Source organism: Ahaetulla prasina, chromosome 1 (assembly GCF_028640845.1).
Source record: "Ahaetulla prasina isolate Xishuangbanna chromosome 1, ASM2864084v1, whole genome shotgun sequence".
Classification (NCBI taxonomy): Eukaryota; Metazoa; Chordata; class Lepidosauria; order Squamata; family Colubridae; genus Ahaetulla; species Ahaetulla prasina.
Window position 1 is genome coordinate 339,936,197 of NC_080539.1, and position 126,661 is coordinate 340,062,857.

The 126,661-nt window shown below is 38.3% G+C and overlaps 2 protein-coding genes across 8 annotated transcripts; one reads left to right on the top strand and one right to left on the bottom strand.

The window, feature by feature from the left end:
- The first annotated feature begins 10,347 nt into the window (after window positions 1–10,347).
- On the top strand, window positions 10,348–85,638 carry MARK3 (microtubule affinity regulating kinase 3). 7 transcript variants are annotated; one of them, XM_058162774.1, is made up of 18 exons: window positions 10,348–11,379; window positions 29,362–29,553; window positions 36,479–36,532; window positions 39,505–39,553; window positions 42,316–42,381; window positions 50,446–50,516; window positions 52,806–52,862; window positions 53,827–54,063; window positions 54,181–54,300; window positions 56,761–56,860; window positions 57,067–57,179; window positions 59,243–59,396; window positions 63,770–63,987; window positions 70,617–70,720; window positions 73,360–73,617; window positions 78,613–78,639; window positions 83,376–83,420; window positions 85,070–85,638. In XM_058162774.1, the coding sequence occupies exons 1-18, from the start codon at window positions 11,323–11,325 to the stop codon at window positions 85,413–85,415; spliced, it is 2,268 nt and encodes a 755-aa protein (XP_058018757.1). In that variant the 5' UTR covers window positions 10,348–11,322; the 3' UTR covers window positions 85,416–85,638. The 7 variants fall into 7 exon arrangements, with proteins under 7 accessions (XP_058018757.1, XP_058018759.1, XP_058018758.1 ...); XM_058162776.1 differs by lacking the exon at window positions 83,376–83,420; XM_058162775.1 differs by lacking the exon at window positions 78,613–78,639.
- Window positions 85,639–99,139: 13,501 nt separating this feature from the next.
- Window positions 99,140–114,024, bottom strand: CKB (creatine kinase B). Its single transcript, XM_058162782.1, has 8 exons — window positions 113,873–114,024; window positions 111,869–112,082; window positions 109,644–109,798; window positions 107,926–108,058; window positions 106,131–106,302; window positions 104,197–104,320; window positions 101,798–101,987; window positions 99,140–99,540 (listed from the first exon to the last, which is right to left on the bottom strand). The coding sequence occupies exons 2-8, from the start codon at window positions 112,059–112,061 to the stop codon at window positions 99,362–99,364; spliced, it is 1,146 nt and encodes a 381-aa protein (XP_058018765.1). The 5' UTR covers window positions 112,062–112,082; window positions 113,873–114,024; the 3' UTR covers window positions 99,140–99,361.
- Window positions 114,025–126,661: the final 12,637 nt, after the last annotated feature.

Genomic DNA, 126,661 nt, shown 5'->3' on the forward strand with positions numbered 1-126,661 from the left:
TCGTGTCACCTGCTTGCCTTATGGCTGTTGTATGTGTTAAAAAATTTGAGTAAAATTCTTATTTTAGATAAGAAAAATGAAAATTTACCATACCTGATATGTATTTGTATAAACCTTTTTTGACTAATAAAAACTTTTTGAATAAAAAGATATGTTCATCAAGATACAACATTTACAACACATAGCTTTCAATTTCTTTTGGGAATGAGTAGTTTCCCCTCTGTTTCTCTTTTAACTACATACATAATAATTGACTAAATCTCTGCACCACTACTTAAGGCTGGTGGTAATACATTAAATTGTTGGGTCCACTTCTTCAGACAATCTGGGAATCTTAGGAAATATTAAATTTCTTAAGGCAATAATAGTGCCAATTTCAATAAAGGAGACAATCAATTAAAGAATTATTATGGCATTATCCTGTTGTCAATCAGGGGCAAGGTATTTATGAAAGCAGTCCAAAAATGCCTTCAGAAGAGAACAAGTCAAGAGTTTCTGTCAAGAGGATGCTGTGTCCAAATTTTGCATTATAACAATTGCTCAAGGAACACACCAGAAGTGGAAAAGCTCATAATTGTGTTAAAGAATTGTAGGAGCCTTTGATAATGCCCATTAATCAACACTGCAGAAAGCACTCATTGCAGAACATATGCTTGCTAAAACACTATGCTTCCTGCAGCAGCTTTTTGAGGGATCATGAAATTCTATTTGCATGAATGGCAAAATATTCAAAGATTCATTGGTCTAAGACAAAACTGCATTGTATTTCCTTTGCTGCTCAACATCGTGATTGATGCAGTCCTACAGAAAATCTATGCCAGTTAGTGTGGTGTCAAATTTGGACAAGATGAATTCATCACAGATTAATGTTTGGCAATGACAGTGTGATTTTTGCAGACAGTGAAAGAGATGCTTATGACATCCTACTCAGTATGGAAGCTTCTGCTTATACAGATGGCTTGACCATCAATACTGATGAGACCCACTTTGAAAGAGTTCAACTTGAGCAAGTTAAATTATTTAAATATCTTGGCTCAATTGTTCAAGAAGAGAAGGTAACTGCTACAGCCAATATCGGCAACTGAATCAGCCAGGTTACCTCAGCCTGTAATGGTGTCTAAATATTATTATCAAAATATGCATCTACCCATGTTTCCCCGAAAATAAGACCCTGTTTTATATTTTTTTGAACCCTGAAATAAACGCTTGGCTTTATTGCCATGCGCTCAAAGCCTAATTGGGCTTATTATCAGGGGATGTCTTATTTTGGGCAAAACAGGGTATCAATCATTAACACTACTGATGCTTGTACGGTGCAGATTCTTGGCTATTACGTCAAATAATTTGAAAAAGTTTGAAGCTTTCCAAATTCATTGCCTATCCCTAATTCTATATAAGGAATTTGAATTTATAATAAACTACAAAATGAAATAAAGAATGGTGTTGTAACCAATAATGAAATGTAGAAGCATCAAACACACCCAATTGGGCACATAAAAATCCTGCTATTATAGCTACAATTATTAGAGTTAAAATCCAAAATTGAATTGTCAGCTTTTGTGAGCTCTGTAAAGACTTTTTTAAGGTGTTAAATGCAAAACTATACAAATGAAAGTTTGCTCATATTTAAATAAATACGCAAAGGAGAAAGAAAGAACACTTTAAAGCAATACCCAAGAGCATCAATGGTTTTTAGAATCCATACTTTTTTATTACTATAATTAATTTTGAAATCACATTTCTTTAATAATGTATATATTTATATTTTATCAATAAGTTTAGAATACAGAAGGGAAGGGAAAAACATCATGTTTTACTGTCAATTCCATCCAGTAGAAAAATCACATTATTGGTTTCAGTAGACTATTGTCAAATTATTACTCTTATTGTTACTGCTCCTCCTCCTCCTCCTTTTAGCACAAAGGTTGCATATTTCATTGCTGCAGAATACACTAAGTTTCTTTCTACTAATGTTCTAGCTTATCAATAATTAATTTGTACTTAAAGCTCTTATATAGACTGAAATCATGCCTTTCTTCCTATTACGAATGGAATCTTTGATTCTATATTAGCCACACAAATACAGTGTTGGTGCAATAACATGCCTGACTCAGAAGGTACAGAATCCAAAGAGAGTGACTCGCCAAAGAGGACATGCTGTGATACGAACAGGAGACTTCTATAAAACAAGTTTGTTGTTTTTAAAACACGTTAAACGAAATAATTGGCATGATTTCATCATCTTCAAAAGAAACATGCTTAAGAAAAATTTAACCCATTGCTCTTAAAAACATTTAATTTACACAGCTTGAGTATCCTTCCTGTACATGTGTTATGGGAAATTAACAGAATATTATTAAATATCTTTAATTAAAATAATGATTTTGGTATGAAAGGAATTAATTTATCATAAATATTATCAAGGCTGCTAACTAATAATGCTATGAATGACATTTTCAGCACAATTTTATATCTGTATAGCAAGAAATCATATACATACCCACGTGCAATCCAAGGAAGTTTTACAGTCTGATCTTGTACTTGTTTAGTTAGGAGTAAGGTCCAAGTTAGCATACATATAGCTGTATGTTTTTATTAAGTCTTTTTGTTTTGTTTAGAAAGGGCAATTGGGACCTATCCAATATGAACTATTTGTCTATCTTCTACAATGATTTCTAAGAGAAAGATATTTAGTATTTCAAGAGAGCTGGTAACACAGATTTGTAGGAAATTATTCCCTTTGACTTGTTACTCATTTCCCTCTATTTGGTGCTCTCCAAATGTGTGTGACTTCAGTTCCCTTAATCATTAATCAGCATAGCCTATAGCTAGGGAAGTCCCATAAATCTGGAATGCATCATCTTGGGACAGCTGTTCTATCTTTTTCTAAGGATTTCCAGCATGATTTTTACCTTTTTCATAGCAGCAACAGTTCAGTTTAACTGCACTACTTAAGGCAAGCCCAAGATCTGTTTCCTCCTTAGACATTGCCTATGCTTACGGTAAATGGCAACAGTCTTTTTAACACCCTCTCCAACATCTTAGAGAAATTATCATGGGCTCTAAATCACTCAGAAATAACTTTGCATAACCAGGAACCTTGGTCATCTCACTGCCCAGCAAATCATTTTTAACAAAACTATTTGGACTCTTTTTAATACTGATTCTTTTTATGTTTCTCAAGTAGGAAAACTGTCCATTTCTGATTTTTTTGCTTTTTCTTTTATACAAAATCACTGATTCATATTATTGATTTACCCTATACCTTCTACTCATAAACCATTATTGACTAATTTGTCGAAAGGTTTTTAAATATCAAAGTACACTATGCGTATCATCTTCTGTTGTATCAGTAACACCATCATAATTTTCTTTGCTGTAATTACAATGGAGAGAAAACAAAGAGATGTATATCAATTTACATTAGGCTGCAGGACAACTTATATTAGATTTACATTGAAATTTCACACTGAAATAAAGAGGGGAACAAGTGAAATAAATATTTTTAATAGTGTATAAATATACCAAAGCACTTATTTCACATTACTTTTGAATACTGGAAATATAAGCATTCAGCAATTTCAATTACATTCACCTAGGTTTTAATGTCAAATTAACAAAAGTAAAGCTGGCAGACTATTAGTGAGGATCATGTTTCTTATCTTGTATAAATTTAAGTTTTGCCAAAAAAAAAAATATCTCTCAATCTTCATTTCTTACAATCTATATACCATGTACACCACCTTCTACTGTCAACAATATATGTATTTGCCAACTGAAGTTGGACACTAGTTAGGTCTTTTTCAAAGACCTACCTAGTGGCACTGAGGGTGGCGAGACGTTCTTACGCCTCCTCCCTCATTGCGTCGGCAGATAACCGCCCGGCCGCTCTGTTTCGGGTGACCCATTCCCTTCTTCATCAGGGGAGACGGGATGACCCCTTACAGGGACGTGCCGAGGAGTTTAGCGGTTATCTATACGATAAAATCGCTCAGCTTCGGGATAGCTTGGACCAAGATTGCGATGATCCAGATGAGATGACTGAGGCTCATCTTGTTGATGTGGTTTGGGATGAGTTTGATTCTGTGGCTCCCGAGGACATGGACAGGTTGCTGAGGAGGCTGCATGCCACTACATGTTTACTGGACCCGTGCCCCTCCTGGCTGGTGCTGGCCACTCAGGATGTGACACGAGGCTGGCTCCGGGGTATTATAAATGCTTCTTTGATGGAGGGGGTCTTTCCCGCCGCCTTGAAAGAGGCGGTGGTGAGACCCCTCCTCAAGAAGCCTTCCCTGGACCCAGCTATTTTGGGTAATTATCGTCCAGTCTCCAACCTTGTGGCGAAGGTTGTAGAGAGTGTGGTGGCACGGCAGTTCCCTCAGTACCTGGAGGAAGCTGTCTATCTAGACCCGTTCCAGTCTGGCTTCCGGCCCGGGTATAGCACGGAGACAGCTTTGGTCGCGTTGGTGGATGACCTCTGGAGGGCCAGGGATAGGGGTTGTTCCTCTGCCCTGGTCCTGTTGGATCTCTCATCGGCTTTTGATACAATCGACCATGGTATCCTGCTGCGCCGGTTGGAGGGGTTGGGAGTGGGAGGCACCGTTTATCGGTGGTTCTCCTCCTACCTCTCTGACCGGTCGCAGACGGTGTTGACAGGGGGGCAGAGATCAGCCGCAAGGCGCCTCACTTGTGGGGTGCCGCAGGGGTCGATTCTCTCGCCTCTCCTGTTCAACATCTACATGAAGCCGTTGGGCGAGGTCATCAGTGGCTTTGGGGTGAGTTATCATCTGTACGCTGATGATACCCAGCTGTACTTTTCCACCCCAGGCCACCCCAGCGAAGCTGTCGAAGTGCTGTCCCGTTGTTTGGAGGCCGTACAGGTCTGGATGGGGAGAAACAGACTCAGACTCAATCCATCCAAGACGGAGTGGCTGTGGATGCCGGCATCCCGGTACAGTCAGCTGCAACCGCGGCTGACTGTTGGGGGCGAGTCACTGGCCCCAACGGAAGGGGTGCACAACTTGGGCGTTCTCCTGGATGAACGGCTGTCGTTTGAAGATCACTTGACGGCCGTCTCCAGGAGAGCTTTTTACCAGGTCCGCCTGGTCCGCCAGTTGCGCCCCTTTCTTGACCGGGATGCCTTATGCACGGTCACTCACGCTCTCGTCACTTCTCGACTGGATTATTGCAATGCTCTCTACATGGGGCTACCCGTGAAGTGTACCGGAGACTGCAGTTAGTCCAGAATGCAGCTGCGCTGGTGATTGAGGAGCACCGCGTTGCTCCCGGTAACACCACTCCTGCGCAGTCTGCACTGGCTACCTGTGGTCTTCCGGTGCGCTTCAAGGTTTTGGTTACCACCTTCAAAGCGCCCATGGCTTAGGGCCCGGTACTTACGGGACCGCCTGCTGTTCCACATGCCTCCCACCGACCCGTGCGCTCTCACAGAGAGGGTCTTCTCAGGTGCCGTCCGCCAAGCAGTGTCGGCTGGCGGCCCCAGGAAGGTCCTTCTGTGGGAGCACCTACTCTCTGGAACGAACTTCCCCCGGTTTACGCCAATTGCCTGACCTTCGGACCTTCCGCCGGGAACTGAAAACTTATTTATTTATACAAGCGGGACTGGCCTGATTTTTAAATTTTAAATTTAAATTTTAAACTTTTAATGGTAATTTTATTGGGTATTTTTATGGTCAATCGACGGTTTTAATTTGGCCTTTTATTGAATAAGTTTTTTAATTGTTATTTTAATATGTATATTAATTGTTTTAAATGGAGGCTGTACACCGCCCTGAGTCCTTCGGGAGAAGGGCGGTATAGAAGTTTGATAAATAAATAAATAAATAAATAAAAGTAACTTTCCAAGTATTTGATGAAATGTAGTATTGTATCCAATGTATAAAAATATACATAAGATAAAGTAGTTAGTGATGTATAATAGACCCTTTTTTCTTTTGTTGCAACAGACAACAATGTGTTTCCCTTTACTTGCCTTTGATACATCTGTTCTTGTTCGCACAGAACTAGCTATTGGCTGGGGTCAGTATTTCTTTTTGCCTCTGCAGTCATGGATAATTCACTATTGAGCAAGAAGGGAGAAACAAATACCTAGCAAGGTCAATATGGTAGAGATCCCTTGCGGGGGGGAGGGGGGGGAGGGAAGAATCAGAGGCCCACTCTACATCTGACCAGTTATGACTTAACATACTTTGAGATGAATAAATGATTTCACATTACTTTAAGAGAACTTCATTATAAGATAATTAAGAACAGAACTGCAATTATATTTGCCTTTTTCCTCATTTGTAAAATTACATATACAGGAAAGAACAATTTCAGTAACATTTCTACTTCACTAGCTATTCTCAGAGTATGAAAACTGAATGCTGCAACTCAGAATTTCTATTCTACTAATAACTATACATATTAAACTAGCAAACTATTAAATGATACAAAAATTAAAACAGGATGCTTGCTGGCACTATACAAATGTCAGCACTATTCATTGCCACCATTATACAATGTAGGTGGGAAAGTGTTTAAACAGATATTTCAGATGCTAGAATCACCTATGTATTTATACGAATGAATCCTTTGGTCCTTTTTTTTAAAAAAAATTGCTGTACATGAATCAAAAGATACAACAAATAGCCAGAGAAGGTCAGTGTGAAGAATGATGTTTGGAACTTGCATTTATAAAGCACATTTAATAAAGCTATAGCGATAATTCACAATATGGGATTGAAAACAAAAAAATGTTACATATTTTATCTCACCTCTGCTTCTGTTTCCCAATTTTTCAAAAGCAGTATGGAAGGGATTTATGATCTTTAAATTTGCTGAGCTTAAAATATAGAACAGTAGCTAGGAATCCTAGCTACCTCCTGACTGGATGGACATAGGCTTGCCTTCCTAATCTGTCACTGGTCTTAATTCATAGCTCCTCCAAGGACATTCTAGTATCTCTTTGATCCCATTCATCTACTTTATCCATTCTCTTCTCCATCTATTTCCCTCAACCCTGACAAGCATATTAGTTTTTCTAGGCCTTCATCTGCATCTATCACATGCCCAGATATTTAAGTTTCTACTTGTTGAGAGGTCATTCTTTATTTTTTCTAGGCTAAATTTATTCCAGCTACCTTCTCTTACAATCCTGTCATTTTATAATCTAACCATTGTATATATTAAATAAGAGAGCATTTTTGTCTTGCTCCATCATCAACAATTCTTGCAACAGCTTTTCACTGTTTGCACATTCTCTTGTATCTGTTGTGGTCCGTCATCTGCCTACGGAGCTGGCAACGAAGTCCGACAGCGATGAAGCTGAGGTGAGGCCAGGGCCATCAGGAAGTGAGATGCGGACTCCAGAGACTGATAGTAATGAGGCAGAGGAACAGGATGAGCCTGTTCCTAATGCAGGCATGAGAAGAGCTGCCAGAAGGCAAGAGAAGCTCAAGCAGAGAGGACAACTCAGGAGTAGGGCCAAGAGATGATTGGCCCCTCCCATAAGGCTTAAAACAGACCAGCACCGGCGCTTGAGCTTTGCCGGAAAACAATGTTGTAGCTGCTTCATCTTCTGCTTCGTCTATGTCTTTGTTTTTGTGGCTTCTGGACGTTTGCCAGGAAGGGCCTTTGGCAGTTTGCCTAATTGGACCAAGGTTTGTGAGATAATTGAAAAATTTGTGTTGGGAGGCATTTGTTTTACTTTGAGTTGAACAACGCTGGGAATGAAGTAATTCCCAGCTGTTCGAATAAAGTTTGTTTTTCCACGGACTTTGTTTATTACTACCTAACTTGAGCCTGGGCCACAATAATATCCCCCTTCTTTTGTACAGGCATATATACCAATCTTTTCCAATCTCAAAGCCAGTCATAATTTCTATGACACAGAGCTGTTAATACTTTAATTCCCTCTTCCTCTAGAGCTATAGGCATTTCAATGGGTTCTCTTCAGTAGTGGTTGCAAATCCCGTAGCTACCAGTTCGCTCCTGGGCACTCGCATGACACTTCTGCGCAAACACGGAAGTGTCCAGGTAGGTGGGCAGAGCCTCCTGCCACCGCCACTACCGGTTCACCCGATTTGGATGAATTGGTAGCAACCCACCACTGGTTCTCTTCTATTTGACAGTATATATACAATGGTGCAGTATATTTTTAAATTGCAGTAGCTTTCTCTTTATTGCCAACACGTACAGTATCTCACAAAATCTTTTTTGAGTAATATTTTCACATTATTATTTCATAATGTGAAGTGGGGTGGGGTGGGGGAGAGATATTGTCTAGGGAAGGATCAGATAAAAGGGGGAGGAACCTGCAACTGAATGACAAAGAAAGTCAGAAAGGATCCACCCTAAATAATCAGATGGTAAAAAGAAAGGTGGGAGATTTGTACTTTCAGATTTGTAAGATTCTGTTAATGCAGCCTTACAAAAAAGCAGAATTAGTTCATCTTGTTGTGTTTCCTGTCTGATATATTTGGGTGGCTACACAGATGGACTCATACTTTGTAGATAATAAGGACAGTGATCATGATGGAAATATGCAAGAATCGTTACTTAGACAAAGTGGTTGAAATGTATTTTAAACCCCAGAAACAAAATAATATTCAAAAATTAATCAGACAGATTCATGAACCTCTCTGAGGGAGGGAAATAGAGCATAAGCAGACTTGCTAGATTCTACTGTTATAACTTGTCTCAATGAAGGTAGTTCTACTCTTCCAATGGAGTTGATCTCTGGATTTGGGTTACCTAATGCAGCTACCAGTTATGAATAGTGTATGATATTATGTAATTATTAAAATTAAAATGGCTTATTTCAGTTTATCTAAATTATTTATTCATAAAATATCCATTTTAGCATGCTTTCCTTTTGCTGACAAATTCATTATTTTCTTAGTTTATGCTTCTCGTATTCCATGTTCCTATTATGCATTCTTGTAAAGAAAAAAACCTACCTTTTCAATACTGATATGCTGAGTTGCATGATTTGTTTGTGGTTTAATATATTTTATTCCCTCCAGATCAATGTGTGGAGTTCTTCACTCTCCCCCAGCACTTAAAAGACTATTTTCCTATTGGAGGATGTCTCATCATCTACCATCCAAATGTAAACCAAATGCTACAGCCATTTTTTTTTTACAATATTCTTGGCAAAGATATAGAAGTGATTTGCCATTGCTTTCTTGTGGGTTTGACTTCAGAATTCCTTTTCATAGGTAGGATGTGTCATTCATGCCCAACATGTTATGACATATTTTTTCTTAAAAGACCAATTAAGCCCAGAAGCTGGGAAGCACAATGAAGTATAATTTAGAGGGAAAGAGGAAACAGAAGCTCCAGCATTTTAAAGCAAAGGTTCATATAACGGCAGTTTGAAATATTCTGCAGATGTGTCTTAAATAAATCAGATCAGCTATTGTCAAATAGGTTCGAACTGAAATAGCTTTCAGAGCAGCAAATGCCTTACAACCAAGGAGTCATCAAAAACCGCTTTACATAAAAAAATATTAGGGTTAAATTCAGAGTATAGTTTAAAGGCTAATGAGGATCTACTTTTATTTTTCCTCCCCCCAAATTGTCACGATTTCAAGATCTAGTAATAAACTGGAGTGAATTTCTCAGAGAAGGCAGAGCACTTGATACAATATGAAAAATACTTTTAACCATAGGAAGTAAATTTCGCTCTCGGGAAGAAAACGGAGCCTCGTCTAAAAAGGCTCCCTTCCTCCCTGAACGGTATTGCCGATTGCAGCCACAGCTGCCTCTCAGGAGAAACGGTTTGCCCTAACCTCGATTTAAATCATTCCAATGAAGATAAATCCACTATTTCCGAAGAGGTTTGTTAGGAAACCAAAGCTGCTTTTTCCCTACCACCAACTTCTTAGACGAACACCTGCTTTTTCCTCACTCACGGACACCGGGCTGCCCTCTGGAGCAGCGAAGACCTCGTCTGTCTTATACAGATCACCTTTTTCCAGATAACTAAGAATTCCCTTTAAATTTCTCGTGTTGGAGGCTAACCGTGGCTAGTTATTTTTTTTCCCCACGTGCGATTTCCACCCTCCCCAATCATTCGCACCCAGTTTGGTTAATTAAAAATGATCGAAACCTTAAAAAGAGAATCTGAAGTTGTGCGGGTGCCTGTCAAAAATAGGCTTCGCCTTTCCCTCCACGCGAACAACGCTCCTCCTCCTCCTCCTCCAACACCGCCCCCCTCCACCCCGCCAAAACACCTTAGCAACAAGAGGCGAACCAAGCACGCACGCCTGCGCTTGCGCCCTCGGCCTCCTCCTCCTTCCCCCCTCCCCGTTGCCTGTCCTTGTGTGCAAGGGGCGGTCTCTTCCGGTTCATGTAGGAGCAGAGGAAGCCGGGCGGCCATCTTGGATCATCCGGGAGCGGCGGCGTTGTTGCCGCCGCCGCTGCTGCTGCGGCTACTGGTTGAGAGAGAGAGCCGAGGGAGCTGGTTTGGCGGCGGCAGAGGGTTCTCTTCTTTCAGTGTTTCCAACCCGGCCAAGCCTCCAGGCTGTGACGGGGAAGGTCTTTCTCCTTGGGTCTGAGCCTTCCCCTTCGGGATAGGGGGTATAGTAGGCAGCGAAGGAGTTGGGAGTTCTCCTGGAGAAGAAGGAAGAGGAGGGGGCGCGATTAAGACATGAGAGCCCGAGGCCCGGTGAAGCGATCCGTGTAGAGTTAGAAAACGGCTGAGGGCTTGGCCCGCTTCCCTTTGACCAGCTCTTGGGTGGTGTGGTTCTTTCGCAGCCCACAGTGGTTGCGGGGAAAGCGGCGGCTGCTTTCCCCCTTCTTCCTCAGCAGCCTGCTAGTTGGGCTGTACCCGTATTGCTGCAGCGTCCTACACCTCTCGCCTTTTACCCGCTCCCATCTCTTCCCGGCTCTCCGCTTTTTTTCTTTCCTCTTAACGGCGCCGGACAATTTTTGCCCCCCCCTTTTTTTTTTGGTGCTTGGTGAGAATCTCCTCTAATCTGTCATCGTCCCTCCCTTCTAAAGACCGTAATCTTGTCTATAAGATGATTCCTGAAGATTCCCAGGGGGATATAATGCTTCATTATCAGACTGGAAGATAGATGAGAAAGAGGGGTAGCGGTGGTGGAGAAAAAAAAAAAATCACTCAAATTTTTCTTCCCCCGTACTACCTTTTCCTTTGATGGTGGCACTTGATAACTGCTATCATGCTGTAAAATCACTTTTTTTTTGTAAATATATATGTATATGTGTTCGGAGGGAGGGAGGTGTTAGGATTTTTTTAAATTTTTATATAATAAATAGTTGGATTTTGCCATTGCAAACGGTGCTTCAGCTAAGTGAATGAAAATGTCTACTAGAACTCCATTGCCCACGGTGAATGAACGGGACACTGAAAACGTGAGTGCGCTTAAGGATTCTTCATTAATGTGTAGTTTCATAGTAACTGAATACTATTTTAATAATTAATGTCTATCATAGGAAGTATAAGTGATAATGCAGATCCTTAGATTAATGAAAAAACCTTTTGTCTTCAGTGGGGGAAAAATCAACGTAAAGCGATAGCATATAGAGAAATAGTCTCTGTTCATTTAAAATATGGCTTAATATTACATAGGGAATTTTCTACCGTAGCAACCAATAATGGTTATTTTTTACAGGTTGCTTGTTGCAAAATGTCAATTGCAAGAAAAGTCTTATGAGGCCTGCTTGTTGTTATAACCTTCCTTTTCTATTGTTTTTGGAATCCTGCTTTTTCTCTCACTTCTTTTTCAAAATAAGCTTCTCATGCTTAAAAATATGTTTTCAGAACACAATGGAGAACATACGTTCTTGGACATAAAATGTATTAATTGCTAAAAAGGGTTCATGAATACATTTGGGTCATTTGTTGTGACAGATAATGTAAATAAATATATATAATTTGTATTTCCTTTAACTGTTTAAACTTTGATACTGATATTCAGTTGGGTAATATTCAGTTGATTCTTTTTGGGTGGTAGTGAAGAGGAATTATCCATCCTTAAGTTGTACATTTCCTAATTTCATGCATATTGAAAAAAACACTATTCTGTTCTATTTGGGATAAAATCTGGTATTTTTAACAGTGTCAAACAGCACAGATAAAACATGTTTTGTGGAAATTTAAAATGAAAAGCAGACTGTATTTTGAACCCAAGCATTTGTCTTGGTCTGTCACTTTAACAGATAATCAAAGAAGTCAGGACTGTAGAAGAAACATATTGATTGATACAGATCTTAAGTCATAAGAAATAAATACTGGTACTTCTATCTGTATTTTGTTTGATTGCAAGTTAATAGTAAACTAGAACTAGAAGCTTATTAGGTTCCAAGAAAGGAAAACATTAAGTTTCATTAGAATTTTAAATGTAGGAATGCTAAATATAGCTGAATGTTTTATAATGGCTTTTTAATCAATTCACTGTTATTAATTGAATGTGATTGACCCAGGTTTAGACACAAGAAGAAAATATGTTTAGAACAATTGTATTATCAAGGTTTTATATTCACTATCATTGTTGATGAAACTTTTCTCCTTTGTTTACTTTAGCTCTTGATACAACGTGCAGAATTGTGTTCAGCAAAAGTTAAATGCAAAAATTCAGCTATAGAACATTCTGAACTTCAGTTCAAGCTTTCAGTTTCATTTTAGATAAAATTGTTCAGAATTAGATATTTCTGTAAACGATGGTCACTCTGAGAATTATTTAGTAGGATTATTCATATGGACTTTCCTTAGATCTTTCAGTGTTGTTTACATCAATCACTTAATGTAATTTAGAAGTCATGTATGAAGATTGCCCTTATTTTCTACTCCCAATACAATTAATGAAGTTCCAGAGTATATGTATACTTAAATAGCTTATTAATGTACCATTGTTATTCAGAAGAGAATATTTATCAATCTGAAGTATGCATGTACCTTGAGAAAAAACATAGTAGGGGTTTAGAAAATAGGGGAGCAAATTTTCTATGCTTCTTTGTTTCTTAATATATTATCTGTAATTGTATTGTGGCCTGTAGCAGTAGGCAAATCTGACTACTTTTATGAATGAAGCTAATATAATTTTGGCCTGTCTTTGATCAAACAGGAATGGAATACACGATTCTTCTAAACACATTTTAAATTTCAGAATGTATATCTGTAATTTCAATTCTATATAAACTTGCTTTTTTCCTTAATACCTAATGTTGAAATACTTCTCATTATAAATGTGGCAATTGTAGTGGAGAAGTTTTAAGTGAAATGGATTTAAAATGAAAAGCATCTTATCAAATTCTTATGAATTCAGTATTTTGTTATTTAAAAGTTTGTTATTTCTAATGATACAGAAGCTATCCAATGGAGCCTGGGTGGCATTTTCCAAAATAGTATTCTGCAGCAGCTACTAGAAAATATGTTTATTACAATTTCACATTGATTTCTAAAAAAAATGCTGAATGAGCATTATTCTTGCTTCTTGTAGTACAATACTGGTATTTTTTAAAGTGAAATTGTATATATTAGTGTAGCAGATTACTTTTTCTTAAAACCGCTGGCCATAATCATTTCTATAAACAATTTCAATTTGTTTAGAATTTTTATTTCTGTTGTGTTGAACAAGTTTTTGTAGTCTGATTCAGAAATAGCATAAAATTATAGTGAGTAGTGTTGCACATCACACCAAGACTAAAACAAATAACATTACTTAACACAAGTGTGTCACTACAAGTGAATTTGACTTTTGTAGTGAGATTCTGTACACAGTGCTCTCATTCATATTTTAACATGAATAAATGCTCATTTGTATTCTAGCAATATTTTTTCCACTTGCAACATCCATCCTGGGGGTGGCTTTCACATTTGATATTTTCCTTGCCAGCTATAGCTGTCAAACATGGGGGGATGTATAAAGAAACCTAAATTTAATGGCCAGTCCCTCTTCCAGTTTAATACATTTTTGATACCACTGGAAACACCTCCACAAAATATTGGACATGACTATTGTATCCAAAGTAGGCTACACAAAGCATTTTTAAAAATAGAGAACCTCCATTAAGTTTATTTAAATGACATTTGGGAAAGATGGAGCCCCTCTACATAAATGGTCCATTAATCAAAGATTCATTTGATTGTACATGGAAATAACTCTTTTACACAATATTCTTAAGAATATTTAACATACATCTATACACCCCATTGTCTGCACTGTTCCTAAAATAAACCTAATTTATTTTAGATCGAGTGTCAGTTTGGTGTGGTTAAAGCATCAGGCTAGAAACTAAGAAACTGTTCCCATCTTAGGCATAAGGCCAGCTGAGTGACTTTGGGCCAGTCATTCTCTCTTAGGAAGAAGGAACTGGCAAGCTACTTCTGAAATTGTTGCCAAAAAAACTACAGGCTGTTGCCAGGCATTCAAGACACAGATTTAGTTTGTTACTGAGTTTCTTCTAGACTATATTCTTGCAGTGGCTTGGGCCTGCTTTCCGTAGTCTGATATTTGCAGATGTATTGCACCACAACTGCTATCAAGCCTAGTTTGTGCAGTCAATAGCTATGCTAGTTGAACATAAGCAGAGTTGTAGTCTAAGACTTCTGGAGAACCCCAGGCTGGGTAAAATTGAATTGTTGTAATTTTGAAAACATTGTTTTTATAAGGCATGTGTTTGAATTGTATTTTTATGGGCACAGTGAACTAACTATACATCTTGCTCAATTATTAAAAGACCCATTTGTAGCATAAAATAATTAGATGAAAGCAGACTTTGCTATGGCACCATGAAATGTGTCATAGATCAGTTACTGTGTTTAAATTAAAAATAATAAAATATAAGTGATTTATCAGTATCACTCTTTGAAAAAAATGCAGTATTCCAATGTGGTGGTGCCTTTGCCTGCAGTCTTTCTCAGTAGTCCAGGGTCTTCATAGTAAATTATGTACTGTTAATTCATAAATCAAACTGCCTATGCTAAGTGACTTATTTTAAATGATATGGTTTTAAATTATATAGCAGAGGTTAGGACATTGCTATAGAATGTGAATCAAGTGTATTTGCTGATGCATCTTTGTGAATTTATAAACTGCTTCAGTCACTGGCAGTCACAACCAATATATAATCACATATAATTTATTTTCATGATGCAGTGTTAATGGCTTTTTACTTGGAAGCAATGTCACTGGAGACCCAATTTGGTCTAATGGTTAAGGCATTAGGCAAGAAACAGGGAGATCATCAGTTCTAGCCCGCCCTTAGGCACAAAGCCAGCTGGGTGACCTTGGGTCAGTCACACTCTCTCAACCTTAGGAAAGAGACAGTAGTAAACCACTTCTGAAAAGCCTTGCCAAGAAAACTGCAGGGACTTGTCCAGGCAATCTCAGAATCTGACAGGATAGAACTGAAGAAAAACAATCCACTGAGTTTATTAGAGATGGAGTTAATATTAATGCAGTTGTTTTGGGAATGAAAATCAAGCATAAATTATATTTATCATTTTAGGGATATTTAACAGTTATATTCACATTATCCAATTTGCATATTGGAATGTGGAAGTTTCACAGCATTTTGTTATTGGTGTTTTGGGTTTTTTCAAAAGCAGTTAAATAATATGAATCACACACACACACACACACACACACACTCTTGTATAAATAAATAAAAGATTAGACTTGATATTTGACCTTTACATTCCTAAGTTCCACATTTCTGACATCAATACAATTGAACGTGTGCAGAAATATTTTACAAGAAGAGTTCTCCATTCCTCTGAAAACAACAAAATACCTTATCCCACCAGACTTGAAATCCTAGGCTTAGAAAACTTGGAACTCCGTCGCCTTTGACAAGACCTAAATTTAACTCACAGAATCATCTATTGTAATGTCCTTCCTGTTAAAGACTACTTCAGCTTTAATTGCAATAATACAAGAGCAACCAATAGATTTAAACTTAATGTTAACCGCTTTAATCTAGATTGCAGAAAATATGACTTCTGTAACAGAATCATCAGTGCTTGGAACACTACCTGACTGTGGTCTCTTCCCATAATCCCAAAAGCTTTAACCAAAAACTTTCTACTATTGACCTCACCCCATTCCTAAGAGGACCATAAGGGGCATGCATAAGAGCACAAATGTGCCTACCGTTCCTGTCCTATTGTTTTTTTTCTTCATATATATATATCATATATATATATATATATATATGAAGGGGTAGGCACAGAGAAGGCCCAGGGGTAGGGCCTTCTCTGTGGGGGCTCCTGCCCTCTGGACACGAGCTGCCTCCGGGGCTTCGCCAACTCCCCGACCTTTGGACTTTCTGCCGTGAATTGAAGACTCTTTTATTCTGTCGAGTTGGGCTAGCCTGATTAAGTAATTTTAAATGGGGTTTTAGTTTTTATATTACTTAGTTTTTAATTTTGGCCACTATTTATATAAATTTTAGTTTTGTTTTTATTGTATATTTATTGTATCTTTTAAATTGGCTGTTAACCGCCCTGAGTCCTTCGGGAGAAGGGCGGTATACAAATGCAATAAATAAATAAATAAATAAATATGCTTATACCTCCTAATATTTACTCATATATATGTTTATATACTATATAATCTTTTTATATGATACTTACATATATTGTTGTGACAAAATAAATAAATAAATAAAGTTCCCAAGTTAACATATCTTTGGGATTTATCTCTAAGAGAAATTTGGGGGCAAAAAATGACTTCTTAAAGTAGCCTTATGTTGCATAATGAAATTGAAATCTAAAAAGATATTTTCTAACAAATCCCAGATCTTTGCCTATTGGATGTTATTATGGTTTCATACATAATTTCTAACAATAGCTGAATAAGAACTGACCTAGGTTGACAGTTTTCTTGATGAATCAGGCTTGCCTATATACTCTTAAGTTGCTATACTTACATTTAAGTGTTGATGACAGTAATAATGTGGTCGGATCAGTGAACAGACTGATCAGTGAATAGATTTGGCATGATTGGGACAGTATATCAATTGTGAAAAAAAGCAGCATTTTTTTCTCTCTCCTGTAAGTAACAATGAAGCTAACAATGAAGCTATTCTATGCAAAATAACTAATTTGTTTTAGTATTATTTATTTTGTGCAGGTGATCCCCTCAGTTCCTTACTATCTCATTATTTATTTTGTGATAAATCCAAGTATGGGAAATGTGCATTTTGAGTACAAGAATGCCCATGGACACAATTCTTGGCATCCAACAAGTCTCATTTGTTGTTGTTTTTTAATTAGAAAAATAATATTATGAAATTGGCATGCTGTAGGTATTAGTATCTAGTAATATTCTCATTTGTAACATGGTTGGCATCCTTTTCCAGCATTCATGCGATTTTGTAAAATGGGGCAGTCATCCAAGTATGTAAAATTGAAAATAAAAATTACAAAAATTTCCCAAGATTTCAGTGATGAGATCCCATAGGAGTATTATATTTTCATGTAAGAATATAAAAGCCTTTTGAGAGTTCAACCACTTTTAATGGTATTTTTTATTGTTCTTAAGGTGCAGGGCCTGCATACCTGAGGAGTGTTATAGAAATTTTGGTGGCTGGGGATGCCATTCTACTGAATTGTGTCTTGAAGAATGATTCTTGGCCACACTTCCATAGAAAAAGTGAAAAGTAATAAGGTGGTCCAGAATGTTCTGTGACTCTGGAAGGGATGTCAGAGAGCACATTCATCAGCTTGCCTTCTAGTAAATTGATATTATATAACTGGTCATGTCCATTACAGTAGCCATTAACCACTCTCTGATATTGACCATGGTATGTGCTCAATTTTCCAAATACACTTCCTACCTCAAAATGGTTGCTAATTCTTAACTCAGGTATTCAGATATATGACATAATTTAAAGTTGAAATAAGAGTGCTTTGTAATTAATAGTACCTAATTATTATATATTATTTATTATAATAATGTTATAGTATACCAATGACCAAAATTAAAATTGATTCTTAGTTATTGTAAGCCACCTAGAGTTACTTCGATAAAAAAGTTTAATGAATAAATAAATTGATGCAATTAAATGAAAACTAAGAAAAGTACCTCCCATAATGTGAATTTAAGAGCCATAAAGCCCCTGGGCTATGAGGAGATACATAATGCAAATATTTAATGAATTATCCCCAGTTTTTTCTCTTTGGCATAGTGATGCCCAGCTTTGTCACTCTTGTTCTGTCTTGTGATTGGCTATGGATAGTATTTTATATTTGGAATGCATGTTGTCTTTGACCTATGCTGTTAAACTTTCATGTGAAATAAAGTACACTGAGAGATGACAGGAAGAGCTCCATGTTGCTGAATCAGCTGCTTATTTTTATTGATCAATGTCGCTAGCCTAGTGGTTGCTGAATATGCTATTCCTCTTCTATTTTTTGTGGTAGTGCAGTAGTTTCAATTCAGATTTAAATATTTGTTGGGAAGAATTTTGTTAACATTTGAATATAGAAAAATATTAAAATATGTATTCAGAAAGTCGAACTGTTTATATTAAGGTGATGATCCTTTGATAAATATCACCTACTGAATCCGGTCAATTAGTTTAGCAGCATTTAATACTGTAGCTAATTGTACAGAAGACAAAAAGGATCCAGAGAACGGAGGTTATATTCTACTGAACATTGTTTTACTTTTTAAAATACAGCATGGCTTCTGGTTACAAATTCATTAGCTGTTTCATATCTCTCTTTTGCTTTTTTTCCTCACTATTTAATTCCTATAGCTGCTCATCTCAAGCAAGTGAGTGTAGTGGTCCAATATGTATGCCTCTCAAGCATATTTCCTTTAGAGATTATTTACAAAAGAAACTTTATTTTTATCCAAAAGGTAGATTTGTACATGGGAAAAAGCTAAGTAGATAATTCAACTGTTCAGCAGAAACAGATAATTTAATGGTCTTTTGTATTAAATGCACCTCAAAATTTCAAGCCAGTGTAGTATTTTAGTCCAACATGACTGAAGAGCACCTGATTAGAGAAACATAATTGAATGAATAGAAATTCAAAGGTTGCATAGATTATTGCTAAAGATTATCATACTAACATGATTCTGGTATGACATTCTGGAATTCAAGGTAAAGATGATGATGTGCCATCATTTGATTGTGTTAGCAATCACATGGATTTTCTCCATAATGATCTGTCCCTAACTGGTCCTTCAAGTCCTCCAGTCATGCAGCCATCATTGTTGTAACTGAATCCATCCCCCCTTGCTATTGGTTGATTTCTTCTTTGATTTGCTTTCACCTTTCCTAGCATTAGAGCTTTCTGAAGAAAGCTACGGTAATATTTCATATAATGAGAAGTAGGTGAAGCTTGGCCATTTGTGCCTCAAGTGAGTAAGTGGTATGGGTTGATCAGGTGTGAATCTATACTAATCCAAAACTGGCAACGTGTGATGTAATGATGTTGAAGTATCCCAGGCTTAATCCACATCTTAATCTCACCGTCTGTTTATACTAATCTACAGAACATGTAAACATTGATAGAATGCTGAATGATTTGCAGTATATGGACAATGACTTCTTATTCCCAATTGTTCAGTAGGGTAATGGTATGTATTTGGAGGGGTGCTTCATGAAGTAGCCAAACTACTCCTTTGAACCGATATTTTAAATGTCCAGATGTCATGGCCTCAAAAGCTTGATGTAGTTGATTCAGGTCACACTCACTGAGATTGCTCCTGAAATTGACTCACACAATATGGGAGGTCCTTGAAGTGGTCATGGGAAATCTCTGAGAGGATATGCTGCCTCAACATTTTGAGCAGCAAGTCTGGACAAGCATTTTTGTCACTTTGGAAATTACCTGCCGAATGTTTGTCACATGCCTACAATATAAAAAGGTATCCTCTCCATTTTTGATAATCTCTCTACAGTCAGTATTTGTAGATCCGAAGAATTCCAGAATCTGTCTCAAAATAATAAATAATTTTGGGGTTTAACAAAATAACAAAGCTGATGTCTGAAGATTGAAATCTGTCCATACCAAATCTTGGTAAGCAAGAAATAGAAATTCAGAGTAATTATATGTCCTGTAGAGCAGCATTCACCGACTGGTGGTCTGCGGACCACTAGTGGTCTGCAAGAAAATTCTTGTTGTGTCTTGTCCGCTCTCACCGCAGCTGGGGTCTGCTTATCTGCTCCCGAACACGGAGGAATGTATGCCTCCCGGCCCCAGTCCTGGCTCCATGCCCAGACAAGCTGCAGAGGAGGGGGCACCTCCTGGTCCCAGCCCTGGCTCCATGCCCAAGCAGGCTGCAGAGGAGGGAGCATCCCCCGGCCCCAGCCCTGGCTCCATGCCCATGCAAACGGAGCAGCTAGACCCCTCCCCCTCCTCCACAGCATGTGAGCCTGAGGAAAGTTTACTTCCAACAGCTGATTGGAGTGACCCTCACATCAGAAGATTGGATAGGCGGAGGCAACAGAAGGAAGGGAGGGGCAGGCCTTAATGAGTGCTGAGTCATGGAGCCACACCCCATGGCCTATATAAAGGATCTGCTTTCTGGCAGTCTCTGAGTCAGGCAAAGTCGAACTTATCTTGCTGAAGTCACTTTCTGGTCTCCTGCCTGCTCTGAGGACTTTGCTAGGACTTTGGGCAGAGCTGCAGAGGCAAGCCTGATTCGGATTTCCCTGACCCGGCCATCAGCGGAGGAGTGGGACACGACAATTCTGGTGATCCGCAGAAAAATTCTTTGCATTTTTTATATTGCACTAAATCAGGAGTCCTCAAACTACGGCCCCTGGGCCGGATTCGTGCAATGAATGCTTGTGTTACTGCAGAGAGTCTCCCCCTTCAGGATCTTTTTGTGTGGGTCCAAGGGGGGCAGAAATTCTGACTTGAGGTCTGCTTCAGCCTCCTGGTGCAGGGCTTTGGGCGAAGGCTGGGGGAAAGTGCTACTGGTGGCGAAGAGCCAGAGAGCCTTGTTCCAGTGAGACTGTATTCTGGCCTGGAACTGTCTGACCATCTCAGGCCGCTGAGCCTCCAGGCGTCAGTACCTGGCCTTGCACTCCCACAGGTCTTCCCTCTGCTTGGAAAGCCTATGCTTGTAGTCCTCAATTTTTTATTTTTTATTTATTTGCATTTATATCCCACCCTTCTCTCAAGACTCAGGGCAGCTTACATTGTGTTAAGCAATAGTCTTCATCCATTTGTCCATTTACAAAGTCAACTTATTGCCCCCCTGGGTCCTCATTTTACCTACCTTATAAAGGATGGAAGGCTGAGTCAACCTTGGGCCTGGTGGGACTTGAACTTGCAGTAATTGCAAGCAGCTGTGTTAAAAACAGACTGTCTTAGTCTGTTGAGCCACCAGAGGCCCCTCTCAATGAGGTGCTTCTGCTAAGCCGCCTTCTCGGTCAGATCCAATTTGAACTGAGCCAGCTGTCTTGCCAACTCTTTCTCATGGTGGCTTTTTAGCTCCAACAACTGCTTCCTGTTGGGGCCCTAAGGAACCCAGGCAGGAAGGTGAGAAGTGGCTGGGAGGGGAGGGGCGAGTAGAGGCCAGTGAGGCCCCCCTCAACATGAGTGACATCAAGTTGGCCATGCCCACCCAGTCACATGACCACCTAGTCACACCCACCCACCCAGTCATTAGGCAGATCATATTAGTGGTCCACGGGATTTAAAATTATGAATGTAATGGTCCCTGAGGTCCAAAAGGTTGGTGACCCCTGCTGTAGAGAATATAAAATTAATTTCATTGTGACAAAACTCTGCTGTATTTTTACAATAAAACTGTGGTTTTATTGCACTGAATTTCTACTTCAATTAAGTATTGTGTTGTACACTGTCCCCAACATAATTCTTTAGTTTATAACTTTTATAACCATCCTATCATCCCTGATATTTAGGACATCAAAAAAGGGCGGAAATCTCAGAATGATGCAGGGTAGGAGGCATTAAAATACATCTTTCATTGTTGCCCATGGTCATCAAACCAGTAATTTTAAAAAGTGTGGCACCTGGCTACTGAATGTTTGGCTGCCTGTTTTAAAGACAAAAGTCCTAAAAAAAATAGAAGATAGGTAACAAATAAGGATTTGCTGATGAATATTGAGAAAATATGATAAATTATGAGTAGAACTAATAATCACCATTCAAATGTCATGTTGTAAATAGGGAAATGTTTCTGCTGCATTCCTTATCTTGGTATAAAAAGTATCTGTCATCAAAGAAAATTGACTTCTTGCATATTATTTAAAAATAGTATTGTATGGTTTCAGAAAAAAATAAAGTGTCTTCTGTTGTTTAATTTCAGCTTTTAGCAGAAAAATAGTTTATAAATTGTATCTGCAATTTTTAAATTGCATCTGCAATTTTTGCATCTGCAAAAATTTTGTTTATAAATCTGCATAGTCAGATAAATTCATTTTATTTTAAAAATCTGTATAATGAAATCAGTAATTATCCATTTTTTAGAAAAATGTTTTTGATGTCAAAAGGTCAGTTAGGAGAGGTTAGATAAAGTCATATGTAGTTAAGACCAGATCCTCCTTTGTATTCAAAGTTACTTGCTGCAACTAACAGACATCACTGAGTGATTATTATTTTATAGGATATAATAACTTTTCTTTTATCTATAGGATAATTAAGGAAAAAGTCTAAATCAGTTTTAGTTAGTGTTTCAATATTTTTGATTACAATAGAAAAGAATACCTATATATATATATATATGAATATATATATGTATGTAGGTCTTGGCATATTCATAGGTCATTTCCCGTGTAAGGTTGAGGGTATCTTGGCAGCATTTGACAAGGTCTCACTCATCATCTTCAGGCTGGTGCTTTCGGCTTCATGCCTGTGTGAACAAAGCGTGGTCTGAGCTGCCATCTCTCTATAAATACTGGTGGGGAGGTGGGGAGTGTTGCTGTGAGCGGGCCAGTTGGCTGTGTGGTTGCATTTTTATTGGTAGATGGAGTGGGTGCCTGCAGATTGGTCAGCTGTTTTGCAGCATCCTGTGTGGGTGTGGTCCTAGTCTTTTGTTCCTGAGCTTTGGTGTTGTGGCCTCTGGAGTTCTGTGATGTGATGTTTTGAGCAGATGGCTGTGATGCAACATCATGGGTTTTGGTTTGGCTCCGAGTCTGAGGTCTTGTCATGTGTTCCTGGCGTGTGTCAGCTTGCTTTGTGTGGGGATCGGAGGGGGGCGCAGCAGCCAGTGCTGCCAGCATGGTCTGGCTTCTGGATGGTGGTTGTGTTTCGTCTGTGGGGTGGGTTTCAGTTTGAATCTGGTGAGGATAATTGGTGGTGGCGTTGTGCATTATCCTGGATCCGGTGTCAATTTTCGTGGCTGGGACTCGTTTGTTGACCAGGCTAGTTTCTAGATGTCTGGTAGGCGGGAGGTGTTGTCCCGTTTGTTCATGTTGTAGGGGTGTTTCTCTATTTCAATGGCTTCCATAATTATTCTTTTGTTATACTGTTCACTTTTGCAGATTAATTTGGTTCCTTCAAAATCAATTTCATGTTCTGTGGTTTTAAGGTGCTGGAAAAGGGAGGAGGTTTTTCCTTCTTTTCTGACTGCGTTCTTGTGTTCTGCAATGCGTGCATTTATTCTCCTGTTAGTTTGTCCAATGTATGTGGCTGGGCAGATTTTGCATGGTATTTCATAGACTCCTTGGTTTTCTAGCTGGATCTTGTCTTTGGGGTTTCTTAAGATGTTGGCTATTTTTTTGTCTGTGCAGAAGGCTGTCTTGATGTTGTGTTTGTGGAGAATTTTGCTGATTTTATCTGTGGTGCCTTTGATGTACGGGAGGAGACTATGAAATACCATGCAAAATCTGCCCAGCCACATACATTGGACAAACTAATAATAAAACTAATTCACGGTATTGGTATATTGTTAATAATTAACAATAATTATCATATTTTGAAGTAATTATGAACTTGACCTCTGGAAATGATTTTTATAAATAAAATTTTAAAGATGGACAATAAATACAAATTCCTATAAAATAAAATGCATTTCATAACCATTCTATGATAAAGTATTTTTTTTCTTTTAGCAGGTTTATAACCAACCATGTGTTTTAATTGTTGATCTCTTAGTATTTCTGTAGAATAGCCACTAGTTTATCATGCATGTTAATGATAATGTCCTCTTTTAATCATTGTTAATGAGTCCTTATTATAACTTTGTGAAATATGTTTCAATAAAAAGAATATATAAATATCCCTCTAATAAAATTCAACTGCCCCTTTTGACAAGTTTATTTCTATTTATTTTTCTCTTCTTGCTTTCACTACGCCTATTTCTTAATGAAAAAGGATGCTGGAACATCTGTAGGGGAAAACTTTTGTGAAAAGGTGGGTTATATTTTTTTGTCCAAAAAACAGGCTTTTTTTCTGTCTTTTGAATATATTAACTATCAAATTTATTTCTCTCTTCTTAGTTTGCCGATTTTTTTGTAGATCACCAGAAACTAAAATTATATCCAGTTGCTAAGAAGGAGGTAGTTAGTAAAATCACCAATCTTTTCCATGAATACTTTGTAAGTTTGGATGTTTTAAAATAGAATAGTGAAATAATTGTGAAATTTACAAATATTATTTACCTAGGATTATATAATTTATCTAGAATTCTTTACTTTGGATTCTTATAAGGGGACTTTGTCACTTTTTATCTCAGCTACTTATGCTTCTCTACACATTGCTGATTCCTCAATGTATGTTTACTTTAACTCATACTCTACATACATTTTTCTGTGACAATATTTTGTCACCGGGGGGGGAAAATGTTGAATAATGTTTACTTAATTGAAAGTTAATAAGATCTATTGGAGGTGATAGAGATGTGTCTGCATCTTCTTATCTGGGGGAGTTGAAGCCAGTTTTTACTGAGGAAATGGACAGGGTCCTTGGAACTATTATCGGTAGTTCTGCCACCTGTACTCTGAATCCATGCCCCTCCTGGTTGATTAAGGCTTGCTGGGAAATAACATGGTTAAGTCCACGTTTGAGTGATTTATGTCTCTTTGTAGGAGGAATGATACAGTTGTCCTGAAGGATGTGGTTGTGCATCCCCTTCTCAAGAAGCCATCCTTGCACTCCATAATATTGAATAACTTTTATCCAGTCTCCAGTCTTTGGGGAAGGTTGTTGAAGGGTGGTTGGTGCACAACTACAAAGGGCCCTGGATAAGTGAATTATTTGGACATTTTCAGTTGGGTTCAGGCTGGAGTACAGCACTGAAACGGCATTAGTCACACTTGTTGATGATCTTTGGAGGGCTTGAGATAGAGGTGGTATGACGCTTCTGGCCCACCTGGACCTTGTAGCAACTTTCAGTATCATCAATCTTGATATCTTTCTGGATTGGCTTTGAGAGTCAGGAGTGTTATGGTCAGTCTCCTCCTTTCTCCATGGCTGGTTTCAGTTGATGTTGGTATGGAAGGAATGGTTGAGCCCTAGGCCCCTTCAGTGTGAGTTTCCCCAGGGCTCCAGCCTTTCATAGCTCCTTTTTAAGGTGAAACTACTAAAGGAGATCATCCATTGGTACAGGTTTCAATATCATCAGTATGCCAATGATATTCAATTATATATATATATGTTATATATGTTTATATATATGTTTGTTTCTGAGGTTTTCGCGGGTGTTTGTATGTAGGTCTTTGGTTATTCGGGTTTTCTCCCGCGTAAAATTGGAAGTGTCTTGGTGACATTTCGACGAAGTCTCATTCATCATCTTCAGGCTGATGTTATCAGCTTCGTGCTTCTAGGAGCAATGTGTGATCGCAGCTGTTTCTTCCTTTTAACTGCTAGTGGGGTTTTGAACTGATTGGTTGGGGGTTTGGCTGTGCTCTGATTGGATGGTGGGGTTGGCTGTGCTCTGATTGGCTGGGGGTGTGTTCTGTTTGGGGGGGGCTTGGTTGTGTTCAGGTTAATCTGAGTTGCCAGGGGGATTTGAGTTGGTGAGCTGCATTGCTGTTGTTTGGCTTCGCGTTCGTGGTCGTGCTACATCTTCATGGTGGGTGTCAGTCTGCTGCATGTATGGATTGGAGGGGTTTGGAATGGCTAATGATGTAGCTGCGGTCTGGCTTCAGCTGTGGTCTGGCACAGCCAACCCCACCATCCAATCAGAGCACAGCCAAACCCCCAACCAATCAGTTCAAACCCCCACTAGCAGTTAAAAGGAAGAAACAGCTGCGATCACACATTGCTCCTAGAAGCACGAAGCTGATAACACCAGTCTGAAGATGACGAATTAGACTTCGTCGAAATGTCGCCAAGACACTTCCAATTTTAAGCGGGAGAAAACCCGAATAACCAAAGACCTATATCTATATATGCATATACATACATACATACATACATACACACACACACACATCCATCCCTAGCCAGACTAGTGATGTTAGGGCCTTTTCTATGGTAGTTCCTACACTGTTCTCTGGCTTTGGGCAGGTTTCTATTCTAGCTTTCCATAAAGCTTCTGAAGACCTGGCTTTTCCCTCAACTATTGGGATAAGATTAAATGATTATGCACTAAAAGTTTGACTTGGCACAGGTTTTGTTGTTTTAATGTATTTGGTTTTATAATTTTAATATTTTTGTACAATGGTACCTCGGTATTCATTATTAATTGGTTACAGAAGCTGCGATAAGTACTAAAAACAAGGAGTGAAGAACAAATCACATGATTTACTACATGATCCTTTGTTTTGGCCAGGAAGGACTTTCTGTCTGTCCCTTTTCTTATGTCAGCAATCTTCCCAGCATGGCTGACTTCCTGTCAATTCTCCACAGCTGTCGCACTTTTCCTATCACAACGAATCATGTACCCAAAAAAGGATGAGTACCAGGACAATGTTTTCATGTCAAAATGTGTCAAGTACCAAATTCTATGAGTTTTGAAGCAGTTGAATACCAAGGCACCACTGTATGTTTTTTTTAAATTTTTGATTAAGAGCTGCCAAGAGTTGGTTATAAGATGGGCAGCTATATAAATTTTATAAGTCAATTATGTAGCATAAAGTGCTAAGTAATTCTAAGTTGGCTAAAAGATAAATCCTAGGCTATTTAACTATGTCTAATGGAGCATTGCAAGGAAAGGAACACTATGCAAAAAGTATTCAAGGATAGCTTCTTCAGTAGTTTGTGATAAGTTGACATTTGTAAATGGTTTCAAAAAACAAATGATTTCAATCGCTGAATGAAGGTTGATGATTTTGTAGCAGTCATTATGTTGGGATGAGCCAATTTGAAACTTGCAGGATCTTGTTTTTTTTAATATAGCCCTGAAGGCTGCCAGCTGAAGCCAGTTGCAGAATACTTACTCAAACATGCAATCATATAAATTAATAAATACGGTATTTCTGAGCACACATTCCAATACAGAAATCAGATGTTAGTAGCCAGTACTAAGGCTAAAATGATATTCATGAAAACTCAACTTCGTCTACCCTATCACCAGTATTTCTCTAAAGTAATTAAATTTGGGGAGAGTGAATTCATTTAAGTATTGCTGTTATTAGACAATGAAAAGCACAAAACCTGATTAAACTGTTGCAGAACATTTAGAGATATATCAATAGATTTAAATCTACTTGCTTTTAGATTTACAATACATTATGGTTCATTATTTTGTAGAAAGAACAACACTGAAATTAATATATAGATAAATTACTGCATCAGTTTAGAAAATGAAAAAGAATTGGAAAAATATTTGGGGGAAGTACAAGGACATGTAGAATAGTATGAATAATTGTAAAATATAGGAAATTAATTGTAAAATATTTTCCCCAAGCGCTGGGATAAGATTATGACTGCACATATAGAAGTTTGACTTGTTACCCGGTTTTTGTTGTTGTTAATGTTTTAATGTGTTTAGTTTTATAGATTTATTATGATTTTATATGTTGCTTTATTTTTTGATGGGGAGCCACCCAGAGTTGGTTAAAAGATGGCCAGATCTATAAATGTTTTAAATAAATAAAAATATAAAGGAAATACTAAATATAAATATAAGGAAGAATATGAAGAAACAGTGATGCTAGAATATTATTGTAAAGAAAATAAGACTCATATAGTACATATGGCAGTGCTACTTTATTGTAAAGCTTTGCATATGATATTGCAATGGCCAGTTTATGCTTACAATAAATTGTCTAATTTATCTTATTAAAAAGCTGGGGAAAATATTTTGACCATACATGGATGTTTATTATATATTTAAAGCAAATATCACACTTGTAAAATAAAAAGGTGTTTAAGACTATCAGTGGTAAAATGATAAATTATCAAATTATTATTACAACACTAAAATAATTCACTGAGAGAAGCTAATAGCTCCCCTTAAAATAAAACTTATTTTGTAAGCTTAAAAGTAAGAAAGTTTTCTGAATAAATATGTTTTATCCTGTCAACAGAAGGATTACATAGATGGAGCCTAGACTTCCTTGACTGGGAATAAAATAATCACTTAACAAGTGGGCAACCATATAAATTGAATGAAGGAATAAATAAATAATGTAGTATTGATGATTAATGAAAATTCCAAAATCCAAGGTCATACAGGACATGTATTGGGACCAACCTAATGTATAAAACTGTTTCAAGATTTTGAAATTTCTTCTTTAAGCAAAGTTTTATTTAAAAGTGGTTGTGGGGAAGAAGGGAGGACTTGACTTTCTTCAAAAATCATGAAGTTTGCATATTCAATTATAAAAAATAGTGGGAAATGATCATAAATATAATGACTTAGTTTTGTCTCCAAGTTTAATTAAAAAAAAGGTTGGGTGCATGGTTGGTTTTGGTTTTATTTCTTTTTGCAGACAGAACAAAAGTGCTATAGTTGATATTATCAAAGATTTTAAATAATTATGCAAAATATTAACTTTACATCATACTAAAATGTGAAATATGGTGGAAATCGACAGAATCTCTCCATATCATTGCAAGAAATGCCTAAATTTGTATTACTGATTTAAACTATTCAACAGTAATAGTAAAATTACTATTACATTATACTGCATTTAAAAAAACTTTTTGGAAATCAAAGTATGAAATTCATGTGTAATCCATCTTGTTCCCAATAGCTACTGAGATTGTTCAATAGACAGACTGCAAAAGTTGTAAAAAAAATCAGGTGTTTGCTTGTTGGCTTTTCCAAAACTGTTAACAGAAATATTTTCTGTTTAAATATCAAAGTTTCAATTTGGCTGTCATAACTTATATACTTGAACTGTTTTAAAGTCATCTGAATTGATGGCTATCACCAGCTGTTAACAAAATCTGTAATAGTTGAACATACTGCAAAACAATATTTTGTTCTGTGTTTCCTAATCGACTTAATTATGAGTTCTAGAGTCTTGTTGTGTCACAGTATATCCTAATTTTTTCTATTTTTATTATAGCATACCTCTCACAGTGAAGGACGACAGGAAATTTCCTCCCGAACTAGTCGGTCTGGGGCTCGCTGTAGGAATTCTATAGCTTCCTGTGCAGATGAGCAGCCTCATATTGGGAATTACAGACTCCTTAAGACAATTGGAAAGGGAAATTTTGCAAAAGTGAAACTGGCCAGACACATCCTAACTGGCAGAGAGGTAAAGTCTTGAACTGGCATTTTTGTTTTTAGATTTTGCAAGATAAATTTCCTAATATAATCATTTTTAATAATTAAAATAATGTGAACTTTGCATACAATCATATAAATTTTAACAGGATGTGTTTTTTCTCTATAATTAATACTAACAAAATGTTTTAGCCTAAAATAGTACAACTAAAAGGTTGATTAAATGTTGCTAAATTAAACTGTGGTTTTTCAGTCGCTACAGCATGTCTCACTATTTATGACCCCATGGACCATAACACATCCTTCACTGTCTCCTGAAGTTTGTCCAAATCTATGTTCATTGACACTATCTAACCATCCTCTGCCATCCCCTTCTTTTGCCTTCAGTCTTTCTCAGCATTAGAGTCTTTTCCAATGAGTCCTCTCTTCTCATTAGGTGGCCAAAGTATTTGAGCTTCAGTTTCATTATCTGTTTTTCAAAGGACAGTCAGGGTTGATTTTCTTTGGGATTCACTGATTTGATTTCCTTGCAGTCCAAGAGACTCTCAAGAGTCTTCTCCAACACTACAATTCAAAAGCATCAATTATTCAGAACACAGCCTTACGGTCCAATTGTCACAGCCATACATTACTACTGGGAAAACCATAGCTTTGACTATACAGACCTTTATTGGCAAGGTGATGTCTCTGCTTTTTAATATGATGTTTAGGTTTACCATAGCTTTCCTCCCAAGGAGCAAGTATCTTTTAACTTCATGGCTGTGGTCACCATCTGCAGTGATCTTGTAGCCCAAGAAAACAAAATCTGTCATTTCTTCCCTTTCTGTTTGCTAGGTGATGGGACCGGATGCTATGATCTTTGTTTTTTAAATATTGAGTTTCAAGCCAACTTTTGCATTCTTCTCTTTCACCCTCATCGAGAGGCTCTTGTTCCTCTACACTGTCTGCTATAAGAGTGATATCGTCTGCATATCTGAGGTTATTGATATTTCTCCCTGTGATTTTAATTCCGGGTTGTGATTCATCCAACCCAGCATTTCACAAGATGTACTTGGCAATAAGTTAAATTATCAGGGTAACAATATATAGTCTTGTCACACTCCTTTCTCTATTTTGAATCAATCAGTTGTTCCATGTCCAGTTCTAACCATTGCTTTTTGCCTCCGCATAGAGGTTTCTCAAGAGACAGGTAAAATAATCTGGTACTCCCATCTTTTTAAGAACTTGGCACAATTTGTTGCATTCTACACAATCAAAGGTTTTAGCATAGTTAATGAAAAAGAAGTAGATGGGAGTTTTCTGGAACTCCCTTGTTTTTTCCATAATACAGCAAATGTTGGCAATTTTATCTCTAGTTCCACTGCCTCTTCAAAACCCAGCTTGTACTTCTGGTAGTTCTTGGTTCACATATTGCTGAAGTCTAGCTTGTAAGGTTTTGAGCATAACCTTGCTAGTGTGTGAAATGAGCTCAATTGTACGAGCATTCTTTGGCATTGCCCTTCTTTGGAATTGGAAAGTAAACTTATTTTTTTGCTGGCATATTGAGTTCTGCACTTTAAGAGCATCATCTTTTAGATTTTTAAGTAGCTCAGTTGGAATACTATCAACTCCAGTAGTTTTGTTGTTGGTAATGCTTCCTAAGGCCCACTTGACTACTCCAAGATGTCTGATTTGAGGTGAGTGATCACACCATTGTGGTTATCAGGGGCATTAAGATCTTTCTTGTATAGTTATTCTGGGTATTTTTTCCACCTTCTCTTAATCTCTCTGCTTCTCTGCTCATATATGCACGAAATGTTTCTTTGATATCCCCAATTTTCTTGAAGGGATCTCTAGTCTTTCCCATTCTATTTTTTCCCCTCTGCTTCTTTGCATTATTCATTTAAGAAGGCTTTCTCCTTGCTATTCTCTGGAAATCTGTATTCAGTTGGGTATATCTTTCCCTTTCTCCCTTGCCTTTTGCTTTCCTTCTTTTGTCAGCTATTTGTAAAGCCTCATCAGACAATCATTTCACTGTCTTGTATTTCTTTTTCTTTGTAATGGTTTTAGTTGCTGCATCTTGTACAATGTTACAAATCTCTATTCCTAGTTCTTCAGTCACTCTGTCTACCAGATCTAGTCCCTTAAATCTATTCATCACCTCCATTGTTTATTCATAAAGGATGTGCTTTATGTCATATCTGAATGGGCTAGTTGTTTTCCTTTCGTCAATTTAAGTCTGAGTTTTGCAATAAGAAGCTCATGATCTGAGCCACAATCAGCTCCAGGTCTTGTTTTTACTGACTGTGAAGAACTTCCCCATATTTTTGACTGCAAAGTACATCATCTGATTTCTGGCGATGTCCATGTGCAGAGTTGGCTCTTGGGTTGTTGGGAAAGAGTGGTTGCTATGACCAGCATGTCCTCTTGACAAAACTCTACAAAATAAAATTTGCTAGCCTTTGCCCTGTTTCACTTCGTACTCCAAGGTCAAACTTGCCTGTTATTTCAGTTACCTTTTAAAAATGTATCTTCTACCAAAAATGTATTCCAATCTCCTGTGATGAAAAGGACATCTTTTTTTTGGTGTTAGTTCTAGAAAGTGTTGTAGGTCTTCATGGAACCAGTCAACCTTGGCCTCTTCATCATCGGTGGTTGGGAATAGACTTTTTATTATTTTATTATTATTTATTCGATTTTTATACCGCCCTTCTCCTGAAGGACTCAGGGCGGTGTACAGCCAAGGTGAAACAAACAGTGCAATATACAATTAAAATACGAATTTAAAAACTTATTACATAATTGGCTTAAAAACTTTGGAACATATAAAACTAAAACCATTAAAAATTAATAATAAAAATTTAAAACCAATAAAATTTAAGCCAGCCCCACGCGAATAAATAAATGTGTTTTCAATTCGCGGCGGAAGGTCCGAAGGTCAGGTATTTGGCGTAAACCCGGGGGAAGTTCGTTCCAGAGGGTAGGAGCCCCCACAGAGAAGGATCTTCCCCTGGGGGCCGCCAGCCGACATTGCTTGGCGGACGGCACCCTGAGAAGTCCCTCTCTGTGTGAGCGTACAGGTCGGTGGGAGGCATGAGGTAACAGCAGGCGGTCCCGTAAGTACCCAGGCCCTAAGCCATGGAGCGCTTTAAAGGTAGTTGTCAGGCCTGGAAACCATATTAGACTTTAGGGTTCCAGACGCTGCCACATTTTTCCCCTGAGGGGAGGAAGGGGGGCCGAGGGGTATGGTAACATTCTTCAAGCGGTCAAGGTCGGATGGTGTTCACATCTGCAGGAAGAGTGGCAAGAAGATATTCGAATGAACTGGGAGAACGTGGGACCATGTGACCATCAAAGGGGTCAGCGGGGTGGGACTCTTGGAGTTTGTATAACTGGGAAAAGAATCCGGAAATTCAGTTTTGGAATTTCACTCATCGTGTGCCAGTTTCCTCATGCTAGTAAAGAACTCTGGAAAACAATGGCTTCTGAGTTTTTTTTATGCAGAACAGGTTTTTCTGGAACCTTGACAGTAGTAACCAAAACCTTAAAGTGCACCCGAAAGACCACAGGTAGCCAGTGCAGTCTACGCAGGAGTGGTGTTATGTGGGAGCTACGTGAAGCTCCCTCTATCACCCGCGCAGCTGCATTCTGGACTAACTGAAGTCTCCGGGTGCACCTCAAGGGGAGCCCCATGTAGAGAGCATTACAATAATCCAAGCGGGAGGTAACGAGCGCATGAGTGACTGTGCACAAGGCATCCCGATCAAGGAAGTGGCGCAACTGACGAATCAGGCGAACCTGGTGGAAGGCCCTCCTGGAGACGGCCGTCAAATGATCTTCAAACGACAGCCGTTCATCCAGGAGAACACCCAAGTTGCTCACCCTATCCTTTGGGGCCAATAACTCGCCTCCGACAGTCAGCTGCAGCTGCAGCTGACTGAATCGGGGTGCCGGCATCCACAGCCACTCCGTCTTGGGGGGATTAAGCTTGAGCCTGTTCCTCCCCATCCAGACCCGTACGGCTTCCAAGCACCGGGACAGCACTTCAACAGCTTCGTTGGGGTGGCCTGGGGTGGAAAAGTACAGCTGAGTATCATTAGCGTACAGCTGGTATCTCACCCCAAAGCCACTGATGATCTCACCCAGCGGCTTCATATAGATGTTGAACAGAAGGGGCGAGAGAATCGACCCCTGTGGCACCCCACAAGTGAGGCACCTCGCGGCCGACCTCTGCCCCCCTGTCAACACCGTCTGCGACCGGTCGGAGAGATAGGAGGAGAACCACCGATAAACGATGCCTCCCACTCCCAGTCCCCCCAACCGGCGCAGCAAGATACCATGGTCGATGGTATCAAAAGCCGCTGAGAGGTCTAATAGGACCAGGGCAGAGGAATAACCCCTGTCCCTGGCCCTCCAAAGATCATCCACCAACGCGACCAAAGCTGTCTCCGTGCTGTATCCGGGTCGGAAGCCGGACTGGAACGGGTCTAGATAGATTACTTGGATTACTGTGATGTTAAATGGTTTGCCTTGGATTTAAACCAAGATCATTCTGTCATTTTTGAGCTTGTACCCCAGAACTACTTTTCCCACTCTTTTATTGAGGGCTACTTCATTTCTTCTAAGGGATTCTTGCCCACAGTAGTAGATAATGATCTTCTGAATTAAATTTGTCTATCCCGTCCACTTTAGTTCACTGATTCCCAAGATGTCGATGATCAATATTGTCATCTCTTGTTTGATCACATCCAGCTTATCTTGATTCATAGCTCTTACATTCAAGGTTCCTAAGCAATATTGTTCTTTATAGTATTGAACTTTCTTTTCACCATCAGATACATCCACAGCTCCGCATCCTTTTGGCTTTGGTCCAGCTGCTTCACTCTTTCTGGAGCTACTTGTAATCACCCTCTGCTTTTCCCCAATAGCATATTGGACACCTTCCAACCTGAAGGACTCATCTTATGTCATCATATCTTTTAACCTTTTGATACTGTCCTTGGGGTTTTCTTGGCAAGGATATTGGAGTGGATTGCCATTTCCTTCTCCAGTGGACCATATTTTGTCAGAATTCTCTCTATGACCTATCAATCATGGGTGGCCCTGCACAATACAGCTCATGGCTTCATTGAGCTGCAGAAGCTCCTTCACCATGACAAGGCAGTGAACCAGGAGATTGATTAATTAAATTAAAATTTAATTAAAGTAAAATTAAACTATTAAAAATTAATGTTCTCAGAAATCCCAATAAATTGTATTCATTACGAGAAGCTAAAACATTCTCCTTTATAGAAATATTGATTTGACATGTAGATTTCTTTATTTCATATATATTCTTGGCAATATTTATGTAAAGCATCTTTATATATTCTTTAAAAATCTGCAATTAAAATGGATTTGGATTCTGTTGCTCAGTTAAGAATGCAAGAGTACTTCTGCATTAGGACAAGGGCATTTTTCCAATAGCCTCTTTTCTATTTTGGCCAACTAGATGCCAAAGGATCTAAAGAATATGAAGAAAGCAGCCCCGAATGCAACTGTTCCGTAGCAATTATAGAATACTAGAGGTGTTTGCATATGTAGTGGACAATATGATAGTAGCCACTATCCATTAATAACCATATCACCTATGTACTTGTATAATCTTTTTCTAAAATCATCTTTTGTAATCATTTTTTATAAACAGATGACTCCAATTCATTGTTGGTTGCCCTTTTCAGCTTCTTTCTGCAGCTGTAGAATATCTTGGTGCTGCAACCGTTTTGATACAGATATGTAATACATATACAAAGGTTGATACTTTATGTTCATTTGTCTTCTTTCTTATCTCCACAAACAACAAGCACAGTCTCTGCAGCCCAGGAATGTTTTCCTGAGCAGGCAATCATATCTGTTCAGACTGGTGAGATACTTGAACCATATTACAGTATCTAAGCTGAGAAAGGCCTTTACTAGCTCAATTTAATGCTCTTCTTTCAGTCATTTTGGAAGGCAAATACAAAAAAATTCCATATGCTGCTTCACTATGTCCATATGACACAGATGCTATAGAACGGAGTTCCCCAACCTTTCCAGCTTTGGGGTCAAGTGGGTGGGGGGGAAGGGATGGTTCTGCACAAGCAGTGGGCAAGCACCCATGCACACATCTCCATTTGTGCGAACGGCAGACATGCCTGCCATTGTCCGCATATATTTTATTTTTATTTCATTATTAATTTATATGCTTGCCCAGTTTTCAACAGTTCTGGATACCTGTGTTGGACATGAAGTTGAATCAGGGGAATGAGGCTTATATGAAGAGGGGTTTGGAGTATGTTTTGTGTTAAAGCTGGTTGATTGATTCTTACCAGCAACTTAGACAAGAAAAAAATAGAATACAATGTTTCTGTTTGGCACAATGAAAGTCAGGATTGCAGAGTATTCATAATATTGAAGTGGTGTATAGATTTAACAAATTATCTCTCTCTCTCTCTCTCTGTGTGTGTGTGTGTGTGTGTGTGTGTGTGTGTGTGTGTGTAAAGAGATAGATTCAGAGGAGATCACTTTCTGTGTACTAGGTAACAACTTAAGCGTCCATTGTTAGTAACAAACACCTGTCTTCACTGCAGAAGAAATATTGCAAATATTGATCGTGGTCTGTATTTAGAAAAGGGATTTGAAGAAAGATGCTGTTATAAACTCTCTTTAGATTCTAGGAATTGTTTTCCTTTTTTCCAGTCCAGTTTTTTCATCCTTGTCATATTTATTCTTCATATTTGTCTCTTGTTGTTTGTCTTATCTTAAATGTTTTAAACAATTTGTAAACTGCTGAGAATCACTAGCAGCTGATTTGATATATCATCATCCATTATTACTATTACTATTGACATTACATTGATTTTGTTTATTTGCTCATTTGGTAATATGCTATTAACAATCAAATATGCTTTGTAATACAGCTACAGTTAAGAGAAACCAAACAATTGTATTTTTTCTAGGTTGCAATAAAAATAATTGACAAAACTCAATTGAATCCAACTAGTCTACAAAAGGTAAGTTTATTAGATATTCCATCTTTTAGGTATACTACTTTGTTTAGAGTATTCTTTTCTGGCACTTCTGTCTTCCATTTTTAAACATTTTGTGTTATTTTAAGAATAATGATTTCATTTTAATCATACTTATTTTTTCTCCTAATGGATAGAATAGAAGTAATCTAATAAAATTAGTCTCGATCTGAGCTCAGAATTTTTATCAAAAACCTGCAATAAGTACTATACCTACATTCTCATACCCAAATCTGTAGTATAAATCTGTGTGTCTGCCTTTTTGATTAATGGACAAAAATTATAAAAACATCATCTTCACAGGTCACTTTTTCAGGCTGAAACTATATGGATTGAAATTAGGGATCCAGATTACAAATTGATGGGGAATCTGAGCAGTGGAGGACATATAAACCATGCCTTTAATTTCCCATCACCCAAAATGTTTCCTTGAGCTATGTAGCAAATTCGTATCAGGAATCTCCTCTGTAGAAAAGCAACTGGAGGATGGAGAGATTTAGGAAGAAGTGTAGGGAAGATTAAGCAGTCTGTCTCGCTCATTGTTTCACTATTGAACATTCTCTGCTGCATTTTTAGGTTTCCAGTAGTGAGATGGATTTTCTGTTGGATGTATATTTCCAAGATATGAATGATGCTATTATTTATTCAGTAAATTTTATTGCTGTTTGATGATTGTTTGAATGCTAATTTCTAATGGCATTTTTCTAAAAACTCTGTTCTATCCACAATGAAATGATATTTTGGTAGCATTATCTCTGAGGCAGTGGCTGATTCAAAATAAAACCATTTGATTGCTCTGTTCCTTTCTCTATTAAGAGCAGAAAATAACAAAGCAAATGTTTGGAGTGTCAACTTGAAACCTTGGTTACTTCAAAAGCAGAAAAAGGAAACCATTGTGCAGATCATGCCGTTCTTAGGAATCAGACTTTGCTTTTGGAATCTTCCCAACTGAAAATCCCAGCTGTCAAATGAATATTGTTTATTAACACCTTGATGAAAATATCTTACTTTGAGTTGAAAATAATTTAACAAGCAGTTCAGTTTCCCAGTTAATGTCTATATTATAATAGGTGTGTATTGAGTTTAGAACAATCCAGTTACACATTTAAATAGAATCTTACATTTTATAGGAAAGAATAAAAAATGCATTCTTTTCTTTTAAAATACCTAAATGTCCAAAACAGTGCAAGTGCTTTCACAGAAACAAGTAAATACAAATACAAACCTTCTGTTGTCACGTTCCTTATTAAATATAGGAAATAAAATTAATACAAGGGAGAAGAACATAAGTATTGTTGAGTTATTGTGAACCTTTAATTAATGTTAGTCATTCTGGTGACTAAAAATGTCTGCCAGTGGAATGGAGAGGTTATTTTTAGAAACCTTCTAATTCTTGCAGCGCAATGCATATCTGTGGAATTAATGTGGACCGGTATAATGGGCTGCTGGGGAAAAAATAGCCAAGAATATTCTGCATCTTTGTTTAATTGAGGGAATTTTCCAACATTTGAATGACTGTTCTAATTTACAGTCTATAGACAAACTTTCTAGTGTGGTGGCTAGGAGTACCAATATATCCAGGGAACTTCCTTTTCCACTCATCAGGCTCCTTGTTTCATTGAATTCTGAATTTCTCCATTAAAAATGAGAAGTTGGAGGGGAAGCTTGAACACAAATGAACATGTACACATAAGTGAGGGAGAAACTCCCAAAGTCAAGAAAAATCACCTTACTAGAGTCCCAAAGTTTCCATGTTCTAAACAGCATGCAAAAGAGTTGTCAGGGAGATCTGAGGGTCAAAGAGCAACAGAAGATTTGTCAGACAGTCTGCGATCCAAAGTCAAAGTCATGAGGTTCAAAAGTTAAGATTTCAGGAACATGGAGTATGAATTAGTGAACAATTGTCCCAGGGTTTGCTGCCTATCTACTGTTATCTATCTACTGGAAGTAGAGACAGTCATTGTTGCTCATTACAGGAAGGTGTGGGTCCTCTCTTGCAAGGAGCCTTACAGAGTGCCTTTGCTCTACTGTCTTCTCCATGTGGTGAACCCTTGCACTGAATGGAGCAGTGGTCTCGGTTCTGTCCGGTTCTATAGAACCAGTAGTAAAACTGGCGGGAGGCTCCGCCCACCTGCCCCAATTTCATCAAGGGGCTTCTGCGCATGCGCAGAAGCGCACTCGCACTCCCGTTGTGAGCCAGTAGTAAAGGTAAGTAGAACCCACCCCTGGGATGGAGGTAACAGCTCAGAGCACTCATCTTCTGAACCAATAGCAGGCAATCCTGTTGATTACCAGCTAGCTCACCTCAACATCCTGCAAGACCTCAGATAAAAATTCATCCGGTAACTGGAGCAGGGTAGGATATTGATTTAGAACGGGACAGATTCCAGTCACCCATCAAATTAAAATTGTTTTAGAATGTTTTAGCTTTGGCATTAATTAAATTAATTAAATTAAATCTGTGAAGTTTTGTTTATAATTTTTCCCATTTTTATTACTTTTATAAATCAGTCAAGGCAGTGAATAATACTCTCCTCCTCCTCACAACAGCAAGCCTGTGTGGTGAGTTGGACTGAGAAAGAGTGACTGGTCCAAAGTCACCCAGTCAACTTTCATACCTCAGATGGGACTAGAACTCACAGTCTCCTGGGTTCTAGCCTGGTGCCTTGACCACTAGACTAAAGTGACTCTCTAAAGTTCTATAATCTTAATGTTCAGATTAAGAAAACCTGAAAGAAGATTGAATGTCCTTCTGAAATCTCTAGTGTTAAAACTTGGTCTTCAAAGTATGCTTGCTTGTATAGGAAGGGAGGAAAAGCTCTTATATCTTTTTTTTTTCTGGTATACTTATAATTTTCCAGACTTTTCAAATATGATTACAGTTGTAACACTCTTACATGCACATGTTCTCAGGGTTGCTAGCGATGTAATACTAACTTTTTAATTTTCTTTTCTAGCTGTTTAGGGAAGTAAGGATAATGAAGATTTTAAATCATCCTAACATAGGTAGAGTATGATTTAAATGTTCTATTTTTGCATAGATCTATTTATTCATTCAGATATGTATTTTTAAAATATATGTAATAAATGTGTACATTTAACATCTTCATAATCCACATGATTTTTTTAAGCACATCAGTCATTCTCCTACTGCATTCAATATCATCCTACATTTCCAGTTTCACTCAGCTATACTCAAAATTTTATTTTATTCATTTAAAATCTAAGGTCTTAGTATGCAGATGGATCTCCTATATGTGAAACCTTTCTATTGGGCATGCCTCTCCCTTAATTATTTGCTGCAAGGCAGAATTAATGTACTCGTCATAATATCACCAATCGTTCTGTGGTATATTGTGAGCAGGTATCACAAATAACATTGGCTCATCATAACTCAAGTAGTTGCAGCATTCTGCAGGGGAAGGCAGTTTTCAAAGTCAGAAGCCTTCTGGATGTAAATGAATACTTTATCTTCCCTGCAGTTTGTTCCCTTTCAGAGGAAGAAATTGTATATATATCCATTACAGCTGATAATTCAAATTTCTTCTGGAGCATATTAAAAAATATTAATTGCTGAGATACGGGAATGAGTGGATTAGATAAATCTTGAAAAGCTTTTCAATTGAAAGTCTAATTTCTGTGTTTTATTCTGCCCTGGCTTTGTCTTTTGTATGGCTGTCTCATTATCTTGGGCACTAGTCTTCTTTATAAGTGCTCAGACATGCTCTATTACTTTAATTCTTTCTGGAAAGGCTTGAGCTGCTCTGAGCAAACACTCAGCTATGCTTCTGTTTTCTCCACCTCCAATAAGACCTCATTCACCTGGGTAACATATGTTGAAGAGCTTCAGGCTAATAGGAGAGGGAGAGCGCACTAGAAAAAGGAGTGGGAACAATAGAGTATAAAGCAAGGAGTGGAATAGAATAAGACACTGGGGAGGGAGAAAGAACAGGATTAGAAGCATTGCTAGAGAAAAGGAGGATGAAAGAAATATGGAAGGGTTTTAGGGGAAATAAGAGCACCAGCATGCCTACTGTCCCTGTCCTAATGTTCCCTTTAATTGTATTCACTTTATGTATTCAAGTCATGCTTATACTTATTATCTAATATGTACTCAAATAAATAAATATGGATGGATGGATGGATGGATGGATGGATGGATGGATGGATGGATGGATGGATAGAAAATAGGCTTCCAGATCTGGACAGAAAAAATATGTAGATGGCCACTGAATTGCAGTAAAAAAAATTTGCAGCTCAGATCTAATAGCCTTAATAAATGGAATGGTGTGTCCCAGAGAGAGTTTGCCTTTGGTCTCATCTGCTGCTAAGGTACAACTTCTGGAAAGAGCTGTGGTGGAGCGGTGGTTAGAATGCATTATTGCAGGCTGCCTACTTCCAGGAGTTCGATCCTGACTGGTTCAAGGTTGACTTGGCTTTCGATTCTTCCGAGATCGGTAAAATGCTCCAGATTGTTGGGGGCAATACGCTGACTCTCTAATCCACCTAGAGAGTGCTGTAAAGCACTATGGGATGGTATATTATTGTTGGATTAAATTCTGAAGATCAAGCAACACTGATTACTTATATCTCAGGATTTTTTATTGTTATGAACTAGTCAGAAAAAAAACATACTGATCATTTATTGAGCCCAATAAGACCCTCAAATTACCATATGAAGCACCTCTGAATGGAGGAGTATAATTTCCATATCATACGTATCAATCAGCATTTTATTTTTTCCTCATAAAACTTTCTACTCAAATCCTATTCAAGTAAATACACATTTTTTTCTGACTTTCTTAAGAAAAAAGAAGAAGAATGGTAAAGGTCAATTTTCAGATTTTAAAATAAAATTATTAGCATTAATGAATTTGTATGCTATCTTGAGAAGATGTGAAAAGCAAATCTTGTTATTTGATTTTGATTTCAAGTGAGAATTGTGATGTATACAATGGAGAGCTAGGTTATAGTTACGTATTCCTGTATGATTGTTAATAGGTAATATCTTATTTCATTTCTATTGCTTTACCTTGCTTATTTGAATAAATTTAACTGTCTTATATATTACAGACTGTAATAAATGTTTACGTATCTACTGTAGTGTATTTAATCTGAATGTGACTATGAAATAACAGGATGGACTCATTTAAATGTTTCTGCATTAGTCTTTGGTTTGTTCTCCTGGGGGTGGTGGAAAAGTTGGCTTCCTAAAATATAATCAATTGGTGCTTCCTGAAACTACTTAGAGGTCTGATCTTTAAGTGGTTTCAGTACTACAATTTTGGTCTGTATCCCCTAATAAAATGCTATTGCTACAATGCAAAGAGCTTTTTTTCAGGTGATGTTTAGCAAGGCTTTTGACATTTTTCTGTGAATACGTATCTCTGCCTGTAAACTGCTTTTGAGATTCCCCTGTGATTTTAATTATAGAATATGCAGTTCAGCTTAAAGAGAAGCTATGACTCACTGAAAACAACGTACTATGTAGATTCATTCCTTAGCATTTCTAGCCAAAGGACATTAAGTAGAAAATTGGGATGACAATTTGCAAAAGGAGCCAGGTTTCTCACGTTTAGCAGTACCTTGCTGTGCTTGCATTCCAGGGAGAATTTGATTAAAATATGTATTTTGTATTTAATATCATTCGCTGGAATATCAGATAGGAGAATGAAATATATTAATATTGTACAAGTCGATACATATATTTGATAGCATCTCTAAACTAGTTCTTTCTTTTCCTTTTTTGGTTGTTGTTATTGCTCCAGTTAAATTATTTGAAGTAATTGAGACTGAAAAAACACTCTACTTAATCATGGAATATGCAAGTGGAGGTAAGTTCAAACATTTGCAAGCAAAACACTTACCTAACTTCTGTTTATATAAAATTTTATTTTTGAATAAGATTTTTAAGAATTACCACTTTGTAAATATAAGAATACTTAATTATTTTCAGTAATTACTTTTCCTTTGTTATTAAGCAAGGACTCTAAAGTTATCTAGAATAGGAATCCAGAACTTTAGATGTTTGTGCTTTCAAAAAACACTAGTACTTGTTAATTTATTTGCCTGATTTAAATAATTTTATTTTTGTTATATTAATAAACTCCCTTTCCATCCAGTTGGGAAAATAAAAAGTATAATTCTTGAAATGTGTATTTTTCCCTCTATTCTTTTTTATGTCCTTGGTGCTTTCTATATTTCCCAAATAACATGTTAATGTGCAAATAAACAGTTTTTACACTGTTTTGTTCATTTTACACAATACAGTATATCACTTGCAACTTTCTTTTTTATCTGTACATGATAAAACATTTTATATGGAGACTGTTATGATTAGCTATCAAAATAATAAGCCTAAGAATTATCTGTAAACAAGATAATTTTATCTTCATTACTTCCTCTTTACTTTGCATTTTGGAAAACAAAATGAAATCTCAGTCACTAAGAGTTATTTATTTATTTATTTATTTATTTATTATTTATTTATTATTCATACTTTTATACCGCCCTATCTCCCTAGGGACTCAGGGCAGTGTACAGCCATATAAAAAACACATAAATATACAAAGTAAAACATTAATCTAAAAAACTTATTATATAGGCCAAATATTTAAAATAGAAATATAAATAATAAAACCCGATTTAAAACCAAATCTAAAATAAAAGAGATCTGATTGTTCATGGATACAACAATTTATATTTAGCAGGTAAATACTCATAGTGTAAGAAATGGTTGGACAGATTTTTTTATTTACATAGAATAGCTTCCTTTTACTCAATGATAAAGAACACTGGTAAAGAACACTGATTAGTTTAACTGGTGATTAAAGATTAACTGTGGGAACAGTTTATATTCATATTTAATAGATTATAAAAGAATTTTAAAATGTTTTTAAAGCATCGGAACTTAAATTTTAACAACAATTTGATACTTTTTTCTCCTCAGGAATCAATACTTACAGTTGTTTCTTATCATTTTAGAAAGAGCTTCCCCATATCCTCAATTACGTCTTAAATAATTTTGTGTTTGTACATTTCATATTTAGTTTTATTTTCTTAACTATTCTAAAAGTTATAAATGAATTAAATCTGGTCAGGATGCCCTTTATATTGTGCTTCAAATTACATTTAATCCCTTGTGGTTTTACTATGATTAGGAGATTGATTAGTTTAGTTGCTACTTCAATATTTTCCCCTATCTTGGTTTAGTCACACTTTTGATTTTTAATTTAATTGTTATTAATATTCTGGACAGTATTTGATGTTATATTGCCTTCTGAAAATGAGGTGTTTGGTTGCTTTGATGTTTTCATGCAGTTTGTCTTGCAGATAGGAAAAGACATATTTCAGTGATAGCTACAAGCTGAAAACTGTACCATGTCTTCCTTTTTTAAACAAAAACATACATACAAATCATTTCCTCTGTATAAAATTTTACTACCATCTAAATAAGGCAAAGTAAACCTTTTCTAGACCATTGGTTGGCTAAGTCCCAACAGTCAACTTGGAACTGTGATTATCTACCAATTCCATTGATTTTCTGTTGTTTCTGGGTTTGGTATAAAGTACAGTAAATGTTTTTTAAAGCACTTAATGGTCTTGGGTTAGATTATTCAAGATCAATTTCAGTCCATTAACCTGCACAACACTGAAAATAATTTCAGAGGCTTACTAGAGATAAGATGGACAGGTACATGAAGGCACCTATTTTATTTATGATATCAACACCAAGGAATATTTCTTAGGCCTGGAAAGTCTCTAGCTTTTCCCATTACCCCTGATTATTTTTTTTTGTGTGGTTGCTATTGTTGTTTAAAACCTTTGACCACTCAAAGCAGCTAATGGATTCGTCATTCTCCAAGCCCTTCTTTCTATCTAGCCTTTGAATTCAGGGGTTTCTTTAACAGGGCCTCTCCAGCCAATCTTCCCATCTGGATAGATGATAACTCAGGATTCTGTTTATCTGTATTTAGTATTTAACACATTCATTTAAATGAGGCAAGGATGTTCTGCTACATGTGAAATTTTAAAGTAGGTTTGTTGTGTTTCAGTTATTGTATTGTGATTTGTTTTCTGCTTTTGACAATAGAACATATGGAAAAGTAAGTTATCAATAACAAAATCACAGTGCCTAGTCTAAAACGAATACTAGCATTAGATTCATTAATGTTAGGCTAAGTCTAAGAACAACATGGAACACAATTCAGCCACAGTTCAGTTCTATATTTGCTTACACATAACAGACAGAATCTTTCCAGACTAAATCCTTGCTGTCCTCAGCCTAACAGATATAACCTGTGGGAATCTGAGGAGTGGCTATCTGAACACACTATCAATTTCCAGGTTCTGTTGCCTCTTGTCTCCCTCCCCTTTCTGGAATGTGCTCCCTCTTTACTGGGAGGAAGTACATATATAAATTATGTAAAATAGTTAGGCCTAGAACCTATAAAAAAGATTAGTTTCATGAACGGTTTTTGAGATTGACTATAGGATGTGGTGGGGAAAATCATCCAGGAATGAGAAGTAGAGTATTACTCATTCCTGGATGATCTTCCCCACACTCTGAGAAGGAGCATATCAGGTAAGACCAACACCCCTTCTCTTGTATGACCATGTGTTCAATAATTGTTCAAAGTTATGAGAATATTATAATATACACCGCTCAAAAAAAATAAAGGGAACACCTACACAACACAATGTACTGTATTTAATAAGAATATTTCATTCCTACAGATCTAGGATGACTTAACAGTATTTCTGTGTTCCCTTTACTGTATACCGTAAGACATCCTAGATCTGAAGGAATGAAATATTCATATTAAATACAATACATTGTGTTGTGTAGGTGTTCCCTTTATTTTTTTTGAGCAGTATATTTGTTATGTATTACTGGAAGTGGAAGTAATACAGGTAGTCCTCGAGTTACAAATGTAATGGAGCCTGCCCGTTCCATTCATAACCTGAGGATTCTTGGGAATGAATCTCATACCTTGAACGGAATCACTCCTTTCGCACACGCATTTGTTAATCAAATGTGAGGCTAGTTAAGTGCACATGAGTTATTTCAGGATGAGGAAGGCAATGGGGGGGGGCTACTGATGGAACAGGCCACTTGCCTAAGACCACCCAAGGCCTCCCCAACCCACTGAAATACCTCATGCTCCCCACAGTTGCTTCCCCCCCCCCAACCTGCTTTGCCCGGTTACTTACCTTGTGAAGATCTAGCAAGCACTCTCCTCTCCAGCTTCTCAGCCGTGTGCACCCCTCTGCAATTCTGTTTGGGCCCCCGCAGGCCTCGCCCGGCAGTTTGCCATCCTAAATGGAACTTCTGAGGAACAAATCTGGCCCTTGGAAGCTCCATTTCGGCCTGCAATAGGCCGGGGAGGATTGGGCCCTCTGACTCGCTGTTCGGCCCTCTGCAGGCCTCCTCTGGCCTGTTGCAGGTCAAAATGGAGCTTCTGAAGGCCAGATCTAGAGACGCCTCTAGACCCCCAAACAGAGCTTCTCTGGGGCAGACACACACACACACCCCGAAAGCTCCCTTTTGGCTGGCAACATGCAGGATGAATGTTACAGAGCCTCTGCTCTTTTTCATAACGGTGAACAACTGCCATGGTGCTGCACGAGTCATAGTTTCAGGCCTTGTTCACAAACCCTATTGCATAACTTCAAACGTTCGCTAAGGGAACACTCGTAACCCAGGGATTACCTGGACACATCCAATTCCTTTGCTATGTTGCTGCTACAAAGAGAGAACAGTGGGGGACAATCAGTAATATCCCTAATTACACCTGAGTTGTTCCTGACTTCAGTTCTAAACAGCAAATGAGCATATTCTAGTATACGCTATTTATAACACAACTGGTTCTTTCCTTGAAGGAATATGTTAATAATAGAATAGAATAGAAGAACAGAGTTGGAAGGGACCTTGGAGGTCTTTTAGTCCAATCTCCTGCTTAGGCAGGAAACCCATATAATAAATTAAAAATAACCTTTTCATTTTTTCACTGGACATTTTACTTTTTATTTGCGTATTATGCTATAATATATTTTATTTGCATATTAAAATAGGGAGCCTTTCATTTTTTCACTGTAGCTGGTTTGAGAAGATCCTAATTTGTATAATATAAGAAAGCATGATTTTGTTAGCATGCATATTCCTGGAAGACTCAGTTTGAGCAGATCAAAATTTGTTGAATTGTCATTATATTTAGGGTGACTTATTAATTGGATTTTCCTTAATCAGTACATAGCTTTTTGTTCAGATGAAATAATATTTTTTTTATTATTTAAATATTTTCCAACAAATTTTCAGACAGCGTAAAGATATATCTTGTCTGGCCATATACTAAAAAAATAAAGTACATGAAGATAGTAATCAATTTACATTTTCTTACATTTCCCTTACTGCTATTGTTTGTACAGTCAAAGTAATTTTACTGATGCGGGAAGTGTGTGTGGTATTTTAAAGTAGCCCAGTGACAACTAAGGATAATTTATATCAGTGGTTGCTGGCTGATTATTGATATGGCTGTTACAGGTGCCTCAGATGGGGGGAAGCTTAGCACAGGTCCAGATCCACCTATCCTTGGCCTCCCAAGGCTCCCCCCCACCCAGGACACTTCCTGCCCCTTGGTAGGAAGTCTTGGGCCTGCTTTCCACTCCACCAGGTCCCACATTCTCCTCTTCACCCCTTGTCACCAATCTAACCTATGTTCTGTAGAACTCCAAAGCTCCGGAGATTGCATTGGTGAAGGAGAGCAGGCTGTTTTGCCACTTGGCATCCCTGCTAGCTTCATGGCAACATCCAGGGATCAGGCGCTATTTGTGGAGTGGCCACCAAAAATGGTGTCCACTTGCAGGGCAGCCATGCAGCCTAGGGATGCCAAGAGGTGGAGCAGCCTGCTTTCTGTCTCCAACACAAGCTTCCAGACTTCTGGAACTTTACAGTAGATAAGCGAGCAATCAGTGTTGCTGATTGCAACACTGTGGAGTTGGGGATGAGGGTTCTAGACTTTATGGAGTATAAAAGCAGGCCCAAAGCCTGCGGAACAGGACTGGGAGAGAAATGAGCAGGAGGCTACTACTGATTCCTGCTGTCAATCATAATGGAAAATCCGCCCAACTTTGTTCATGTGACTGCAGGGGTTCTGCAGTGATTATAACTTTGAAACAGGGTTATGAGTAGCTTTTCAGAAATCCATTATAACTTTGAGCTTAGCGACCAGTCATAACTTGTGAACTACCTGTAAACAGAAACCTAGAAACTTTTGGAGGAGAGAATGCTTAGTTGGCTTAAATCGGATCAGTCCATTTATTGTAGTAGTAGTATTTATTCACATGTTTCCAGATTGGAATTATGGAATTATGTAGATTTTTTTTTCTATGGGGCCTAAATAGTTGAAAGTTAAACCATCATTTTCCAGACCCTGAAAAAGGGGGGTTGTGAAGAGCTTTCCCATATTTTCCAAGATATGCTTTGTTGCTTTGGCATAGGTTTTTCTTGCAAACTCCAAGTGTGAGAAACAATCATAAGGATCTTCCTTGATGCAACTCTCTCAAGTACAGAAGCATAGTAACTACAGCCTCTGCTTCTCTAACTACAGAAATAATTTCTTATACATTATGGGAGAGCGGTAAAGGAATGTAACGTATGTTATCCTGAAATTCTTTCCAATTCTCTAAAAATATGTGGACTATATTTGTTATAGGTTGGGAAAGCAGCTCACATAATTTCCTCAAAGCCATCTGCGGATCATTGTGTGCAAAAAGTTCAGGAGAGCTAGAGGCTCTAAATATGGGGCTACAGATGACAGAAAATTACTAATAACTGGGGAGAGGAATCTGTCTGTGGTAGTATAAGAAAATTCAATTTGATTCAGGCAATTTCCCCTTTCTTATTATATTCATCTATCTACTTTTCATTCTAACATAAGATACAAGCCACTGTAAACCTCTTCCGTTTCCCACCATTATTGATCTAACTTTTTGTGATATTGCTGCAACAATAATTTTAACCTTATTTAATATGCAGACATTCTCAATAATTGAACTGTCCCATAGACTATAGACTACAGCGTGGGGGGGAAAAGAAACATGATCATGGCTTACTGAATCATATGCAAAACTAAAACTAAATTATATGGTATAAAGAATAATAGTAACACATTCCTTGTGTTACTAAAAGTTATTTACCCAATGCCATTTATTACAGGAGATTGAGGACAAGCAAAATTATCTCTTTCATGCAATATGCAGTTGAATTATGGAATCTACTAATCTAAATGAATCACCATTTTGGATCAACATTAGATACAGTGTTATTTATTACTGCTGCCATGATTATCTTGGTTCACTAAGATTACAAAAAGCACGTTTTGGAATACTAGTTCCATCATAAGTGAAAAAAAGTCTTTCTGCTCTGTTCCTGCTGTCATTTCTTGTAGATATTTGGTTTACCTAATCCAATTATATCCCATTTATCCTCTACAGAATTTCAAAATGTTACAGTAGTTGAAAATTAATCTTAATGTAAAAGGATAAAATGTAAAACATTAAAAAATAAAACCAAAATTATAACATGTAAAGCAGTTTATAACAGTTCTGAAGAGGTTTAATAAAATATTTTTTTAATTAATTAATTAATTAATTTATAATTTAATTTCTATACCGCCCTTCTTCCGAAGGACTCAGGGCAGTTTACAGCCATATTAAAATACAAATATAAATAACAATTTTAAAAACAAATTAAAACCAAATATTTAATGGCCAAATCAACTAAAACGGTCAAAGACCGATTTAAAACCCATTTAAAATTACAATAAAATATTTCTTAGGCTAGTCCCGCACGATGAAATAGTAGAGTCTTCAGCTCATGTTTGAAGGCCCGGAGGTCGGGGACTTGGCGTAACCCCGGAGGCAGCTCATTCCATAAAGCCGGTGCTGCCACAGAGAAGGCCCTCCCCCTGGGGGCCGCCAACCGACATTGTTTGGTCGACGGCACTCTGAGGAGGCCCACTCTGTGGGAGCGCACAGGTCGTTGGGAGGCTATCGGTGGCAGAAGGCGGTCTTGTAGGTAACCCAGTCCTAAGCCATGGAGCGCTTTAAAGGTGGTAACCAACACCTTGAATTGCACCCGGAAGGCTACCGGCAGCCAGTGCAGGCCGTGCAGGATAGGTGTTATGTGGGAGCAATGTGGTGCTCCCTCTATCACCCGCGCAGCCGCATTTTGGACTAGCTGGAGCCTCCTGGTGCTCTTCAAGGAGAACCCCATGTAGAGAGCATTGCAATAGTCCAGGCGGGAAGTAACGAGGGAGTGAGTGACCGTGCGTAAGGAGTCCCGGTCAAGGAAAGGGTGCAACTGGCGAATCAGGCGGACCTGATAAAATGCTCCCCTGGTGACGGCCGTCAAGTGTTCTTCTAAGGACAGCCGATCGTCCAGGAGAACGCCCAAGTTGCGCACCCTTCCCCTGGGGGTCAATACTTCCCCCCCAACAGTCAGCGATGGCGTAAGCTGACTGTACCGGAATGCCGGAACCCACAGCCACTCTGTCTTGGAGGGGTTGAGCTGGAGCCTGTTCCTCCCCATCCAGACCCACACAGCTTCAAGACACCGGCCCATCACCTCGACAGCTTCGTTGGGGTGGTTCGGGGTGGAAATGTACAGCTGAGTATCATCAGCGTACAGATGGTAATCCACCCCGAAACCACGCATAACCTCACCCAGCGGCTATTATTATTATTATTTTATAATAAAATATAACATGAAATCTATAAGATTACACATGAATGTTCTGTTTGTTTCTAATTATAAATTTATTATCACAGTGAGGAATAATTTAACTATTATTTGATCATTAAGTGATCTGTTTTCCTTTTGTATGCCTTAATTACAGGGGAGGTATTTGATTATCTAGTTGCACATGGAAGAATGAAGGAAAAAGAGGCAAGAGCGAAATTTAGACAGGTATGAAAATACTTTGATGTAAAATATTTCAAGATGTTTTCCTGTTAGTGATTGATCTCATCCTTAGCATATAGATGGATGCACTTGTTCATGGAAAATAGTGATAAAATTGACTTCAACAATGTGACTGCAGTCCACCAATGTTGATGCTTTAGTTATATGATACATCATTAAGGGAAGGTAATTCCTACATAATTTGGTGTTTCTACAAGGAGTTAATGAGGAATCCAATCAGATCAGGAAGAGACTGTTTAGGCCATTAAATCTAATCCCAGTCCTATCAAGGAATCTAAAGGCATTGACAACTTATGTCTGTCTCTCTTCTGCTTTAGTATGTCAGGTAAAGGGAAGCAAAAACATTATTGTGAAATGTTTCCTAATATTGAATTAGAGTGTGCTTTCTTTATCTTAAATTGATGTTTATGCCCTGTAAGATGAGAACAGGTCTTGGTATCTTCTGTTTGACACTTTTTTCCAGATATTTCAGATATTTAAAGAATGCTGTCATAATTTCCTCTTGTTTTCAGGCTAAATATCTCCATTCTTTCAATATTTCTTCATAGGACTCAATTTCTAGCTCCCTGATAATTCATTTTGCTGTCCTCAGAACCTGTTCCAGTTTGACTAATTCCTTTTAATGCCCACAACTGGGCACAAGCTTTGAGAGGTGGTGTGATTAGCCTAGAAGGAAGTATTGTGATTTCAGTATGTTTTTATTGTGGCTTTAAATTTTATTTGATGTTTGTGCGATAATCTTATTTTTGGCACATTCTCAGTTTGCAACCAACTTGTTTTTGAAGATTTTTTCACAATTGCTATTACCATACCAGATGTTCCTCATCCTATACTTGTACACTGATTTGTTTTTCCTAAGTGAAGAATTTTACTTTTGTCTCTTATATTTCAACCTGTTAAATTTTAGCTCATTTTTGTAAGTTATAAAATGGTTTGTGAATGGGATATTAATATTCCATGCAATCTACAGATTTGATAAGCATTTTGTTCACTTGCTCAGTCAGATAATTAATAAAAATATTAAAAGAGTAGAGAACCCAAAAGTTCCTTTGTGGCATTTGCATGATTTCTGTCTCCAGTTTGATGAGCGCTACCTCTGCACCACTCCCTTAAGAGGTTATCCACAAATGTGACCAACTTCACTCCCATGTTCTAGCCTAAAACCCAGCTGGAAGAGATTCTATAGACCTTCCTCTTTTTTTTGTGAGCAATGTTTGTTCTCTACATTCATCTGATACTTCACTACCTGACCAGGATTTCTTCAGCAGAATTCATAGAGTTTCAGCTGGATTATCAATAAATTCCCTTGCTTTGCATCTGGCTCTATAGAGTTCAAGTTATTCATATTACACTTCTTCAGTCCCATGCTTTTGACTTGCGCCTTCATTTTGCTCTTTGTAATTACCAAGAGGAACACATCCCATCTTACTAAAGAAGGTTGAATTGAGTAATTTATGTTTTCCTTTCCTTTCCTTTTTCTCTTTATTTTGAATATTTCTGAATGAGTTCTTTTTAATTGTTTTTATTATTTGCCAATCTGTGCTCAGTGTAATACCAACTTTATGGACTGTCTCTGTGCACTCTCCCTTGGAGGTACATTGCTGTTTCCTCCACCTATATGTGTCTATTATATGTGCTGGTTTAATTTTCAAATCTTCACTGAGCATTTTGTTCTCATGTAGGCTTCTTGTGCAATCATGCAAATTTGCTTTCTTCCTTAAAATTGGTTGTCTTAGGTTTTTTGTTATAAATCCTTGTTTATATTATTGAAACAGTTTTTTTGAACTCTACAGTGAATTACTTTTGTATAACTATGTTATCACCATTACAGTCTGCAAAATAACTTTCTTAGCACCCAGATTCCTAGTTTCACTTCATTTTTAAAAATAGATTTTTATTTTTGAACATGGGGACTAACATGCTACAGAGCAAAGGACTAACCTTCATCATTCTATTTCGAGAATACTTATGGGCATATTGGGACCCATTAGAACATTTTTTTTAAAAATCCATTGGGTTGCTAATGAAAAATTAACAATAGCCAATGTAAATAGTAGACTTGCCTTTAGTCTTGTAGTAAATACTACTATTTGAATAATTCTTACTAATTTTGACAAATATATTTGAACCTGCACTCTTTAGCATCCATAATGTGTCTTTATAATTTTTCCTTTATAACTTTTTTTTAATTTTAAGCACAGTTGCTAGAATATATGACTGCAAAATCTGATTCTATAAACAATGTTTTTATCATTGAACTTGTTTTCTATCTAGATAGTATCTGCAGTACAGTATTGCCACCAAAAGCATATTGTTCACAGAGATCTCAAGGTAAGAGAACTATAAAGAATTTTATGTGACAATAATTTGCATTTTAGTCCATATTTTTTTACTCTTGCGTTTAATTTTTGTTTTAGTCTGAAAAAATAATGGATTACATTCTGTGACAAAGATGAACTATTGCTTGGCATGTTATTAAGGCAAATATTTGGCTGGAATTTTAATAAAGTTGAACATGTTTTAGGTGAATAGATAGAAATAAGTACGGTTTTTATACTAAATAAGGCTCTATTGCACAAATGCAAGATGGTTATAAAGGCAAAAGTAGAAGCAACACATCTAACTTCTCACTTTAAGCTTTACATAGCCTCACACTGTATGCTTCTTATTCCATCACTCCTTGTCTCTAGGAAAAAGTTTTTCATACTCAATGTGATATGGTCTATTTCCAGACCATAACAGCAGCACATTCCACATTGCACATACTTTAATATCCTCATAATTCCATCTTTGTTTGGCTTTCAGCATCTTTGATTAATTTCCCTTATTTCTTCAGTTCTTCATGTGCTGTTCCAAGATTTTAAGCCTGTTCCTGGCTTTCCTTTCCTTCTTCAATGTCCACCTTTAAAACTCTTGTTTATTTTTTTCATTTTAATTTCTAACAGCTAAAACATATGGTATAAAGAATAATAGTTTAACCCTTAATTTTCCTTTTTTCCTCAATTCTAAACAATATTAATTCAAAAAAGTCATTATAAAACTTCAGGTTTTGAAAAAAATCAGTTCTTTTTGCTTTCTTTTCATAAAGATGATCAATCTTTATAAAGCAATAACATATAATTGGGTATATTTTACATTCCTTATTTGTTTTCAGTTGCCAGATAATGTTCAGCTGTTTATCTATTAAATGTTTTAACTGTTACACCAATTACATAAACTATAACTTGAAGGCCAACAAATAGAGAAAGCTGTTTATTTTTTGTGGCACAAGTCTTATCACATTTTTCCCCTCTAGGCAGAAAATCTATTACTTGATGCAGACATGAACATTAAAATAGCCGATTTTGGTTTTAGTAACGAGTTTACAGTTGGTAATAAACTGGACACATTTTGTGGCAGCCCTCCCTATGCTGCTCCAGAACTCTTCCAAGGCAAGAAATATGATGGACCTGAAGTAGATGTTTGGAGCTTAGGTGTCATTCTTTATACTCTTGTGAGTGGATCTCTACCTTTTGATGGGCAGAATCTAAAGGTATGTATCTAATTTATATTTAAAAAATGAGGGAGGGGAGACACTTCTTATGTCATTTCTCATATATATCAGCTTATTGACTGCTTTTTGTAATTTTTTGATCACTACTGATTTAAGGAACTCAGAGAGAGAGTGTTAAGAGGAAAATACAGGATTCCTTTCTACATGTCAACAGATTGTGAAAACCTGCTAAAACGTTTCCTGGTGCTAAACCCAACTAAAAGAGGCACTCTTGAGGTAATAGCATACTCAATAAATTTACTCTTATTTTACTGTAGCACATTTAGTAGACTTGCTAATTTTTACATTCATTTTTGCATAGATTATATTCCTTGCTAACTTTTCATCTGCTGGATCTCCCAAGTTGTTTTTCAATTGCAGCAAGAGAAAACATACTTGGGTATATTAAAATGCATGCAGCATATTTTATACTAGATATAATTAATTTACCTCCCATGCCCTCTCCATTACATGAGAAACTCAAATCTTGTTGCTGCCTTATTTGCATATTGTACTAAGAAAATCGGGGCACCATGCAGTTGACTGAAATCATTGTATTGTTAGTAGTGAACTCTGTCCTTGGTGTTTTTTTAGTTTCTGAAAGAGGTTTTTGAATTTTAAAGAGGTGGTGTTCTACCTGAAATGTTCTTTGTTAGTCTGAATCTAACCAAATGACTTTATAACAATAATTTATATGCCAATGTTGTTCTTTCTCCCTTAGAAAGCGCTTGTTTAAAACAAACATTAAAGTGATTTGTGAACATGTTTTTAGAATCAAAGCGGAGATCTATTTAAAGTATTTGTTTCAATAGTAGCCAGCAGTCTGTCTCTGAGAAACCCACAAGCAGGACACAAATAACTTTGATGTTTGTTTTAATCAATTTTCCCTTGGTTTCTTAACAACTAGTTCTGATATGTTCAAAATAACAATAACCATCTTGATGAGTACATTTTGTTAGCCTTTTCCTTGGTCTAATGAACCTGGGTTGTAGAAATTCAGAAAATATCTACTCCATTAAGCAACTCCATCTGGTTGTCCAAATTGCTCCAGCCCAAATACTATTCTTCATGTTAGTTATATTATGTGAAGGAATCTTAGTACCAATTAAGTGGTATACTGGTAATCGTTTAACAACTGGCTCTACTAGTTCCATTGCTGCCATTGCTACACTGAACAGCTGATCTGCATGCTTGGCATAGTAGCTTAGCTCTGCTCTCAGTCAACTAACGAAATTCCAGAAAATTTAACAATCAGCTCTTGTGAGCTGGAACAACCTGGCTCCACCACACTACTATACCATACTATTGAAGAATCGAGGAACAAAAATATAACAAGCTAATTTCCTCCACAAACTATCGTATTGTTAAGCTGTTGGTAAAAACAGTGTCTGGTAAAATGTACCCTTGGATACAGCCTTTAGTGTTTCAGAGCAATGGAAAAAAGGCATACATGACATGATACAGTGAATCAGCAGACTTTTTGAGACTCCTTGTGAGAGAAATGTCCTTATTCTTTTGTATAAATTCGCCATTATGCAATTGGCAAAAAGAGAAAAAGTTACAGATAGGAAATATTTAAGGAAAGGATTATAGCATATCTGAAATTATAGTGATTCCCTTTGATTGAAGCCAATTTTTTAACCCTCTACTATATAATGATATGGTAAAGGTTCCCCTCGCACATATGTGCTAGACATTCCCGACTCTAGGGGGCGGTGCTCATCTCCGTTTCAAAGCCAAAGAGCCAGCGCTGTCCGAAGACATCTTGGTGGTCATGTGGCCAGCATGACTAAACATCAAAGGCGCGTGGAACTGTTAACTTCCCACCAAAGGTGGTCCCTATTTTTCTACTTGCATTTTTTATGTGCTTTCGAACTGCTAGGTTGGCAGAAGCTGGGACAAGAAACAGGAGTTCACCCCGTTACGTGGCATTAGGGATTCGAACCGCTGAACTGCCAACCTTTTGATCGACAAGCTCAGCATCTTAGCCACTGAGCCACCGCATCTACCCATATATAATGATAGAGGGTTCTTATTAGCATACTTCTCCTTCTTTATTTGTATTATGAACACAGACATAGTCATTAAGACTTGTCTGTTTTAGCAGCAAGCATCTATCCCATCTTATTCCTAGGAAGAAGTCAAAGATTGCTTAGATAACCATATTTTCCCTTATTTCCTCTGAGGGGACCATTTCTTTCTCTCTTTGGATCAGTGTAAACTTATATACTAGAAACATCCCACACTGTCCTTCTTTCCTCAGTAAGTGTCCAAGAAAAGTTGATTAAGTAATTATATTGGGGGGAGGGGAAATGTTATGGATTGTAATAAAAAGGCTAGGTCACAGAATCGTGATAATTTCAATATAGCCTGAACTACTTCTAAATATGGACTTTCTTTAGATAATCATTCTAGCTTTCCATTGCTAGAATTTAAAATTTACATCTGGTGCATTGTATGTAGAATAAGAAAGTAAGATTTGGCAAAAATAATTTTGCCACATTTAAAAATGTATACTATTCATTTTGCCGTGTATAGTTTTAATGTTGGAAGGAAAGGCAAGTGCCAGTGCTTATTTCTCAAATAAAGCAAGCTTACTTGCCTTCAGTAATCTAAAGTATTAAGATGTGAACTTTACTAGAGATGGTTGTTGCTGTTGGAATAATATAAAAAAATATAAAAACTTCCTATTTGCAGCAAATAATGAAGGACAGATGGATCAATGCAGGACATGAGGATGATGAACTTAAACCTTTTGTGGAACCAGAATTAGACATCACAGACCAGAAGAGAATAGGTAACCAATGAATTGAGACAGGAAGCATCAATAATTAATAAAATAAATAATGTACATTGTAATATGGGGTACTGCTTTGCTTAATGTGCAGATTTATACAGGACAAAGATATTTGCCATAATATGTCTGTAAATTGAGTTAAATGTTCTCTTATACATCTATAATTAATATAATATGCTAATCAGACTTGAAAATTCCTTTTTTAGATATTATGGTTGGAATGGGATATTCTCAAGAAGAAATTCAGGAATCTCTCAGTAAAATGAAATATGATGAAATCACTGCTACATACTTATTACTGGGGCGGAAATCATCAGAGGTAACTAAATTTTGCAAACTAACATTATAAGCTGAATATAATCACAAAGCATATTGTTTTATTAATATTTCATTAAAATTAATATTGTGTGTGTGGTCTATGTGTGTGTTCAGTATTTAGCAGCACAAGTTGATTCCCATATCAATTGTGCAGCAATTCTTTTTAAATAGACACATGAATTTAAAACTTGAAGCAGCTTGTTCTCATTGTAATAAACTACGATGTAAGATATCTCAATTGGCTTATATACCCTTGAATATAAAAACAAATAATAGTTTGCAGATACTTGCATAACAAGCATCTTAATACACTTGAAGTAGTAAATTTAGGAAAGACAGTTTGGTTTTATGGTTGAGGCATAAGGCTAGAAATCAGGAAATAATCCCTTATAGAACAGTGGTGCTTCCATTTAAGCAAGATTTTACATTTTCTCTCTATGCTTCTGTTATTTTACATGTATTTGTTTCCTTTTTATAAAATGGAAGAGAAAAGGAAATGACACACACAAACACACACACCCTAAACATTTTCAGTATTAATAAAGTATTAATTCAGTATTAATAAAATTAATAGCTCTAGAAAGAAATTACCAGACTTATTTACTGATAAATAAATATTTACTCTTACATTGAGTATCTGTGATCAGGGGAGATGCAGATGAAAGATATTAGGTGGCCATCTTCATCTTAGTGCTATTATAAGTATTATAAGCTCTGAATATTGATTGGCAGTTGCCAACTGATAACAATAGTAGCGTAAGCACTAGGGGATTTTATATTTCTCTTATAGTGGCCAAAATTTCTAAATGAAATTTGTCTTCCCCCCCTCATTCCTAATTGGAATTAGGGAAAGAGAAAATAACCACAGCAGCTGAAAAGGTTGAATCAAATTACTGATTATGCACCATCAAATCATTGCGGACTTTTAGCAACCACATAAATAGATTTTCTCCTTGAGGAACTGTCTCTAACCTGGTTTTTCACGTCTTTCAGTGATACACTGATCACTTTGGAACTAAATCCATCCAGCTTGCTGGTAGTCATCCTGGTTTTTTTCCCTTTTATCTTTTCTAATATTAGAGCCTTCTTCAGAGATTTGTATAATGCAGCTGAAGGTTTGTTCTCTGAGCTTGTGGGTTGGTTTCTGAAGGTTTCGTGAACCAGGCTAGGTAACCCCTAAACTCCGCTAAAGAGATTACCTAGCCAGGTAACAAAACCTTCAGAAGCCAACCCATAAACTCGGAGAATGAACCTTCACCTTCATCCTGCACCCAACCTACAGATATTCACCATTTGTATAATGTATCCAAAGTAGGATAATTTGAGCCTGGTCATTTGTGGCTAAAGTGAGAACACTGGGTTGATTTATTCAATGAGTCTCTGATTCTCAGGAGTCTTCTCCAACATTATCAATATTCTTCCCATCCTGCTTCTTCAAAGTCCAACTTTCATTTCTCTAGAATGTCACCGGGAATCTCATGATTCTGATCTTAAAATGCTGGATGGCTTTGGAAAAAACTGATAATTCTGGACTTTGTCAGTCTGAATTAATTTTAGCTGGATGAATTATGGTAGAATATCTGAAGGCTGCTTGCAGCCTCCCACCACACTGCAGTTGTATAATCAGAATCCAAAATGGCCTGTTTGCAGCTTTTTTTTTTCAGATTTAAGATAGGAAGTGGAGCAGGAAACTCTGGCAGACAAAACACTCATATCCCCATTTTTGATCTTCCCAACCACACCCAACCAGTAGCTAGGAATAGAATCACAAATAGTAATTTTAGTCTGATTGTTTTTTTCAGGAGTATTAAGATTGAGAAAATTCTTACAATATGAACATTTTCTACCCCATCTTGAATTATTTTAACTATGTTTGGTGGAATAAGCTGTAATGATTAGCTTCATACATCACACTAATCCAATCCCCCTTCCTCCCCGTGTTATAATTTAGCATGATGTGTAAAGTCAGCCACAACGAACCAGACTTAGTTTTCTTTATATTCTTATTGAATGCTGATCCACATTGCTAATGATCTAACTTTTGTCCTCCCTATTTATATTTAGTTGGATGCTAGTGACTCAAGCTCTAGCAGCAACCTTTCTCTTGCTAAAGTCAGGCCAAGTAGTGATCTCAACAATAGCACTGGACAGTCTCCACATCACAAAGTTCAAAGAAGTATATCTTCCAGCCAGAAGCAGCGAAGGTACAGCGACCACGGTGAGTGACTTTTCATTGTCTCAGAACTTTTCTGCTCTAAAAAACCAACACGTAGGTGTAGAGGTTGAGTCTCTGCCTCCACAGAAAAAGAAAAGACTGTGCCAACAATGAAGTATTTAGTATATGGCTAATCAGAAAGTTTTGAATTTAATGTTGGAGGCCAATTATGTACCACAGCTTCTCTGGTTGCAGATTTAACTATTATTCAAGACAATGGGCTATAAATGTTGATGCCAAATAAATTCTAAAAACTAATAAAGGGATGTTTGATGAATTTCCATTCAGTATGAAATACCTATTGGGACACATTGCTATATATTTACACCCAAATACCTTTTCATTATAGAATAGGAGTTGATTAGATATGGTCTATTGGCTTATCTCTTGCTATTTCCATTATCCCCAGCACAATTTTAAAACTGTATTTTTATACTATATAATTTTACTTAATAAGAAAAAAAAATCAAGTAACATTCTTACCTAATGGATACGTTTAATGAGCACATTTTTTTCAAGATTTCTTCCCACAAAACACCTTTGCTTCTAGTTCTGTTGTCTGATGGTATATGTGTATGCATGCACATTTGTGTTTTTGTTTTCATGAAGAACTTCATGTTTACTCCTACTCGCGTTTCCTTTTCTTCTGTGGGGAATCTGTCATTTATTTCACAAAGTTTCTAATTATATATGGCGTAGTGCAGTGGCTCATTGGTTAAAATGCTGCATTTGTCAGCTGGAAAGCCAGCAACCAAGTTTCGATACCCGAGTGCCTCACACCAGCAACAACTAGCGGAATAAAATCCACCAAAAATTTTTTACCTAATTATTTTGTTGTTGTTAGTTGCAAAGTCGTGTCCAACCCATCGTGACCCCATGGACAACATTCCTCCAGGCCTTCCTGTTCTCTACCATCCTCTGGAGTCCATTTAAACTCATGCCTACTGCTTCAGTGACTCCATGCAGCCACCTCGTTCTCTGTCGTCCCCTTCTTTTGCCCTCAATCTTTCCCAGCATTAGGCTTTTCTCCAGTGAGTCCTTCTTTCTCATTAGGTGGCCAAAGTATTTCAGTTTCATCTTCAGGATCTGACCTTCTAAAGAGCAGTCAGGGTTGATCTCCTCTAGAACTGACTTTTTTGTTCGCCTTGCAGTCCAATTCAATTCAATTCAATCAAATTTGCTCTGTATGATGTAATAAAAGCAGTTACTTCATTTTGAAGACAAGGGTATGTTGAAGTTTTTAAACTAAGAAAAGAGTACATGTATTTGGATTAGATAGGAAAGCATATTTTCTTTTGTTGCAAAAATTGTGTGTGTCTTTGAACATGGGGATGATATATATGCAGATTAAGTTATAATAACCGCCATTACCAACTGCATAAATGCAAAATTATGTTTAACTGTATAACATTTTAGCTTTGCTCCATCTGAGAATGAGATGAGTGGTACCTAAATAAATAAATAAATCCTCATTGTTTTAAAAGAGAATAGCTGCAGATTCTGTGACAAATTAATTTGCACCAAAAAGAAAAATCTGTAATAGTCATCCTGGATACAAAGTGGAAAATAGGTTGCATTATTTTTTGTGTGATGTAATAGTTAGGATGTTGTACTGGCATTGGAAGACCCAGGCTCTAATCTACTCTTAGCCATAGAAGTGCTGTAGGACAGTCATTTTCCCAGCCTACTACAAAGGACTGTTGTGGAGAAAGGGAAAAACTCTATATGCTACTTTGAGCTTTTGAACAAAAGGAATGGTACAAATTTCACAAATACATAAATTATTAAATTCTTTCTGAAGCTCTTGCTAACCGCTGCAAAAGATAAACATAGCTTACTACTTCTTTTCTTCCAATAGAGCTAATGCAATCAGGTATCTAAGAGTGTTTGAAAATTAACAAAAAAAACCAAAACCCTTTGTCCATATTTAATATGTGATTGCATATTAATAGGCATATAATAAAAAATCAGTGGTTTCAAAACTTGAATAATATAATTTTTAAGATCAAGTGGTGCCAGGAACACTACTCCAATGCTGGCACCAGTAGACGTCACCAACAAGAGTGACAGTGCTGTTTTTGTTCAGCACCTAGGCTTGAATCTTGGATGGAAAGGGCCCAGCAAGTGCATTTCATCCAGGAATCTAGAACCTGTAGTGCAACAACCTTACTAAACAGGAAAAGTTGGAGAATGGCTGATAGTTGTATAAAACAGAGGAGTCAAATGATATCATCTTAAGATGGGGGAGGACATAATAATACCACTTCCAAAGCAAGAGATAATACACACCCGCCACCCATTTTCAAGCTTGTTCTTAATTGAACTATTTTCAATCTTACAAGAATTAGCACATGACTTTAATGTTTTACACTTGGGTGTAAATGCTGCAGTAGTAGAAAACAAAAGAATTGCCCTAGAGCAGTGGTCACTAACCAGTGGTCCATGAGAAAATTTTGATGGTCTGGGGAGAAATCTTCATATTTTTGCCAGTCACCCTGGTGGAGGAGCTGCGGCACAAGCAGGCCAAAGCAGCGATTGTGATGGCTGGAAGCTGCGGGAGCAAAGCACTACTTGCACTTGCGCAGCATCAGCATTCTGCCTCGGTATATTTGCCCAGACAGTGGCGCAAAGCAACCCTTGTCTCCTGCCACTTGGGACTCGGAGTGGTAAATGGTGACTAGTCCAGGGAGCAGCCAGATTTTGCTCTCTATTGCAGATGCTAGATTGGTCCCCTGCAAGCTCCTGTCTCACGAGGAGCGCTTGCTGAAGCAGCGTGAGAAACTTCAGCCCGGGTCTTGGAGAGATGAGAGTTTGCAGGGGGCTGATCTGGTGTCTGCAATGGAGAGCAAAATCTGGCTGCTCCCCTGATCAGAAGCCGTTTACAGCTCCCAGTCCCAATAGCAGGAGATGAGGGCTGCTTTGCTCCACCGGCTGGGCAAATATACCAAGGCGGAATTCTGATGCCGCACAAAATGAAATAGAGAAAAAGAGACAGAATGAGAGAGAGAGAGGGAATGAGAAAGAGAATCAGAGAGTGAGAGAGAGAGAGAATCAGAGAGAATCAGAATGAGAGAATGAGAGACAAAGAGAATAAGAGAGAATGAGAGAGAGCACCGCCTTCGTGGAAGAAGTGCAGGGGTGGGGCCAAAGGGGGATGTCTTGCATTATCGACCCCCCCCACCTCAATTTTGCGACGTTGGCACAGCAGGCAGCGGTCCTTCCTGACGCGCCTTGTTTCTCCAGAGCACTCCGCCACCCCCTCCCGCTTCTGCCCACCTCCTCCTTCTCCCGGAGTCTCTGGGCTGCTTACTCAGCCAGAGGAAAAACTCAAAGGGTGCTCCGCCGCCCGGCTTGCCTGCCTCCCCAAGGATGTCACCGGGGGGGGGCAATCTCTCCCCAAGGATGTCGCCGGGGGGGGGGCAGTCCGCCTGGCTCTGAAAGCGATGCACAGAGAGACAGAATAAAATAGAATCAGAGAGAGAGAAAATCAGAATGAGGGAGAGAGTGGGGGGGGAGAGAGAGCAAGAGAGAATGAGAGAGAAAGAGTGGGGGAGAAGGAGTGGGGGGGAGAGAGAGTGGGGAAAGAGAAAAGAGTGGGGAGAGAAGAGTGGATGAGAGAGAATGAGAGAAAGTGGGGGAGAGGAGTGGGGGAGAGAAAGAATGAGAGAGAAGAGTGGGGAGAAAGAGGGAGAGAGAGAGAAAGAGAGAGAGAGAGAGAGATGAGAGAAAGAGAAAATGAGGGGGGGAGAAAGAGGGAGAGAGAGAAAGAGAGAGGAGAGAATGAGTGGGAGAGAGAAAGAGAGAGGATGGAGAGAGAATGAGAGAGAAAGAGTGGGGGAGAGAGGGGAGGGGGGAGAAAGAGAGAAGAGGGACAGTGCCCGAAGGACCCCATCCCGTCACTGGGAATCCAGGCGCTTCAGCAAGTGGCGCTCTGGATTCGTATTAGTGGTCCGCGGGATTTAAAATTATGAACTTCGTGGTCCCTGAGGTCCAAAAGTTGGGGACCCCTGCCCTAGAGAGTGGGCAAGTTAAGAAAAGTAGATGTATTGTTGGTAATGTCTTCACTTAATATTTCTTAGAATATAGGTGCTTATTTCTTAGGTATTACATTTTCACGGATACTTTGCAATCATAATATATATATAACTTGTAATATATATATAACTTGTTGCTGGCAATCCTTATGATTTATATTGATATATTATCATCAATTGTGTTGTAAATGTTGTACCTTGATGAACGTATCTTTTCTTTTATGTACACTGAGAGCATATGCACCAAGACAAATTCCTTGTGTGTCCAATCACACTTGGCCAATAAAATTCTATTCTATTCTATTCTATTCTATAACAATTCTATGTTGTTGCTTTTTTCAGCCGGTCCATCTATTCCTCCAGTAGTAGCATACCCTAAAAGGAGCCAGACGAGTACTACTGACAATGATCTCAAAGAAGAAGGAATTCCATCAAGGAAGTCCAGCAGCAGTGCAGCTGGAGGAAAAGGAATTGCTCCTGCTAGCCCTATGCTTGGGAATGCAAGCAATCCAAATAAAGCTGATATACCTGAGCGTAAAAGAAGTTCTGTTACACCCAATGTAAGTTGTGGATTTTCTTTAAATTATAAATCTATCTTATTCTTCAACCAACCTTATGTATTAGGGGTAAATTTTGGGCAAAACACATTAATTTTTTTATCAGTAAGAAACATGGTATCTCAGGCTTATTCTGTGCTGTATCTAATTCTGAACTGTCTCACCATAGATTCTGAATGTGGGTATGATTGTGAGAATCTATTGATTAGGTTTTTTTCCTCCTGAGTCAACTTGGAGCTTAGGGTGAACCAAGTGATTGTTACGGTAATGACACAATGTTTTTAATTATTTTTGGACTGGCTATTAATGTGGAATTCTGTAAGGGAAATGGACATTGACCCATTTCAGATACATGATATAGTTTTCCAAAAATACAGTTGGAGAATTACTACCTTGTTTGTTGAAACTTTGATTGTGGAAATTGAAAATGCTTCTAGTAATTAAATTTGTTGCTTTAGAGTCAGGTAAGCTTTCAGATTTAACAGGTGAAAGAGGTGAATGAAATAGAAATGGGGAAAAATGCACAGCTTAGTATCATCGGGAGATCTGATCTATGCCAGTGAGGACATCCTAGTCATGTTCTCACAAAATCATCAGCACCTTCTCTGGGTTGATCTGTTTTCCAGTTCTGGCTTTCTCAAACATAATCAGTCTGACCATCAGCAAATTTCCAGTCTTGAGTTACAATATATTTAGTTCCATAAACTTAAACTCATTTAAAGTAATACTGAAAACTAGTTTGGTGTAGTGGTTAAGGTTTCAGGCTAGGGACACTGTCAGTTCTAGCCCTGTCTTAGGCACAAAACCTAAGGATGCAGTGACAAACCAGTTCTGAAAAATCCTGCCAAGAAGGCTGAAGGGAGCTATCCAGGCATTCCTTGAGAATCAGACATAATTGAACAGAAAAGAATATACATACATACATAGATACATCTTAAGCTTCATTCTTGGGGAGTTGCATACCATTTTGTCTGAAGAAACCAAGTCAAAATAAGAATTGAATAGCTGTGCCTTTTCTTTGTATTTACTTATTATTTTACCATTTTCAGTGAGTAGCTGTACACATTTTGTTTTTTTTTAATTTAGCACATAGTTGAACAATGTTTTCATTAAGATCCACTGTTTTGAATTACAAGATTCAGGTGTTATTCAGCTTGAATATCCCTTAAAATCAAGGACAACAGAATTAGCATGGTCATTTTTCCCTGGTATTCCTGCTTCTCCTATAACTCAACAAAAAAAATGGCCCATCTGTTAATACCCAGGCAGGGATAGATGATCTTCTTGTAGTTTCCTCCACCTTCCGAAAGAAAAAGTTGTCAGCAAAATTAGTCAAAAATTCTTGAAAGGTCATGCTTGCAGATTTTATTTTCCAATCAATGTTAGAATAATTTTCTATGAAGATTCTCAGTCATCCAGGTCATGGTTGTCCCAAAGGTGCTTTTTCAAGATGTAACTGGACTTTCTGGTTTTTCTTTGAAGACGTTTCGCTTCTCATCCAAGAAGCTTCTTCAGCTTCTAATTATCCTAATTTTCCTTAATTATTCAGTTAGAATAATTAAGAACACAAAACATCCTTAACATATACATCTTCCACATTTAAATTCTCTCCCTGGTTAACAAGCAGTAATCAATAATATTGCTTTTATTCATTCTTCCACTTATTTTAATTCAGATACTTTCCACAGTATCATTTGATTGTTTGGCTTTTTGAGCAAGAGTGGATGACAGAATGGTTAGAATGCAGTATTGCAGGCTTCCTCACTGCCCAGAGTTCAATTCGGACCGGCTCAGGAATGACTCAGCCTTCCATTCCATTGCAGGGTCGAGTCGACGATTTTAGTAGGTATCTGCACGATAAAATCGCTCAGCTCCAAGACGGTTTGGACCAAAATTGGGTAGATCCAGGTGAGTCGTCAGAGCCTCGTCTTGTTGAGACTGTTTGGGATGAGTTTGATCCTGTGACTCCTGAGGAGGTGGACAGGTTGCTGGTAGGCTTAATGCCACTACATGTTTATTGGACCCGTGTCCCTCCTGGTTGGTGCTGGCCACACAGGAGGTGACACGGGGCTGGCTCCAGGGAATTATTAATGCTTCTTTGTTGGAGGGGGTTGTCCCTCCTGCCTTGAAAGAGATGGTGGTGAGACCCCTCCTCAAGAAGCCTTCCCTGGACCCGGCCATTTTAGGTAATTACCGTCCTGTCTCCAACCTTCGCTTTGTGGCAAAGGTTGTAGAGAGTGTGGTGGCATGTCAGCTACCCCAGTTCCTGGATGAAACGGTCTATCTAGACCCATTCCAGTCCGGCTTCCGGCCTGGATACAGCACAGAGACAGCTTTGGTCGCGTTGGTTGATGATCTCTGGAGGGCTCGGGATAGGGGTTATTCCTCTGCCCTAGTCCTATTAGACCTCTCAGCGGCTTTTGATACCATCGACCATGGTATCCTGCTGCGCCGGTTGGAGAGTTTGGGAGTGGGAGGCACCGTTTATCGGTGGTTCTCCTCCTACCTCTCTGACCGGTCGGAGACGGTGCTGGCAGGGGGGCAGAGGTCGACCATGAGGCGCCTCATGTATGGGGTGCCACAGGGGTCGATTCTCTCGCCCCTCCTGTTCAACATCTATATGAAGCCGCTGGGTGAGATCATCAGTGGCTTGGGGTGAGTTATCACCTGTACGCTGATGACACGCAGCTGTACTTTTCCACCCCAGGCCACCCCAACGAAGCTGTCGAAGTGCTGTCCCAGTGTCTGGAAGCCGTGCGGGTCTGGATGGGGAGAAACAGGCTCAAGATCAACCCCTCCAAGACGGAGTGGCTGTGGATGCCGGCATCCCGGTACAGTCAGCTGCAACCACGGCTGACTGTCGGGGGCGAGTCATTGGCCCCAATGGAGAGGGTGCGCAACTTAGGGGTTCTCCTGGATGGACAGTTGTCTTTTGAAGAACACTTGACGACTGTCTCCAGGAGAGCTTTTTATCAGGTTCACTTGATCCGCCAGTTGCGCCCCTTTCTTGAACGGGATTCCTTATGCACAGTCACTCATGCTCTTGTTACCTCTCGCCTGGACTACTGCAATGCTCTCTACATGGGGCTCCCCTTGAAGAGCACCCAGAGACTTCAGCTAGTCCAGAATGCAGCTGCGTGGGTAATAGAGGGAGCTGGTCAGAGCTCCCATATAACACCATTCCTGCACAGACTGCACTGGCTGCCTGTGGTCTTCCGGGTGCACTTCAAGGTGTTGGTTACCACCTTTAAAGCGCTCCATGGCTTAGGACCGGGTTACTTACGGGACCACCTACTGCCACCGTTTGCCTCCCACCGACCCGTGCGCTTTCACAGAGAGGGACTCCTTAGGGTGCCGTCAGCCAAGCAATGTCAGCTGGTGGCCCCCAGGGGAAGGGCCTTCTCTGTGGGGGCTCCTACCCTATGGAACGAGCTTCCCCCTGGACTTCTCCAACTTCCGGACCTTCGGACCTTTCGCCACGAGCTTAAGACCTATTTATTTATGCGCGCGGGACTGGCATAGAATTTTAGTTGTTTTTAGAGTTTTAAATTTTTAAATTAGGTTTTGGGATTTTGAAAGTATTTTTAGATTGGGCTAATTTAAAGAAGTTTTTTAATTAATATTTTATTCTACTGTATGTAATTGATGGTTGTTTTTATTTTGCCTGTTCACCGCCCTGAGTCCTTCGGGAGAAGGGCGGTATAAAAATTAAAATATTATTATTATTATTATCCTTCCAAAGTTGGTAAAACGAGGACCGAGATTTGGGGGGGGGGAATATGCTGACTCTGTAAACTGCTTAGAGAGTAAAGCACTCTGAAGCACTATGAAGTGGTATATAAGTCTAAGTGCTATTGCTGTTTTTAACATATCGAGCAAGTCCTCGTCCCATCACTTTTGTTCTTTTTTAACACATTATGTTCTTCAGTTGCTATCTTCCAATCATGAATGCCATGCCCTCAGGTCTCCATTATAGCTATTATCATATTTGCTTTTCTTTACTAAGAGTTCAGGCTCATTTAGTGTGCATTTAGATTATTTCATCTTGACTTTACTTGGGATGATTCTTCAAAATGCTTGGATCTAAGCTGCTGAAAAATACAGAATAGTATTATCATTTTTCCTTAATAATGAAACAAACAACAAACAAAATGTTATTTATAACATTCACTATTATAAAATGGTAATTAAGACCCATCTTTTTAACCTGTACTTTTAAAATGCCTTTGTTTTCTGCTGCTATCATGATTGTTTTGTTGTTGTCAGCATGGCATTTTTCTCATTATCTATTTTAGTAACTTTTATATGAAAGCTGTATAAAAATACTAATAATAAATGAAATCCATTAAATTAGTAAGCTTCTATCACAGGGCCATATGGAATAGTTGTCTGTTACAACTCCCTTATTCTTCCAAAAACATCTCTCTCCCTCTTTGTCCAGTTATAAATTGCCTTGAAATTTTTCATTTGAATCACCAACATCGTTCAAATAAATACATAATGCAAGATACTGAGTATTGTGTCAATGTTTTGCATTGCTTAGGTTATCCAAGCCTGCTAGGCAATCATACAATTATGGAGTTGGAAGAGGATCATGTAGTCCAAATTCTTGAAAAACCTCCAGAGTTGGAGAAGAAGTCCATAGATTGGTTCATACGATAGATCTTACTGTCATGAAGTTTTTCCTTATTTAAACAATCTGTTCTAAAATTTGATTTATTCTATTTACATAGCTACCCATCTGTCAGGTGCAAACAAGCAGATCCATAATTGAAGAGTTTAGTTAGCTGTTTTATTGCTAAAGCCTCTCACCTGGGTGACACTAGATAACATTCAAGAGCTTTTTTTTGGGGGGGGGTGGCAGTTCTGACTTTCATCCTTTGGTGCCCACATAGGGATTCCGACACTTCCCATTTGACCCACTTCCCTTGGGTGGGCTAATCTCTCTTCTATAGTATCTCATAAAAAAAGACTATAGATAGATACTTTCAATATGCTATGTTGTACATCTAATTTCCCTTGTCTTAACAATGATATTCAAAAGAAACCTTCCCACATCTAAATGGAAATTATAGTTTCTGTAATCTGTTAAAAATCCTATAGTAGATAGGATTATATAGTAGATAGGATTGGTAGACTTTAGGAGAAACCCTTCCATACTTCCACCTCTCACAATATTTGACAACACAGTATCAACAGTAGAAACCTTCAAATTTCTAGGTTCTATCATATCGCAAGATCTCAAATGGACAGCTATTATCAAAAACATCATTAAAAAAGGACAACAAAGAATGTTCTTTCTGCGCCAACTCAGTAAGCTCAAACTGCCCAAGGAGCTGCTGATCCAATTCTACAGAGGAATTATTGAGTCTGTCATTTGCACCTCTATAACTGTCTGGTTCGGTTCTGCAACCCAACAAGAAAAACACAGACTTCAGAGGATAATTAGAACTGCAGAAAAAACAATTGCTACCAACCTGCCTTCCATTGAGGACCTGTATACTGCACGAATCAAGAAGAGGGACGTGAAAATATTTACAGATCCCTCACATCCTGGACATAAACTGTTTCAACCCCTACCCTCAAAACGACGCTATAGAGCACTGCATACCAGAACAACTAGACACAAGAACAGTTTTTTCCCGAAGGCCATCACTCTGCTAAACAAATAATTCCATCAACACTGTCAGACTATTTACTGAATCTGCACTACTATTAATCGTTTCATAGTTCCCATCACCAATCTCTTTCCACTTATGACTGTATGACTATAACTTGTTGCTGGCAATCCTTATGATTTATATTGATATATTGATCATCAATTGTGTTGTAAATGTTGTACCTTGATGAACGTATCTTTTCTTTTATGTACACTGAGAGCATATGCACCAAGACAAATTCCTTGTGTGTCCAATCATACTTGGCCAATAAAATTCTATTCTATTCTATTCTATTCTATCTAGACATTAATTAGTGTATAGCTTAAGCAAATTCTTAGTGAAAACAATCATTGCAAAGCCATTGCATTTGTGACTTCATAAATTTCTCGAAATTTAAACAGTTAAAGGGAATCATAATGGAATGGCTTATGACATTTCTGGCCCACATTCTTAATTAATTGCATTACTCAGAGGGAGAAAAATCAAAACTTTCCAGCTATTATTGTTTCCTCTTAAGTCACAATGGGTGCATGTTGATTCCTGATAAATAAGCCCAATAAGCATTGTTTATTTGCTGCATATCTCTTTTTAAACAGTAATATCTGATAATTCCAAGTTCGTTGATGGAAAACTGTTCATGACTTGAACACATTGTTTCTTTGGAAAGTAAGAGGCAAAATAATTGTTTAATTTTTGTTTTTGTACTGTTATCCCTAAACAAAATATTTTAAATGGGCTTGTGGTTATTTTTTCTTTCTGTATATTTGCATCCATATTTCATCATGTATTGTCCAGTATTTTTGCCTAAATCCTTTCTGTTCTTACTTTCTTTTCTATTTAACTAGACTTTCTTTGCAGATGTTACAAGTAGACATTATATTTGTATTTTAATCTAAGTTACATTTTATACTAAGATTCTGCAATGATCCCTTCCTTAGACAATCAATACAAATATGTTTTTTCTTTATCTAGAGCAACACTACACCTGGAGCTATGACACGGCGAAACACTTACGTTTGTAGTGAACGAACTGCTGCAGACAGACACTCTGTAATTCAAAATGGCAAGGAAAGCAGGTAAGAGTTTCTGCAAGAAGGCTTAGGTTACTATTTCAGGATTATTGGAAGCATATCGGTACGGGCGTGCTTTTTAGTGAAGAAGATAAGCATGAAAAAAGCAAACAATACAGAGATGTGCAAAATTCTATCCTAGGCATACGTAGAATGTTCTGGTGTTTCCCAGAATGTTCTGTTTTCTTCCTGGATTGTGCCAGATTGGGAAATTCCAGGGGAAGAACAGAATATTGTTGAGAACTTTAGAATGTTTCGTGCTTGGAATGCAGTTTTGCATTTTTTTTTATTATTATTTTTTTGTGGTTATATACTTCGGTGTTTCCTGATTTGTCATCATTGAAAATAAAATATCTTATTACTGTACGTATGTTAAAAAGAATTATTACTTTAGGCAGTAAAATATATTTACAAAAATGTCTACCTCTGAAGACTAACATGCATATTATACCCCACCATATATTTGTTTTCAGTCTCTTCTGAACTTTCAAAACATTTGAATATTGCTTTCTATATGAGTTCATGTTCTATTATGTATCAATATATCATACAACATGTTGTTTTTTTATCTCTACCTAAGTTTAGAACGTAATTTTAATATTTATATTGGTTCATAAATTCTAAAGTGTAAAAACAGATGGCAAGCAATCCTCCCTTTCTCTCTCAGCATATTGTCTAGAATGGTGATAGCAAACCTATGGCACATGTGCCAAAAGTGGCATGCGGAGCCATGTCACCTGGCATTTGCGGTATTGCCCATTCCTCTTACGGGTTTCTGGCGCACATGCGCACGTGACAATCAGCTGCCTTTGTGCATGCAGCAGTGCTGGAAACCGGAAGAGCTGGTCTGTAAACTGGGAATGGGGCTTCCTCAGACTTTGGAATTGGGAGTGTCCAAAAAGGAGGAGGACCAATGGGAATTCCTCCTGCAGCATCATCGGTCTCCAGGCAGAGTCTCCCTTGACTTCACCACTGGAGGAGAGAGTTCCATGCAGAGAAGCCCAAGTTGGTTATTCATGCCAAGATCCCACTCCCACTTTCTCAGCTTGTCTCTCCCAGCAGAACTGTCTCTCCTCCTTCAGGTGAAGTCCCAAAGGTCTCTTCCCAGAGACCGATGACGCTCAAGCAGGGAGAATTCTCATTGGTGCATGCGTGCACTGGAAAGAAGAAATACCTTATCTGGTGTGCATGCCCCCTGGGCAGCTCCTCTTCCTGGTCACGGCCCTGATGAGCGCATGCATGAAGTGCTCCCTTTTACGTATATGGTGCCGAAAAGGTTCGCCATCATTAGTCTAGAATGATGACCAAATAGCTGATAGAGCTGTTTCATTTGATATACATCTCTATGATGTTGCAATCACTATTTGGAGAAATTGAATCTCCAAGACGAAGAGATTGAATCTCTTTGCACATTTTTGGGGAATGTGTATGTGTTTATTTTTTTAAAGCAAAAATAATCAATAAAATGTCATATGTGTTTTTGAAGGGGCATAATAGATACTTTTTTCCTAATATTTCTTGATTATACAAAAGGTAATAAATGGTGTTATTTTCCTGCACATTGATAGTAAGCCTGCTTAGTATTTTAAAAAACTTTTAAATAATCTTTTTTTCCCCTAGCGGTAATGCCAGAAAAATCTGCTGCCTTTTAGCTATGTACTGTTATCTAATATGGGCCTAAATATGAGATCTAAATAATAAAAATTATCAAATAATTGACTAGAGAAGCAAGTGTTAGTGTAGGACATTTAGTTAAAATCTGAAAACATATAGAATGTTTTAAAAGTTTTTTATAAGGAAAATATGGTAGGAATCTTAGGTCTGTTCTATATTTATATGGGGGGGTTAGGGTTAGGGTTAGGGTTTTTGTTTGTTTCCTTACTTGCTTTTTGCAATTCAATAGCTTGCATATTTATCACTAGTTAATTGTATTCTTTCTGGCTGTGACTGAGTCCAGCTCTCTCACATGCTGATTGAGATGCTCATTTATACAGCTTGCCCCAACACATATTCCTATGTTTGACTTTGACACCACAATTCCTTGTCAACGTTAACCTTTTTCTGCATGTAAAAACAGTTTTTTCCTCTAGTAAAGAATAACAGGGATAACTTCAGATGAATATAATAAACATTTCTTTAATATCAAACTAATTGGCATCCATTGTCTAACGACACCCCCCCCCCAACCATTTTACAATTGCCTTGTGGAATAATATTTTCTTGATCAATATTTTAAGTATTCCTTACTCCTTTAGTACTGACAAAAATCCTTTTAGCCTTCTATTATACCCAACTTTTGGAAAATATTAGAATTAACATTTTAAATTAAAATGTCTAATGTATTTTTCTTCTTCAAAAATACTTTGAAAATCATTTAATACTTTTCTTTGCATTCTTTTTAGCCTGTTTTTAATCCATATAAAACCTTTTTTCCCTCTATATACAGATTTTTATTACCATTTTGCAATATGTTTGTGTTGTAAAATGTACAGTATATAACAATATAGAAAATATTTTCTACAATATAATCTACAAATCTTCCTCTATATGCTATAGTAGTATATTATGCTGTTTGTAAACACAGCTTTGTAAATGATTGAGGTTATACAGTTGAAATGTTTAAGGTCCCTTTCGCTTTATTTTAGTACCATTCCTGATCAGAGAACACCAGTTGCTTCAACTCACAGTATCAGCAGTGCAACAACACCCGATCGTATCCGATTCCCAAGAGGAACTGCCAGTCGTAGTACTTTCCATGGTCAGCTTAGAGAAAGGCGCACTGCCACCTATAATGGACCCCCTGCGTCACCTAGTTTATCTCATGAGGCAACACCACTTTCACAGACACGAAGTAGGGGCTCCACTAATTTGTTCAGTAAATTGACTTCAAAGCTGACTAGAAGGTATGTATTTTTTAAAGAATCACAAACTAAATTATAATTACTACAGGAATTTTCAGTACTGCACAGTTACAGTTATATACATGTGGCATTTTTATGTGTCAGTAATTTTTTTTCTGTAACTATTTTTAAAAGTTAAATATTGACTATACAAGAATGGAAAAAATAGATAAAGTTCAGGAGCATTGCTTTGTAAGGAGCTGCCTGCGTTTTCTCTCAGACAAATGTTACCCTAAAATGGCTAGCACAGTAGGTTTTCATCCTGCAAAGAGAACTGTAGTTGTGGAAGCCAATTAAAATGACCCTTTTAAACAGTATGAACTATGATATAGAATATCTGCTGTAATGCAGCGTATTTTAATGACTAGGAGTGTAGAAAATGTTCCATGTGCCTGGATCAGTTGGAACTGAATGAAACATGCACATTTCCGATACTTTGGTTCATGCACAGTCAAGAGTTGATCAGGATAGAACTGTATAGTTCCAAATAAGGAGAATACTGTTCGCTAAAGAGAGGTAGGAGGAGAAAGTGTGAGAAGATTTGGGGATGGCAGGGCAGGGAGACATACCATGTGGTGATATTGGTGTTGCCTGAAGGTAATCCCTAGTAAGATTGGGAGGCAGACAGGTAAGGGAAATACATGTGCCAAGTTGTAATAGGAAATCTTACCAACAGAACTTTTTTTCAGCTAACGTTTTTGAAACATTGCCTCTTTGCTGTTTATCTATTTAGTGGTTTTATTGTGATTAAGCTCAGTAGCATATCCCAAGAAAATGAGAAGCATTCTTTATAAGAACTTTTCTCAAAATGCACAACATACAGGACACAAAGAATTAACTACAGATACCATGTTAATGTTCAATGCTTTAGACTTGTAGAGACAGAAGCAAATGAATTGGACAGTATAGGTGCTATATAGCTGTGATGGCGAACCTATGGCACACGTGCTGGAAGTGGCATGCAGAGCCATGGCCCGTTGGTCTTCCAGGTTCTGGTTTATTGGCCAGCGTGCCAAAAACCAGAAAAGCAGCTGCCCATTGCACATGTGTGATTCCAGGAAGACTCCAGGAAGAATCTTCCTGTTTCCAGAGTGCACATGCACACCGGCCAGCTGATCTGGTTTCTGGCATGCATGTGCGCGTGAAGATTAGCAACAGGTGTGGGTGCCAAAACATGCATAGAGGGGATCCTGGCAGTTGTTTCCTAAGGGAGCAGAGCAACGTAAGCTGGGGCTTCCCTCCCTCCTTGCCCACGTGGGCTTCTTGTGCGGTTCCAGGTGGTCCGTAGCACCGGTGGACCAGCAGCCAGTGAGGGCGGGGTGGTGGTGGTGGGCTCCCTGTGCAGATGACCCCGTGGCCTGGACTCCTCCCTGCTGGAAGCCGTCATTCCCTGGCCGGCAGCAACGCTCTTGGCCCCACCACCAAAACGTTTGCTGAGATCACGGCAACAGTGTTTTTGAGTGGCAGCGCCTTGCCCTATGCCCCCTGTGCAGCACCCGCTTCACCAATCGAGTCCTGACCTCCGTGCTTCCTGGGCCGCATCTGGAATCAGGCTCCAACCGAGGCAGCAAAAGCACAGGGCGCTTGCCGGGAAGCCCGGCACTTAGCGGGGAGGAGTCCAGGCAAGGGTTCGAGGTCACAGCAGAACGAACAACCAAAGCCTGTCTCCACCGGCGTGCCGGCCTCTACCCTTCCCCACACACACACACACACACACACACACTTCTTGGAAGAAGAGCTGCTTGCCAGCCCTGGGTGCCCGAGGGAAGTGCTGGGTGGCTATTTTGAAAGAGGAGGGAGCGGTTTATGCAAGCCACGGGATACAGCCTGAGCCTCCTCTATTGGGGCGCCTCCCTGGGAATTGCTGCCTGGCCTGGCCCGGGTGTTTGGAAAAACAGTACACTGCTGGAAGGGGAAGGGGAGAGGAGGAGGAGGGGCCTTACCCAGAGGCAAGGTGGCAGATAAAGCTGCAAGGCTCTGCCATAGTTCTTTTGGGCAAGCTGTCCCTGCACGGCTCTCAGGTCCCTGTCCAAACTGGCCTGGAAGCGGCGTGTCACCTTGCACCCACGAGGAAGGCAGCAGCTGTTCTCGTCTGGTAACTGAGCCCGCAAATTGGTGTGGTGGGCTCAGTTACCGGTGAGAGCAGCTGCCGCCTCGCTCGCGCCTTCTCATCCAAGCTGTCGGGTGTTGCTCCGGTTCTTTCCTCAATAGCCTTTTCTTCCAATTCTAGCTATGCCTTGGCACTCGCAGCCACAGCAGGCCAGAATTGTAGTTCTCCTCGCTCCAACCTCTGCTTGCATCAAGGAACCAGCAGCCGGGCAGGAGGAGGACAAGGATGGGCGCAAGGTGACACGCTGCTTCCAGCCCAGTCCGGCTGGCGGATGGGTGAGCAGGCAGCCCTCAGGGAAGAACGCTGCACTGGGTGACACATCTCCCAGTTGCAGGCTGCAGGCAGGGCCCGAGGTGGAGGGGTGAACTTCCCCGGTTGGCACATGGCGCTGCCGAAGTGGTGGGGCTGAGAGTGCTGCCGCCGGCTACGGAACAGCTGTCACGCCAGGAAACAGGCTGGTAAATGGTTGTCTTCCATTATGAGGCATACCGGCCCTCTTGGAAAAAGTGGGGCACATACATGTGCAGTGGGGGGAGGTGCATGCGCACGGGGAGTGTTGTGGGTGGTCATGCGCACATGCACAAATGGGTGCACCCATTGCATTATGTATGCTGGCGCGCAGGAGTGCAAGAGTGCTCGTGCACTCAGATTTTTGGCACGCAACACCAAAAATGTTCCCCATCACTGCTATATAGCCTCAAAATGAAAATCTGAGAATGTAACAGTTCCAAACATAACATCTTTTACACCTTTTTGTCTACTTTCAAATAATTAAATTTACAGTTGCAGATTTTACAAGAAATGTGAGAAAGAGAATTGTTTCTGAGGGCATTTATCTTTGTTTGGAATTATTGATTACTAGGAGCTGCATCTCCAAAACTCCCATGTTTCAGGGGATCCCAGTTGCAATTAATTAAGCAAATGGGTAAAGTCCATTTCTTAGTTGTAGAACAGGGCTATCAAACTCCTGGCCCGTGATCCAGATGCATCACGCACTGGCCTTGCCCACACCCAGTTTAGCAAAGGGGAAAAAAGTCCCGATACATCATGTGACGCCACCGTGACGACGTGAGTTTGACACCCTTGTTGTAGAAGATGTTTTGCAAGTAGAACCAAGTTCTATCTTCAATACTTCCATGTAAATTTCGATGTCTGGGGTACTGCATATAATTTGATTAACTGAAGTTATTGTGTTTTTTTCACGAAAAATCTCCGATGCTCCTCAGCTGCTTTCTGTAAGAGAGGTTTACTGTTCCACCATTGCTTAGATCATTTTAATGATGCCTGATTAGGGTTTAAATCACACGTGCAATATTAATCTTTGCCTGTACTAATGCATTGAATATCCAATACAAATCTTATGACTATTCATTTGGTAGAGGGAACTTGGACATGGAGTATGGATAAAGGAGAATGTTTGGAGTTCTGTTAACAAAAGTTAAGAGCTCTGCGGGAGATTTTTTGGGCCATCTAGTTAATTTCTTTCACTGAATACTAGAGGTTTTACTTTTTAAAAGTCATTTTAGTCCAAAACTAGAATCTACAAAATTCAACAATTTGGGAATTAAATGTTTTGTTCCTGAGTAGGCAAATATTGTACATCCCTAACCCAAAATATTCAAATACTTACAACGTGAGTTCCCATTGTATCTGAATTTTTTGAAGAATGTCTGTAAACATCCTGAAATGTGCATAGTACTCTTGAATCATACATAATTTATTGGCATACTTTTTAAGCAAAGTCCTTTTGACTAGTTAATCATATTTGTAGAACCTTGTTTAATGTACATATATGTTGCCATGTTCAGAACAGATTCCTAAAATATGTACATTCAGAAAGTAGTATTTTATACGTAGTTACCAAAGATGTAATACGTGCATTATTTCTGCAAGTAATCAGAGTTATTTATACAACTGATCAAATATTTAACTTTCACTCCAAAATGTAGTATTTTTATGCTTGGAATGATCCGTACATATTTCCCAAACCATCATCCTTTGCCTGTGTATTTTTACCCTACAACAATGTTGTTTTAGGCATTTAAAGCATTAAACAAAATATGAGTGTTTTATCTTATTCGAAATATTTGTGAATCTGTCCTTGGAGAGTAGCAGATTTAGGTCATATAATGAGGAAATAAATTGGAAAAATACATTTTTTCTTTTTTTTTTCAAGTCCCCAGTGTTTTAAAATATACTGCTTTAAATGTAGATATTCACTTATAGGGAGAAGCAGGCAGAAATGATTAAATCACTCCTATTTAAATCACCTGATTATTTCTCTCAAGCTCAGGGAATGTAGAGGAAATTCAGGGGAAAAAAGGCAAAACTACTTGTCAGTTTTTTCTGTCCAGTTTTTGATGACCTTTTTCTTCTTGAATGCCTAGTGAGATCTTCTGTTCTGATAATATTGTACAGAGAATCAGCATTTGTGGGTTGGTGAAGCAAGTCGTCCTCCACCTCCCTCCTCTGAGGGCTGATATCCTTTGTTTTTATAGTGTCTACCAGAACATGTGCATACTGTCTACAGTGATCTATTACAATAGTATACTATACAGTAATACACTGACCTAATTTAACTGTTTTTGGTTAATGATAAAATGTAGAAAGCAGAAGTGACATGAAATGATTGATCCTCAGCTACTCAGAAGAGGTCCTAGCTCAACTGTTGATAAGTACTAGGAGCACACAGAGAAGGAAAATGTTGAATTCCTCATACTGAAAGGCCATTCATTTCAATAGCTATTTTTAATTTAATTAATTAACTTGAAGTGTTTCCCTATTTCATTCAGCTAGACTTATTCTGTGTCTCACACAATGAATAGATTTTCAGTTTATTTCATAATAACCCATTTGTTAATTATTATTTTGGCTTTAATTTCTTTTAGAAACATGTCATTCAGGTTTATCAAAAGGTAGGATTTTATTCATATTTTAAGAACCAGCTCTTGCGATTAACACCGAATTCGGCTTTCTAGCCTTGATTTTTCTTTTTTAAAATGAAACAACACTAAACCTTCTGCTGAGAACTAAATACTTTTCATGAACTCAAGAAAACAAAATAAAAAACTTCATATTAACTAATGATAATCCCTGTGGACTCCTGAATAATGAGATGCAAAGCATGCCTTGTGCGCTCTACTTACTTCAATAGTTCCAAAAATAATTTTATTCTTTATACTAATACACTTAGCATGCTTGTGATTGGAGATTGATGTTTGGTGATACTGATTTAAGCGAGTAATGTATAAGAAACAGGTAAGTAACTCAGAACTTGCTTTATTATTCACCTTTTTAGTTTCAGTACCTTGTAAATTTCCACTAATCATTCAGAAGTGATTTATGATTTGCAAATAAACTATTAATATTGATAATGACAGTGTTGAATACTTTCAAGATTTTCAGAGTGTTTGTGTGTGTGTTGGTAAAAATGGAAGGTGGTATTTCTGCTGCTTGTTTGATATTGATGAATATGTTGATCAGAAAAGGAGAAATAAAGAAACTGTTGCTTCCTACTTTTCTCCCTTGTCAGTTTGCAGCCAGGAAGAGCTTGTTGGAGCTTGCCTGAGTATTCTGCAAGTTCGAGAAGGATTTTTCATACTCCTTAGTTTAAGAAAAAGTGGAATGTAGCTTATATGTGTAATTAGAGCTGGTTGGTTCACTGTCTTTGCCATTTGCAAAATTAGTCATCAGTTAGTATGTACTTGTATTTTTTGTTACTGCCTTCATTCTCTTCAGCCTCTCTTCGTACGCTTTGCTTCATGTTCTTCTCACTGAGAGCTTCTCCACTTTCATATGGACTGCATCCAGTCCATATGCATTATAAGCAGAGTTTTCTTCTGCAATAGGAGTTGCCTTTGGTTTATTTCCCCTCTCCTGGCTGCTAGATAGCCTCCCAGTACTACTGAGTAGGAAGAAGGGAGAATTCATTCTATATATTCATTATATTGGCAAACACACATTCAGTGTTTGATAGATACAACAGTTAAACTGTTAGACTATTTTGCATATATAGTTGTCAGTTTGCCGTGGTCTGCATTATTATCCCTTGAGGTTTTCAGCTAAATGTAAGTCGTTTAGTGACTATTCAAAGTTACAACAGTGCTGGAAAAAGGTTCCTTACAACAGGTCCTTATCCCTGCAGTCAAGTGATAGCAATCCAAGCAACTGGCAACTTCCTCATATTTACGGCAGCTACAGTGTCCTTGGATTGAGCGATTGCGACCTTCCTAGCTGCCTTCCAATAAGCAAAATCTACAAGAAAGCCAGTGGCAAGGTTGCATGTCAGTCATATGGTGTCTCACTTAACTATCACAGTGATTCACTTCATGACTATGGCAAAAAATGTAAAATTAGGTGCAGTCACATTGATGCCTCACTTAACCACACCACTTAACAGCAAATTTTCTGGTCCCAATTGTGGCCATCAGTTGAGGACCACCTATAGATTGAAGTCAGCCATTGTTCTTGCAGGCCCAGATAACATTGTAAAAGTTAGATAATTAAAGTTATTGTCAATGTGCATCCCAAGAGGCATAGGTGTTGCTCATTTCACACAACAAATGAAATGCACAAGTCTTCAGTAAGAACAGTATTCTGCAATATTTGCAGTTCATTCAAAGTCAAATTTAAGTGACAGCATGTTTTCTGTAGACATTGCCTGCTTTTATTTTTCTATGAGAGCACCTTGATTAATTAGGCCACTAGATTTTCGGCATAATCTTGAAGGAAAGTATATGATCTTTTTGAGACATTTCAGTTTTTGAGACAAAAATATACAAATGTAATGTTACATTCCTGAACGTAAAACTGCTTCTTCTTCCTGTAAAATTACTTAAGACCTCTCCCCAGTAGCAGAACCATTTCAAATACAATTAAAATTTATTTTGCTTTAACTTGTGTTGTCTTCCATATATTTCCCCAGTGGTGTCTACGTCATAACAGCCTTGTCTGACTTTTAGTGTAGTTTTATACAGCTGTTTTGGTAGTAGCAAATAGAGGCATACTTGTTTTGACTTAAAAATAATACATTTTATTTTGTTAATAGAGTATAAACCCAGTGAATATTTTAGCTTTGTTAATAACTTTCTAGTACTCTTTTCCAATAACACACACACCCCGGTGAAATAATAAAAATATAAAAATCTATTAAAACATCTTTTTTAAAAGAAGCAGCAGAACAGCCATAGAAACCATTCAGGCACTGAGATCACCAAGAGAAAAGACTGTCTAAAAAGCACTTTTGATTATGTATCAATTATTTATAACTTTAATTCGCATATGCACCAAGACAAATTCCTTGTGTGTCTAATAACACTTGGCCAATAAAAAATTCTATTCTATTCTATTCTAATTTTAGTACCTTCTGCTTGTATTGTTGTCAATTACAGCTTAATTGACAGCATAAAAACCATCTGGTTTTGTGACCACCATACGCCAGTTTTTCAATTATAATTTCTTATTAGGTTGTTCTTACCATGTGAGTTAACTGCTTAATTTATAATGTTTAGCATATACCTTGCATCACTATTTAACAAACTAACAGAATTTACCAGTACAAGTGCTCTTGCATAACAGAGTGCCAAAACAATAAATTAAAGCCAAAGATCTTATTTCTCTTTTGCTATCTTCCAGTATATTTTCCTTTTCTAAGACACGATGCAAATGAATGGAAGAAGTTATATTACTATATTAAAATATTAATTACTGTTTTAATTGTTCTATGGCAGTGATGGCTAAACCTTTTAGCCATTGTGTGCTGGGATGGTGGGGGTTGTGTGCATGCCCACACCCATAATTCTATGCACCCCGTGCATGCGCGTGTGACCCCCCTCGCTCCCCCCAGCTCCTGGCATGCGATGGCCCAGTAGGGCCGTTTTTCTCTCTCACCTGGTTCCAGAGCCTTTCTAGGAGTCTGGGGAGGGCAAAAATGGCCTTCTTCAACCCCCCCACCCCCTGGAGGTCCTCCAGAGGCTGAAAACAGCCCATTTGCCAACTTCTAGTGGGACCAGAAGGCCCATTTTTTGCTGTCCCCAGCCTCTAGTGCCTCTCTTGACATCTGGGGAGGGTGAAAACAGCCTTCCCCGCCCCCCAGAGGTCCTCCAGATTCCAGAAATGGGCTGTTTTCGGCCTCCAGAGGACCTGCTCGGGGTGGGGAAGGCCATTTTTGCCCTCCCCAGACTGCTAGGGAGGCTCTGGAGCCAGGTGGGAGAGAAAAACGGGTCATCCCCAACACCCATCAAGGCCCTCCAGAGGCAGGAAACAACCTATTTCCCTCCGTCTGGTGGGCCCAAAAGGCCCGAATATCAGCTGGCCAACGTGTACCTGCGCGCCGGAACTGAGCTCGCGTGCCCAGGTGGCAAGCATGTCATAGGTTCGCCATCACGGTTCTATAGAATGCTACTTTCAAATGATATAGCTCTGCAGAATTGGCCTTCACATTTTTATGGAGCTCTAGATTACATAGTTATAAATCGTTATAGATTTAATACATAGTGCACTGAACTACAAAAAAGAAATAAGTTTATTTTTTACAGATTTGTGAAATAATTCAGACTTTCATATCAATCAGCTTTGTTTTCATACACCAGACAGCCAGACAGCCAGACAGCCTCCCTCTTTAGAATATATTTAGATGCTGCCTTGCAGCCTTGTTTCCTGTACAGAATATAATGTACAATTTCACCTGAATATGTTGAGCCAATCAAATATATATTTTATTATTACTATATTTTATACTGACTTTTGAGGTAAAACTTTCTACATCAGTCTGACTAAAACACAAAGCTGTGATAGTTACACAATTAGGAATTTGGATAACATCTGGATAAAGACTTTGCCAGCATACTTTCAGTCCAGTATCTCAGATTTCTAAAAATGATATAGATAGCTCTGAACTTACAGTGCCAAGAAAGGATTTCTTCTTATTACTCTGTTAGCTATTTATCTGTCCATTGACAGTAATTTTGTCGTAGAAATTTATTTTAAAAATTAGTTTAAATGTATGTCTTTTTAAAACCATATATTAATTAGAAAATGTAGGTTAGTTGAGATTCTTGTTTCACATCAGTTTATTTTCATATCTTCCTGAAAGAATTAAGATGTATTTATCTTGTATTATTTCTATTTTCTTTAAAGATTTATTGTTAACAGGTATGCTAAGTACATGAAATTACAGAATAATAAAATTTCTAGCTGAAAATATGGATACTGTGAACAGCAATTATCAAATTGGCTTAAAATTTTCTTTATTAAAGAAATGCTGCTAAAATCCTGGGAAGAATAAAACACAAATATAAGGTGTTTCTATTAGCTTATCTCAAACTGAAATGATTTTTTATTGCTTCAATTTTTACCTTCCTATCTAGCATCTTCTGCAAGTAATTGAATCTTTCACAACCAACTTGTTTCTAATATCTCTAGAATATCTCAAACAGCAAATACCTGAGTCTTCCCAATATATTTGAACAGACAAAGGCATGCTTTATATCCTGAATGTACTGATTATTTCAGTGTTTAAATCCAAGCAATGAATTGCAATTAAATTGAATGAGATTTCAGTGTGCAGTGTTCTACCATCATTATTTGTGCTAGTGTAAGATTTGTCTTCTCTTTCCTGCTTTCTTTGTGCTTCGGCATTGTTTTCATTGAGGCTTCCGACTGAATATGAAAGGAATGGGAGATATGAGGGCTCAAGGTGAGGGAAAAAAATTTTTTTGCTTAAAATTTTAACTTAGATTAGTACGTCTCGTTCTCCCCTCCTTCAAAATATGTAAGGGTGTTGGTGGCGGCAGTAACTTAAGTATCTGAAACCCAAAATGCCTCCTATCTGCAAAACTGTGATTAAGTCATTCAAAGCACATGATTCTGATTTCTTATGCAAGTCTAGACCTACTTCCACATCCTTAGAAAGAATCAATGATCTTAGCTGCAATGTAATAAATCAGCTCTAAGAGATCCAGCAGGTAGTTTGCTGCTAAAGAATGCTCTCTGTTTATCTTCAGATTGTCCCAAAAGGAAGCTACTTTCATTGTCAGATAAAGAAGGAGCTACATGCTGAAATTGCCAGTTCAGATCCTAGGATGGGAAAACATGCTGGCATTGAAGCAGTTTCATGTGACTAGGACTTAATCACAGAAATGTCTATTACAAGGGCTTTGGATAATGAGCTAATATTTTTTACATAAATTCATAGATTCTATTGGCCTTAAAAAACCCCAACCACCACCACCTCTAGGATCCTGTTAGAAAATACCACATGCTGGGAAATTAAATTAAATGTAATTGTTTTCTTGAATGCCACAGTGTTATCTCCGAAGCAATTGGTGTAATTCTGATTCCATGCACAAAACTTAACAGTACTAGATAACTTTATTTTTTAGAATTTAGGTGATTAATGCTTTTCAAAAGGGCATGGTAATTTTTCACAGGATCAAGAAGCAGAAGAATATGAACTTCTAAAAATTCCGGCAACCTCATTTTCTCTTAGCTTATCCCCAAAGAGTAAGGGAATTGGATTGGGAAAGGAATGAGGCCATTTGTCATACAGAACTAAATGTATTTTTACCCAGAAGACAGTAGTCCAATAAACAAAAATCTTAACAGCTGCTGGTGTAAATTGAACCAGATTGCAGTTTATAATTTTAATTCTAATCTACCTAAATACACAGTATAACAGTTTTGAAATATGTATATCTGGAGCAAAACATAAATGGCAGTTTTGACCCATACAAATTATGAGTGATAATTTATAAAATAATGTGATGAACCTGTATTACTAACGTAAAACATGAAAAATTGTAATCTTGTTTATTTTTTTAAAGAATATATATATATATTTTAAGCCTGAAGTCATCTTCTAGCAATTACAAACTTTTAAGGCGTCTATTCTAATAGGTTCAAAGTGCAGCACTAACTTATTGTGCTCTCCCTAAAGAGGAGTGTAGTTGTTCGTTAAAAACCCCAATTCCCAATGTTGTATATTTCCTTCGGTATACTCTATAAAATTTAGCATGGGCAAGCCTATTTGTTTGGTATTCTGTGAGGATAGGAATAATAAGGGAAAAAGATTTGGAGCAAAGAATTTGCAGTAAAGTAATATGCAATACCATAGTCACACTTCCATTTGCAGCCCCCACCCCCAAAACATCTGCTTTCGGGGGGAAGTAACACTGGCTTTAGCTTTATAGGGCTCTGTCTAATTCATGTGTTTGCTAAACACTAACCTAAGCTTTTTAATACCGATAGAAGAATGTTTTTAATAATGCATGCCTCAAAAGACAATAGCTTTTACAAACAGCAATTTCCAGGATCATCCATGAATACTGAAACTTGATTTCATTTCAGTCGTAACGTGGCTGTTGATCAGAAGGATGACAGCAAGGAAGCCAAACCTCGTTCACTACGATTTACTTGGAGCATGAAAACTACCAGTTCAATGGATCCTAATGATATGATGAGGGAAATTCGCAAGGTCCTGGATGCCAATAATTGTGACTATGAACAGAGGGAACGTTTCTTGCTTTTTTGTGTCCATGGGGATGGCCATGCAGAAAACCTTGTGCAATGGGAGATGGAGGTGTGTAAGCTACCCAGACTGTCCCTGAATGGAGTTCGCTTTAAACGGATATCGGGAACATCCATAGCTTTTAAAAACATTGCTTCCAAAATTGCCAATGAATTAAAGCTGTAATGAGAAGAGCAATCAAGTTTGTAAATTAAGTAGCAAATTCAAGTGTTTTTGTTTTGTTTTTGAGGACACCAATGGTCATGTATAGAATACTTAGGGCAATAACTTCTGCATCTTCTGGATCGTGATATTAAAACAAAACAGTTCAGACAAGCTGCTGAGCTGGGAGGGAAGTTGGACTTTTTTTATAAGTGCACTACAGCATTAAAGTTGCCTATGTAAAATATTCCCTTCTGCTTTATTTCCATTGCTTTGAGTCTTGACAAACAATCTGAAACACACCATGTATACATTTGGATATTCCTCCTGTTGTGTGGATGTGTGAATGTACAGTATGTGTGTATAATTATAATATAAAAGTATTATATGTAAACAATTCATTTATAGCATCAGAACTGTACCAGTACCTCTTCCAGGTTAATTTTGGTGCTAAAATTGAAATGGCCAAGTGAAAGCCCTTATGAATACTAAATAATCGGTAAACACAAGTTTCACAGTTCACTGTTGTGTTTAAGATTATGAAGGTTTGGGTTTATGGGTGTGAACATTATTCCTGTTTTTTTAATTAATTTTCATGACATGATTTAAATCCCCCCCAATCTTTCTTTCTTTTCTTTTGCCTATTTATTATTATTTAAGTCTGAAATCAGTTTAAATTACTTAATTATGATAATGAAAATCGTGGTGGAAATGCTTCAAGGTTACATGTTTTTTCCTAAATTGGTTGAGCATTTAATCCTCACCTTTTTTTTTCTAGTACACACTATAATTTTTAAAATTTTACTTGAAAAGTTTGCTCTCAACTCCCATTCATTTTAGTGGAGCTGGTGCAGGGAAAACTTGTTGCTAATGAAATACTGTAGAAACAGCCTGAACAATTGATATAAATTTTGCATTTAAGCTACCTTATAATAATGTATTTTGAAGTAAAAAACATATATTCAGATATTTCTAGTGTGAAAGAAATTCCTGTGGCAAAATAACTGGGCCAGATCAGCAAAAAATGATCAAAAGAGAGAATTCTTGAATTCCAGTAATTTAACTTGTACAATGACTGATAATGTTAATCATAAACAAAACACTATCAGCATAGTTTATAAATGTGAGGAAGTATGACCTGCCCAGTCAGGATTTATGTTTTATTTGGTCTCTCCCAATTGTTTGCTGTCCAGATTTTAAAATTGGTTATGCAGGCTGGGAATTATGGGAATGGTAAAAAAATAATAATAGGGAGATTAGAGGATTGAGGAAAGCTATTCTAAGTCTATTTCACATGTTTCAATTTTGTCAGAGGCTTAAACTTCCTTAAAGCCTTGTTGCTGGGCCAGTCTTCCTTGATCATCAATTGCATCTATATAGCAAATTCTGCCCTTAGAGACAAAAAGCTGTTGAAAACAGGGTGGGTGGGTGGAGAGGATTGCCTGCCAGTGACATGACAGCTCATAATTTTCATTTGGAAATGCTTCTGTAAATCTAAACAGATTTATATGCTTTCTTGCACAGCTTCATATTTAAAAATACTTTAGTCACAATGCACTGGAGTTTAGAAGGGGGTTATAAATGGCTTAAATCTTTGTTGTTATTCCGGGTACATAAATCCAATCCCTGAACCTTTATCTAAACTTCTATTTTCTAAGATGACAAAGCTTCAGACATCAGTGTAATTATGATGACTAAAACACTTTTTAAGAAGGCCTGCATTGCAGATGATACTAAGCAATTTTAGGGTATACTCTACATGAATTGGCTGTAACTATCTGCCTTTTTCAAACTGCTATCTCTGCTGGTCCTTACTAAACTGGGTATGATTTGTCTAAATCAAATAATAGGATGATATAATCTTTTCTGCTGACTGAATCAATGCCTTTTGATTCAATTTGATATGAGCTTAAATTATCATGTATTAGATTTGTGGTCTGGCAAAAAACTTTATTTAAAATGTAGTAAATTATAATATTTCATTTGGAGGCACCCAACTAAAATTCAGTCCAGAATGGTAATACAGAATACTGAATGTTCCAGACATTTCTCATCTATGTGTAATTCTCCCTTGAAACTTTGTAAAGATGTTATATTAATCCTGCATTGCTGTAGTATAGCACAAAGTGACTGACTTCTGGGGTTTTTTTTAAAAAAAGAAAAGAACAGTATTCTGTATAGAGATATAATTATAACAATTGTTCAACAGTGGCTGTAGCAAGTACTGATTCTCCATTTTGTCAAAGCAATAAATAACATTTCAGGGCAATTATTTAAAAATTCAGGTGAGTATCCATCTGTCCTGTTATCTTTCCTGTTTAAATCTTTTTAAGCTAATTGAACTTTTTACTGCATAAAAATTGCCCATTTTTATATTGTTCTGAAGAGAGCCAGGCCAAAAGTGAGAAGTAAAAAGGATGTTTCAAGATGATAATATATATTCTTTAGAGTCTGCAGACTTGCTGAATGAGGTTTTACCATGTTCATAATTTCTGTGCTGAAAGGTATTCTGCAATACAAATCTTCCGGTGATGCTATAGGTTTTCTAATAAATTTGTCACCTGCCATAACTTGTTTCTATTTGTCAGTAACATATATTGTACTCACCTTAATTTTGAATTCATTCAAAGGTTTAGAATTTTAAACCTAATTAACTAAAGATTCCATTGTCTACTTCATAATTCACCCAATGTACTAGCTACTGTTTATTCTACAAGGGGATACATTGGGATGCTTGTCTTAGCAGTATGATGGAGTCATCTTATATACATAGACATTGGAAAAGAAAATAGTTTCTGCCTATTGTAAGAGCATCCTTGCTACTCATTCTTAAGAGGCAGCTTTTTTGGAAATGCTATTATTCCCAAAGAAACTTAAAATCTTGCTTACTCCACCACTGTACTTTCTTTTTCTGGGCTTCTTGTTTCCCATTGAATAGTTCAAATGTTAATAATGTCATTTCCAATTTGCTGTTTGAATATGTGTTCAATGCCTACGTTTAGTTGATCCAGTACCTGATACTGCTTGAGATATGTAATTTTGGGAAGAATGAGATAATATTGCTTGAAACAAATAATTACACTAAGCCAAACATTTCTTAACACTGTTTCTGCTTTAACGTTATACTGTAGCTATATAAAAGTATTGTTTCCTATGAAAGTATGAAAAGCTCTGAGGTATTCAGTCAAGAAACTTACTTAGGTTTAGTTTCCCACAGTGGTTAATCAATTGTATAAATCTCAGTGGCAGGTATAAAAACAACAAATGTTGATCACTATCTATTAAGTGCTGGTGTTCTGAACCGCTGTCTCTCTCAATTTAGTTTTTATCAGACACTATGACTATTAGAATATTCTGAACAGTATATTGAACATGACAATATACTTTTTTTTAATGCAATCATAGCACTAGAGTACAGAAATGAATACAAAAACCCAGTGTATTCCAGAATTTAAATACCTATCTCCTAGTGTTAAGTCTAATGAAGGCTTATGCAAAACGTCCAAAACACCTGAATACTGCAAATTGCCCCTAGATATCATAATACTTAAGTAAAAATGGATTTTTCTTATAAGTCTTATAATTACAGTTCTAAGTTTCTTGTTCAAAGTCAGTTTTGGATTTTACCTTTTTAAATAGGCATCCTTCGATGATTTGGTTCCATCACTACTCATTTCCAAATTCATGTGGAAACTGGATGAGTCCATTTACATTTAGAACTACGGTAACATAGTCAGTGATCCAGGTCTCAACACATAAATTAGGAAATTTTACATTTATGTTGTAGCATCTACTTAATTACTCCATCTACATATTCCTACATTGCTTTCTTGGCAGAAGCTATTCCAATTCCTTTTCAGCAGGTCTTGTGTATTGTACCAATAAAAGAGAATAAAAGTAACTCAGGGTTGAACTGTGGAGTCCTTGGCACTCTCTGAGCTTGGTTATTTGCTAGTAGACATTTTACTAGCACTGATAATAACTAGTCTCAACATCTCAAGCAAACGACCATGCTCAGCAAGCATCAAGGATTCCACTCATATATTGTGTTTTTCCAGCAACTTATGTAGAACAGGCTGGAATATTTTAAGGACAAGGTATTTTTCAAAAAATGTTACCTTTTTATAATATTTGCAGATCTCTTGTGTCTATGAATAACAGTAAACCCTATGCACCTTGATTTAAAAATAAATATTGTCAAATTCAGGATAAATAGGGTAAATTGACTGAAAGGGCAAGAATAAATCCTTAAAATCCCAGCTATTAACCTGGAGGTAGAGAGAGGATGCTCCCAAAAAAAATATTGAAGATTTTTGAAAATTAATGGTATAAATCAGTCTGTTTATGTGAGCTTTTTAAGAAGTCTATGTATTTGGAAAGATGACGGAGGGATCATTTTTAAGAGTTCTTGTAGCAGATATAAACAAAGTAATATAGTAACTCTGGAATTTATACCTAACTGAGCAACAAAGCTAGGTCCACAAAATTGTAATGACTTTGGTGGCCACACGATGTCTCTCAGGTGCAGAAATAGAAAAAAAATACATATATATTCTGGTGGTTATCATCAATAGACAGATCTGCTGAAAGATGATGAAATTATAATAATAACAAATGCATGGTTAATTTGGTGTGTTGGCAGATCTGTTTATTTTTAAGACTTGTGGGCTTTTTTTCAGAAGAGCTCTAAGGCAGCATGCAAATAAAAACAAAAATAAAACACTGAAAAGAAAAGCCTAGTTTTATATTTTAAATTAAATATAAAATCCTGAAGTATTAACAAGTGGCCCTGCTGTATTTCAATACAACTCAGAAGGAATGCCATTATCAAGAAAACTTGAAGCAGCAGAACCTTCCAAATAGATGTCAACCTACATATTGGTTAATAATAAGATCACTCCCATTTTAATTATTTAGAGGGTAAGATCTTGAAGGCTTTATAAATTTGACATGACCCCTATAGCTCAGTAGAATCTAAAAAGTTTAGGGCTGACACTCTGTAGTTGCATTTATGGGACCTGTAGTCCAGTATAGCTGGAATATGTCAGCCTGTGGAAAGCTATTTCTACAATGTTTCAAGAACTCAGCAAAGTAAATATACTTAGACTCACCAAGACATCTTTTAAATTCCAGTTTGGTATTAGCCTTTGCAAAAGTCTCTACTATTAGGACTTAGGAAATGTAATTGCACAGGAAGTCAAGATAACTACTCACAGACACAAAAAAAACGTCAAGTGAGGGTTACAGGAAAGACTGGCTTGATACTAAAACCACAAAGTCTGCCTTTAGTTACTTTCTTAAAATGGAAGGCAGGAAGTGGAGCCTTATAAACAAAAAGTTGCAGTGTAGCTCCTTAACAGCTATGTAATTATGTGAAGGTGTGACTGTAAGAAGAGTAACACAAGAAAAAAAGCAGCATCAAATTTTTGCTCTGCATGTGAATTTGTTTGTTTAAAACATTTATATAAATTGCCCACCTAAGGTCAAATTCTGAGTAGCTCCTAATCATGTAAGACAACATCAGTAAAAACATAACATAAATCTATTAAAGCCATAAACATTAATAACTTGACACCGAAATTAAACTTCCAACATTCTTATGAAATCTCTGATTCACTTCACCATATTCTAGTGCAGGGGTGTCAAACTCACGTCATGGCAGCATCACATGACATATTGGGACCTTTTCCCCCTTCGCTAAACTGGGTGTGGGCATGACGCATCCGGCCCACGGGCCAGGAGTTTTGACGGCCCTGTTCTAGTGATTGGAGGAAAAAACCAGGTCTTAAAAGTGCTTTTCAAAAGGCTAAAAAGATGGAGACCTGCTGGACTTCATCAAGGGAAAGGGTGTTCCACAGGCCGGGCTGCCACAGAAAAAGCCTGCTTTATAGATCTCATGAGGTGGCAATGTTTAAGGGAAAGGACAGGAGCATGCCCATTCTTTCTGATCTGATAGGAAAGGGTGCCTGGGGAGAGACAGTGATGGTGAAGATGAGAGAAATTGAGGATTTATAAATGCAGTCAGTCTATGCAAGTAATTACAGCTCACTGGCTAAGAGGACATCTAAGGAGCATTTGCTTTGCTACCGTAGGGGGTGGAAGAGGCAAGTGACTTTTATTGGGAATTAAAACTGATCTCAGCACTGCTGCTGCCTAATAAGTTTAACAATGGATTCTATTGCAAGTCTTTGTAATTAACTCTTGTTTATAGCACAGTCATCCAATCTGCCACTGAATATAATGCTCCACTAGGCTGCCTTCTATTCTTTCCACCTGTCTTACACTGTTGCAATGAAAGCAATCATTAGGATTGCAAGGGTTTTTTTATGCCTGCCATTGCAGTCCCAGGCTACAAATTGCAATGGGGGGGGAGAAGGTCTCATTCCTCCAGACATATTATAAACCATTGAAGACTGGACTGTTACTTTTAGCGTATTGCCAAATAACCACTATTTGTTTTCAAATTTCAATTATCAGAGTTATTTTTAAAATGTCTCATGCTGTGGTGGAATCTCCCTGTAGAGTAGGGGGAGGAGTGAAAGGACTGGTGAGCTTGGACAGAATAAATGGTTTTTCTTCATTTTGGCAAAATCAGGTAAATGCATACTGAAGTAGGGAGACTCTTGATCTTTAACCATTAAAACCAGTACCTTAAGACAGCAAATTGCCAACAACCAAAATGTGTCTTAGCCATTAAGAGTGTAGCTGCTTCATTTTAAATTAACCCAATTTAGTGTAGTGGTTAAGAAGCTGGCCTAAAAGCCAAGAGACACACGTTCTGATCCTGCCTTAGGCATGAAAGGTGGCTGGGTGACCTGGTTCAGTCAGTCTGTCTCACCCCAACACACCTCACAGGGTTGTTATTGGAGGGAAAATAGGAGGCAGAAGGACCAATGCTGCTTTTGTGATGTTTACCTGGGCATCTAAGACTACAAAGGAGCACAAAAGATTCTTGTGGATCAATCTGAGTTATCAACCTATTCAGCTTTTTAATGACACTCTATAAACAGTTCACAACTAAGTCAATGTGCAAATAGCAGGAAGAGATTCCCAAGAGTAAAACTGTCAACAATAAGAGAAATAGCATTTTATAATTTAATTTAAGCTCCCCTAGTCCCAACTCTGATTGCAAAGTAATGAAGATAAGACTGCAGAGGGGTTAACTCTGGGGCCAGCTAAGCACTGGGGGACATAAGCATTGTCCCTTTGCAAACAAAACAATTGTCTGAAATGGGTCTTATTTGTCTAGTTCCCATAGAAACAAAAGCTGCACCCTCTGGCTTCTCTGTTTCTTACAGATGATTAAAAAGTAAAAAATCTAGCTCTTGCTCACTCACATGTTCCTGAGAGCTATGAGTCAGTCAAATGAGAATCAGTTGGCATTCCCAGTGCATCTGCTCCATACTATTCCTGCTATGCAGCTAATGAAAAGATGCAGCCACACTATTGGGTGTGTGCTTCAAAATGTCTGTTTTCTATTATGAAGCTAGTCAGCTACCAGCTAAGGCCACATCTGATCAGAGAGCAGAACTGAAAACTGATAGATGGGAAGCAAGGACAAGTTTGGGCTGGTTTGCTAGAAAAGAAACCATGACCACAGGAGGGCTGTAACTTCTGATTCAGAAAGCAGAAGCTGATCTGCTCAAATGCGGCTAGCAAAGAAAATACACCCAAATGCAATTATTTTCTGTTGCATGGCAAAAATTGGGGAAAAGGCTATCCACAAAAGATGTTCTGACTTGGGTTCCCTGGCAAGTGCAGCAGAGGTGGGTTTCAGCAGGTTCTGACTAGTTCTAGAGAACCGGTAGCGGAAATTTTGAGTAATTTGGAGAACCGGTAGTAAAAATTCTGACTGGCCTGCCCCCATCTATTCTCTGCCTCCCAAGTCCCAGCTGATGGGGAAGAAATGGGGATTTTGCAGTAATCTTCCCCTGGATTGGGGAGGGAATGGAGATTTTATAGTGTCCTTCCCTTGGAGTGGGGTGGGAATGGAGATTTTACAGTATCCTTTCCCTGCCACGCCCACCAAGCCACACCCACCAATCCATGCCATGCCCACCAAGCCACACACACAGAACTGGTAGTAAAATTTGAAACCCACCACTGAAGTATAGGAACCAATAAAGTCTTTGTTGCACAGCTACTGTGACAGACGGCCCTCCAATAGTGTCAGTAAAGCTGAAGGCAGTCATCCATAGTCGGGGCAACTAGGTCCAACAATCACCAGCACTGATTCACAAGGCAATGAGGAAGTCTGAAGTTCACGAATAAGGTTCAGAGTTCACAAAGCAATGCCCAAAGTTTAACAGGACACAATCCGATATCCATGAAGCAGGGTTTACGAGTGCCATAGAAGTGTTTGCCGAAGCAAATGGCTGTTCCCAACAAATGCACCTTCCCACAGTGTCTGGCTAAATTACACACACACGCACCCGCCAAATGTTCCTTGTGAGGAAAATCGGGGCTTTCTGCTTACCTGATAGCTGTTCATATTTGCAGCCCTTACACATTTTTGCTCCTAGGGAGGCATAAGAAGGCTTTCTGCTTTTTCTGAGCATCTTCCTGACTTTTTCATGGAATTTTACAGGGAATCCAGAGGATGTGCTTGAGCAGCTGAGTTCAGACCAGAGATTTAACCAAAACCATGCACAGCTTTGATTTGGCCTTTACTGCCCCTGCCTCATTTACTTTCAGTCTGGTAATATGGGGAAACGGGACCTAAATAAATGAGCATCTCTATTGACAAGAAAAGAGACACTCAATTCAGCATTGTTTAATACAATGCAGTTCATGCTAATGACCTTGATGAATGATTCGTTCCCATTGTGAGGCCTTATGCTTTGGAGATTAATTTGGTCTCTTTCTGTAAACGGTGTGAACAGCTCTCAGTCCTACAAATCATTTTGGCATATAAATTACTTCCACCTAGGGAGCTTGTATAGATTTTTGAGTTCCTATTAATTTTAATTTACTTGTGATTAATTTTACAAGTGAACTAAAGCATTATTCAATTCAATCTAGTAAAAAGGACAAAAACAATGGGTTGGGGATTTTTTTGGAGCGTAGCAAGGAGACATTTTGAGTACTGTGTAACATCCCATATCTCAGAAATCAATGAAATTAAGATTTGTGTATGTTCTGAAACTCTATAAGCTAGGCAAAAATTATATATTCATTCCAGATGAAACTGATTTCCAGGTTATGTTTCTTGTGGAAAAAGAAAGGATGATCTCCAGAGACTAATATTTGTCGCTTAATATTTTTTTCTTGAATATATCTGTCTGTATTTTCCATTCCTAGAGTTAGTCCATTCCTTTGTTTTTACTGGTCCCTACATTCTGTTCCATAATTAATTGTTTATAATTCTTACTGCCTTCTGAAGCTCAATTGTTTTTTTATAATAATAGTTTTATTAAACAGAGAAAATTAATACGAGGTATAACAAAGAAAAAAAGGAAAAGTCCGAGGAGAGGAGAGGAAGAAATTCCTCTTCATTTCAGCAAGTATAAACAAGATTAAACTGATCTCCATATCTTAAAATACAACAAATACTCTTTTCATTCTATATCTCACCACATTGTTTATAAATCTTTAAAACCTCATCAATCCTAATCAGCAAAGATCCATTAAGGTTTACCAAAAATAACCTATCTTAAAAACCTGATCTTATAAACCCACTTGACTTTTTTCCTTTTACATTTGCATCTCCTTTCCTGTAATTATACCTATGTCTTTTTCTATCATTAAACAAGTCTCGCAAACATTATCTTTCAACTTTAATCTCTAAAAATCCAATAAAAGTTTACTGAACAAGGTAACTGTTTTAACCCTAATTAGATAAATTTAAAAGACAAAAAATAAACCTCTTTTGTAAATCCAATATAGAAAAGTTATCCAAGACACTCTGCCAGTTCATTATTTGTATGTTCTTTTTAGTTACTAAACATTCACTGGTTTCATTTATATAGCCAACATTTCATCTTTTTCCACATCCTTCTTGTAGGCAGTCATTTTTAAACCCACATATGAGTTAACTTCAGTCTTGTCTAGTAACATTTGTTCCTTTTCCATTGCATTATTAGTAATGGCAGAGATCTTTAAAACTAACTTCTGAGCCCATTGTTCACAAATATCTCTCAATTATCCATTGTTAAAAGATTTTGCTTCATTCTGTATTATCAGCTCACAGTTAAGTGTTCTCCCCCTCTAATAACATGCTTCTGTTAGCATGTTATCTTGAATAATAATTTCAGAATCTTATTACATTCAATTTGGACCCTTAGTCTGTTTATAACTTTATGAAATCAACGCTCTAGTTATTCTCTTGCTGTTAATTCTTATAAATGTTAACTAAAAGTTTAAGGTTTTTTTTTCCACAAAGGACGGATGGAAACTCACCCATTGAATGCCATGAAGCTTGCCATTGCCAAAGGGTCTCATTATTTAAAGACCAATAAAAAATAATACCAAAGTGATTAAGAAATGAGGATTGGCTAAACCTCATGTTCTTAAATATTACATTTTGCCTATGAGCTTCAAATGAGGACATGGTGAACTAAAGATGTTTCTAAAAAAGTAGAGGGGACATTTCAGCTGAAATTGCTGGTCAGAAAAATGAGAGATTGTGTGATTACGCACATGTACTGAGTGATTGCTTGCTTACGCACATGTAGTGAGTGATTGCTTGTTAATAAATGGCAGGAACTGATGTTTTTGCAATTTATTTGTAAGTTGAACAGCTGGGGAATTGGAGATTCCATCAAAACTCAACTCATTTTTTCAGGCAAATTAATATATTTGTTTAACAAATAAATATTCATCAAGGGGTAAAGAGATATCTAAACTGATTCAATGGATTTAGCTCTTAGTAAGAAACACACTTCACTTGCATTAAAACATATTGTCCATACTAAAGTGTGAGATATTTTTTGTTCTTAAGATTTGGCAACTAATATTTTTAAAAAATGCACAATGCTGTGTCATGGACATTTTCAATATGCCCATTTGTCAGCCCTTCCAGGAAGTCCAGACAGAAAACCAAAATCACGAATATGAATACTACCTTCATATTACAGGTTACAGTAATAGTCTTGCAAGTCTGTATGTTTCTCTCCTTCTCTGCCTTTATGTTCCAGAGAACTAGGGAGGGTCAATTCTAATACACTTATACAGATTATATTCTTGCTTTGGGCTCAGATTTTGTTTTATCAGACTGGCCCCAACCCTGCTGGCTGGGTTTCACTTAAAACTTGGCTATTTGTCTAGTCATGAAAATCATGAACCTTGTACATTAGCCTACTATTTCTCTTTTTAATTTGACATTGAGGTTGGCATTCAATACCATTGGAGAGTCCATGCGGTTTTCCAATGTGCTGTTGAATGGGTTGATTCATTCTTGACTACAATCCTGTTGTAGGGTTGAAAACTTAGTGTCTATGGAGATTCTCAATCATCCAGGTCATGGTTGTCTCTCAAAGGTGCTTTTTCAAGAGGCAACTAGACTTTCTGGTTTTCCTTTGAAGACATTTCATTTTCCATCCAAGAAGCTTCTTCAGCTCTGACTCTGGATGGTGGGGAATGGAAGGAGTTATGCTCCTTGCAGACAGCTAGTCATTTGCATTCTTTTAGCAAGCCATTAAAGCCACCTGGAGGTGTATCTGTGTCATCAGGGTCACCTGAGTGGTGCAAATGAAAAAGCACCTTTCAAAAAGCACCTTTGGGATTAAAAACTTGAATTGTTGATGCAACATAAGATGCAGTGTCCCTTATTAGAAATCTTTCTCTCTTTCTCTATATTGGGTAAAGTACAAGAGGAATTAATGAAGTACCTGACAGAGGCAACTCTTAAGTTTCAGAAACCACTATAGCTTTCAAGAACCACTAAAAGTCAATATCTAGGCATTTTTCTTGATTTGATGCCCAGGTTTTGATACCTGAGGCACAACATTCTCTTGGATTAAAATAATGGGCAAAATTCATGACTCCCATATATCTTCTTGATTCGTTCCTAGAACAATATTCATTCCTCCAGTTAGCAGATGTGGAGATCCTGAGATTCCATCATTGTTGTCCATGTCTGAGTAGTAACATTGCATTGATATGTCAGTAAGTGCATGTTCCCTGAAGATGTAGGGCAGATCTATCTAAAGTCATGATTCTATGAAACCTCCATGTTTAGAAGCAGTATACAGTATCTCATGATACAAGAGGAGGTACCCATTGCCTTTAAGGTGAGCATCTGATGCGGCATTGCAAAAAACCAAATTCTGCTCGGACACAACTTTTCCCGATCTAGAGGCATTCAGTTGTATGGGCTTCAATTCTCAGAATTACCTGCCGGTATGATTGTGAGAAAGAATCCTTAAGAGTTGAACTTTACACATCTGGTGGGGACACATGCTGGAAAAGACTGGTATTACTAGGATTATAGAGAGATTTGTAGTAAAAACAATGATCCAACATTATGTGATAACTTCTCAAGCACTTACAAACTAGATCATGAGCAGTTGAGGAAGCATGGCAATCCATATAAAATTTGGAGCTAAGCTTCTGTGAAAAAAACAAACATACACCAAAATAATGAGGAACTGGGTGTCAAAAATGCAAGCCAGAAGGAATCTTCTTAAGTATTTAAGTGGATCCAATGTAAGAGATGCAAGGCTTGGACTGGTACACTTTTTAATTAATTCTTCTACTTTAGAAGTCTTGTATCAGCCATGGGCCTTTACAGCCTCCCTTCTGACCCATTTGAGCAATCCATCCTGTTGTGACTCAGAATTTCTTCTAAGAGACACCAAAAGGAGGGTAGGGGATATTCCCAGGATGCTAACCATCAGCAATGATCAATGACATAATTGCACCATCTTTGTTAAAAAGTCAGTCCCTTGGCACTCATTAGACATGAGCAAGAAATGGAAGATATAGTTGGAAGAAAAATCCAGCAGCTATAGACATGCTTATGTAATACATACATTATGCTTATGTAGATAGGCAGCAAATACAAATGTAACAAATATCCATATAATCATTTAGTAATCTGGTTGCACAAGTTTAAGCCTTGTCCCCTTCTCAGCTCACCAACTATGAATATTAAGCTTGTGTAACATTTGAATCTCTCTCAGGAAAGTACTTTGGAAGACGCAGGCGTACAAAAAAAAGCATCTGCTTTAAGGAATGCAGATATCAGCTATTTCTCCTATTCCTCTCCCTCATCTCTAAAATGGGACTGGTCACCACCAAGTAAAAGAATATTGGATAAATGTGGTGTCTATCCACCCTGGGGGGGGGGGAGAGCAATAGGGAAAATAGTTTTAAAAGACCTCCCTTTGGTAGCTGCTTGAACTTGTCTAAAGGACAAGAGACAGGCCTTATAGTGAGAAACCTTCCACTCAAAACCCTTCTATGATGAACATTTTCTGATTGGAAATAGACCAAAACAGCAACTCACACAGATATACCACAGATACATTCATGATCTTAAGATTATCCTGCAGAATTCTTAAGATACACATACTGACTATGAAATTCTAGGAATTTAAGTGCACACATCTTAAAGCTGTCAAGTTTAAAAAAAAACAGCTCTATTGCTATAGACATTGGCCCACTCATGGTGGTCAGTTGACTTAACGCTTAGTCTGTGCTCTTCTTAGAATCTTCCTATAGCTCCTGCAGCTTTAAGGCAGCTGTAAGATTGTAGCTTTAGCTACCTCTTATCATTCTTTTTTAACCCAATAACAAAAGCAAGATACTTTTCAGGCCAAATGATGATTTATTTCAGTTTCTCAGTGATATTTCAGCCATCAAAAAAATAAACTCTAACACATGTGAATGGAAGACTTTCTACAATGTTACTAAGTGGGAAAATCTCTTTTGACTCCATGATTTTGATCGGAGCGTCATCTTATTTTGTGTGTATAATTCATCCAATAAGTTAGGAAGAAGCATGAGGAGCTAGAACATTAAAGTGCTTTTCATTTCTGAGCTGGGATCATATCATTAATGCACTGGCCCTTTTCAAGGCGTTTCTCCATTTCAATCAGCAGCTTTACTCCATCCACTACCATCTGCACCAGTTCGACTTCAGAGAACCCCAGACGGTCAGCGTTGGAGATATCAAATACTCCCCCCACAGCCGCTGTGTCCACACCACCTAAAACAAACCAAAACAGAAGTTAGGAACCCAAATTAAACGCTCTACACCAGGAGTCTTCAACCTTGGCAACTTTTAAGACTTGTGGACTTCAACTCCCAGAGTTCCTCAGCCAGCTTCGCTGACAGGAATTCTGGAAGTTGAAGTGCACAAGTCTTAAACTTGCCAAGGTTGGAGACCCCTGCTCTACGATACGGTGAATATATTGTTAAGTTGGGATAAGAATTCAAATTCAAATAATTACGATATATACACACACTTCTTATTCCAGCATGTTTGAACAGCACTACTTTATAAGCATGTTTATCTTAAAAAATCTGCAGGATTGTCTTAAAATCACAAAATGAGGATTAAATCTAATTAAATTGCTTATCTGGATGTGCTTCTTTTCAAACAGCTTCTAGTAAGGAAAAGTAGCATGTAGTTCTTAAATTCCAGAAGTGAATTGTGCATGTGAGCTATCAGACACTAAGGGAGTCATATCATTTGGGCCATGCCTTTGAAATATACGACATCAAAACTAATAGACCTCACCTCCACAACAATGGTCTTGGAAAGTCAGCCTTTATGTTTTTTGAGTAGGACTCTACTTGCCAGATAGGGTCATTCCTGCTATGAAGCAGAATGCAACACTATAAATGGAGTCACGTTCCTTTTTCCTGTATTCTCACAATCTACCACCAGCCGAACTATTTCACTCTTCCTAAAGCAGGGGTCTCCAACCTTGGCAACTTTACAACTTTTGGACAGCACATGCTGGCTGAGGAATTCTGGGAGTTGAAGTCCACAAATCGTAAAATTGCCACAGTTGGAGACCCCTGGCCTAAAGTATTTGGTTCTCCATAGCAGTTCTGAGGTCCAGTCCTAAACAGCTGCCCTTCATGCGTCGCTGCAGTGATTTCTCAGAATGATGGACACCTTGAAAAAAACCCATGGAGGCTGCCTGAACATGTAGCCATCATAGCTACCTCACAACGTTGCCTGGCTAATTTAATCTGGCTGGGGTGGCCTGCATTACAGATTCCTTCAATTAAACAGTATCAGGATGCCAGAAGCTTTCAAGCAGCATTCTTGCCCTGCAGAATATGGTTGCCGCGAGATCTGGATGGCTCCTGTTCTACTAGTGTTTCAATGGGTCTTCTAGCCCTGCCTGTTCTTCCAGGCCTTTGAGAAGAGCGGGTGAAACCCCCTGGACTCTTTCTTTTCATTCCAGTCAGGTTCTCTCATCTTGCTAACTTTTATTTCTTATTTTTGTTTTTAACTGTTTTAGTGTTTATTTGTAAGCCACCAAGAGTCATTGGGAGTTGACTCTTGACCAGGGGTCTCCATCTTTGGCAACTTTAAGACTTGTGGACTTCCAACTCCCAGAGTTCCTCAGCCAGCAAAGCTGGATGAGGAATTCTGGGAACTGAAATCCACAAGTCTTAAAGTTGCCGAAGTTGGAGACCCCCTGCTCTTGGCAAACTAGATAGAGAGAGAGAGTGATCAACAGAACCTGCTCAGAATGATGCCTAATTAATGTGAACAGCAATGCTGCTACTGCTATCTCAGGAAGGCAAAAAAAAATCATCTTCCTGTCTTAAGTGGGGATTCATCCCCATGGACTCACAGAGCACGTTTCTTTGGGCAGCTACATTGCCAGATATATTGGGGCTACAGAATCCCCAGAATTCTTGGCCAACATATCAAAGCCCTTCTTGTAAAAATCTGCCTATTGTCTGCTAAGACTTCAGAGTTGAGGGCTGTCAGAATGAAATTCTAGGACAATCTGTGCTTAACTATTAATATCTTAGCTCTGCTGAATAAGTATCAGTCAGACGGCATTTGTCAACTCGAGGGACAGAAATATTTCTTAAATACAGATAGAGGTATGACAATTTTCAAAATTAGGGGTGTCATCCAAAGCCAAATTCTCATTGTTAGAAAGAAACTGATTATAACTCAAAGTGATGCCAGGATCTTGCACTTAGTCGCTTTTACATGAAAAAAAAATATTCCCTGCATACAAAAGCAAGATTGAAAGAGAATATTTATGTTTTAAAAATCTGCATCAAAGCCTCATTTGTTTGTACTATGACCTTCCCCCAGCCATTTTGTTTAAACTTTTAGTTACGTTTTAAAATGCGTCTCAGAAGTTGTTTAAATGGGTTTTATTGTATGTTTATCATTCACCATAATCTGGCCCATGAGATCTGGACAGAATGGTTCACTGATTTCAAACAAATAAAACAAGCACCACCCATGCTTCCTTTCTCACCTGTACCACGTTTCTGAAGCCTAAGCCTCTTGAGGATCTCTCCAAATTTCTCATGTTTGCTAAGATTCGGCAATTTAACATGAACTCCCCCCCGGAGACCTGTGCCAAGGTTGGATGGGCAAGTCAAGACGTATCCGAGATGGGAATTCCACATATATTCATAGTTTTGGGCTTTGAAGAGTGCTTCAAGCTAGAGAGAAATACAGATAGTTATAAAAAGCTTCTTCATTTCACAAGTTGAAGAAAACTGAAGAGATCTTTCATGGTCAACAACACAAAGACATCTGAAGATTCCAACCTTAAATGTCAGCCCCGAAGCTAGCCTGATTGAAGCCATTTTGAGACTTCAGCACTGACACACTGTATAAGAGGGATAGGAAGGGGGGAAAATAGAGATAGTTGGGGTTTGTAGTCAAAACAAAATACTTTCTCTTGGGAACCAAGGGAATTTCTGCAGGTGCTTGGAAGGAGAGGACTGGAGTCACTTAGCAACTGGACAGTATCCTGATTGGACCATGAGACTTGTTTAGAGAAAGTGAAAAACTTTTAATTAGGTGAAAACCGTAGGAATGGTCAGAGTCGGTTTTCACTAGTCTATGCCAATATGACATATCCAATAAACTTATTCTTTGAGGAATTCGGGAGTTTTGTTTGCTATGGGCATGTTACTTGGAACCTTGACAAATTATGGCCATCACATTTATATGAGATCAGATAAGAATCCAGGTAAAAATAATTGAATCTTTGCCATTGTCATGCAACAATCAGTGGTTCAGAAGTGGGATTGTCATGATCATATAAAAGATTGCTAGATGAGATTGTTGACCCCTTGCTTTATAGGATGTTTAGTTCTTTCAGTTCCCAAAGATAAAAGTGGAAGGAGAGATAAAGCCTGCGCTATACATTAAGAGCGAGACATGCAGTAAGGTTCTTCATGAAAAATAGGTCTCCCACTCTGCATTTCTCCAAAGTAGAACCTCAGCTTGATGAAAAGCAACACTATTGGCATAGGATGACCCAAATCAAGGTCTCCGGGTTATATGAAGACCTCAAAGCTTTGGTGAAACCTGCAGAGTTGATTCAACGACTGCCACCAAAATGTAATCCCTTTAATATGCCATATTATATATGCCATATATCACTTTCTAAATTTAAATAATCAAAAGTACTATTTCCCCTCCTTTATGTCTGTCCATTTGCTGAAATGCAGTTCCTAGTATACCACTAGAAAGCAAGCAGAGGCCCTTCCCTCCCCACACACCCCCACACACCCCCACACACAAAGCAAATACAATATAGAGCTGCTTGTTTTATCCCTAATAGATGGATACGGCTAATACACTTTCATCTTAAATGAATGAAAGATGAAATTTTAATTCTGTGATTCACTAATTGCTATTTCTTTACTGTTTAGGAACATATTATTTTAGGCAACCTAATGTGCCTAGAGAATTTAGGAAGTTACGGTATAGATTACAAATAATTAAAGAGACTTCCCCCAACCTCAACTATGGTGGCATACACATCATAGACACCATTATGTTAGAAAAAGCAATGGCCAAACCTCATTATAAGCTATGCTGGGACTGGAGACATGCTGAGACTGGCCCTCTGCTCTTGGAAACTCATTTTTGAAGTTGCATATAAACTATCTGTTAGTACAAGACAGGCTACTGAGTTAGAGAATGGCTTAAATCTGTACGTCTCTCAAGATTTCTGGCCAGAGAAATGAGGGAATATATACATTATACATCACTATTATTTGACCTCTGTTCCTTCAATAAACAGGGAGAGTGATGTCCAAGAAGTCTCCAGGGCAGGAATGATCTGCATTTTTACTTTCAAGCTCACTGTACCACTACTTCTGCCTAAACAGATAATTTGAAACCATTATCATCAGTACATCCTGATAAAAAGGTAAAGTTCCCCTCGCACATATGTGCTAGTCGTTGCCGACTCTAGGGGGCGGTGCTCATCGTTTCAAAGCTGAAGAGCCAGCACTGTCCGAAGACGTCTCCGTGGTCATGTGGCCAGCATGACTCAATGCCAAAGGTGTACAGAACACTTACCTTCCCACCAAAGGTGGTCCCTATTTTCTCTACTTGCATTTTTACGTGCTTTCGAAACTGCTAGGTTGGCAGAAGCTGGGACAAGTCACGGGAACTCACCCCGTTACCCGGCAGCACTAGGGATTCGAACCGCCAAGCTGCTGACCTTTCGATTGACAAGCTCAACGTCCTAGCCCCTGAGCCACCGCGTCCCAAATACATCCTGATATGATTGTCCTAAAGTCTGTATTGTATTTAAATCAACACTTTGAGTTGGATATTGTAGAGAAGGTTGCACCAACTTAGATCCCTGGGCAAAATCCACATGCCTCCATTACCAATTATATTTACCTGGGTTAGCCCAGAACAGAAGCGAGTGAAAACCTCTTTCATATTTCCACCCTTTTGCATGGAAATAATTCTAAGGTGATCTTCCTCATTGATCCACACAAGGAAAGTCTTACTGTCATTATGCCTAAGAAGACAAAAACGAGTCAGCTCCACACTCCTTTATGTCAAGCATAAAATGAACATATATAAGTTTACATACCAAAAAAGCTTCCAAATGTTCTATAGTTTTTGACTACTTGCAATCCCTTCTTTCCCCACCCAACATCAGCCACCTGCTTGCTGGAAGGGAAGGGGATTTCAAATACTTCTTGCTAGATTCCCAGTAGCAAGATTCTTGCTATGGGGAAGCTAGCAGGAATTCAGAAGTCACTCCTGCTCCCATTGCTGCACCTTGGATTATTCTGTTTCTCTGAAAGGTAAGAAGGTATCTCTGAAACACTGATTCAATAGGTCACAGGTTGCCTAGTAGATTAACAAAAGATACTAAGTGCTTCCAAGTTTGTAACTATAAATGGGAAATCTGCACTCGCTACAATTATGCATTTGTTCAGAAATGGGTATACCAATAATTGAGCAATAGCATTTAAACTTATATACTTTACAACTCTAAGCAGTTTAGAGTCAGCCTATTGCCCCCAACAATCTGGGTCATCATTTTACCGATCTCGGAAGGATGGAAGGCTGAGTCAACCTTAAGCAGGTAAGAATCGAACCCCTGACAGTCAGCAGAATTAGCTTGCAATACTACATTCTAACCACTGTGCCACCATGGCTGCTTGGAATATTACACTACCCAAGAATAGTCATCAATCAATTCTTCCATCAGAATGTAAAACCAATCCATTAGGAGTTAATGAATATAAAACAAATGAAGGTATACGTTAACTGTGAGTGAAACAACTGAAGTCTAAGTATGAAATGTGTTATCTACATTGATAAAGGTATGCATAAATGTAGGAATCCATAGCCTAGTGATATTTCCATGTAATGTTCCAAGGAATAGAGACAGTGAGAAAAACCAGGTATGAATTATGGAAAAAACTCTTAATATTTTTTAATTCATTTGATCCAGGGAGAAAAAAATATTCTTTTAGGTGACCTGGATGGATGAGTAGGAAAATATATATAGGAAAAATGATTGCTGCAGAAAATGAGGATGAGAGACATGTGTAAAGAATATGGAGAGCACAGATATTTGCAAATGTAACCAAAGGGAGCAAGATAAGTAGTTCAAGATCAAAATATGAGAATCAATAGATGCTGAATGATTTGAATTTAATACAGAATGAATGATTGGCATGAAAAAAAATATGGTGAGAGAATGAATGAAACCTGAACTGGAAAACAAACGTGAGAAGAATGAACAGGTTAGGGTAAAGAACCTGAAAAAGTCATGGTTGGATAGAATAAACGAGGTCTTGAGAAAGCAACAGGTAAGAAGTTTAAAGAACAAAAGGTTCTTTGAAGCATGAAAGGATTGTTTACAAGGACAGAAAGGAAAGAAGAGAAATAATAATGTTAATATAACCTACTTTAATTATGCTTCCTTATATCGTGTCTTTAACTTCTTTGGTTAACGCCAAGTTATTGGGACAAGTATATATTATTTTGCACTGCTAGGATTTTTATTTAATTTTTTTTAAAAAAAATTCAACAGAAAAAAGTATGGGTCAGGAGAGAGAATCCAAGTTCATTCTGCAGAACTACAGTATTGTATCAGGTAACATGAGTTGCATCTTAAGTTAAAAGTAAATTACACGTGTTGCTGATCAACTCACTGACCAGTTTCACATATAGTTGTAATCCACAATATTGTGAAGCCACCTTTGTTGAATAAGCCACAACTGGATGGCTATAAGAATTTATAAATTGCAATACCAAGGTTAAACAAATGGTTCAATACTCAAGACGCAACTTTGCTTGGCAATACTCACCAGATGCCCCTTCCATCAGGCCAGTCGCGGGCCATTCCAGAAGCCAAGAGCAAAGGGGAAACAGGTTTATCAAAAAGGAAGTGATCATCAATGAGCTGTTGCTGTTCGGCGTCTGTCATATTCTTCAAAGCATAGTACTTCCCACTGAAATCCCCTTCCAGGCTGGCCAAAGCTGAAGGAAGAATAGGGAGGCTTGTAGCATTGAGATTATTTTCAATGAGTTATTTAATATATGCGTATTCTGGTCTACCGTTCATTAAGGCCAAGACAGCAAAAAGGGGTAGTTTCGACTTGACATGCTAACTTTTAACAATTCTCTAGCAGAGCAAGGCACAGGCTGTTTTCCAGAGTCTTGAGGCAGGAATGGCAGGAAGAATGCACCCTTCACTCAATGTACCTGCTTTTTAGTTGCTCCATTAATTAACATGCAGTTCAGGGGCGGGTTCCAAATCCAGTTGCTACTGGTTCGCACACAGGCACATGCACAACACTTCTGTGCATGTGCAGAAGTGGTTGGGCGGAGCCTCCCACCACCGCTACCAGTTCACCCGATCCAGTGCGAACTGGTAGCAATCCACCACTGATGCAGTTATTTGTTACTCATGGAGTAGTATTTATTTTCAGGAACATCTTCCAGCAGGGTTATCTGCAAAGCACGCTCCTGTCAAGATGGTGGCTGCAACAATGTGTTTAAAGCTCCACACATGAGAACACTTAAAAAACCCGGAGGAGCTGTAACTATAATTACTGTTTCCCTTGCATTTACTTGAATAAATGCAAGTAAATGCAAGGGAAACAGAGTAACTACAGTTCAATTTTCTGCTGCAAGCAAGACTTTTTCAAAGGTGCATTCAGCTACAGGTATGGTACAGCTTTCTAGCTGACCCAAAGGAGTTTAATATGAAACAGCCAAGAGATAGTTCAAACATCACCAAGCATCTTATTAAACAAAACAGGTAGTCCTCAATTTATGACAATTTGAGATCAAAATCTTGGTTGTTGAGCGAAGCAGTTAAGTGAGATATCATGTGACTGCCCACCTGACTGCTTTGCTCAAGGATTGCAATCCCAACACTCATGGTTGTGATTGTTAAGTGATTGCACAGGTCATTAGGTAGGTAGGATCCCAGGTAAGGAGTGGGGGGTGCTTGGGGGCTGGGTGGGGGAAACGGAAGTCCTGGGTGGCTCTGCTCAGGAGCTGAAAATCCTCCCTGCCCATATCCAAACAGGATTTTCAGTACAGTAGAGAGATACTTACATGTATTATGCATTGGGCCTCCCTCCCTCATCTGGGGCATGTCATGCTTCTTATCTTACCATGCACTCTGCTTAGTTTTCAGCTCCATCTTGTCTCTGGCTAAAAAAACTTCCTACCAAAGCAGTTCAGCTCCCCTCCATGCACAGAAGAGAATTCATTCGGTGGTATGCAAAGACGGGGCTGAATTCTATAGGATTTTAGCTCCGTTCTGCACCCCACTAAAGGAGTTCAACTCCTCAGGAGGCAGCTCTTTCAGCCAGCCCCTAGAGCTAGGGGGAGTCATCTCAGCAGGAGTGGTGATGCAACATTTTGTGATGTCTAGATGTGCTTTATAGGCCATAAAGCACCCTTTCAGAGGCCATAATTCCAGATCATTGTAAACAGTCATAAGTTAAGGACTACCAATAATGCACAAGGCAAGGGTAGTTCTACCCTATTGTATATCTACTTGTGCTTTTTGATTATCAAATTACCATCAGCACTGAGACCAATTCTACTTGTTTTGGGGTTTGTACACAAGGCAATGCTGAATTTTACCTTCCACAGAAAGTTTTTCAATTGCACGTCTCTCTCCTCTGCTACAGTGGGGGGGCAGACAGAAGCCACGAATGCTCCTACCAGTTCGGACACGTGAACTCAGAACATAGTTGGGGTCCAAATCATCACCACCCTATAAAAGGAAAGAGCTTCATCATAGTAGTAAGAGATCCAATAGCAAATTCCATCTAGACTTACTCTGCAAATGAAAGGCAAACTCAGAGTTACCTTGGACATATTATATTTAAATGCAAGTGATGTTAAATCTGTATTTTCATTTAAATTTAATCAAGGAGAGAAGCAACCTGGAATTAAGTATAAACTTCCTAACAGTGAGGACAATCAACCAGTGGAACAGCTTGCCTTCAGAAGTTGTGGATGTTTCATTGCTGGAGGTTTTTAAGAAGAGACTGGGCCCTCACTGTCTGAAATGGTATAGAATTTCCTGCTTGAGCCGGGGGTTGGACTAGAAGACCTCCAAGGTCCCTTCCAGCTCTATTCTTATTGATTTATTGACTTGGCTGTACAAATTGCAGCCAATACCCAGTTCCCAACTGCTTCTACTTCAACCTATTATTACAGCCAGCCTTGCTGATAAACAGCACCATTCCATAATTAGAATACATAGCAGATGTATTAAGCAAGGTCAGTACTTATGCTGAAAGAAGCATTTTAAACCAACTTTTGTCATTCCTATAGATAAAGGAAGTGTGAGATATTGTCATGGAGAGAAAAGCCCATTTTTAGGGGGCAGCTCCATTCTGGAAATGGGATACTTGCAACCAAGGGCTTACTTTAGAGCCAAAAATAAGCCATTCTTCTGCTGCAGGGGCTTGAAAACAAGTAAAGTTTCCATTTGCTTCATTACTATTAGTCCTTTACCTGTCCTTAAATTGAGTCTAATACATTTGGAGGGCACTGGAAGAAAATCAGAGCATCAGTGCATTAATCTCTCCAACATAAAGATGACTTTCTTCCACGAACAGGAAAGCTCAGCTCACTAGCCATGGCCAATTATTTTTTATACTGACAGACATAGTGATAGAATACTTTTCAATCCTACATTCCATAATAGAAGTGATTTATCCATCTCCACTGCTAAGCATAAAGGACTGAACAAGTCAATTTATCATGTTTTTTGTTGCCCAAAGGATTCTAAATGAACGTTCAGAGTGCAAACATTCTCTTCTGAAGAATATGATCTTTCTACCCACGAGAAAGAAACCTAACAGTGAGGCCTAAAGCAACCCTAAACATACCTGTGCAATTTCTATTACAACTCTTTAGCAACAGGAATCTATTAAAATTTTGAAACTAGCAATATAGACTGCAGCCTTCGTAAATGTCACTCAGTAAACATATTCCATTGCTGCAGAAATAAGTCTAGGTTACCAATGGGTAGTTTTTAACGCACCCTACCAGGTGTAAATAAAAAGGTACAGCATCAAAAGAATAAGTAAGCAATCTGTTAATATTTGCCAGTAAAGGAGAATATTTGTAGCTCAGAGTTGAAATGAAGGGTCCCTGGTGCTTCTCTGAGCTGGTTTTCTTGCAGACATTTCACTACCATAACTAGGTAACATCATCAGTGCTATTTGACCAGCACTGATGATGTTACCTAGTTAGGGTAATGAAACTTCTGCAAGAAAGCAAGAAAGCTCAAGAGAACACCAAGGACCCCTCGTAAATATTTGTTTCTTTTTAAAAGACTTCTCTACCTCCAGGTTATCAGGATTCAAGTCAGTCTTATGTTGATCCGTAGGTTTGTAGCCTCCATGTCGATCTTCAATAACTGGGTCAAAGAGTTCACAGAATGTGACATACGATTCCTCATCACCAGCTACGCATCCTACTGTCTTAATGAAGGGATGGCCTACAGGAATTAACAAGCCAGAAGAGCTTTGGTTTCAAAGTTCCATTCTAGCATTTGGCATTTCCAAACACATTAGATTTTGCATGTTGTTAGCTTTATAAGGTATAAAGACATTTTTGATACACCGTGAGTTCTCTTTTCCATTAGACTTTGTCGTTTGCTCATAGGTTTGTGCGAATGCAGCACATTTAAAACTCTCTCCCTCTCTCTGTTGAAAGTTAAGCTGCTTCGAATTCAGGCTTACCCTGAATGCTCCAGAATTAGGCAAACCTAAAAGCTTAGTTTCAGTTAATCTGTATATTTTATTATTATAAAAATACATATTTTTATAATAGAACTACATATTTTCTGTGTAGGTATCAAACATTATCTACACAGTCCAAATTCTACAACTGGCACACATTAGTCAAACTGAAAACAAAGTGGGGTGGGTTCTTTTTGGCAAAATCCATTCTGCAACACCTACTTTTGCAAAATAGAATCACAGGAAAACAAGCATCCACATGGTGGTGAAGGCAACTCCATTTTCTCAACGGAGAAATCTTATTTAGACTTTTAAATTGAGATTTCAAGCAGGGCTAATTTCTCTAACCTGTCAATCCTCTGAAGTACAAAGCTACCATTATCCTTAATCTGCTAGCCAATGATTCCCATGGGCATTGTAAAGTAATCTGTCTGGAAGGTACCAGATTGAAGAAGACTGTAATCAATGCCTGAAAAAAATTACCAATCAATTTCATAATAATAAACCAGATATTTCTCTTCTAGCTATGCCAGACCAATTTCTATCAGGCCTACAGGAAAGTTGCCTGGAACTAAAATGCCTAATGCTCAGAAATCACTAAAATTGAATGCAATTGTTATTTATCAAATTTAGATACTATCCACCTCACTTTCATTATCACATAGACTAAGCATCTCTGAAGACATTCACATTTTCATCAGAGATCATTATCAAATCACTGATGCCCACAGACTTTTTATAACATTCGAAAGTTTGGTATCCAGTCCACAACAAATGGCTATCCAGGTGCCTCCATAAAACTTGCAAATAGGATGGCAAGACTACAGTTGTCTCTGTAATGTAAGACTGTTGACCAAAGAGGCTCTATCACTGTTTTCATTAACATGTATTCAGCAATCTATTTCTAGAAATAGCCCATAGCAGCTATCATGACTAAGGAACTATCACTTAATTCAAACCCCTACCCTCTTGTTAACCATTAAGAGAAGTTTATGGTGCTCCCTTCATCACATTTAACAGTTCTGAAGGACTATTTCCAAGACATAAAGGGCATAAAAAGCCATTTTAAAAGCTCTATCATATACTACAGTTAATCTCAACAAACCACCATTTCATCTAAACCAGGTTTGTTTCCACCATTTTGCATTTCCATAGTCTCAGCTGATTTCATGCCTGAGCAAAAAGCCTGTATCTGCATTAGCCAAGTTCACCAGCTCAGGGATTTGGCAGGATTATCAAGCCCAGTCTGATTGACACCTTACAAGGAAAAAGATTGTCTCACAATTTCTAGCTCAGATTCAGGTTTAGAACATCAGCTACATGACTTTTGGGGGAACTTGACTATGGATAATCTCACTGGATGGCAGTTTCTAATTATTAAAGAGTGCCAGTTCAATATTGCTAGAGAATAACAGGAAAAATGCAGTAATATCCCCACTACTAAGATCTGCTCCTACTTTATTTGCCAAAGAGCAGCTATATTTCTTAATCAGGGATTGTTTTAAGAACTACAGCTGTAAATTATATACCTTTAGGACTAGGGCTTCCAGGGAGGGGAAGGGAGTTTCTCAATCAACATTAATATTGTGTGTGTGGGGGGGACTCAGCAGAAGGAATCAATAGGTTTGTATTCGTCAGTAAATAAAGCCATTCTGGTTGCAATCAAGATTCTGCACAAACACTTTGTAAGGTTTTTTTTTTTTTTTAAAAATACTCTTGAGGCTGCAAGGAGATTCTCACAGATGGCGTGTTTTGTAAAGCAGCACAGCACTTCCTTGTTAAATGAGGAACAGACAGAAATTAAATGAGCAGCCATTTTCCTTTACCTGGGTTGTCAACCCCTGTCTGAATACAATCATCGACGGTAAATCCACTAGAAGTCTGTTTATCCCTCAGCTTTGAATATAACTCCAAGGTCAGAACTGAAGCCATGTGATTGTTATGGAGACTTAGATCCGGATACTCATCTTCTGCAGAGTAATTCATCTTGGAAAGATTGTGGCTGTTTGAGAACGGCATAATTGGCCTGTCTGAAAGGAGCTAAGGGGTTGAGGGGGGGAGAAGAGAAGGAAAACATCATTTTGCCTCTTGCCAGGTATTAACTTAGCTTCAATTGTACAGAAAAAGGCAGGTCGGGAGCAAGGTCACCTTGCCGCCTCTCTCTGACCTGCTCAGCTCAACACTGTCTGCAGAGCACCTGCAATTGTGGAGGGTTGCCAAATATTACTCAACTCCTCCCCATACCGCTGTGGCAGGCAGGCTGGGCCAGCACTAAGAGGCTTGCCCAAGGTCAAGGTGCTATATCTGCGGCTGAGCAACCAGGAATAGGAAGCCAGCCACCTAACTTCTCCCAGGAGCTCGTAAGGGCTTCGTTAAGGCGGCCTCCCTCCCTTTTCCTCGATCCCAGAGGTCACCTTCACCTCCAGACATTTTACTGCAAGACAGAAAAGAAACCGAGCGCCCTTCCCTGTGGTTTTTTTTCCCCTTCAAGCCTGGGGTTCCTTTGCGAAGCCGCCCCGGCTGCCGGCAGAGCAGAGCCCCGCAAAGCAAGCCGAAGGAGGCAGCCAGCCCGCCCTACATTCTAGCCTTCCACTTCATCGGGGCTGCCTCGGTTCCTCGCCCCCAGGCACCTCCTCTCTGTTGCAAGAGAAGAGAAGCCGGTTAGGGATGCGCAGCGCTTTGGCACAAACAACCGCAGAAGAAAAGGGCCGCGGGGCTGTTCGCTACCTACGACTCTCCATCGGATCGCTTCGGGAGAGGCGCTTCGGAAGGAGCAGGTGGCGGCCGCGGCGGAGGGGGGGGAAAACAAAAAGCAGGGAAGGAGGGAGGCTTTTTAAGTGGATCACAAAAAGGGCGCTGGCTGCGATGCATCGCAGCCGAATTTTCTCCTCCTCCCCCCGCTCCTCTTCCTGGCTTGCCCAAGCCTCGCTCCGGGAAGGGAGCCGCGAAGGTCTTAAGAGCAGCCTCGCTTGAGCAGTGCGCGACAGCTCCGGCCAGGCTGTATATCTGGGGAGCAAATGGCCAGGAGGCGGCAGGGAGTTGGGACGCCTGGCTTGCCGCAACTAACAGCTTCCCTCTGTAGCCGCCCCCCCGTCCCCCTAGACAGGAGAAAGGGACCCCCGCTCTTCCCCCTACAGCCCGGCTTTCTAAGGACAGGAACCACAAGCGGGCCTCCCTCCCTCCCTCTCTCCTTCCCTCCGGTGCACTGCCAAGAAACGGGGCTTGCTTTGGGCATCTCAGCCTAACAGGAGAAGCAGCGACTCGAAAATGAAACGGGCCAGCATTACGTAACAAACTCAGAGGATGAAGGTAGCGAAGTGCTCTGCGCGAAAACCCCAATTCCTCTAGATGCGGAGGGAGGGAGCCGTCCGAGCATCGCGCCCCCGGCGAAAGGAGTCTACTTTTTTAAAAAAGGGGTAAAACCCGAGGTACCCCCTGCAAGATCCACGCGTTATCTCCGAGCTCTCCTTTGGACACGTCCACATCCTGGACGTGTGGCGATTCCGTCTCTCTCTCTCTCTCGGTCCAGAAAGCAGCTACAATCGTTGCGGCGTGAGACCAGAACCCGAGTCTCCTTTCCTCTCGCCAGGGCAAGATGCTGGCTTTAAAAGAAAGGCGAGTTCGGAGAGGGAGAGAGAGAGAGAGAGAAAGAGAGGAAGGAAAGAAAAAACAAACAAACCCTGGTCTTTCGTGCCGTAAAAAAATGCCTGCTGGGCTTTTTCCTCCGAAAAGCAGAAGACGCCGCAGAGCCAGCCGTCCCGCTCGCCAACACGGCGGCTTCAAGCTCTTTAATCCGAAGCCCGAAGGCACCGCTTGCCTTGCGCACTTACCGAGACTTTCAGAGGAACCGCGGAAGGAAAGTGCCCTTAGCTTCTTGCAAGCTCCGCCAGAAAGACCTGCCTGAAATGAAGCCTTTCCCTCCACCTTCCCATCCCTTTTATATACACCCTAAGCCGGCTGCTTATTGGCTGGTATTTATATTCCATTCATTCCATTGGAGATTTGCTTCCAGGGTGGGGGAAGACTTCTCGCTTTGCTTGATATCTAGCTCTGGTCCCCCACTTTGCTGTGTGGGGCCTCCTTGTTAGATGCCCGGCCGTGGAGTGGAGTCTCAGACAGCCACAAAAGGCTTTCAACAAAGGGGACTCACTTGAGGCATTAACTGGAGGGAAATGCGAAGGATGCCGTCGCCAGCCCACCACCTCCCTCCCTTCTCACCGAAAGGGAATGAAACACCAACATGCCTGGGAATCAGGAAACCGCTGCTGATGCAATTTTTCGGAATAAAGCTCTGCAAATGTGTTTTATTTCGTAAGGATGAATTGATAGATGCGATGCGTAACTGTTTGAGTCGAGGTGCTTCCCCGCTCCCTTAATTCGCTGTTTTTTCTTCTGCACCCAGTGAAAATGAACACAAGAACATTCAGTACAATGGAGAGAAATGCAGCCAAGAGCTTTAAAGATTTGGTGCTTGGTTGATTGTAAATTCTCTGCGATTGGATTTGCATGACAGCTGTGCTAAGGCAGACTTGGCTTAACCACGATTCATTACTTAGTTGGATTTTCATCACATAGTAAACCTACCAAGAAAACTGTTACAATTTCTCAGTTTTTGACAGGATTGTTCTGCGTTGTATTATCTTAGCAACTGCCCATAGACTTATCTGCTACTCAGCAGATAACCAGAGTCTGTAGTTTTCTAGATTCTAGGCCCAGATATAGCCCAGGGGAAGTCTAAGAACTGCAGCCTTGATGTAGTAGGAGATTCCAAACAGTTCTAAATTGAGTTCTGCAGATCAATTCTAAACCCATTTCATGTTTGATTGAATAGTAAGGCTTAGTACCAAAGGAAATAAATATACTTAGGAGTAAAGGAGGTTAATTTCAACAGAATGAACCCTACCATGAGTCTAAGATATTTTAAATCTACAAAGATTGCTCTTTGTTAAGTAGAATGGAACCTGTGCCTATCCAGCTGTTGAGCAATTGCAATGTTGCCATTGGCCGTACTGATGCCACAGTTTAGCAACATCAGGAATGTCATGAGTCCTTCATGCCTAAATTTAATTTGGTGAACTCTTAAATTTATTTCTAAAGACAGTTTGGAAGACTTTACAAGGACAGAATTTTTATTTCCTCTTTTTTGCTTATGCTTATTTTGCTTATTTGTCTTTATGTATTGGAACAGAAAATAAAATTTTATCAGAGATGGCCAAATGCAAATGAAAAAAATAGCATTTCAACAGGTGCCTCTACAAAGTCCTTCAGCAATATTGTTTAACAAGCTCCAGATTTCTGGGGGCTCCATGGATGCTGTCATCTCCTCAGCTAAAAAGGCAGACAAAACATTCTTTTAACTCTTTATATGCTGTGTGAAAAACAGTCAAGCTTTGTTATTCCTAACAGAATTTCCTTTGCAGGTTTTCCCTATTGAAAAAAAATCCAGCCACTTTGCCCTTGTCTGAACTCTTCTCAAAGGACTCAAAGCTTTTTGTTCTTGTTAGTTTTACTACTTCCATGCGTAATAAATTACACCAGGGGGAAAAAGTAGGTCAAAAAATAGGCTAAACTAGGTATTTTCTACTCTTAAGTTTTAACTGAATTTGAACACAAGGCTACATACAATTTATTTATATCTCGCTTTTTATTATTTTTACAAATAACTAATAATAAACCTTGGATATAGATATTGTGGCAGGTAGCAAGTATACTGGCTAGGGAAAGATTTTTTAAAAAATATTACACTGATCTTATCTTAAAGAGAAAGTATCAACTTATGACCACTTCTGAATTCAACTAGCTTATCATACTGCATGAGATAACAGTGGGTCACTGAGTATTTTATTGTTTTTGATTCTATTTTATGTAAGACATATATCTAGCCTTTTTGAGAAGTTCAAAACAGTTAACACATGCAATAGATAGTAACATACAGATGAAACTTTCAAAATAGAAAAACAGATTCACACAGCAGTAAACCACTAACCAAATTGATGCAACATGCTAAATCAGTGATAGACCTTTAATGGCCAAGAGCCATGCTTAACATTTTTATTTTTGTTGAGGGCCACAAAGTGGCTGGATTTATCTTCTGAGTGTAATTCGAGGATTTACTTCTTTTTCTCAGACTGCGATTCAGTATCTGTTTCCCAGCTGAAAATGATGGGAAACTGCGGGGTCAGAAGGTTGGGGAAGAAGGGCTACATAAAATGGGAACTCATGAGACATTAGTTATCTAATCTGTATGAAGACAAAATGAAATAAATTGGGTTGCAGTTCAAGTCAATGTATATGAAACAGGCCACAGTCAAAATCCAGTAACTTTGCAAGTCTTAACTAAGATATTAGAGGGGAAATGTTATGGCTTTGTATCCAATATCTTATCAACACCATTTTCTTTGTTATACTAAAGCTTGGCTAAGGTTTTGCAATATACTAATCTAAAATGTAAGTGGGTAGTTTTTTATTCAGTATGTTATGAGAATACAATCAATAAATATGTGTACAATTATGATCATGTAACTTCTTAGAACATCTTTATTTAAAATATAGCAATGAAAATCAGAAACCAGAACGATAATAGCATAAGAAAACAGAAACACCTTAATAGCTACTCAGCAAAATCATGGTAGAATCAAAAGGGAGGTAAGCCAGCAAAAGTATTATTCCACTGGTTCTTAATTTTTCTTTAAAAATAAAACTGAAGTTTTAATTCATCTTATTAAAACGTTGCTCTAATGTTGCCTTGCTTGCTGCTGGCTTTTCTGTGTTACATAAATTGCTGCGGGGAACCTTGTCAGGGCTGAAAAATAGCATGAAATCCTTTAATAAATTATAATAGATCAGGCCATCTTGTAGTTGAAAATTCCACATGATGGTTGCAGCCTCTGAAAAAGAAGAGAGCCATCAAGGTAAATTATGGGGTTCTTGGGACCAGGGCAACAACAGGACCTTCAACAAGTTACAAGAGGCAGGAATGAGCAGACATGCCAGTCTTTCTCTACATGATGCAAAACTTCACCTTCTAATTTTCATACATAATTCCACTGAAAAAAGCAAAACTACAGGGGCTATTTGTAGGGGGAAAAAATGCAAAGCTGTTTTGAAGAGTGGAAGAGCCTCATCAAGTCCTTGGGTGGTTTTTGGTTTTTGTTTACAGAAACGGAAGGGAGAAGAGAAAAAAAAAAGCCTGTATCCCACAAAGATTAGAGTTTTGGATAGTTCTTTATTGCATGTAATGTCTTCAATAATAAACAGAAATAGCCCCTTCAGGTATTTCATAGACATTCTTTCCAACACATAAGTACCGTATCTGCATCCTGTACTGAGTGATATTTGAAGTGATGGGAATCCATGGCATATCAAGTCAAGATGGTGGCTGAAATCATACAATGCTCTGCCTCTTTTTTGTGTATGTGTGCTTCATTTGTAGTTGTGGCTGCCAGGTTGAGTTTTTGCTTTTGACTTTTGCAATCGAGTCATGAAAACAAAAAGTAGGAGGAAGACTGCAGATAAAGAGCAAGTGGAATGTGAGACTCACCCATGTGAAGGAAAAATTAATTAAAATTAAAAATTAATATACAGGCTCCTTGAGATTCAGACAGATTCCTTGGAACAATATGGGCATAACCTTGTGGTGTTTTTTTTTAATAATGCAGAAACAGTTTGTCTTCTGGATTGTTTAAAAACTTCTCAGTGTAGCTATATCCTGGCTATTACCTAGTGGTCTCCTGTCCGAATTCTTACCTGCTCTACTTTCCTTACGATTTTTTGGCAGGGGCAGGGAAAGAAAATGAGCCAATAATTGTGAAGTACTCTTATTTTTCTGGATAAAGTTTTAGCGCATTTTAAAAGCAATACCTTTAACACCATCAAATATCAAAGTCTTTGGGAAGGACTCGATAGGTGATAAAAATGCCAAATCCAACCTATACATCTGGCTTTGTGATCAATCATAGTAATAATATTGAATTATTATGCATATAATTCATTATATGAATTCATATTATGCATATAATTCATTATATGAATTCATATTATGCATATAATGCATTATATGAATCTGACAACTCTGCTTTCAGCTTTCCAAGCAAAGGTTACCTTAGAAACCAATCTCACAATATACAAAGTTACTGGTACTTTTGTTTCTTGAGTATGTGACTAAAGTTCCCTTTCATATGAGCAAAAGAAAATCACAAGGAACAAAATGTGGATCACAGCATTTTGCAAAACATTGCTTTGTAGTTACATGCATACAATGATACTGTAAATTGATTTTAATCAGAGGAAAATAGACCAGGACTTAATCCAAAAATTAAGTTGTTTAATTTATGTTGTTGAGTCTTAGAAACTAATATAAATTTAAAAAGGAACAATGTTTCTGTAACTTGAGCAAAACAGCTGCTGAAATTCCTCTTCTACTTAATTATTAAAGTCTTCATTGCTGCTGGCAAAGATAGTAGTAAAAAGCCATTGATTTCCAGGAAAACCCAACCAGTGCTGTGGCCAGCCATAGATTATGCTTGGTGTGTGTGCATTTGGCAGGATTTTAAGGATTTTAAAGGTCCATGACTCTCATTCTGTTATCTCAATTTACAGGTTGCTTCCATTGGATCATGGAATCTCTAGATTTTTCCTAAGGTTTTTTTTTTTTTAATTATACTCTGCTTGCATAATTTTAAATAAAATATTTTGAAAAGATACCATCAGTCTTTACCACTCTTTTATCCAAAATAAATTAAATTAAATCTCATAACAATATCCCTGGAACCTATTCAAGGTACTATGGAGTTAATATGTAAGTTTGCAATTTTGAAGTTATGGCAGGAGCTCTGTTTCTTTAAACATCAGAGAAATTCAATCAATGCCATTTTTCTTGTCATTGCTACTTAAAGCAGGTAAAAACTGGATTATGGCTAATCTGCACTACCCTTAGTTTAGAGGCTAGAGGTTACTGGAAATAGCAAGAGGCTACAGAAGGAAAAAAAGGAAGGAGAAACTTGGAGCCCTCCGTTCATGTAGCTCCCTATATGGCTTGATGACACTCAAGGAAAAGCTTACCTTATGCTGTAAAAGAATGTGAAATAGGCAGCTTCATTCATTTAAACATGGCAATAAATTAATGTTCGTAGAACTAGTTCTTTGTCCAAGATGTAGACCAGGATATGGTGTTATATTGTCAACAACTCTAATGAATCATTTAATGTGTGTTGCAGCGAAGTTACTATAAATTGCAAGCTGGCTGATGAGATTACAGCTACATTCATCGCCAAGTCTTCCGCAGAATCAGGGCCAAAAGCTTTAGCTAAAGAGCTCCCTAAGTGACCTTGGGGTACTTTCTCTAATCATTGTCTAATTAATCTGGATTTGCACAACATGCAAAAGACCTACTGGGTCACAAGCCATACATAGCCACATTATAGTCAACATGTTATGTGAATCCAGAAAATAGGGTTTACTACTTGATTAAACTGTGACTCTGTTAAATATGGGTAAACCTATCATGGGAACACAGCATATGAGAAGCGTGCATACACACACACCAGATTTAGTTTGTGTTAAATTAAGAGTCCAATTATGGACTCTTGTGTTAAATTAAGAGTTTAGTATGATGGGCATACTAAGATGAAAAATAAAGAATACCAATTGAATACTCAAGAGTTCTCTATCTGTCATTAATAGAAGCCTGTATGAAAAAAAGGGCAGAATGAAAATTTGAATGTAAGATGTGTTGAATTAAAGTAGGTCCTTTCTTATTCAAGCAGCAGACAAATGCCAGCAGAGGTGAAACATCATCCATTAATGCATTCTCAGGAGGAAATAAGTTTATACATTGTTTTTCAGCTCATGATAGAGCAGCTAAGCTACTGTACAGACTCTCCTCCACTAAAAATCCAGTAATAGCCACTCTTCTATTAACTCTTAACTCTTTACTTTAAGAATGTTGAGGTCTGTAAAAAATACAGACCAAGCTGAAGAATTTTCCCACAACTTTTCTTTCATCAAAGGAACACAAATAGACCCTATCTCATTAGTGTAGCTCCCGCCACAATAATTTCCTTTAATTCCAGCCTTAAAGGCCTAGTTTTATCTTAAATTACATTAATTTTATTCTAAAGTAAAGCATTGTGCTCCTGGACCTTTCCTTTTGTGTGTTTGCTTTACCATTAACTTCTTGATGCCTCTGTCCAGTTACAATTCAGTTTGCTCTCTAATGCAACTCAAAATATTTCTTCTCTTTTACTAGTGATTTTGAAAGTACAGGTAGTCCTCAACTTACAACACTTCATTTAGTGACCATTCAAAGTTACAACTTCACTGAAAAAGTGACTTATGACTGCTTTTCACACTTATGACAATTATATCATCCTCATGGTCATGTGATTTACATTCAGATGCTTGGCAGCTGACTCACATTTATGACATTTGCAGTGCCCGGACTGATGTGATCACCTTCTGCAACTTTCCGACAAGCTATGTCAATGGTGAAACCAGAGTCACTTAACAACCGAGTTATTAATTTAACAACTTCAGTGATTCATTTAACAAATGTATCAAAAAAATTGTAAAATGGCGTAAAACTCCCTCAGCAAATTTCTTACTTAAAAACATAAATTTGGGGCTCAATTGTGATCGTATGTTGAGGACTACCTATAATGTGTCCTTAACTTGTAATAAATAAATCCTACTACTTACTCCATGCAAATAATTCTTCACCAGCTTAATTTCTGGCTGTGAAATTATTTTTAAAAGTTCTACTATGGGAACTATAGTAGAATTTTTACTACTTTAAAAGTTCTACTACACATTTATTTATTTATTTATTTATTTATTTTATTTGATTTTTATACCGCCCTTCTCCCGAAGGACTCAGGGCGGTGTACAGGCATAATAAAACCGACAATACAATATACAAGTTTAAAATACGATTTAAAAAACTTATTTAAATTAGCCCAGTAATTAAAATTTACCATATTAAAAAACCCCGTTTAAAATAATAAAATTCAACATTAAAATCCCAGTTTAAGCCAGCCCCGCGCGGATAAAAAGATGAGTCTTGAGTTCGCGACGAAATGTCCGAAGGTCAGGTATTTGGCGTAAACCCGGGAAGCTCGTTCCAGAGTGTGGAGCCCCACAGAGAAGGCCCTTCCTGGGGCCGCCAGCCGACATTGTTTGGCGGACGGCACCCTGAGAAGTCCCTCTCTATGGGAGCGACGGGTCGGTGGGGGGGGTGTGGTAACAGCAGGCGGTCCCGTAAGTACCCAGGTCCTAAGCCATGGAGCGATTTAAAGGTCATAACCAGCACCTTAAAGTGCACCCGGAAGGCCACAGGCAGCCAGTGCAGTCTGCGCAGGAGCGGTGTTACATGGGAGCTACGTGTAGCTCCCTCTATAACCCGCGCAGCTGCATTCTGACTAACTGAAGCCTCGAGTGCACTTCAAGGGAGCCCCATGTAGAGAGCATTACAGTAATCCAAGCGAGAGGTAACGAGCGATGAGTGACTGTGCATAAGGCATCCCGAACAAGGAAGGGGCGCAACTGCCGAACCAGGCGAACCTGGTGGAAGGCCCTCCTGGAGACGGCCGTCAAATGATCTTCAAACGACAGCCGATCATCCAGGAGGACACCCAAGTTGCGCACCCTATCCTTTGGGGCCAGTAACTCGCCTCCAATAGCCAGCGCGGCTGCAGCTGACTGAATCGGGTGCCGGCATCCACAGCCACTCCGTCTTGGAGGATTAAGCTTGAGCCTGTTTCTCCCCATCCAGACCCGTACAGCTTCCAAACACCGGGACAGCACTTCAACAACTTCATTGGGGTGGTCGGGGTGGAAAAGTACAGCTGGGTGTCATCAGCGTACTGCTGGTATCTCACCCCGAAACCACTGATGATCTCACCCAACGGCTTCATGTAGATGTTGAACAGCAGGGGCGAGAGAATCGACCCCTGTGGGACCCCACAAGTGAGGCCCCTCGCGGTCGACCTCTGCCCCCCTGTCAACACCGTCTGCGGCCGGTCGGAGAGATAGGAGGAGAACCACCGATATACGGTGCCTCCCACTCCCAATCCCCCCAACCGGCGCAGCAGGATACCATGATTGATGGTATCGAATGCCGCTGAGAGGTCTAATAGGACCAGGGCAGAGGAATATCCCCTGTCCCTGGCCCTCCAGAGATCATCCACCAACGCGACCAAAGCTGTCTCCGTGCTGTATCCGGGTCGGAAGCCGGACTGGAACGGGTCTAGATAGACATCTTCATCCAGGTGTTGGGTCAGCTGTTGCGCCACAGCACTCTCTACAACCTTCGCAACAAAGCGCATAGGCCTACTATGTAGAGGATACAAATTATTAATGGTTCAAAGCAGTAGTAATTTTGTATTTGGAATAGTTGAATGGTTGTTGTCCAAGAGTGATGGCTACAGGCCTTAGGTCCACCCAGAACACATCCTTGGGATTTCAAGCCAAACCTTCCTAATAGCCGTCACCATCAAAATAAATAATTCACAACATGGATTGTAAGTATAACCTCAGATTATCCTTTCTTCACCATGTAGCCACAATAAAAATTACATAATGCACACAAGGTTATTGTTAAAACAGTATTGGCTGAACCATGATTTATTAGAACATCTACAGCTGATTGGAGACACAAAAGGCAAGTTCAAAGCAAACTAACTATACTGTAACTTAATGTGGAATGAGAATTTTAATAGAAATGAGGAAATAAACCCTGGTTACCTCCCTCTCACATCTCCCCCCCCCCAAATCACAGTATTTTTTTCTTTAAATGGATTTCCGAATGCAGCTTCAAAGAAAGTAGGCAGTAGCTGTGTTTGCATAACATGTTTAGTCATGGTTAACTCAAAATTGATGGACTTGATGACTATGTTAATCACAGAGTCAACTTATTCTCTTAAAACCTTCTCTCTCTCTAATAGCAGAGTTACCAACTCTTTTTTTAAATTCAAATTGCAAGAGAGGAAAATATATATTCTTCCTGTTCATTTAGAATATAAATGGCTGGGAAACATTAAAAGCATCCTCAGATGTAAACTATTGTGTGAAGAAAGCTACAGCAATTGTTTAAATTCAAGCCGCCTTACTCTGCTCCATAAAACACAAGGAACAAAATAGGATGACCGGAAGAAAAAATAAAAAAGAGTGAAGCTTCCAACAGTCAGAATTTGGGCAGTCAATTGTCAGCAAGTGATGTCTCATATAAAGTCTGCTGTACAGCTATCAAATATAGCACCCCTTTGATCTAAGTTTTTGGCATTGCGTCCACATGCCAGTATTTTAAATATACTAAGGCTTTAGCTACAGTTCAGTGTGCAGTTATGTAATTTTAGAGTCTGGCTAGACTAATTTGATACTGGCACTTTTTTGATATAGCAGATACGGTAAGTTTATTGGTGAGGCTGTGTTGCTCATACAGTATTTGCCAAATGGGGACTCGACTTAGAGTAATGTTCTAATGGCACCCTTGTGAATGCAAACTGGCAACTTTGTCCTTGAGATCATGAACAGATATAAGGATCTGCCTATTTTCTCTTACATCAGCCCATCCCCGTTTCCCCTGTGGATTAATTACCACTGTTGTTCTTTGCTTCAAGCACAGTGTGATGCAGACCACTATATTTGGGGAGTTTGTTGAGAAATGACACTTCTACCTTCTCTGATATTTGTAAGCAACAGCTCTGGAGGAGAAGGTAAGCATTAAATACTATGGTGGCTAAGTTTTTAAACACCTTGTGGCGTTACATAGCCCAAGCATAAAGCAAAAAACAAATATTGAGGCTTCATAAGTAATTGCTGCAAAGATTTCCAGGATGTAGATCAGGGAAGCAGAAGAGAATTTACTCTAGGGCCAGGCTAGGAGTTTCCCCAGTGGTTTAATTATAAATGCTACAAAGCGTTATGGGAAAAGAAGCTTACATTTCTGAAATATTGCAAGAGAATCTAATAGTCTATCCAATATTGCCCCTGAATGTTAATGGATTTAGGACATGTCTTCGCACAAAAAGAATGTCACAGCTTTGGGGACATGAACCTAACACATTTAATTGTGTCACATGAATGCACAATTTGTCCTCAGATGTTGACAAACTTCCCAGCATCCCTCATTATTAGCCATACTGGGTGGAATTGTTAGGTGCTGTGGTTCAGTTACATCAGGAGAGCTGCATATGTTATGCAATCATGTTATATTTCTGAGACCAAGAAATATAATGAAGGTTATATGGTTGCTACAAAAATAGCAAAATGATTTACATTTCAGCATTTTCCTTATAGTTGTCAAATGGCCAGCGATAATACTGCTTATCTTAAAAAGAGTTATTAACAAAGCTTAGGTGAACTTTTTATCAGCTTTCTTCATGCATTTGTTATTTAGTAGGTGCATGTATTAGGTGGAATTTTCTGAAGTTATTTTAGCAAGTGGAGCTTTTTCTGGCAGAAAGGGAAAAGCAACAGGCAAAGCATTTGATTCATACCCACATGTCAGGTTGCTGTTAAATCAGACATAGATCTAAAAAATACCTACTTGGTGACAGCCATTGCCAGCTTTCCCACTAACTTCTATAGGTGTGATATGCAAAAATAAAAAAACCCCAGAAAAATACATAATCACATAAAAATGCAGGACAATGAAAAGCTACCATAGTGCTACGAAGAGCGATTGAAAACTTACCAGGCTTATACGTATCCTCGATCTGTAGTATCTTATACTCTTGAATAGCGTGCTAAACTCTTGTCTCTTAAGGTTCTCTGCTCCTTAACAGTAATGGGCCACAGTTCAATAGCAAAAATACGATTTTCATCATGGCAATTTCCTTCTACAGGTAAGGATAAAACTTCTGTTTATGAAGGTGTTAAACTGAACCTGGGAAATGAAGGAATTATCAACCATCACCTCCAATTACCAACCCTCATTTCCAAACCACTATGAAAACACATGACCAATAAATTATACACTATTCATGTATATCATTTTATATGGTTTATTAGGTGGGTTTTCTTCAGTTATTTTAATGAGCGTTGAATTTAACTATACACCGAGAGTCCTTGGGAAATATGGCAGTATAACGATACAGCACATACCTAAATTAAATAGATAAGATTTAGTTCCCAGGCTGCCACCCTCTTATTTATTTGTAAACTAACTTCTGCCTAAAGCCGGTGAAAGCTGAGTATGCTACAATTATGTAAGAATGTAATATCTCAAGATGTAAAACTTTTGAGTTTTTTTTTCAGGATGCTTTCTTTTATTATATGTGTATTAAATCTCTTGTAAGAAAAATATGTTGTAATTTTCCCTGAATATTTGGTAATTGTTTTTTTAAAGGGGGTTCACTGTCAGTGCTTCTGGCCTCTGTTATTTAATCAATAAAATACAATGGCTTTGAAGATAAAAGGAGTTAATTTTCACACAGATAATGGGATCTGTGGCAATCAGAAGACAGAGAAAGGTTCATCTACATGTTCTGCATAAATCAGATGGCAGGAATCAGTTTTAGAAGGATAAAGATTGTTTTTTATGGCTTCATTCCCAACAACAAAATCCCTTTTTAGAAAACAAAGTATGTGCAGAATCTTTGCACTGAATTGCTGAGTGAACTAAGAGCTATTCTTCAAAATATTTCCCAACCCTTATGCCAGGAGTCAGCTAAGAGCTTTCTTTAAGAGACTGAAAAAACATAGAGCAACATTATAGGAGCAAAGTAATAATTTGCATTGACAAAGCTGTTCTTATGTTTGTCATGTTAATTTTGTTTACACTATGTGTAAACTTGCTCTGCGAAGAGCATTTTACATTGCTTTGGAGCTGTTTCTTGGCAAACTCCATACACTAACAAAAAAGAATTCACTACCATATAAAGTATACATCAGAGTCATGCCCGCCCCTTTCTTCTTTCTGGAGCTTGTTTAGCTTGTTCCTCAGTCATGACTCAAGATTGCAGTCCTACACACATTGCTAGGGAACTGGCATAGTAGAGGAAGTCAAACTGAAATTCTACACTGAACATACTAGCCTGGCATGACATCCTCATGAATTATGTGATTCTCCACTTACAAAAATCCACTTTCTCTTAATTTCAGTCCTCATCCCAGCAACACAGAGGGCAATATGGAGGCGACTGTAGACCTTTACCTTACAGCGGTGCTGTGAGAATCACACCTAAGCAATGTAAGTAAGCCACTGGAAAAAAAATCCAAATTTACAATATCAGACAGCACATTCCATTGAAGAAAATAGGGCTTACTGTATTTTCAAGGAAACATATCTGATTTAAAATGTATATAAATATTGGGTAGGCAACAGTTTCAGTCATGGACACATATTAAGAAAAGTGATGGGTGGAACTTCTGCATTCTGAAGACATGTTATTTGAGCTCATGAAAATTTACATTTAAGGAAGGCCCCCAGCATTTTCTCTCACTCAATAGTTATTTCCTTAAAGTATCTGCTTCCTTTAAAAATATTTCTAGGGTTGATCACATTTTTGAAAATGTGAAACAATAACTAACAGCCCGGTAAGTATGGGCACACAGATGGGTATTGGAATATAGGCAATCTCAAAACTAGGAACATATGTCACAGATTAATACTCTTAATCGCA

Excerpts from the sequence above, each read along its gene's own strand:
- MARK3 (XM_058162774.1), top strand. The coding sequence starts at position 11,323 with ATGAAAATGTCTACTAGAACTCCATTGCCCACGGTGAATGAACGGGAC. Across the intron at positions 29,554-36,478 it reads ACATCCTAACTGGCAGAGAG|GTTGCAATAAAAATAATTGA; the intron begins GTAAAGTCTTGA and ends TATTTTTTCTAG. Across the intron at positions 39,554-42,315 it reads TTTAAATCATCCTAACATAG|TTAAATTATTTGAAGTAATT; the intron begins GTAGAGTATGAT and ends TTATTGCTCCAG.
- CKB (XM_058162782.1), bottom strand. The coding sequence starts at position 112,061 with ATGCCGTTCTCAAACAGCCACAATCTTTCCAAGATGAATTACTCTGCA. Across the intron at positions 109,799-111,868 it reads GACAGGGGTTGACAACCCAG|GCCATCCCTTCATTAAGACA; the intron begins GTAAAGGAAAAT and ends TAATTCCTGTAG. Across the intron at positions 108,059-109,643 it reads TGAATCCTGATAACCTGGAG|GGTGGTGATGATTTGGACCC; the intron begins GTAGAGAAGTCT and ends TTCCTTTTATAG.